The 144,179-nt window shown below is 40.9% G+C and overlaps 1 protein-coding gene and 1 long non-coding RNA gene across 3 annotated transcripts; one reads left to right on the top strand and one right to left on the bottom strand.

Annotated features, from left to right (window-relative positions):
* Positions 1-71,082: 71,082 nt before the first annotated feature.
* Positions 71,083-104,294, bottom strand: LOC122651992. Its single transcript, XR_006331541.1, has 4 exons — positions 104,283-104,294; positions 101,948-101,952; positions 83,301-83,429; positions 71,083-71,143 (listed from the first exon to the last, which is right to left on the bottom strand). It is a non-coding gene; the product is annotated as an uncharacterized LOC122651992 (long non-coding RNA).
* On the top strand, positions 89,398-135,868 carry LOC122651990 (peptidyl-prolyl cis-trans isomerase CYP71). 2 transcript variants are annotated; one of them, XM_043845601.1, is made up of 13 exons: positions 89,398-89,615; positions 93,724-93,809; positions 94,902-94,990; positions 96,565-96,804; positions 96,906-97,027; positions 97,645-97,720; positions 97,890-97,997; positions 98,079-98,255; positions 116,629-116,846; positions 117,189-117,321; positions 117,690-117,913; positions 134,067-134,220; positions 135,656-135,868. In XM_043845601.1, the coding sequence occupies exons 1-13, from the start codon at positions 89,464-89,466 to the stop codon at positions 135,737-135,739; spliced, it is 1,863 nt and encodes a 620-aa protein (XP_043701536.1). In that variant the 5' UTR covers positions 89,398-89,463; the 3' UTR covers positions 135,740-135,868. The 2 variants fall into 2 exon arrangements, with proteins under 2 accessions (XP_043701536.1, XP_043701537.1); XM_043845602.1 differs by lacking the exons at positions 89,398-89,615; positions 93,724-93,809 and having other exon boundaries at positions 96,557-96,804.
* The last annotated feature ends 8,311 nt before the right edge of the window (positions 135,869-144,179 follow it).

Raw genomic sequence — 144,179 nt, 5'->3', positions numbered from 1 at the left:
GATACTATAATAACTCGGGAAACACAGTGGGTCCTTCCATTCTCGCCACAGGGAATCTTAGTTATTACCTTGGGGCTTGCACCGGTCGTAGCCTCAAACCACCCAGAGGCAGACCCCGATAACCATTACTAACCCTGGCCTGGCCTCTCTAGCTCTCCACAGGCGGCAAGTGCTCTGGTTACCTAACACCTAAACCCCTGTTGGTAAGGGTCATAGCATAGGGAACTGATCCTAACCATAGAAATGCTACACAAGTTCTACTGTGTCGAGAGGTAATTCGGGTGTATCAACATCCCATTCCATATAACACCCGGGTACCAACACAACACGGCGCATACAGGCAAGAATGACATGCAATTAGAAATTTACATAAATTTGGGGTTCCGATACCGGTACTTCTCGGCACCATAACCCCATACAATCCATAGCATCATCATCATCATCATCAATCAAGTAATAATAAATGCAAATATGCAATCATGCTTGAATGATAATGCAAGTAAGATGATACATGTGTAAATAATAGTACGCAAATCCATACAGTCACCCAAAACCCACTCACTTAGTAGTTCGTGTATTGTTTATAATGTTCGTTACTCGATCGACGCATTACACGTCTTCCCATAGTAGTTTAGTTGCCTAGGAATACGTGAACATAGGTGTTAGGAAGTGTAGGAGGGGTCCCAAGAGGGTCCCCAAAGATTATTAATAAGTACAACAAAATAGAGCACGAACGGAGGCACGAAGGTGGATCCGGTCGTGGTTCCGTTCGAGACTAAGCTCGGATTTTGCATGATTTTCACTTTCCAACTTCCATTCTTGGAATCCTAAGGCCATAGAGGCCATGGGAGGATGACCTAAGGTTTTCTAAGTCCACAATGCCATAACCCATTCATGGGTTTAAGGTCTCAATGGATTCAATCCCCAATGTCAATTTCTAGGGTTTTTAGGTGGTTAGAACCCTAGATTTAGGATTCATTCACAAGGGGCCTTAAGGTTGTATTGAGTTAGTGTATTTAACCCATTAGGGCCGATCAACTTATTCAACTAAGGGCTATAAGACCCAAATGGATTGGATCCCCTAGGGATTCAATTCTAGGATTTGGGATGCTAAGTCCAAAATGGAATGGGGTCTTTAAGGTTCAATTAATTGGGCATTAGCTCACACTTGAGCTACTACAGAGGCTTAATGGGGGGTCTCAAGTGTATTTAATTAGGTTCATTAGAACCATGAGTGGATCCACATTGAAGTGTTCATCCAATCCTTGGGGCCCAAGTGGAACCCAAGACCAAACCCAACCCATAGCTCCCAAAACCCAAAACAAAGGGCAAAGGTCGATGGGGCATCAAGGGAATGCCTTGGCACCACAATAGGTCACCTAATTAGCATCTATGGAGGGTATTATAGGCTATATAAAACCCTCCCTAAAACCTTTTATAAGTCTACCTAACAACCATGAAGCAAGCGGGGCCATCGAGGTACAATCTAAGTTCTAAAGTTGTTGTCCAAACACATCAGCCATATGTGGGCCCACTTTAGAGCCACTTTGATTGGGTCCAAGGTTCCTTCATAATAATTTTATCCCTTTAAGTCTAGTTCATAACGCAATTCAAATCGCGTTGATACAATGTGTATAGACCAAGTTATGGCCAAAACAATGAGCAGAGGTCTAGTAGTCAGTAATGAACGGATTCACAAACGGATTCGGTTGGGTGAGTCCGTCCGTGAGTCCGTTCACAGTCAAACAAAAACTTAGAGGAACGGACTTACAAAAGAAGGCATGATGGTGAGTCCATCCTTAGTCCATTTGCACCCAGAACACGGGTTTTGAGCTCAAAATTCATCCAACTTAATTCCCTGCAAGGCCATTAATGGCTCCAAGGGCTTGGGGAAAGTGTTCTAGGGCCACCTTAGGGTCAAGGAAACCTACCTAAACCAAGGGATTAAGGGGATTCAATGGATTTAATCCATTTCAAGAACTAAACCTAGGTTTTGATGTCTTTGAAGTCTAAGCATCCAAATGAAGTTAAGGGAGAGATCAATGGGCATTAAGGGGGAGGCATTAACCTCACAATGGGTTTACAATCACGAACACAACCATCTCTTGGGTTCCAAGAAGAACCCAAGACAAACCCAACCTAGGTTATACCCAAAATCCAAACCCCAAAACTAAAAATGGAGGAATGGAGAGAGAAAGAGAGATGACTCACCATCAATGGAGGCAGCAAGAACAATGGCCAGGTGAGCCCTCTTTAACTCTTTCCTTCTCCTATTTTCCTTCCTTTTCTTCTTCTCCTTCCTCCCTTCCTTTCCATGGTTTCCTCTTTCCTTGTCCGGACAGCAAGAGGGGAGGGAGGAGATGAGGTATAGGAGGGGAGGACAGTAAGGCTTCCTCTTTTCTCCCTTCCCCGTCTTTTCTTCTTCGTCTCCTTCTTCTTCTCCTTTTCTCCTCTCCTTTCCACGTTTTTGCTTTGAGGAGGAAATGAAATGGTTGAGAGAGGAAGCCCATGCCCTTTTTATAACTTGAAATGGGCCTTAGGGCCTGTTTGTCTTGGTCCCTAAATCCTAAAATCTATTTAAAACGGAGTTTGGGCCTTGCGGGCCCACTTACAAGGTCCAACAAGATGAGGGAAAGATGGGGTTGGGGTTCCATAATGCAAGGGGTCATGACTATGATGTCCGAGACGCAGGGTATGTGGGTCCCACAAGAATTTCCTTCACAAATCACCTAATAACATGAACGGATTTACGAATGAGCTCATCAGCAATGGGTTCGTTCGTGGGTCCATTCTTGCTAAAAATGCAAAACATTAGGGCAAGGCCATCGAGCCTTGGCCTGCACTTCGAGGACTTCGAGGGAGGTACATATACATAAGATCAAGGGTTAAAAGTTCACCCTTGGGTGGTGTCATTGCCCATAAAACCGATATTCTATCCCTTTTATTCCAGCTATCCCCTTGACTTCCACGACCCAAGGTCACAGGTGTTGATCGTTGGCAGTGTTGCAACACCTACGATGAAAATTCAATTTGGCCCAGAAAAATTAGAGTGTATTTTGGGCGTGGGTGTAACAATTACCCCTAATGACAAGAGACTAAAATGAAAAAGACAATAATACCCTCATCTCTAACCTCATATCCTTCTTTCTTTCTTTCTTCTGCAACCCCACCCGCCCCCACTCCTCTGCAACCATGGCTGCCATTACCATGAGCCTATATATTTTAAATTAAAAAAAAAAAAAAACAAAGGCAGCTAAGGCGACCATCAATCCGCAGCTAAGGTTGCCATTATCATTAAGGACATACTTGGGCCTGCCATTAGCGTAAAGCTCTTACAAGGGCCATGCAACCAGTGGCAGCAAAGGCCGCCTGTACAGTGGCACCGGGATTAACACATGTGGTCGCCGGGGTGGGCTCCTTCCTTCTCCGATGATCTAAAAAAAATCAATTTGCAAGCTGCAGATTTGGGAATTTTTTGGAATGGTGAAATCGATTTAGTTTTTATGTTAGGCATTAGTTCGACGGTCGATTGGATATAGGACAAAGGTTCCTTGATTAGATCAATGGAACTGGAAATACAACTGATCAGCAAAAATCCATCAAAAATTTTACCGGAGGGGAAATTAAAAATTATCAAAGATATATAAAGAGTTTTTGGAACAAATAAAAAATATAAAACTGAAAAGGGGAATTCACATCCCTACCAAAGACTGGCGCAGAAACGAACTGTTCTAGAATAATGCAAAACAGATTAAAAATAAGGTAATACATTCATAATGCAAAACAGATTTGGACCGTAAAACGCCTACTGGAAAGCAAAAAAGAGGGGGAGACAGGTCATAAAACAATTGCGGTCTGCAGCATTTCAGAGACCAATCTAAGAAAAAAAACCCAAAATAAGCAGCTGATATATAACTAGGAACTCCACTTTGAGAAATGTCCACAGAAGTAGAACTCAATAAAGTATAGAGGGAAGGAAAAAGAACTTGTGGACAAAATGAGAGCTGCAGGAAGGTGGAGAAGAAAAGACAAATAGGTAACATACAAAGGAGGCAGGCGATCAAATAGGAGAGACAACAAAGCTATCAGAGGATTGGGCATACCAGTGGTTCAAATCAGGAGAATAGATTCGAATCAAAGAGATGAAAGAAACTTCGCTGAAAATTCGTTGAAACCCTAGCAATATCCGATTTCACGGTTTGGACTGAGGAAGAGGGATTGGCATCGGATTTGCAAGTAAATCACTCCCAGAAAGAGCCACATGAGAGACCAGTCACCTGATTCACGGTGATTGTGAAGTTGTAGGATTTCCCTACAAGACTCAATGTTGAAATGAGACCCATAACATTGATCTGGGATTAGGAGAACGTCTTCATGACCTATCTCTTTTTCCTTGAAGCTAAACTAACGAGAGACTGCTTCGGCAACTGTGAAGGTTGAGCCTTTTCCACTTGATCTTCACCAATGTTGAATGACTGACTCTTCGCCATGTGTGGATGGGGTTGTAGAGGGGTGGGAGTAGGTGAGTTTGCAGGAGGAGGAGGAGGAAGAAAAATAAGAAGAAGAAGGGTAAAATCATCTTTTGAACTATTGTTTTAACTCCGTTAACCCCTTAGAGTATGGTTGACAAAATCTTTCAAAAGTTGGGGAGGGCATTATCATTATTCAAAATTTGGGGTGCGGTTTGATATTATGGATACTTAGAGGTGAGGGGATGATATTTTCCCTTTATTTTTTGGTTTATTGTTCTCCCTGTCTTTTTTTTTTTCTTTTGTCTCATTTATTTCTTGGTCCACCTGTTTTTTTTTTTTTTTTTTACAGCCCCACAGTGGCGCATTCTCAACTGCGGCACTGTGGGGAGCATGGTCACTCTATAAATAGAGGGGCCATGCTCTTATTTTGGCATTTTCCTCTCCTTGCTCTCCCTTGCTTGCTCTCTCTTTTTTTTTTCTGTTTTTTTGTTTCCTCTCTCTCTCTCTCTCTTCTCAATTGACCATGTCTTCGAGAAAGAGGGGCCGCGGAGGGGAGTTTCTCATGGGGATTGCAGGTGTTGTATGAGCAGAGTGGTACACGGGTACCATTCTGAAGGATACTACCCGCCACAAGTGCTACTGTGTATGGGGCAAGGTCTCAAGGAGGTAGACTACCTTCCCTTCTACTTCTTCATTGTGATGTTTTTTGATTGATTAATTATTTCTTTTGATTTTGCAGGACCTCTACTGTCATTATTACAAGAAGTATTGCCGCACATATGACATGCAAGCATGGTACTTGTAGCTTTGCCCCGCAGTGAGGGAGAGAGTTGATCGGACAGGGCTTGGCCGTATTGCCCAGCTGATTCCTCCGAAGTTGGATACTTCGGTGGTGCAGGCTCTTGCGGAGAGCTGGTGGCTAGGGACACATACCTTTCATTTTCCTATAGGGGAGGTGACCATCACTCCTCTCAACTTTCACATGATCAAAGGACTGCCTTTTGGCAGGATACCCGTTCTTTTGTCTGAGGAGGATCGTACGAGGTTGCTGGGGGATATCAGTAAGCTCCTCGGATTCAACGTGAAGGAGCTCTCCATTCGTCTTACCACTCTAAGGAGACACTGGGAGGGTCAGGACGTAACTAATGAGTCCTCTCCAGAGCTTTTGGATCAGGCTGCTAGGAGCTTCCTCCTTTACCTTATTGCCGAGGTACTCTTCTGTGACTCCCGAGGGTTCACAGTCACCTCCTTCGTCCGCTTCTTTACAGATTTTGATGAGGCACAGTGTCACACCCCAATCTTACCCCTGGGAGGGATCGACAAGTGACCCGACCTGTAGTATCCAACCACCTCCAGGATCTCAGAAGCAATAAATACAGCTCACAAACCACACAATCAATGATAGAGGGATAATGAAGTAAATAGAGTGCAGCGAAAAATACTAAATTACCCAAATGATTTATATTTACAAAGTTTACAATTTGGGTCTCCAACTTCTGTTACATCATTTACGTATCCCTTTAAACAAAAGTTAAAACTTTACATCCGATACGGCAAGGTTTTAGTTACACAAAAGAACCCGTGTAAGCTTTACAAGTTATGTACAGTAGAACCTATCTACCAAAAGAATGCATTAAGCTTCAAAAATAAAGTTTGCCAGATCCATTAAGTAACGTCATGAAGAAATACAAAAATCACATGCATAACCCGGACCATGCCCCTCGGGGTCTAGATCAGCATAGTCACTTTCACCATCATCTCTCGGCTCAAAATAATCCTCCCCAACAGTGTTATATCCACCTACAAGATAATCTAAAAGGAGGAATTCTACGGGGGTGAGCTCCACTGAGCCCAATGAATGAAATAAATCACACAAGCAATGTAATACATATAATCCTATATGCATGAGATTCGATTCTATCTTTTAATCCACCGAGCATCAATGCCTAAGTCACTATGTCACACCCCGATTTCATGACAATGGGAAATATGATGGGAAAGCCCCCACATCCCAAGCTATTAGGCAGGATCGACACCCCTTGCTGTGACATGTACATTAACCCGGCTTCTTATTCGGGAAATTAGAAGAGAGTAGAGACTGGCGGAAGGATTTTCACATAAAGACCAACATAAATAAGGAAGTCTAAGTGATACCATATAAGTAATATAAAGGGTTCAGTCATTTAACAACAAAAGTACGAATAAGAGATAAGTAATACTAATACCGGAAGACAGGAGGAGGTAAAAGGTGCAAATTATTATTACAATCATCCACGGGTTCTTAAGTACCAAAGAATCGAACCAAGTTCGGTACCCAAGCCCAAACTAGAAACCCTCCTGAGTGCAATCATCATAAAGATAATCCGATGTCGGTTCTACATCCGGCTGAGCGCCCCAAGCCACGTAGTCCTTGGTCGAGGGCGCCGTCGAATCACCTCCAACAGTATCAGCAACCCCTGTATCCAAATCTTAAAAAAAAGGTTCCTGAGGGATGAGCTTACAAAGCCCAGCGAGCGATCGAACCAATCACAGTACATAAAATAGATACATCATCAAAGCATGCTAAAATACGCTCACCACACTTGATGCATGAATGTCCTTAACCAATACCGTTTCCCCTAACAATGAGACTCTAAGTCAGGTCAAGTACTACAGTAACACAGGGAGCATCATTGGCCAACGGTACCATAAACGGATGGCAAATAACGGTGCCATAAACGGATGACAATAACGGAACGGTGCCATAAACGGATGACAAATAACAGTGCCATAAACGGATGATAAATAACGGTATCATAACGGATGGTATTCCGACCATGTCAACTCCAAGTTACCTAGGAAACCCGTGAGACCGGACTCTCTCACCGAGATTGTCCCCGAGCCCCCAATACAAATCCCGTCCTGACGCCACTGAAGTACGGAGATGACTTCACGGTGGGCTACCCCGAAATATGATCGGGACCCATGGGTTTGCCTGAAACCTACACCCCTGTCGGAAGGGTCGTAGAACTGGGTTCATCCCCTCCTAGCCAACTGACAACTATAGAATGCAATGATAATGATTATAATTCTACACATTGCGAGTGTGATCCAGAAGTTGAGTCCGTAGTGCCTAATTCGGAGGTCACTACCTTCTCATTTTTTGACTTACACCCACACCAAAGTAACAATATGACGGGTGTGTTACCGAGATAACGGTCGGCCGGTTACACCCGAATCAATTCCACAATCCATCATAATAAAGAATTATAAACAAAGCATCTTATATTCTACACCCCCCCATAATAGCATGATTAATTTATAAAGTCCATCATTATTCATACATGTATAAACCCTCCCCCATTCATTACGCATAACACAGGAGAGATAGTCATGCTCATGATGCCTAATTAATTCAACATGCATAACTAACTAGATGCCAAATGAAAAACACTCCATAAAATAGTTCAAGTGTTCAATCCACTAACAGAGTACCACGCGTAGGGGAAATAAGGACCTCCCTCCCTCACGCGTACGTCAGCCTATCATGCCATAATAACAAGGTGTAATATGTGAGAGGTGGCCCCAACAAGGTCCCAAGGCTAGAACCAACCAAAACGAGCATTCGGCCTTGGCGGATGATGCAATGTGGTGTCCATTGGAGGTTTCCAAGCTATCTAGGCTAATAGCTGCAGGATTGGCGCCTCCTTGAGCATTAATTGGCACAAATAGGTAGTAATTAGTGGGCTAGGTCCTTAGAAATTAAAAGCCCCTTGATAGGAGCATGGATTGGGCACCCCTACATGGATTCCCCATAGATTTTCATAGAAATAAGGTGGAAGAGATGGCTTACAATGAGTTCTAGGCAAGAGCAACAAGGAGAGAAGTCCCTAAGCTGAGCTTGAGCTCCAAAACAGCCTCTCTACAGACTCCTACTCCATTGGTGAGTGATGGGCTGGTTGGAGAAGGGAGGTGAGCTCAAGAATGACTCCAATAGGGATGGAGGCCTCCCTCTCTATCTCTTTCTCCTCCTTTCTTCCTCCTTCTCTCACCCAAGCTTGCTCTCCACGTTTTTGGCTCTCTCTCAAAGGCTGGAGATGATCGGAAATGAAGGAGAATAGGGTTTGCTTGGTTTATATAAGTGGTCTAAGTCTTGTTTGGCTTGGGGTTGAGTTTGAGACTCAAAAATGGGTTTGCCTTTAAGGTGTAGCACAAGTGGTCCCAAGGTTCATGATTAGTAGCCCATGGTGACCCTTGAGGTCCCAAATACCTAGGCTCAGCCCTTGGCTAAGCCTTGGGTTAAGGCAGTGGTGAACCAAGCAGCCAACAGCCTCACAGAGACAATCTCGCATACTGGCGGATCATGGGCTGGCGGCTCATGCATGATCCGCCAGTTCCCTGCCGCATGATCCACCAGTCCCAGACTTGGCAGTTCAGGCCCCCAATATGCCTAGGCTTCTAGGGTGGGTCCCGATCACTGAGGGGATATTAAGGGTCACACCTATGGGTTGGCACCCCATTTACCCGAGGGGTATAATTGGGACTCGACAAGGAGAACGGTACGTACCTTCATCCCTCATTCAGGAGGGGTGGTCCCGAGGGAAGGTTGACGTACGCGGAGTCATCAACGAACCTTCCACAATCCCTATCGAGAAACGTCTCATCGACAGGCAGGCCACTTGACATGTCGAAGATCTTAAAGGTCGGCTTCACTGTAATGTTGCAGAGGCCACCAACATAATAGAGTTCTGCCCCTACACAAAGGTTTAAGTTAGTTATGACTTGGTTACGGGTGTAACACACTAGGTTGATGCTATTGCAACAATTCGGAAAACATACATGGCTTCTTTCGGTCATCACCTTGTTGCAACCTCAATTGTTGCCCTGGAGCCCACTTAGGTCATGGCATCGCATACCACCCATTGGCAGACCCCGATAACTATAGCAACCCTACCCTAGGCAAGTACTCACTCCTCAGACTGTAGGGAGCTTTGGCTACCCAACGCCTAATACGGCTATGTGTTATCCCTATCCACATGCATCTATATGGCATAGTATGAGATGAGCGGTGCCTTCGCATTCCATACTACGGGCCACCACACTCCTCATTTCTAAGTTGACTATAACATCTAGTCTAGCACAGTGATAGCACGTAATCCAACATGTAATAACATCCCAACAATATCCTTCATCAATTCCATCTAACGAGGCAAAAACAAAATAATGTATCATTTTTAATTCTAAACAATATAATGTGAGAGAATGCCCATCACACATGCATGTATAGCATACAAGAACGCAATTAAAAAGAAACACACCATAAGATTTCAATGCTTATCCCACATATCTTGAAAAGTATGTGGTTGTATACTCGAGCCGATTCCTGAGACAATCGTCAATAAGCCTCGCCGATCGATTGGTTCTATCCTATATCTATTAAGTCACACATGTGTATTAGATTGTGTTAGAGTGAAGGAAGGGCCCTAGGGTTTTCATTAATTTAATATTGGAACAAGATACAAACCAAAACAAGGTTGATGGCACTCAAGTCGATGTCTCAGGTTGATCCACATCGTCCCCTGAGTGATCAACCAGAGAGTACAGTAGTTAACTTGGTTATTTTGACTGAGATCGCATTCTCAGGTCAATGGGTGCGGTCGGTCTTGACAAACTGGAGTGACCGACCGGTCTCAATAGTTGCGAAAAAATCAAATGGAAAATGGATTTTTGGGCATGGATTCAGTCCAATTTACCTCAGGGGTGATGTCTATGACTTGAAATCAAATGCCTACAACCTAATTTAGGTCTCGCAGAGGGGATTTGATGATTTGAAATTGGGGATTGGGGGCATGCATGGTGGATTGGGTTTTACTTGTATCAAATCAAACATGAATGAGATTTGATGATTAACTCCTAACCTAAAACAGAGTTTATACCTAGTTCTAGGTCTAGATAGGTGGACTTGTAGAATGACAATAAGAGAAAGGGAGAATTTTGGGGGTTTTTAATAGCGCCTTATCTAATTGAGTTTAGGAATGGAGAATCCAAGCTCAACTTGAGCATCGATATCACAATCCAGGTTGAGATGGGAAAAACTGATAAATTAGAAGTTGGGATTGGTCATGCATGCATGGAATTGGATTCCTATTGTATCAATCTGACCATGCATGATGATTGATGGCCAAAACCCAAATCAAAACAGAATTTATAACTAGATTCTTATACTAGTGAAAAGATTAGAGGTAGGAAATTTAGGCTTGGTTTGGGAGGTAAGCGACTCTATCTTACTCATTTAAAGTAACGCGAAAGTGAACCAGATTAAGATGATTAAACTAAATTAACGGTCCTACACATGCATCTATCGAATTGACGTCCTAACCATTCATCATCTAACCTATCAAAAACTAACGTAGATCACGAGATTGACGGATTAAAATCACCACATCTACACATAAACAAAGAAAATAAATCCAAGAGATCAAAGAAATAAAACCCGAATATTTTTTTGAACCGGACTGAACTTGATTAGCTTCCTCTACCACACTTGAATTCGCATCTACCAAATCTAAAAAATAAAATAAAAATTATCAAACTAAGAATCTAACATAAGACATGAGGGTGAGAGTAGACAAAAAATAAATCCCAATAGAATGGAAGAAATAGAGAGGATGAGAGTGAGAATAAAATAAAGAGAATGGAAGAAATAGAGAGAACAAAAATAAAAGAAAAAAAAAATTAGGATCGATACTCCCTTCTACCAAACTTGTAATTGAATGTATTGAATGAGCATTGGATGGATGTTGTTGATGAAGCCTACTTTGCTTGAATTAACTTGCATGCCTTCCTCTTCCAAATCTCTAAGTCCTCTCACAAGAATGAGAAACCTAGAACAAAAAAACTTAAAAAAACTAGAAACTAAAGATTGAAGAAATTAAAACCACAATTGAAGAACACTCCTTGAATTAAACTTGCATAAAAAGGGATTATAACCATTGAAATAAAAATTCAAAAAAATAAACTAAAAAACAAGAAGCCAAAAATAAGAAGAAGACTAGAATTTTCATTAGCTATTAACACTTACAACAGCCCAACCCCCTATGTATTTATAAGAGAAGGAGAAGGCAGAGAGAAGAGGAGGGAGAGCACGGTTAGAGAGTGGAAATTGTGGGAGATTGAGAAAATAAAAAATAAAATAAAATAAATACAAATGAGAGAGAAGTGAGATAAGAGGTAAGGGTGTTAAACGGTGCGGTTTCGGTTAAACGGTTCGGTTCGGTTCGATTTTGAGTGCTTGAGGGTAGAAACCGTAACCTGACCATTTAACTAAACGGTCGCATATCCAAAACCGTAACCATTTAGTAAACGGTTTCGGTTATACGGTTTTAAAACGGTTTCGATTAAATGGTTATTACGCGGTTTTACACGGTTTGGGCTAGCCGATTATGAATAACATTCCTGATCTGGATTTTGGAATAATACAATTAAACACTGCATATCATATTTAGAAGAAGAAGAAGAAATAATATGATTGAGAGAAGAACTGCGTTACACACTTGCACCAGTGATTTTTGCATCTCACAAACACATGAACACAAGGAGAATATTCACCAAAAAAAAAAAAACAGAAGTAAAACAGCACGGCTTTACTGGTTTGGAGTTGAGAGACTCTCAAATCTGAATTTCAGAAGTATTGAGAATGAAAATTATAGCCTTAAAAAAGTAGAAAACTAGAAAAAGAGAGACATACCTTCCCCGCGGCAAGTCGGCAATGGAGTAGTAGATTGGAGAAGTGTAGAGTCAAGACTCAAGAGTGTAGTGTAGAGTGTAGATGACAACCGGCAACGGCGCAGGGCAAGGAACGGATGAAGAACACTGTTGACCTGTTGCTGTTGGGTAAGTTAGGTCGTTTAGGACTTTAGGGTTTACCCAGTTTTTTCTTTTTCTTTTTTTGATTGAAAACTGTTTACCTTCCATAATTCCATTTACTGATTATAATTACTAATTAGTTAATAGTTTTTTTTTTTTTTTTTTAGAGGAAAACATTTATTGAAGAAGTGGAGTTAGTAGTTAGTAGTTAAGTTTTAAAACGGTCAGGTTATAATCGGTTGTAATTGGATTAACTGGCCTGAAATAGTTGGATTAATCGGTTAAAATCGCTACCGGTTCTTGCTTAAACGGTTCAGTTCGGTTTGATTTCGATTTCGATAAACGGTTTCGATTTTGTCTTGACACCCTTAATTAGAGGTAGGAGGGAGAGGGAGAGTCCGTGAAAGAGATGGAGATAGGATCGTAGAGTGATTAAGAGGGGATTTGGGATAGCCGTGGGCAACACATGGGAGAAGAGAGAGACTTTAGGGAGAAAGAGGATTTAAGGAAAAATGGGTCTTTTTGTGGGAGAGAAAACGTATTGGAATGGGGAGTTAGAGGAGAGATGGGAACTGTGGAAGGGTTTGGGAAAAATAAAATAATAAAAAAAAGGAAAATAGATGAGAGAAAACGTGGAGAATGAGAGAATTTAGGAGCGAGAAATAAATAGAGGGGAGAGAAAATAGGAGAGACGGATCAGATAGAGAGTGGGAATGAAAAACAAGGAAAAATTGGGAAGTTGGTGTTCTCATCTCAAAGGAGAAAAATAGAGGAGAGAAATAGGAGAGATGGAGAGAGAGAGGAAGGAAAATTGGGATGTTTGTTCTGATCTCAAAATCCAAACCGTTGGATTAGCTTCACCCATTGCCGTTAATGGGTTGGATTAACTTCACCCATTGTAATTCCCAAAATCTTGGAGATTGGCTGCCATAAGATGTGGCTGCCATAAGATGTGGAGTGATGGAGATAAAATAGGAAATCCAATCTCATCCTTTCCTCTAAAATAGAATGGGTCCATATTTGTGGTGATGTAAAGCATAAATAGGAAAGTCAAATCTGCACTTATTCTAAGAGTCCTCTCAAGCATGGATACTCACATATTTCGATCCACTATCTCTCTCCTTCTCTTAGAAACGCAGAAAACGTGTGTGGTTTGTGTGTGGGTCCCATGTGTGAGAGAGAATCGACGCTCCGAACTCCTCCATAGAGAAAAATCGACATATGTATGAGTTGTCATTAATTTGGCAATTCTCTCTCTCCTCTAAAAGTGGAAAACACCGAAAGGGTCCTGTACCTGAGGCAATCTAAACCCTTAATCATAATTATCCTCTTTGATGCTAAATGTAGCCTTGGAAAAATCGCAGACTGACCCGGGCTTCATCTTGGTTCACTTTTAGCCCATTATTCTTTTGTAGTTTGAAAAAAAAAAATTGCATGTACGGACATCAAAATGGATGTGTATTTTTAATGCAACACATCTATCTTGCTCAGGATTTCGTCCTCTTCGTAACCATGAAAAGAAACTAGATCACTTTACGTGTCAATTTGAAGATACGATACTTGATAGTCCATAATTGCCTTTAAGCTCACAGTTATACCTAAAACCGGAAAACACAAGAAAATACCCAAGGTAACTTCACCCATTGTAGTTCCCAAAATCTTGGAGATTGGCTGCCCATAAGATGTGGAGTGATTGAGATAAAATAGGAATTTCAATCTCATCCTTTCCTCTAAAATAAAATCAGTCCATATTTGTGGTGATGTGGAGGATAAATAGGAAAGTCAAATCTCCACATATTCTAAGAGTCCTCTCAAGCAAGGTTTAATATTTCGCGATATCTCGGTATCTCGGGCCTACCGAGATATCCGAGATACCCGAAATATCGTGAAATCTGACCGAAATATTGCATTTTTTTTTACAATATTTCGGGGGTCCATCTCGGGGGGTATTTGACCATATCTAGGCCTGAAACTTCATGGACAGCCTTATTTAAGCTTAATAAACACATTTAAACCATAAAATTATAAAAATGTGAATTCAAATTGGTGTTTTGGGCTTGCACCCTTGATTGACATACAGTCGCCGACCCTAATGTATAAATAGTTAAATACACATAGATTAGGCAGTTAATATTTAATAATAGTATTTAACTTCATCACATATCAAGTTAAAGCCAATACACATTGATGAGTACCATGATTCTCATAAACTCCATAATATTCAATAACTCGCTTAAAGCCTTAAAGGAAATACACTAAGTGTCAAAGTTAGTAAGTCACAAGACTCGCAACTCGCAAGTCATAACTCACAAGTTCATAGATCAATGAAATCACAACTTAAGTTACAAATTACAAGTGTTAAACTGCTAATAGTAGTTGTTGTGCCTCCTTGGATCAATCCCACTCATGCCTCGCTGGAATCGATGTCCATTGCTCTCTGTTTGAAGGACATATGTGGACCACGGTATAGAATCGGAGAAGAAACGAGTATAGTCATCCATAAGTGTCACGTAAATGAAATCATCAACATACTGTAGGTAACCTATCCTAGGATATAAACTAGGGTTACCAATCGATCCAGTCCGTGAAGAAGATGATCCACTGTGATATGATGTTGGCGCCAGCGCAAGAGGCGATGGCATTGGCTGCATGTATGGTTGGTGAGGTTGGTAGCTAGGTCCGCTAGGGTATGCAAAGATGTTATCTACAAAAGATGATCCAGTATGTCCCTGGGACTGGGACTGGTAGTCATAGTCCCCTACCCCACTAAACTGCCCATATGATGATGATCCATATCCATATCCACCGTAAGGTTGTGATGCACCATAATCCGATGCCAATGGAGTGGTATGTGCGTCAAAAAATGGGGCACGCCAATGTCCAGTCGGTCCTCCCTCCCTATCACCCATACTCAAACCACCAATAGAGCTAGATAGGTTATCAATGTCCATGTGATCAGGTTGCAACTGTGTTTGTCGACCCCTACGCTTCCTGTTGTATGTATGTAGGGGGCCTCTTGAGGGTGGGGGTGCGGGGGCACGTGCTCCGTGGTCCGTATCTTGTGTGGCATGATCAAACTGTGTCTCTCCAGTGAATCGGAGTGGCTCTACAGGTGCCGTATCCTGGGCCTCCTGGCCTACCACATAACGCTCTCGCATGCCGTCAAATTCTTCACCAGCATCACCACCACCAACATCACCACCACCAGCATTACCACCACCAGCATCACCATCACCATCACCACCACCAGCATCACCATCATCACCATCATCATCATTTGAGGACTTAGACCAGTCTTCATCATCAGCAACATTGCCACCAGTAGGCTGGAATGGTATGGGTGAGGCTTCCCTTGCATGTATCTGACCCTCGTCAACCATATACTCGACCACATCAGTACCAATCTCAGAAGCTATCATGGGGTCGGGCCTACCTCCCTCCTCATCCAACACTGGCTCACCTCTATCCCTCACCCAATCCACAATAGGGTCCTCATCGTCTGAGTCAACTTGAAAGATGTCAGCTAGATCAACGGTGCCCCTTTGTCCCTCATGTCCCATGCGTATGTGTTGCAGTTTCAGCCTCAAGTTGTAGTGCACATACACCATGTCAGATAAATGTTGAGACCCCAATCTGTTGCTCCTCTTGGAGTGGATGAGTGCAAAGGTACTCCAGTTCCTCTCACAATTAGATGCAGAACATGTTTGGGCAAGGACTTTAATTGCTATTCTTCTTAAGTTTTCAGCCGATTCCCCATACAACACCCACCATTCAGCTGCATTACAAGTTTACAACAAAAAAGACATGTGTCAAATGTTGTTTCAACTTTCAAATTTCAATACATATGTAATTTAAAACCTAAAAGAATTATCAACATCACCACGTGCTCTGCCTTGTATCGCAGCCTCAGTTCCAAAACTTCCCAATGCATCCCTAAATACCTTGATCTACACCCATGTGGAAAATTAGTAAGTACTTCTTCACTACTTATTTGAAAGCATCAATAAGTTGAGTTTCCAAATGAACTCACCTCATTGTTGCAAATTGCTTGTAGTGCACCATCTGGCTCCAACTTCTTCACTACTTGTTTCACAGCATCAATAAGTTGAGTTTTCAACCCAAGCCTATTGTTATATTGATACTTAGGGTTCAAGTAATATGCTGAAATATGACATATAGAATAGAGGTATTGTCAAATGCATAGGTAATTAGTAAATAATAATACTATGAATTAGTAGACATAAAATAAATTTATTCACCAGCCTTATGCAGTGGATGCATAAGTTGATTCTCCCAGCGAGCATTTATGATATCTAAGAAGTGTTTGCTACTACGAGGAGCCACACTATAGACACTATCTTTCATCAAGTCTATTGCAGCATATAGGACTGGCATGGTTGGGCCCTTCAGAGCGCAGCAATATGTAGAACTTTAACTACTGGCTCCAAAACTTTCACCACTTTGCTTAGTTTGGTCTAGAAGTCCTCAGATGACATCGTTGCTTGTGCTTCCCTCCCATTTGCAGTCTTGGAACCCTTCCATTCAAACCACTCCTCAGAAGCAAACATGCTTCTCAGCCCGGCCTTCTTTGTCTCAATGCTTTTGAGGGCAATGTAGTTGGTGGCAAATCTTGTGATGCCAGGCCTAACCAAGTCACCCCCACATTTTTTCCTCAATAGATTGAGTGCATAGGAGTGGTTGTATACAAAGTTGGTGACTTGTCTTGCACTTTCAACCACAGTCTTCACCAACTTTAACTTTCCCATATCTTTTAGCATTAAGTCAATGCAATGGGCTGCACAAGGAGTCCAGAAGAGCCGGTACTTACTATTGTTCATCATCTTCTCACCGACCAGCTTGAAGTTACTTCTATTGTCCGTTACAATCTGGACAACATTCTCAATACCCACATCTTTTTCCACTACTTCCTTTAACAACCTGTAAATATATTTTGCATCCTTTATCTCTTTGGATGGATCCACAGATTTGAGGAACATTGTCCTCCCATCACAATAAACCATGAAATTGATGATGGACTTTCTTGTAGGCCCAGTCTATCCATCTGTCATTATAGTCATCCCATATGTCTCCCATATATTTCTCATCTCACTAATGTACTCATCAATCTTAATCTTTTGTTGAGGTAGATAAACATTCATTACCTCATATGGGGTGGGGCCCTTGAATCCTGGGCCAGCCTCTGTAATGGTATCTATCATGGTATCATAATAGAGGCATTGTGCAGTGTTTGCTGGGATGGTATGGTATAGCATCCACTTAGCTATTGATTCTTTAACCAATCCCTTCATCCCCTTCCATGCTCCTTTGATTCTGGGTTGACTGCTTCCTTTCTTCTTATGCAATTTAAGATCAGATGTTGATGGTGGTACTAGTACTAGTACTAGTAGAGGTGTTGGGACTGCCCACACACTTTGTGATCTTTTAAAAGGATTCAAAGTTCTAGGACCTCCAGAACTGTCAGCTCCTCCACTACCCCCTACTCTTTGTCTCTGCTGATCATCTTGAAAACTTACTCTACTCCTTGAAACAGTCTGCCCAAAATCCCTAGCCTCCTCTGCTGTTTGTATGTCATCAGGTACTGCAATGTCATCAGAGGAGGAGGAGGAGGAGGAGGAGTCATCATCATCATCATTGTATCGTCTTCCTCCTCCCATCGAACTCCTCACTGCATCCTCAAGTTGTTCTCTTATCCTTTGTTTGTCAGCCTTCCTCTTCTTTCTTCCCCTCAAACTATCACCAATCTCCCTGGCTACTTCAGTAGGGACCATATGACAACCTACAACATCTTTAGATCCTCCAGTCAGATGTTGTTTAAGTCTACTAGACCCACCTCCCATAAATTGCATGTGACAATAGTTACATATAGATTTTCTCTTATCCCCATCAATGGGAGTACCATGTAACCATGCAATGTCACCCCTATGCTGGCTGGTTGGTCTCTCTTGTTCCCTCTATTCTCTTTGTTCCCTCCGCCCCCTTTGTTGACTACTTTCCCCCACCTTTTGCTTGCCCTTCGCACGTTGTCTATCACGATCCGCCATAATGATACTTGTTTACTGCAATGTAAGTAACACAAATAATTAAAAAACTTAATGTAGATGCACTTCAATTGACACTTTTAGATTACTAATACACTTATATAGTTATTTAATATTTTTTCCCTAACCCTTATATTTTTCACATAATTAAAATCAATTTTTTATATATAATGTTAATATAAGTATTGACCTAACACGACAAAACCAAAAATTAGTAAACATAATATACATGTAATGCATCTCAAAACATATGGAAATAACTTTCATATTTTTTCATTATTTTTTAAACTTAAAACTCATTTTTCCTTATTTATTTTTATTTTTTAAATTTTTAATATATTTTTCTTAATTTTTGAAAATAAAAATAATTATTTAAGAGCAGAAAAATAAATTCGACACTGTGAAGCCGTAGATCGGCCTCCGGTGTCTAACATATATTTAATTCATTACCATCTAAGTCATATTACCCCTAATTATTTCCTATTTTAGTTGTAGGAAAATGAATTTTTAAAACCAGAAAAAAAATAAAAAAAATACATATGGAAAAAAAATTTTGACACCTTGAGGCTGTAGATCGGCCTCCGGTGTCTAACATATATTAATATTATCAACATCCAACAACATTTGTACAAAGTATTTTTAAAAAAAATAGCTTTAGAGAAATAGAATTTACCTTAAATAATGAAAATAGGCTTGGATGATGAGCTTAGATGACCCTCCAACATCTTCCCGGCGACAAGGAGCTTCAACAATGCTTGGATGAGGCTTGGAAGGGAGGAAGAAGAGCAAAAAAAGAGGAAGAAGAGAGAAAAATAGAGTTTCGAGCTCTCGGTGAAATATCGACCAAGAGTCATGAAATATGGTATAAAATGGCCCCTAGTGTCACACTATTTGTCACTTTTTCAATATATCGCGATATATTGTGAGATCCATGATATTTCATCGATATCTCATGATATATCGATGAGATATTGTATTTTTTGGTTTCGGATGTGTTTCGTATCCCGGACATGTCGAGATATACGAAATGTGGCGATATATCGCCGAAATTTCGCGAGATTTTATACCATGCTCTCAAGTATGGATACTCACATATTTCGATCCACTATCTCTCTCCTTCTCTTGGAAACGTAGAAAATGTGTGTGGTTTGTGTGTGGGTCCCATGTGTGAGAGAGAATCGACACTCCAAACTCCTATATAGAGAAAAATCGACATATGTATGAGTTGTCATTAACTTGGCAATTCTCTCTCTCCTCTAAAAGTGGAAAACACCGAAAGGGTCCCTGTACCTGAGGCAATCTAAACCCTTTAATCATAATTATCCTCTTTGATGCTAAATGTGGCCTTGGAAAAATCGCAGACTGACCCGAGCTTCATCTTGGTTCACTTCTAGCTCATTATTCTTTTCTGGCCCGAAAAGAATAATTGCATGTACGGGCATCAAAACGGGTGTGTACTTTTAATGCAACACATCCATCTTGCTCAGAATTTCGTCCTCTTCGTAACCATGAAAAGAAACTGGATTACTTTACGTGTCAATTTGAAGATACGGCACTTGATAGTCCAGAATAGCCTTTAAGCTCATAGTTAGACCTAAAACCGGAAAACACAAGAAAATACCCAAGGTAGCTTTGTACAAGTGTGCAAAACTGAATGCTTATGACCCCTAAGATGAACACATAAGTGTGCTCATCAGTGTCCCTTGCCCACCCTTTTCTTCTTCTTCTCCTCGACTTGTCTTCTCTTCTTCTTTCTTTTCTCTTCACTCAACGATTGTGACTGAAGAAATGAACTAAGAAATGAGTTTGTTTTTTTTATATGGGTTACTCTAAGGGCCTATTTAGCTAGGGGTCCGATTGCCTAAAGTAGCTTATTTTGCAATTTTTGTGTACACGGACTGCTACGCGGGTCTCGCTTAACCAAATTGTTAGGAAATACCTCTACTAGGTATTTGGGATACGACGGTGAGATCCCCGACTCACGACACCGGGCCCCATACTCATGGGACAAGGATTTGTCCAATATAGCACTCAGGTCGATAGGAGTGGTCGATCCTACATCGACCTGAGTATGATTCCTTGCTGAATCAGTGTCGAATCACCCTGATTGTTAATGTCTTCGCATATTAAGCTCCCCAACATGCTTCCTAGGTTTAATGTATCAAGTATAAGTGCAGGATTAATCATACTAGGGGTTGGGTACTTACCCGAGGCTGTACATCTGGTGGTGGATTGTACAGTTGCATGGAGGAGGTATTCGTCTCCTAGTTGTCATGTAAAACTTCACCACCAAGGTTTCTTCATCTCTCTCAATCACTAGGTCAATGCACCACAAGGCACTGGCACCTGTGACCTCAGGTTCAAGACCTACAACCAAGGTTTAAGTTAGGATTGGTTGCTGGTATAACATTCCCCCCCCCTAATAGGAATTTCGTCCTTGAAATTGACGTACCTTGTAATCTAAAGAGACGAGGATATCTTCCACACATCTCTTCATCATGTTCCCAAGATGCTTCCTCAGGTGTGTGATTTCTCCACTGTACCTCAACATATGCAATAGTACGGTTGCAGAGAACATGCTTATGGTTCAGGATTTCTTCAAGCTGTTCTTCATATGCATATCCACTTTGAGCTATTCCGGTTTAGTAGATAGGACATTTGTTGGGTTTGACATGTACTTCTTTAGCATCGATACGTGAAACACATTATGTACGCCCTCTAATGATGGTGGCAGAGCAAACCGATACGCTACTGGTCCAATTCTAGTAAGAATCTCATAAGGTCCAATATACCGAGGGCTTAGCTTCCCTTTCTTACTGAATCGCTTGAAGCCCTTAGGTGAAATCCAAAGAAATACCTTCTTACCAACTTGGAATTCAAGGTTGTTCCTTCTTGTATCCGTATAGCTCTTTTTCTTGAACTGAGCTATCTTAATCTTGAACAGGTCAAGATGATCATTAAAAACCTCCAAATGTCTTACAAGAACAACTTGCTCACTTAACCCTTAACCACTTTTGAGACCCTATTCGAAGCAGGCCAACAAGTTGAAGATGCCTTGAACCCTCCTGACTTGATCCAAGGGAACCCCAAGCAAGGCATAACATTGAACAACCAGCGAACCGGGGTTGGTAAAAAGACCTTCCCAAACAAGAACACTGAAGTAAATGTGGTGGCACCAACCATAGAGGCCCCACTTTTGATTGAGAACAATGCCCCAAGAGCAGGGGCGAAGCGGCAAAGAAGTCAATTCATAGATGTGGGCATGCCTCTGAGTTTAGTCCTTAAGAATTTAATCCAAAAAGGACTCCTGACCATGATCCAGCCTGCTAATTTGCCAAACCCATAACCAAAATGGTACAAACCCAATCTCTTTTGCAAGTACCATCAGTAAAATGGGCATTCAACTAATGAGTGTTACCAACTAAAGCATGCAGCCCAAGATCTACTTGATAAGGGGAAGTTTGCGGTCCAGTAGAGCCAACCCACTATTCAAACCAATCTCCTTCTGCCACATGATGGGAATTCTAAGTCCATTAACAACCTAGAAGAGGAGGATCGGCCTGTTAATCTACAAGCCTTGGTCATACCGTTAGAGAACCAATAAGATTCCCCTGTTACAGAATGGAATGAATAGCTGGTCCAAGCCCTAACTGCCCTCGTTCTAGTGGAAGCCTTGCCTAACGATGTCCTAATGATAAACATAGGGGTTGATAGTGATGAAGACTTCGGTGAAGAGCATCCCAATCAAGAAGAAGAGATTCCCACCGAGTCAATACCAGATGGACAATAAGAAGAAGAAGATTATGACGATCATTTCATTGACATGACCATTAATGAACAAAGCAGTGCTTGGCCCAACAGCCTAGATTATAGCATGTTTGGAGATGACCAGCCACTTGATCAAAACCAATAAAGGGATGAACTTGCCACAACCATCCAGCAATTAAGATATGCCATCATAGCACTTGGGCATGATCATCAAGAACAAGATGAAAGCCTATACAACACTCCAGAGGAGACCTATCAAATCATACAAGAAGTTAATGCTTCTCTTTAGACTTATGTCACAAGAGGGCCCAACCAATTTGGACCCCATAGTCGAAGAGCTTGCTGGCAGTATGAACGGGTTGAAGACATAAGGTCCTTACCAGGGATAGCACGAGAACTAAAAAATTTGGCCCAATTCATTAGAGGACATACTAGTGACATGACCAACCCACAGCAACACATGTAAGCATTTCTCAGAGAGCATCAAAACCAAGATAGAGATTTAAATCTCATGAGTTGGAACATAATAGCAACCTAGAAAGAGCAACTTAAGACCCTATGAAATAAGCTTTAAAGGGAAAATGAGCAAATATTGGTGGCTATGGGATAGGCACACAGACCTTTGGAACAGTGTTCGAGATCAAGTCAATGCCATCAATGAACTAATCCAAGGGTCCAATGCATACATTCATAGAAATGTGCTTGGAGGACTCAATTTGAGCTCAAGGTGACAAACTAGCCTGCCTTTCCCTTGCCATGAGGATGGGATCTTTAACCACCTCAAAGAATTGGATGAGGAGACCCGAACCATTGAGGCTCTAGTGTGGGCAATGTATGTTAAGCTTCAAGAACTTACTGTGACCACCGATGAACCCGAAGTCAACATGATCATCATAAGTGACGAGGAATTGGATGAGTCAGATCAACCAAGATGATGACCACCTTCTAGCCCAATTCAATTCCAAGCTCTGGTTCCCGTCTGATGAAGAGTGTAACAATGCAAACACAAGAAGTGGGAAAATTTTCAATCCAACCCAGCTCAATATTGACAACCCAGCTGAGTTGGCAAGAAATCAGAAACAAAACCAAAACAATGCCATAATTGAACCAAAAAATGAGGTTCTGAAGAAACTCAAGAAAACTCAAGCCAACATCTCAATCTAAGGTTTGTTAACTGGTTCTCGAACTCATAGAGAGGCAGTCCTAAAAGCATTGGCTAGTGTGTATGTGCCAATCGAAACAAAACCAACCTAGTTGGCCAACATAGTAGGGGCCCTCTATGCAATCAAGGCAGTCATGTTCTCAAACAAGGATCTCCCACCTGAAGGACCAAACCATACAAAGGCACTCTATGTCACCATCGATTACAACGGATGTCGAATCCCTCAAGTCTAAGTGGATAACGGCTCAACCCTGAATGTCTGCCCACTACAAACCATCCAGCATATAGGTATTGACCCATCAAAGCTACAACTCTCCATACAAGGAGTGAGAGCCTATGATAATACATGAATGTATGATGATGTATAGTTTCATTGTTATCCACCTAACAACACAACTAAGTCAGGTATAGTACAATAACAACACCTTAGGTAGCATCCCCGACATCGGTACCATAAACGGATGATATACCGGTGATGAAAAATCCGAGTTACTCTGGAAGCCTACCATACCAGTCTCCACCAAGAGATGTATGAAAACCCTCGAGTCAAACCCTATCCTGGCATTCGGCCCGAATAACAGTCGGCGCCTGAATTTCCCGATGAGTTGTACCTTGAATAACGGTCAGGACTCAAGATTTGACCGATACCTAAACCCCTGGAGGTAAGGGTCATAGTACTGGGTATACATTTATCCTAACCAGCATTCATCTATTGTATGTGTAAGGTACGCACATGCATAAGGCAGAGGTCGAGTCCATAGATACCAAAATACGATTGGCCGGCTATCCTCTCTCCCCTCTAGCCTATGCATACACATACAGGTATGGGATGTGATGACCGAAGACAGTCGGCCGGTCACCATCCCGTTTCCACCTAATGCAGTAGACAACTCTAATGCAATTATAAGCATGGCAATCCAAAGCCCAACACCCACAGACACTTGGATCCCATTTCCAAAACCTAACTCTACATGCCATGAATTCAATTCACCGTACGGAGTCCGAGTTCCAACCGGCACTCGGATCCCATAACCAAATCCAATCTCACACGCACCACAGTACCATATATAAGAGTAATATCACACAACATAAATGAAAAATCCTATCAACATCTCTATACGTAGATCATCCTATGCCCTAATGTCAATAATATAATATATCAAACATGCATGAATGACATTCACAAGACATGACACAAACAATCCATAAATTAAGACGATTGCTTAACTCACTCACCTTGGTTCTTGAACTAGCTTTCAATATTAAGTTCCTCGAATTGGCGTTCAATACCAAGTTTTCCATCCCACACGCTAGTATGCCCCTGAGCCGGTTGAGTCAACCTAAAGAGGATGTACAATGTATGGTGAGGTTAGTGTTTTAGGGTCATATGAGGTGGGCCCCCAAAGGAGGTCACATAGGGCTAATACAGGGCCACCGGCATGAATAGCAAGTCTCCCACCGGCAGAATGCTTCTGCCTGTCCTTGGCAGTAGCTCACAGGCACCAAGCCAGGGTTTTCACAAGCAGAATGCTTCTACCTGTCCCTTGCTCTTGTTTTTGCCTGTCCTGCTGTCAACACCATTCCTAGAATGGTTTGGTATCCCAAGGTTTAGGGCTTTAAAGGGGTTATACCTAAGGGTCCTTAGGTCTTCTAGGGCTTGAGGGTTACCTCATCAAAAGGGTTAGAGCACTCCCCCTTTTTGGTTCATAACCTAAGGGTTTCTCCATGATTTCCTCCTCCCAAATATGAGAGGATGAGAACATGGTGGTGGTATTGGGTTTCACAAGGGCCTAATCCAGCTACTAATGATAGCGTTCAAGCCATGAATTAATGGGATACCATAGGATTGGTGAACCCCACGAATGGAGGTAAGGACCTCAACTATAAGCCACAAAAATGGAGGAGGGGGTACATGGGGTTAAATGTAAGGTTATGTATCTTCATAACCAAGCATTAAAGGTCAGCCACTAATGGCCTTCCCATATGGTAGGTGGAGCATTCATGATATGCTCAATCAATCCAAACCCTAGCTCTATAATTTAGGGAATGAGAGAAATAGAGATGGGGAAGATTACCAAGTAGGAGAGCTGAGCTTGGGGCTTATATCCGAGCTCCACTCTTCCACCTCCTTTCTTCCTTCTTCTTCTCTTCCTTCTTCCTTCTTCTTCTTTCTTCTTCTCCTCTCCTTGCTCCCATGGTTTCTCTTTCCCCTCTTTCTTCTTTGTGGTTGCAAATGAGAGAGAGAGAGAGAGAGAGAGAGAGAGAGAGAGAGAGAGAGAGAGAGAGAGAGAGATAGGGTATTAGGTTAAGTTGCTTTAGTCCTTAGGGTTTGTTTGGATGGGAGTCTAGGTCTTTAGCTTCAATAAGGTTGAGGGCTGTTTGGCTAAGTGTTAACCTTGTGTCCTAGTTTAAGTTATTGGGCCCATCATCCTACTAGGCCCATAACCCAAGTTCTAGTTATAAATAGAAAAGGGCTAAGGTCCTAAGCCCAAGCTTGTCACGCCCCTATCCCAAACTTAGGAATAAGCACAGTCAAGAGGGTGATTAAGATGACACGCGTCACCCCAATTCCTACCAGGATCAATGACACAGTGTCCCAATCCACAGTCATCAACCAAGGACCCACCCAATATAATTACAATAAAGGAAGGAATATTCCATTTAACATCAGAGTTAATACAAGTGGAAGCAATATATAAGCAACTACTATATGTTCAACTGGCTAGGTGATAAAATAGTAGTTTAACATTGACTACCAACTGACCATGATGTAACTACATCAAAAGAATAATAAGTTATTACATAAAATGTTCATAATGGGAACAAAGCCCCAAAATAATCAAAAGTGGGGACAATCCCCAACAACATCAATGCCCGTAGGCACAGTCATCACAGGGGCAGCCGTCTTCATGTTCTTCTAACACAGACTCAGGTTCCTCTGTGCCAATACTGTCATAGTCTGCCGCCTGAGCTTCTAGGGCAGCCAAATAGCCACTGCGTCAAAATCTAAAAAGTTGTGTACACAGGGGATTAGCTCCACTGATCCAGTGAGGGGAAAGGGGAATGCACAAACACACAATCACACATAGTCTATGATGCATGTAATGTTAAATAGATTTTTCACCTGTCAAACAATCTAAGTCATGGTATATGCTATTATGATAACTCAGGAGACCCTGTGGGTCACTCAACTTATCACAATGAGACCACAGTTATCACACGAGAGCCTACGCCGGTAGAAACCATCAGACCACCCAGTGGCAGACCCCGATAGCCATCACTACCCTTGACCTGGCCTCTCCCACCTCCACAGGCAACAAGTACTCAGACTATCCAATACACAAACCCCTGTTGGCAAGGGTCATAGAATAAGGGAATAAGAGTCCTAGCCATAGATATACTATATGTAAGTCCTATCGTCCCGAGAGGTATTTCGGGTGCATCAACGTCCTATTCCATCTAGTACTCGGATACTAGCACGGCACGGCACATACAGATCAGGATGGCAATCAATAAATATCATAAGCATTTCTAGGGTTTCAACACTGGTATACCTGGCACCATAACCCCGATGCAATAAAGCAAAGTAAACATATTCACATTTCATCAATTCGTATCCAACATGGTTTTATATGCAAAGATGCAACATAGTGAGAATGAATGCAAGCATAAGAACCATCATGTAATCTATATAGCTATATGCATATTATATATATATATATATATATCAAGCCCAAACATCACCCAAAACCCACTCACAATTTGCTTACTTGTTGTTCGGTGTGTTCGATAAGATTTACCTTGGTGCATGCACTCACGTACAAGTTACGAAGTCTGAGGATGCATGAGAACATAGTTAGAATTGTATAGGTGGGTCCCATGAGGGGTCCAAACAATTTATTTGAAGTTTGGGTTAAGACAACAAGGGCGGATGCAGGGACAAAGGCAGCTAGGTGAATCCGTTCTTGGATCCGTCCAAGCCAATCACTGAAAATAGATGGAACAGATTCACAGGAAAAACTTCCAAGTGAATCTGCTCGTGCATCCATCCAAACCCTGAGACATTCCCTAGAGCAAACTGAGCTACGGGAAAATTTACCAAGTGAATCTGCTCATGGCTCTACCCAGGCCAATCAATTGGATTATACCAGACAGACTAACGAGCGGAAACACGATAGTGGATCCTCTCGTGGATCCGTCGACTCTTTCTTTGAAATCTGGGAAGATTCCCATCTTTAGCCTTTCATCCATGGAACCACAAGGGTCCTAAGGTTAGGGAGGTGAGTCCATTCCTTCGTTGGGGGTCCTAAACACCTAGCCCTTCATAGGACTTAGAGGATTCAAGGGATTAGATCCATCTCCAAGGTTTTTCCCAACTTAATTCTAGGTCTTCAATGCTTTGAACAGCAATTCAGGTCATTAAACCATGAAGGCAGCAAGGAAGGAGCAGTGAGTCTCAATTTGGGGATTATTAGAGGTTATTAGGTTCCCAAGAGGAAACCCTAAGCTGGGGATCGATCCCAAGGGGATTCCCCAAACTTGAAAATGGAAAAGAGAGGGAGAAAGGTGAGAACATTCACCTCAAGAATGGACTAATGGATGGCTTCCACCTCCACAACTCCCTCCAATCTTCTCTTCTCTAAAGCCTTTAATGCTCCTCAGCTTCCACCATTTTGGGTAGGTAGGAGAAGTAAATAAGCCTTAATGGCTAAGCTTTGCCTTTATAATTTGCTCCCACTTAGGGCCTGTTTGGCTTAGGGCTTTAAGAATTAAAATTCATTTAAATGCCAACTTGGGCAAGTGGGTCCACCTTGATGGCACACACACAAGCCAAGGAGACCAAGGGTGGGGTCCACCTTGTATAGGTGCCTAGGTAGGATGCTCGGGGCATGGGGTGTGGGTCCCACACAAGGAAAACACCCAAAAGCCCAAAATAGTACAGGTGGACTAACGGACTAAAACAGTCTTGTGAGTCTGTTGGTGCGTCCATTGCTGCTGTAAAGGGCAGAACCCTAAAGAAACTGATTGGGCTTTGGCCCACACTTCAAGGCCAACAAGGGGAGGATATACTAACATTCAAAAGGGCAGTGTCTTAACCCTCGACCGTCACGATGTGTCCTTCGTGATCCCGAAGAGTTTCCCGATCGCGATCCTAAGCTCATCGCCAAAAGAAGTGTCTAGGTGTGGGGACACAGGGAACGCCCTCTGGTACTCTTCACTCCGTGGATTCATGCTAGGAGGACAGTCAACGAAATCACCATCGATAAATCTCCCCCACTGTCAGTTAAGGAACCTCTCTTCCACAAGCAGGCCCATGAACTAGTCAACAATCTTGTTGCTAGGTTTGACCACAAGTGAAAATAGCTCACCAGCATACATGGCAGTAGAATCTACACATCATAAGAGAGAGAAATTATAATTAATAGAAAATCCAGGTACGGATGTAACAAAGCCCATCTTAGTTCCTATACTTATTAATGGTCATGCATAGGCATGAATTATTCAGATAGTGACTTACTCCCATTCGTCATAAAGTGGGCATGGGTAATAACGGTGCGGGCTCTATGGATTCTCAAAATGAGAGAATTCTAAGAATACACCATCATAGATGAATTTTCCCCTTTCTCTGTCGATGAACCTATCCTCGATGACTTTCCTCATGTCACGATCGATAATATTGTGAGATGGTTTGAGTATCATGGCCCACAACACACGAGCATAATACGCTCCCCCTCCTACACACGAGGTTCAACCGGACCGGAAAGTTAGATCGGGTTTTAAATTGCATTATTAGGTACAGGTTTAACATTCCCCATACCTTATAAGAATTTCATCCTTAAAATTAAGACATACCTATCATGTAGCCGCGCTCCCAAGATGCCTCTTCATCAGAGTGGTTTCTCCTTCATACCTTTACATAAGAGACAACACAATTGCGGAGATTGTGCTCATTCCTCTCAAGGATCTTCACAGGATCCTCGACATAAGTCATATCTTCCACAAGCTCAGGTGGCTCTTGAGCTAAAACATGGCTAGGATCGACAATGTAATTCCTTAAGATTGAGACATGGAATACATCATGGATACCAGCTAATGAGAGGGGTTACGCCAGTCTGTACGCTACCGGTCCAATCCTAGCCAGGATTTTATACGGCCTAATGTACCTAGGACTCAGCTTTCCTTTATTACCAAACTGCAACACACCTTTCGTTGGCCACACTCAAAGAAACACTTTGTCACCCACAGTAAACTCGAGGTCCTTTCATTTCAAATCAGCATAGCTTTTCTGCCTTGATTAGGCCGCCTTGATTTGGTCTCTAATCAAGTCTATCTTTTCACATGTGGCATGTATCACTTCAAGCCCTAATATCCATCACTCACCAACCTCGTCCCAGTACAATGGTGTCCTATACTTTCTGCCATACTGTGCTTTGAACGGTGTCATACCAATAGTGGCCTAGTAACTATTGTTGTAAGCAAATTCAATGAGTGAAATATGCTCGTCCCAGCTGCCTTTCAAGTCAATGGCACATGCCCTTAGCATGTCTTCTAGTGTCTATATGGTCCTCTTTGACTGACCATCGGTCTGTGCGTGAAAGGCCGTACTAAAGTTCAGCAGTGTGCCCATAGCCTTCATGAAACCACCCCAAAATCTGGATGTAAACCTGGGATCATGATTGGAAATAATGCTTACTAGAACCCCATGCAAGCGAACAACATTGTCCATGTACAGGTTTGCCAGCTTGTCCATTGGATAGGTTACCTTAATTGGAATGAAGTGTGCGGTCTTGGCGAGTTGATCAACAATCACCCATATGGCATCAACACTCCTACTTGTTTGGGGCAATCCGGTGACAAAGTCCTTGGTGATGTGCTCCCACTTCCATTCTGGAACCGGGAGTGATTGTAAAAATCCATAGGGTCGATGTCTCTCCGCCTTAACCTTCTGATAGATAAGGCACTTTGATACAAATGTTGCCACATCAGCCTTTATCCCAATCCATCAATAATGCATCTTTAAGTCTTTATACATCTTGGTGCTGCCGGGGTGTACTGAGTATGATGAACAATGATCTTCTGTCATTATATCTTTCCTTAATTGATCATCGTTGGGTACACATAGTCTACTTCTGAATTGGAGGACCCCATCCCCAGGCACTATGAAGTCTGGATCTTGTTGTCTCTCTTCTCAAATACCATCTATCAATTTTTGTAACTCTTCATCAATAGGTTGGGCTGCTTTGATCTTCTCTACTAATGAGGGTGTACCGTCAGGGCAACAAGTAATACAGTAGCATCATCAATCAACACTTCTAACTCCATCCTTCTGGCTTCCTCTATAAGCCGCTCATTAACTATTAAAGCTGCCAAGGAAAAGGTTTGTGACTTTCTACTAAGTGTGTCTGCCACTACATTGGCTTTGCCTAGATGGTATTGAATGGTACAATCATAGTCTTTCATCAGCTCCAACCATCGCCTCTACCTCATGTTCAACTCCTTCTGAGTGAAGAAGTACTTCAAGCTCTTGTGATCGCTGAAGATTTCGCTTTTCTCTCCTTATAGGTAATGACGCCAAATCTTGAGTGCAAAAACTACCGCCGCCAACTCAAGATCGTGAGTAGGGTAGTTCTTCTCGTAGTCTTTTAGCTGCCTAGAAGCATACGCTACTACCTTACCATTCTTCATCAAAACATAACCAAGCCCTGATCTAGAGGCATCACTGTACACTGTCATACCCCTGGTACCTGATGGGAGTGTCAAAACTGGGGCAGTGACCAACCTATGTTTCAGCTCTTGAAAGCTCTTTTCACACTCCTCCGACCATTCAAACTTCACCCCTTTTCGGGTTAACTTAGTCATTGATGCTGATATGTGAGAAAAGTTCTCAATGAAAGTTCGATAATACCCTGCTAGCCCTAGGAAACTTTGAATTTTGCCAACATTCTTTGGTGCTTCCCATTCTAGTACAGCCTTCACTTTTCCAGGGTCCACTTCAATTCCTTTTTCTAAAACTATATGTCGTAGAAATGCTACCTATGGAAGCCAAAACTCATACTTACTAAATTTGGCGTATAGCTTCTTCTCTCTTAATCTTTGTAGAACCATTCTCAGATGTTGAGAGTATTCTTCTGTATTCTTGGAATAAGTCAAGATGTCATCAATGAAGACAATGACAAATTTATCCAATACGTCCTGAAACACTCGGTTCATCAATTTCATAAATGCAACTGGTGCATTGGTTAAACCAAACGACACCACCAAGAACTGATAATGCCCATATCGAGACCTAAATGCGGTCTTACTTATGTCCTTCTCCCTGATCTTGAGTTGGTGGTAACCAGATCTCAAATCAATCTTGGAAAAGACCTTTGCACCTTGCAACTGGTTAAACAAGTCATCTATCCTTGGCAGTGGATATCGATTCTTGATGGTTAACTTATTAAGCTCTCGGTAATCTATGCGCATTCGCATACTGTCGTCCTTCTTCTTAACAAAGAGGATTGGTGCCCCCCAAGGGAATACATTGGGTCGGATAAAACCCTTCTTCAACAAATCTTGTAACTGGGTTTGTAGTTCTTTCAACTCTAAGGGGGCCATTCTATATGGGGCTTTTGAGACTAGTGCTACCCCTAGGATTAGATCTATCACAAACTTTGTTTCCTGATCGGGAGGCAACTCTGTTAAGTCTTCTGGGAATACATCCGGATACTCCTTCACTATAGCAATATCAGTCAAGGGTTTAATCTTGGCTTTCGTTTCCATAATCAAGGCAAGATAACCCGAATCCATCAATCTCCGTGCTTGGAGAGTGAAGATAATCAACTTCTTATGTCTCTTCTGGTCTGCCACAAAAGTAAATTTCTTCCCTCCCTTAGGCTTGAAGACAATCTGCCTCTTGGCACATACTACATTGGATTGGTAACCCGCCAGCCAATCCATTCCAAGAATAACATCAAAGTTGGTCATGTCGAGTTCGATGAGGCGGGTTGTCATCTTTCGACCATATACTTCCACCGTACAAGGCTCATAAACCATGTCCAATTTCACAACACTGCCTGTAGGTGTACTAACTGCTAGCCCCTGAGTTAGGTTCTCTGGGTAAATGTGCATCTCCTTTGCAAAAGCAGGGGACACGAATGAATGGGATGCCCTTGAGTCAAACAATATATGTGCAGGTGAATTAGAGATTGTTAAGGTCCTAACACATGATACAAATTATTCTCGTGGTATGCATGCATGGATAAAGGAAAGGACAAGTAAAAACTATTATTAATGAGGTAGCTGTCATACTAGCCACCACTCCTGGTGCGCTCTCTGCCTCTTCCTTGGTGACAACATACATCTGCCTGAGCAATGTGTTTCTTGTATATGGCCGAATGGCACAGCTGATAGGATGGGGCATAGGAGGTCGAGATGGAGGATGTGACGACTCTAGCTTCTTGCCCGAGCAAGATTTGGAAAAGTGCCCGATATGGATGGTTGGGATGCAGCTGATGACTGTGCAGGCTTGGTGGGCTAAGGTGCCTCAGGCCTCCTATACTGAAATGGTGCAGGGTCGACATAATAAGGCCGAGGATACTTGCTTGGCCCCTGAGTGTTCTATGAAGATGCAGGCCGTTTTTCAGTACTGGACTGTGGGTGATAATTTTTATTCAGTCGATCCTCGACGGACTTTGCCATTTGAACCACTTTGGTGTACTGTTGAAGGTGATGAGTCAACACTATGGCCCCAATAGTGTTTCTCAACCCTCTCTCAAATCTGCTCTCCTTCCCCTGGTCATCTCTAAGATAAGGAGGTGCGAAGTGGTGTAATTCCTCATATTTATGTTGGTACTCTAGTACCGACTTCGACCCCTGAACTAGCGACATAAATTCTGCTTTCTTCTTTTCCCAAAAGTTCTTGGAGAAGTAGTTCTCACAGAAGGCGGTCTTGAATTGGTCCCAAGTGAGGTTGGGATGAAGAGCCATGAGATTGGGTCGAGTACTTTTCCACCAAGCCTTGGCATCACCCTCTAGTTGAAAATCAGTACAAGCTATCCTTTGTTCGTCCGTGCAACCCAGGAAATCAAAAATCTTTTTCATTTGTTAGACCCATTTAGAGGGGAGGAGCAAATCATCGGTGAGTCCGGCGAAGGTGCGAGGTTTGAGCTTTTGAAATTTCTTAACAATTGGAATCATCGGGTTCACAAATAGTAGAGCCTGCTGCTCTGGGGGAGGTGGGTGGTATACCAAGGGAGGTGGTATAGCGACCCTTGCATGAACTGCTAGTGATGGAGGAGCAGCTCGGACTTGAGGTGCTTGACTGGCAGTAGCAGCCTGGAATAGGTCCTAATTTGGGCTAAGAGGCGCTCTTAACGCTGCTCTGATTGCATCATCATGGTCTCCATATATTGCCTTTGTTCTTCCTAAAAGCCTCTAAGAATGTCACCCACGAGTGTAGTGACCTCATGAACTGACACCCCTGGCCATGGAGGAGGAGGAATGGAAGTGCCTAAAGTTCCGACAGCTTGGGCGGCAGCTTGAGGTAGGGGAGGAGGTGGATCGATTGGGTCGGGGTTCGCAACTATCTCATTACTTGGCATAGCGGGATCCCCAGCTTGTTGTTGCCGAGTTTGCACCATCTCGAATCCCTAAGAATAAAAAAAAATATAGATAATTTTGAAACTATTAGAATAATACACGAAATGAATTGAAACCATCGTATTGCTCGCATTAAATTGTGCATGAGTAAAAACACTAGGGCTTGCATACATGTCATGGTATAAGCGGGTGGGTCCCACAAAGTTATAACTAAGGGAAATAAATATATAGTATATTTTTATTTTATTTTATATTATGTTATTATTACTATTATATATATATACATATATATATATATATATATTTTACTTTATATATACATATATATATACTATTATATATATACATATATATATATATTCTATTTTACTTTATTTTTATTATTTTCTTTTTCTTTTTTTTTTTTAATACTCTGACCGACAGAAGCAGCTTGTCGGACCGGCAGGAAGGTGACTAGGTGGTTCATGCTGATCACAAGTGCCGATCCCTCTCGAGAAATTCCACCGGCAGAAGGAGCATCTTAGGCACCAGCAGAATGGTCCTGCCGTTGCTCTTGGGCTGTTCTTGCCAGTGAGAGATTTTTAGTTAAAACCCTCCTATGCCTTTTATTTTCTCATTTCAAAAATACTCTACTTGGGAGAGGCTCTCACCCACGACCAGAGGGCATTCCTAGCTAGTTCAAGCCACTCCAAGGCTCATTCACCCAACCGAGCTCGATCAAAGTAAGTCTTGCCATCAAATTTTGATTTTTATTTCAAGGGTTGGAAGGTGTTCTTGGGTATTCGGTTCTCATAACCTCTTCTTAGTCTCTCATGGTTTGAGGTCATATGGTTTACATGCTAAACACCCATCATTTAGATTCTACACATAGGGCATACATTCTACATTCCATTCACACACCTCTTCTTCTATGCTATCATCGATTCCTCCATTATAGGGCTTGGGATTTGGGGTTTTTTTATTGGGTGATGGACATGTTTAATCAATGTTTGATGTTTTGTATGATTTTTCATAGATTAAGTTGGGTAGGATAATGTATTTCGATTTTGAGATGGTTATTATACAAGAACCCCCTCACTTTGAATCCAAATCACTTAGATCTAGGTTATGCTTATAGGGTGTTTGTAGAAATGATCAAATGGGTTCTCTATCCCCTTGTTATATATATTTGCCCCACTTTGTGTATAAATTCCTTGGCTTCCTTCATATTTCTTATGCTCCTAATGTATTACCACATGTCTAAGCATCAATCCTTCTAGTTCATTTTCAATCCTAAGGTTTTAAAAAAAAAAATTTTGAAGTTTTTATAATGCCCAGTGTAAGTACCGTGGTCCTCAGGACGAGGGTTCCTCAGCCTTATGGCGACAAGGATTGGCTTCGATGAATAACGGTGTATCGTTCCGACATATCATCATGGGGATTGGGATCATACTTCATAAAGAAATGGAGTCGCCACCTAGGATTAGGGCCTAGGGCCCAATGGGTGTAGCCCCATCCTGGGTTAGCGGAAAGGGCTACGTGATTCCATATGATCTGGTCAAAGATTCAGGGTAAGTAGTCAGGTTACGAGAGTGGGAAGGTGTTAGGCACCCACCTCGCCCGGATAAACCGGTCTTTCTACTAGATGCTTGTTTTTTAATATTCTCCCTTAATAATATATCATATACTAACATGCAAGGCTAGGTTATGATGCACTAATCATGACAAAGAAGAAATCATTTACTATGTACACAAAAGCAAATTACTTTAATTGTCTACATTACGCCAAAAATAATAAGAAGGAAAGAGACAGATACCTGTCAAGAAATACAAGAAATAAATGAAAATGCATCAAATACGAAATATGCGATGTCCCATGGCTCAGGTGGAGATGGATGATCGGCTTGCCTCTCTCTTGTCGGACAGAGTAAGGACTATATGAGATGGGTTTCGTCACTCACTTCGGGCAGAGCAACGGCTATATAAAGGATTCTTGTTATCTGTATGCAGATAGAATAACAGTTGCGAAGGGGATTTTTTGTTATCTGTACACTGACGGGATAATGAAATTGCGGGATAAGAACCACTCTTTACTCGAGTGGGTAATCGAAGGATCTACCTATGCCTTTGGAGTCTTGCTCCAACAGACGCTCAAGAGGGAGAGAATTAGGGGGAAAAGGGGTACAAAATGAGCTGGGAGGGTCTCTTTGCCCAAAAAAACTGTAAAAAACAAGGGAGGGGGACCCTCCTATTTATAGGGGAGAGTGTCCCACAAGCTAGGCCAAATAAGTCTTCCACAACGCTGTGGAGATGTCCACAGCGCCGTGGGGGACTTTTCCACGGTGCCATGGATGACATCAGTAGGCTGATGTCACACCCCTTTACGGTGACGTGGAAAAAGTACAGTGGTGCCGTGGTGGGTCCCCACGGTGCCGTGGGAGTATCCATGGTGTCGTGGGGGCACAGTGCCAATTTTCCTTGATTTTGGGCTTTAAATGGGCTCCTCTAGTATTGGGGTTCTGTCTGGGCCTGTGGGCTTGGTCTTTTTGGGTTTTCTTCTCCTTTTTGACTCTTTAAAAAATTTTCTGTCAGGGGGCTCCGCCCCCCCCACACCCTCCACAAGGGGGCTGTGTTGGGTAATCACTTCCCTCCCCAATCATTGGTTTTGATGATAACAAATGAACATGTTTAAAAATAGACATCAAACCAAGAAGCCATACAGTCATGAAGCCAAGAAGTCATGAAGCCCAGAACCAAAGAACTTGGATGATCAAGGATGATGTAAAGACATAAGAAGCTTCGACAATAGAAAGATTTAAACAAGGATCTTTTGAAGATTGAAGAACATCCTTTTGAAGATGTCAATATGAAGACCAAGGACTCAAATCATTAGACACACTCCACTTACACAATGTACTGTATGACATCCTTAATGAAAAATTGCATTGCATACATTATGCATTTTAGAGACCTTAGGAGGCTAGATTATATACCATAATGGCCTTAGTATTAATAGGGTTTAATATGTGTAAGTACCCACTGAGAAAAATCATTGAAAATACCCTGTCTGTGAACCGATTTCAGAACCGATCGACTAGTTGGTCCTTACATAGATCTACCGCCAGTCACAGAGACTGAAGTAGGATGAACCTGTTGGAGAACTGGTCACCCAACACCAATCGGTTCCACAACCGGTCGATCGGTTGGTCATATTTTGACTACAACGACTACTTTTTCAATGGCTCTCTTAAAGAGGTCGACTGGCACACAAAGTGGTCAACCGATTTGACTAAAAACTAGCCATTTTTAATCCGTTGTGACTCAAACTTAACCCAGATTTTTTGTATAAATCGAGCATCTTCTTAGCTCTAAATACACACTTGAAAATCCCTTAAGTACTGGCAATTAAAAACTTGTTTGTGTGAGTTTCAAATCAAGTAGGATCTATATTCAAGCATCACTCTCAAGCTCTCTTTGTTGAAGTTAACCCTCTCTTACAAGTCCATTCAAAGAGAACTTCAACTCATCAAAGACCTTCTCAACATTTATGCTACGAGTATTATCATCTTGAAGGCACTACATTGAACATTCATATACACATCATTCTTCATTCGCAAGGAATACATGTCACATTCCTTGCCTAGGTAATCCTTAACTTTTATTTTTCAATTTTTTATGCTTTTGAGTTAAGAAAGCATTTTTACATTAATCTAGACTGTACTTAGATTAGTGTGTAGGATCCTCTTATCTTGTGAAAAAGAGTTAGGATCCTCTTATCCTGTGAAAAAGAGTTAGGATTCTCTTATCCTGTGAAAAAAATTGTAAAGGTGTTCTTCCCACCTACTGTACTGAAAGAAAGTTACTACTGGAACTCTCTCAAGGTTGAGAGGAGTGGATGTACGCTTGGTTTAGCCGAACCACTATAAATCTTGTGTCTTCCTATTTTCGCATTATTTTTGTTTACCTTTTTTTTTTATACACTTAATTGGAAGACAAATAAAAAAAGGTTAAAATTCACTAGTGATAACCTATTCACCCCCCCTCTAGGTTATCTCACAATTGGTATCAAAGCGAGAGCTCAATACACAGAGACTAAAGATCTATGGCAGCACACCATAACGCACTCGAGGGACTAAATGTCTCGAGACCTCCACTGTTTAATGGTGATAATTTTGCATACTAGAGAATTAGATTTAAAAACTTCACATATGCACACAACTTAGATATATGGCATGTCATTGAAAATGGACCATATGCTTTCACCAAAAAGATTGGTGAGAAAAATATGCCCAAAACCACTGATGAATTATCTCCAACAGAAAAGGAGAAAATTCAACACAACTTTAAAGCTATTATCTTTTTACAATATGCATTAAGCGAATCTGAATTCGATAAAATAGTTATGTGTGAGTCTGCCAAAGAAATTTGGGACACTCTTGTCGTTTCTTATGAAGGAACAACACAAGTGAAAGAATAAAAAATTGATAAGCTTATGACTGAATATGAATTGTTCAAGATGTTAGAAAATGAAACTATCGCTGATATGTTTTTAAGATTTACTAACATCATAAACAAGTTGAAGGGCTTAGGGAAGACCTACACCAAGTCCAAAAATATGAGAAAGATTCTCAAATCACTTTCTCTCAAATGGAGACCAAAAGTTACGACCATAAAAGAAGCAAAGAATCTAAACATGGTCAGTACGGATGAGCTTATGGGATCTCTACTAATTCATAAAGTTGAGTTAAATGAAGATGACAAACGGACAGAGACGAAAGAACCAAAGAGAAAAACTATTGCACTCAAAGTTGCAAACTCTTCTGACGATGAAAGCGATGAAGACGAAAATTTGAGTATGTCAGAAAAGGAGATGTCTCCAATCACCAAGAACTTTAAAAAATTCCTCAAATGGAAAGGAAGAAAGTTCTTCAAGAAATGACAGACATCAAGAGAGAACAAAGGTAAATACATCTCTAAGGATAAACCTTCTTTTTCTAACAGAAAAGATATAGTTTGTTATGAATGCAGAAAGCCTGGTCACTTCAAAACTGAGTCACATAAGGGTCAAGACAAGAAGAAAGCCTATGTCACTGAAATATCATGGGATTCGGATGAAGAACAATAAGAAGATCAATCTGAAGAAGAAACCACAAACCTAGCACTAATGGCTTATGAAAGAGAAAATGAATTAGAGGTAAATTCTGACTTTTTTAGTTCAAATAGCAATTCAATTAATGATATTGATACAAATGATATAGATGAAGATGATATAGAAAGAGGCTTTGAAGCTCTCTATGAGGCAAGCCAAAAGCTTGAGGCTTCCAACTCTACATTAGAAAAAGAAGTTATTAATCTTCACAATAAGGTAGATAGTCTACATGATTATATTGCTAAGCTTGAAGAAGAAAAGGAAAATTTGAAGTCGGCCTTGCTCACCTTTACTAAAGGACAAAAGTCCTTAGATGCTCTTCTTGGTACACCACAAAAGACCCCTCTTGATAAGGAAGGTCTAGGCTATGATGGGAGAATCCCACAATAAGCCAAAGGAAAGAGTAAGATGGTACATCCAAAAGAAGCAAGCCAAGATCAAACTTCAAATTCTCAAGTACCCTCTTCTAGAAAACCAAGAAGAAAACAAAATCATGGAAAACCAAAGAATCATGCCTTCCAATATATCTATCACAAAAGGTATAGGTCACAAAGGGAATTTGTTCCTCAAGAGCCACAAAGGTAATATTATAGACCACAAACTCCCTACCTTATGGAAAGAAACCATAGACCTCACCCAAACCATAGGTCATATAAGTCTTACTACCCAAGACATTATGAATCATATACACCTCAAAGAAGAAGGAGATCTCAAAAGTCTTTTGATAGTCAAAAGAGGACACCATCTCCCTTGAATATCTATCCTAGATATCAAAAATCAAAAACTCAAAAATTTACAACACCATCCAGATCATCCTCAAGTAGCTATGGTCAATCCCCAAGGAACCTTTATTCCATGAACGACTCTACTAAGAGAGTATGGGTGCCCAAAGGAACCCTTGATCCTAACCACAAGGGACCCATAAGAATGTGGGGGTCAATGTATGTTTAATCTTATTTTGTAGGTATGCTTGAAGAACAAAGATCAAATTGAATGGTACATTGATAATGGATGCTCCAACCATATGACATCAAATGAAAAGCTTTTTACAAAACAAAGAAAATATGATGGTGGATGGGTAACTTTTGGAGATAATGACAAAGGAAAAATTGTTGGTATCAAAAACATAAATATTGGAGGTACTACTATTTCAAATGTTTGTTTGGTAAACAAACTTGCTTACAATCTACTTAGTGTAAGTAAACTTTGTAGTACCGGATTTAATGTTTCACATTGTTTAGTTATGGATGCTAATGATGAAATCATATTGAAAGAAACTAGAAATAACAATATATATACTTGTATTATTAATGAAGCTAGTCCTAGTATTACATGCTTGATTTCACATGAAGAATCAAATATTTGGCATAGAAAGCTTGATCATATAAATGTGAAGTTGATAGAATCCATTGCATCAAAAGATCTTGTTAGAAACTTGCCTAAACTGAAATTTGACAAAAATTATTTTTGTGATGCATGTCAAAAAGGGAAACAAACAAGAGTTTCTCATAAATCTAAGAATATTGTATCTACAAGTAGACCCCTTGAATTACTTAATTTAGATTTGTTTGGTCCTATACCTACTCCAAGCTTGAGTGGTAAAGTATATACATTTGTGATTGTTGATGACTATTCTAGATATACCTGGACCTTATTTCTTAGACACAAGATGCTTTTAATGAATTTGCAATACTATGCAAGAAAATACAAAACCAAAAGGGCTATTTGATCACTACGATAAAAAGTGATCATGGTGGTGAGTTTGACAACTCAAACCAATTTGAGAAATTCTATGATGGTGAAGGTATCACACACAACTTCTCAGCTCCTCGAACTCCTCAATCTAATAGGGTTATTGAAAGGAAAAATAGATCTCTTCAAGAGACTGTCCGGACTATGCTTAGTGAATATTCTCTACCAAAATACTTTTGGGCTAAAGCGGTGAATCCTGCTTGCTATGTTTTCAATCGTGTTTTAATCCAAAGGATTTTATCTAAAACTCCGTATGAATTGTATTTTGAAAAGAAACCCAAGGTTGACTATTTTTAAATTTTTGAATGTAAATGCTTTGTCTTGAATACCAAAGATCCCAAAGGGAAATTTGAAGAAAAATCTGATGCAGGTATTTTTCTTAGATACTCCGACAACAGTAGAGCCTATAGAGTATTTAATAAGAAGACCTTAACTGTGGAAGAATCCATGAATGTCAAATTTGATGTTTCACTTCCCAAAGATAGATATAAACCATTGGTTGATGATGATGAGGATACATTATCCGAGATCAAAAAGAGAGTTGAGACCATCTTTCTAGATGATTCCATCAAAGATACCCCTTTAGAAGAGTCAACTAGACTTCCTAAAGACATAAGACCTGTAAGGCATCACCCCTTAGACCAAATAATTGGGAATATTGAAAAAGGTATTCAAACTAGATCTAAAATCCAAAATAGTTGTGATTTTGCTGCTTTCTTGTCTATGATTGAACCTAAGAACATAAAGGAAGCACTGCTAGATAATGATTGGATTCTGGCTATGCAAGAGAAATTACATCAATTCAAAAGAAATGATGTCTGGGAACTTGTTTCAAGACCTAAAAATAAATCCATCGTTGGAACAAGATGGGTTTTCAGAAATAAACTTGATGAGAATGGAATTGTTGTGAGAAACAAGGCAAGACTAGTTGCTCAAGGCTATAATCAGCAGGAAGGAATTGACTTTGATGAGACTTATGCTCCTGTAGCTAGATTAGAAGCTATAAGAATGTTGTTAGCATTTGCTTGTCATAAGAACTTCAAACTTTATCAAATGGATGTAAAAAGTGCATTCTTGAATGGTTTTATAACTGAAGAAGTTTTTGTTTCACAACCTCCTGGATTTGAAAACTCTACTTTGTCTAATCATGTTTATAAACTCAAGAAGGCTTTATATGAACTTAAACAAGCACCTAAAGCCTGGTATGATAGATTAAGAAAATTTCTTATTGAGTATGATTATATTATTGGTAAAGTAGACACAACTTTGTTTGTTAAGCATAAGGGATCACATTTAATCATTGTTCAAATATATGTCGATGATATCATTTTTGGTGCTACTGATGAATCTCTATGCATTGAATTTAATAACTGCATAAAAAATGAATTTGAAATGAGTTTAATGGGTGAATTGAATTTCTTTTTAGGACTTCAAATTAAACAAACTGAAAATGAAATTTATATTAATCAGTCTAAATATATTAAAGAATTATTGAAGAAATTTGATATAAATGCTTAGAAAGCTTCTTGCACTCTTATGAGTACCTCCCTAAGTTTATCAAAAGATGAGAATGGAACTCCTTTTGATCCCACTCGATATCGAGGTATGATTGGCAGTTTGCTCTACTTGACTGTGAGTAGACCAGACGTTATGTTTAGTGTTTGTGCCTGTGCTAGATTCCAAGCTAACCCTATGCAATCGCATGCCAGTGCAGTTAAAAGAATTTTCAAATATTTAAAAAACACTGTTGATGTAGGATTATGGTATCCTATGAACAATAATTTTGAATTACTTAGCTTTTCTGAGGCCGATTTTGCTGGTTGTCATCTCGATCGCAAGAGTACAAATGGAACTTGCCACTTTCTTGGATCATGTCTTGTTTCTTGGTTCAGTAAAGAAACAAAATTATGTTGCACTCTCTACTACTGAAGCTGAATATTTTGCAGCAGGTAGATGTTGTGCCAAACTCTCACTGATTATGGTATTTCTTTTGAAACCTCAAAAATCATGTGTGATAGCACAAGTGCTATAAATCTCAGCAAAAATTCAATTCTTCATTCCCGAGCCAAGAACATCGACATTCGTCACCATTTCCTTCGTGACACTGCTTAAAAGGGCAAAATTATCCTTGAACATATTGACACTGCTAGATAAGTCGCGGACATTTTCACGAAACCCCTATTTGAAAAGCGTTTCTGCATGCTTCGACGTGAGTAGGGCATCTGCAATCCTTTTTGAAATAAGAGCATATTTCTATTTGGAAATACTCTTATTGGGCTGAAAAATCAATTTTTGTTTCAAAAATTCAAAATTACAGGATTTCTGCCCCAACCGGTCGACCGGATCGCTAAAAATCACGTTTTTAAGGGAAACCGAGAGGTCTTTTCTTCACTTCTCTTCATCTATTTTTTCGTGCCTCTTCGTTCCAAAACCCTTGAACGAACTTTCTTGGGCAAAAACTCTATAAAACCCCTTGAATCCTTGCCCCATTACATTTCAATCTCATCTCTTTCCCTCAAAACCCTCTTTTTCTTCAACAATGGCTCTTAAGGAAGGTGCTCTAAGCAAGAAGAGGAAGACCACTGCAAACAAAGGGAAGACTAGGGCTTACAATGAGTCTCTCTTCTCATTTTTTGAAGCCTCTCTGTTTTGGCCCTAGTATTTGGATTCTACACTTTTTTTGGATGGGATTTTGCACTTTATCACACCAATTTCTGCTATCCTGCTTTGGTAAAGTATTTTTATTGCAACTTGAAGTTGAAGGCCAAGATGGAGACTTGAGAATTAAATCTCTAGTCAATGGCACTCCCATCTCTTTTAATATGGAAGATTTGAAAGATATTTTGAATATTAGGGCTTATGGTGAGTTCAAGTATCTCAAGACCAAACAGAATTATGATGATTTCATGAATGAGGCTGAAGTCTATGGCAAAATTATGCAAAATTATGATGGAAATTCCCAAAAGGTCAATTCTTTCCAACTTCATGACATCCCTAGAGTGATGTGTCTCATTAACTCTTACAATCTTCTACCCAAAGGAGGTCATAGGGATGCAGTGAAACCCTTTGAGGCATACCTTGTCTGGTGTTTGGTTACTGGAAACCAAATTAGCCTCCCTTATCTCATGATGAGGGTAATGGAAACTGCTTCCAAGAGAGTTTCCCAAGATAGTCTTCCATATGGTAGGACTCTTACTACAATATTCTACCATTTTCAAATTGATTGCTCAAATGAAATTCCTGAAGATAAGCCATGTGACATTGATGCTACAACCATCAAGAAGATGAACTTGTCCATTGTTCCTCCTGTTGCTCCTGTTACTGAAAATCGCAAAAGGAAATCAAATGCGTTTGACACTGAAGAAGAAGACTATGATGAGAGTGATGATGAGGACTTCAACCCTCCAGAAGGATCCTCCTCCACTTCTGATCACCAGATGATGCTAGACTCCATGAAGGCCACTACTGGACCCCTTGACTCCCTGGACGACAAGATGAACTCCATGATTCTTCAACTTTCTCGCGTCACCCAGCACTTCAACATTCTTACTGCTCCTGATGCTGATGATGCTCCTGATGCTTAGTCTATCTTCTATTTTCAGTCTTTAAAACCTTGAACTTCTAAACAACTTAACTTTGGTACATTTGGGTTGTAATAGCTTAGACTATGCACTGCTTTTCATTCTTGCACTCTTACTTTAAACCTTCTATGCTCTTGACTTAATATGCTTATGGTTTAAAATTAATACATATGCTTTATTATCTTTCATGCATATTTGAAGGGGGAGAGCTTACTTGCGGATGCTCATTATTGGCTACTAATATTTTCTGCAGGGGGAGCTTATTGCTCTTTTCATCCCTTACCTTTTTGTTGTTGACAAAAGGGGGAGAGAAAAGTGATGATTTAATTTCTCAGAAAAGTGGATGATTTCTTATGGCAATTTCTGATGGCAATTAATTATTTCTTTTCTTATATTACATACATAATGCCTATGATAATATACTTAATGCTTATGATGATGTATTCTTGTCTTGAATTTTTCAAATTACATATCATGAGGTTTGTCATCATCAAAAATGAGGAGATTGTTAGGTAATCACTTCCCTCCCCAATCATTGGTTTTGATGATAACAAACAAACATGTTTGAAAATGGACATCAAGCCAAGAAGCCATGAAGTCATGAAGCCAAGAAGTCATAAAGCCCAGAACCAAAGAACTTGGATGATCAAGGATGCTGTAAAGACATAAGAAGCTTCGACAATAGAAAGATCTAAATAATGATCTTTTGAAGATTGAAAAACATCCTTTTGAAGATGTCAATATGAAGACCAAGGACTCAAATCATTAGACACACTCCACTTACACAATGTACTGTATGACATCCTTAATGAAAAATTACATTGCATACATCATGCATTTTAGAGACCTTAGGAGGCTAGATTATATACCATAATGGCCTTAGTATTAATAGGATTTAATATGTGTAAGTACCCACTGAGAAAAATCATTGAAAATACCCTGTCTGTGAATCGGTTTCAGAATCGATCGACCGATTGGTCCTTACACAGATCGACCGCCAGTCACAGAGACTGAAGTGGGATGAACCAGTTAGGGAACCGGTCGCCCAACATCAACCGGTTCCAAAACCGGTAGACCGGTGATCGATCGGTTGGTCATATTTTGACTCCAATGGCTATTTTTTCAACGGCTCTCTTAAAGAGGTCAACTGGCACACAAAGTGGTCGACCAGTTTAACTAAAAACTAGCCGTTTTTAATCCGTTGTGACTCAAACTTAACCCAGATTTTTTGTATAAATAGAGCATCTTCTTAGCTCTAAATACAACACTTGAAAACCCCTCAAGTACTAGCAATTAAAAACTTGTTTGTGTGAGTTTCAAATCAAGTGGGAGCTATATTCAAGCATCACTCTCAAGCTCTCTTTGTTGAAGTTAATCCTCTCTTACAAGTCCATTCAAAGAGAACTTCAACTTATCAAAGACCTTCTCAACATTTATGCTACAAGCATTATCATCTTAAAGGCACTACGTTGAGCATTCTTGTACACATCATTCTTCACTCACAAGGAATACATATCGCATTCCTTGTCTAGGTAATCCTTACCTTTTATCTTTCAATTGTTTATTCTTTTGAGTTAAGAAAGAATTTTTACATTAATCTAGACTGTACTTAGATTAGTGTGTAGGATCCTCTTATCCTGTGAAAAAGAGTTAGGATCCTCTTATCCTGTGAAAAAGATTGTAAAGGTGTTCTTCCCACCTACTGTACTAAAAGGAAGTTACTAGTGGAACTCTCTCAAGGTTGAGAGGAGTGGATGTAAGCTTGGTTTAGCCGAACCACTATAAATCTTGTGTCTTCCTATTTCCGCATTATTTTTGTTTACCTTTTTGTTTTATACAGTTAATTGGAAGATAAATCGAAAAAGGTTAAAATTCATTAGTGATAACCTATTCACCCCCCCTCTAGGTTATCTCACAGGCTGCCTGCCCCCTAGACCCCCACAGCCCGCTAACCAGCTAGCGAGACCGCCGTGGTTGGGGAAGGTGAGCAGTACCTCCTTCAGCATTTTGGTAAAAGGGTCTTATAAGTCATTTTAAGGATGTTATGGTGATTTGGCTTAGATGTAAGGACAAGAGTCCTTCTTGAAAGAGGTACCGATGTATGTCTGTGTCCTGTTGTCATCATCGCCTGGGGGTGACAAAATTCAGTGTCTACACCTAGTGAGTAAGTCCTCTAAATGGTTACTTGTCTATACATCTTTGTTAATTCACACTGTTAGATCATGTACTTAGCATTCCAACGATATATGTACAAACCCCCCCCCTTCCCTTTGACTTCATAAACACTAGCTTGAAATGGTGCACATGAGGTGTTTGAAGGAAGGTCCAATTGGGTTCTTGTACTCCTTTCGTGTATTGCATCAGTTCTTGTATGGGTCCTTGTTTTTATCTACTTCCTACATGCCTTATTTATTGCACCCATCACCCACACATTACACATATAGGCAATTTCAACCTATTGCTCATTCTTTCAAATTTTCCTTCAAGCCTAGGGCTCTTAGAATTGAAATTTCTATAATGCTTACTATATATGCTCTCTAAATGGTTATTCATATATATATCCCTATTTACTTACCTTGTTTGATCCTTGTACATGGTATTGTTATAGTCCCTTATACAAACATCACCCATTTAAAAGTGTGGAGATGATGTGTTTGTTCCAATCCCCAAATGAGGTTTTCCTACATTATTCAGTTACTTAGAAGCCTATGTGTTCAGGGTTTTTTATTATTATTATTATAATTATTATTGAGAATGCTTGTTTGCTATAATATTGCTTACCATGTTTTGACTCCAGTGTCTTGTGCAAACAAGGTTCTAGACCTATCACGTTATATTGAAATTTCCCTATCCTCACCTCAATATTTAGTTTAACTAAGCTTCTTTGTATTTGATCTAACTAGTTCTTCATACTTCTCTTTTACATTGTGCAGGTCATCACCATGCCACCAAGAGCAGTAAGGAACAAGTCCCAAGGCCAAGGCAGAGGTCAAGGGGAAGATCAAGGTGGGGGTAGAGCTAGGGGTAGGGGTAGGCAGCCCCAAAATTTCAATCATATTATGTTCCGTACAGCAGAACACGTAGCCCGTTGGGCCATCTTCGCGAGAAAGCCGATACTTCATGAGAGGAAAGTTGATGAGGATGAGCTTTGTTCTTTCAAAGGTTGCGCAAAAATTTGCAGCCCAGGGTTGGATCAGCTTACTATGTCCTCATGAAGCAGTGTACTTACACTTGGTTAGGCAATTTTATAGAAACCTCTCTATCGAGGAGCATGGTCGAAGGGGACTTTGGATATCCAGCCGGGTCAAGGGTCAAGACTTCTCTTTTAATTCGGCGGACTTGGTAGCCATCGTTGGTGTTCCTAGTGAGGGGGAGATCCGGTACGTTCCTCCCAAATCCAACCCACTCAAGTACATGACTATAGAAGAGAACTCCGATCTTTGAAAGAGCTTGAGGAGGGATGGTACATACAAGGCTTTATTGGTTTCCAAGTTCCATCCTTCACCAAGAATATTTGCTCCACTGACGCAGTAGAATTTAGTTCCCATCACCGGTCACCTCCACCAAGCTTCTCTAATGCATTCCAACATCGCTCTATGCCTATATGAGGAGCGACCACTCAACCTCCCCAACATCATTATGTGCAACATGGTCCACAAAAGCTACAGACCCAAAGAGAGTGATTTGCCTTATGGAAGGCTATTGACACAAGTCTTCCTACATGTTGGCATTGAGTTCGACGATGAGGATGAGTTTATGCTGGGAGACTTGTGGTTTGATCTTACTTCCATCCGGAAGATGTGAATGTGGGGAAATGAAGCTAGCAAGGATGAGCCAGACCTTACAGTTAGATGAGCCGAAAGCAACTATGGCAACGATGAGAGTGAGGAGGAAGTGAGTGATGAGGAGGAGTGGGTGAAGAGGGTAATAAGGAGGAAGGACTATAGGTTGGGAATGTTGAGCAGCCTTAGGGGAGTCAACACACTCGAGTGCCTTCTCCCCCAGCTAGGTGTCGTGGCAAGCATTCTCGACGTGTCGGTAGGCATGATGTCGAGGCCTCATCTTCAGGAGCAACAGAGCCTAGTTTGGGATTCATTACCGCTCAGCTTACCACATTAACTGAGGTTGCGCAGAGCAACACCACCGACATCAGAGAGCTGCAGAGCCTATACAGGGCTATCCATGATAGGGTAGTTTGTGTGGAGCGTCGTTCAAGGCACCCTGATTCCCCTGGCACACTTCCACCTCTAGTAGAGTAGTGATGGCATGTTAGGAGTAGTTCCCCATTTTGTTGCCTATATGGCTTTTGTAACGGGAACACCGAACTTATGACTTTTTGTAACCCTAAGGGTTCAGTATGTAATCCCCCTTTTGTCATGTTTAAGTTTAATCATGTACTAAGGGAACTCCCTATGTTGGTTTATCATATCTATGTAGCAACTTTGAACACCAGTTTAATTTACGTTCTCTAACTTTGTTTCTACCTCTTGTGTGTTAAAGAAAGCCTTTAATATTGAATCCTTAGTATAGAGTAAATCGGGCCGTGTGCACCTCGAGTTAGTCTTGAGGTAGAGCATCATGCTCTGATACCAAGCTGTCACACTCCCATTCCTGAACCATGAGGAAATGCAACCAGAGCTAAAAATATGCTCCCCAACCACCAGAATCACTGATGCAGTACCAAAGACTAACTCATCACAATGGCAACTAATAGATCAATAAAGAAAGTATTAACATAGTTGCCATCAGAGTCGGCAGAAACTACATTGTAACATATAAATAACAGTGTTTGGTATCATCGATACGATATTTCCCATTAGGACCTATGTATTATGGTTTATAGAATACATCACTCATGACAGGAAAGAAAAATAATACACTAAGAACTAAAAAGTAAAAGTGCCCAAGTGTATCAAAAGACGGCAACACAGCCACAATCACTGTTCCCTTGGGGAACACACCTTGCAATAGAACTCTGGTCCATGCTCCACGATCTCTGGAGTCCATAATCTTCATATCCAACAACGAGAGCCTCGTACTCTGTGCCAATCTACTCGAATGTACCTGCATCATCTAAAAATATGTTTCCTCGAGGAGTGAGCTCCACTGAGCCCAATGAGTGGCTAAGCCACACAATCAAGCATAAATAATAATAAATGAAGTTGACCGCAAACCGTACATGATGAATGGATACCAAGGTGTCCCATACCACCGAGGTAGACCGTACATCACTTACAATTTACAATCATGCTACATGAATATATGATGATGTATAGTTTCATTGTTATCCGCCTAACAACACAACTAAGTTAGGTATAGTATTATAGCAACACCTTAGGTAGCATCCCCGACATCGGCACCATAAATGGATGGTATACCGACGATGACAAACCCAAGTTGCACTGGAAGCCTGCCGTATCGGTCTCCACCAAGGGATGTATGCAAACCCTAGAGTTAAACCCTGTCCTGGCATTCGGCTCGAATGACGACCAGCGCCCGAACTTCCCACTGAGTTGTACCTCGAATAATGGTCGAGACTCAGGATTTAACCGACACCTAAACCCTTGTCGGTAAGGGCCATAGTACTGGGTATACATTTATCCTAATCAACATTCATCTATTATATGCATAAGGTATGCACATGCATAAGCTAGAGGGCGAGTCCATAGATACCGATATACGATCGGCTGGCTATCCTCTCGCCCCTCTAGCCTGTACATACACATACAGGTACAGGATGTGATTACCGAAGGCGGTTGGCCGGTCACCACCCTATTTCCACCTAAGGCAGTAGATAACTCTAATGCAATTATAAGTACGGCAATCCCAAGCCCAGCACCCACAGGCACTTGGATCCCGTTTCGAAAACCTAACTCTACATTGTATAAGTTCAATCCACCGTATGGGTATCCCAGGTCCCAACCGGCACCTGGATCCCATAACCAAATCCAATCTTACACGCACCACAATGCCATATATAAGAGTAATATTGCACAACATAAATGAAAAATCCGATCAACATCTCTATACGTAGACCATCCTATGCCCTAACGTCAATAATATAAAATATCAAACATGCATGAATGGCATTCATAAGACATGACACAAAGAATCCATAAATTAAGACGATTGCTTAACTTACTCACCTTGGTTCTTGAACTAGCTTTCAATATTAAGTTCCTCAAATTGGCGTTCAATACCAAGTTTTCCATCCCACGCACTAGTACGCACCCGAGCCAGGTGAGTCAACCTAAAGAGGGTGTACAATGTATGGTGAGGTTAGTATTTTACGGTCATAAGAGTTGAGCTCCCAAAAGAGGTCGTATAGGGCTGACACAAGGCCACCGGCATGAACAGCAAGTCTCCCATCGACAGAATGCTTCTGCCTGTCCTTGGCAGTAACTCAGAAGATCTAAGCTTGGGTTTTCACAAACAGAATGCTTCTCCCTGTCCCCTGTTCTTGTCCCTGTCTGTCCTATTGTCAACACCATTTCGAGAATGGTGGTTTGGGGCTTCAAAGGGGTTATACCTAAGGGTCCTTAGGGCTTCTAGGGCATGAGGGTTGCCTCATCAAAAGGGTTAGAGTACTCCCCCTTTTTGGTTCATAGCCTAAGGGTTTCTCCATGATTTCCTTCTCTCAAATATGAGAGGATGAGAACATGGTGGTGGTATTGGGTTTCACAAGGGCCTAATCCAGCTACTAATGACAGCATTTAAGCCATGAATTAATGGGATACCATAGGGGTTGGTGAACCCCATGAATGGAGGTAAGGACCTCAACTATAAGCCACAAAAATGGAGGAGGGGGTACATGGGGTTAAATGTAGGGTTATGTATCTTCATAACCAAGCACTAAAGTTCAGCCATTAATGGTCTTCCCATATGGTAGGTAGAGCATTAATGGTATGCTCAACCGATCCAAACCCTAGCTCTATAATTTAGGGAATAAGAAAAGAGAGAGATGGGGAAGATTACCAAGTAGGAGAGCTGAGCTTGGGGCTTAGATCCGAGCTCCACTCTTCCACCTCCTTTCTTCCTTCTTTTTCTCTTCCTTCTTCCTTCTTCTCCTCTCCTTGCTCCCACAATTTCTCTTTCCCCTCTTTCTTCTTTGTGGTTGCAAATGAGAGAGAGAGAGTGAGAGAGAGAGAGAGAGAGAGAGAGAGAGAGAGAGAGAGGGTATTAGGTTAAGTTGCTTTAGTCCCTAGGGTTTGTTTGGATGGGGTCTAGGTCTTTAGGTTCAATAAGGTTGAGGGCTATTTGGCTAAAGGTTAACCTTGAGTCCTAGTTTAAGTTATTGGGCTCATCATCTTGCTAGGCCCATAATCCAAGTTCTAGTTATAAATAGAAAGGGGCTAAGGTCCTAAGCCCAAGCCCATCTTAATTCTCATACTTATTAATGGTCATGCATAGGCATGAATTATTCGGATAGTGACTTACTCCCATTCGTCATGAAGTGGGCATGGGTAATAACAGTGTGTGCCTTGTGGATTCTCGAAATAAGAGAATTCCAAGAATACACCATCATAGACAAATTTCCCCATTTCTCTGTCGATGAACCTATCCCTGATGACTTTCCTCGTATCACGATCGACAATCTTGTGAGATGGCTTGAGTATCATGGCCCATAACTCATAAGCGTAATACGCTCACCCTCTTACACATGAAGTTCAATTGGACCGCAAAAGTTAGACCGGGTTATTGGGCAATGGGTTTGACAAACCCACCGGTATTGGCACCCCTTGTACCTGACAAATCTTAATTGCTATACTTATTCGTGACAGGCACTGCCATGGGAGCAATGCTCGCACAACATCAAGAAGATGGCAGAACAGAACAGGACATATACTACTTAAGCAAGAAATTTGTGGACTATGAGACTAAATATACACAACTAAAGAAGGTCTGCATGGCTCTGACCTGGGCCCTAAGGCGGTTGAGGCATTATATGACAGCCCACCAAGTATTCCTAATCTTAAGGATGGACCTAATTAAGTACCTATTCGAGAAACCCGCCTTAATAGGGAGACTAGCAAGATGGTTGTTATTATTATCAAAGTTTGATGTCAAACACGTGACACAAAAGTCAATCAAAGGATGAGCAATCGCTGATCACCTATCAGCACATCTAACCCTTGACCAGACCGTTGGAAGACATCTTTCCCGACGCGGACATTGCACAATTGGAACTAGAAGATGCCAATCCGGTTTGGCAATTACTATTTAATGGAGCAGCCAATCATAAGGGTTATGGAGCCGGCATACTACTAATCACTCCTAATGGAACCCATATGCCCTGGGTGTTTAAACTAAACTTTGAATGCACCAATAACATGGTTGAATATGAAGCTTACGCCATAGGACTTGAGGCCGCCTTATCAATAGGACTCAAGAGACTAGAAGTCTATGGGAATTCTTCTTTGGTCATATGCCAAATGCAAGGGAATGGAAAACTAAGGATGAGAAGTTGATACCCTATCAAGAGCACGTTGAAATACTATCTAGGGAATTCAAAGAAATCACCTTCTCTTACTTGCCATGAGATAACAAACGGTTCGCCGATGCACTAGCATCTCTGCCATCCATGGTTGAGATGGAATCTGAGACAAAGGTACATCCATTCTCGATTAAATTAAGACATCAACCAGTATATATCAATCACATCCATACCCTGACAGTTTGATGGAAGGTCATGGTATGCAAACATAGTGGATTTCATTAAGGAAGGGTGATACCCTAAGGATGCTACGACCAAGGAAAGGCATTTTTTGAGGAGATACGCTATAGAGTTTATCCTATTGGAAGATATTCTTTATAAGAGGTCATATGACGGGGTACAACTATTATGTGTTGATGAAGAACAATCAAAACTAGTCATGGATCGAATTCACCAAGACATATGTGGGCCTCACATGAATGCAAAAGTGATAGCTAAAAAGATCCTTAGACTAGGGTATGATTGGAACACCATGGAAGTCAACTGTGCATAATACGTAAAGAAATGCCACAAGTGTCAAATATTCAGCAACGTCATACATACACCACCTTTGAAGTTGCATACTCTGAGTTCTCCCTTGCCATTCACCAATTGGGGCATTGATGTCATCAGCCAAGTGGTCCCTAGTTCTTCTAATGGTCATGAGTACATTCTAGTAGCCATCGACTACTTTACCAAGTGGGTGGAGGCGCAGTCTTACGCCAAACTAACAGCAGCCAAGGTGGCTAAGTTCATAAGTACTAACATCATGTGCTGATATGGAGTCCCCTACGAGCTCATATCAGATCAAGGATCCCACTTCAGAGGGGAAGTGAAGAAGTTGTGCGACAATATAAATATTCTAAGGCATGCATCGCCACCTTACAGACCTCAAACTAATGGTGTAGTGGAAGCCACCAACAAGAACATCAAAAGGATAATACAGAAGATGGGCCGGTAAACACAATGATTGGGCCGATAAGGTACCCTATACACTTTGGGCATATAGAACATCCATCCGAACTTCGACCGGGGCAACACCCTACTCATTAGTCTATGGAATGGAAGTTGTCCTTTCAGTCGAATTAGAGATACCCTCCCTTCGGGTCAAGATGGAAAGTGAAATTCTAGAAGCAGAATGGATCAAGACTAGATTCCAAGAGCTAAACCTCATTGATGAGAAAAGGATGCATGCCATCGACAACATGAAGAAATACCAACAAATAATGATATAAATATTCAACAAGAAGGTTGTACCACGCCAACTATCAGTTGGTGATTTGGTACTCAAAGAACAACAAGCACCCATACACGATCCATGAGGAAAATTTAGGCCTAATTGAATCGGTGATCAAGGAAATACTACTTGGTCAGGCAGTTTGAGTTGTGGATCTAAATGGGATCGAGCCCCATTATTTGACAAGCATGGATCAGCTCAAGAAGTACTATATCTAAAGTCTTCTAAACAAAGGAACTATGTTCGACATAATCCCTTAGAGACCTAAGGGTACATAGGCATCTTGGTGAAATAACATTAGGAGTCACTTAAAAGAAAAAAAAAAATCAATCAATCAAGTTCAAAGTTCAATCACAAATTCAAAGTTTATCCTATAAAGGAAAATAACAAGTACTTGTTCAAAAAAAAGGACCAAAAAAAAAAAATGACCTACTCTTGGCAATAAAACATCCTAATAACTCAAATCTTCCACCTTCATCTGCAACTTTGCAATCTTAACCTTCAAAACCACCGTGTCATCTGTGTCTTCACCATCGTCTTCCTCCACTTCCTTGGAATGGTTGGAACTTGAAGAGCTTGAAGTCTCCTTCTGCTCCCATGTTAACCTTCTCCTTACAGTCTTCTCTTTCTTCTTTCCTTGGGTCTTCACCCAATCTTCATACTCAACTGTCATCTTGCCATATCAACAACCCCCACATTCTTCATATCGTCTTGGATCGCCATAGGCTAGCAATCCTTGTCCCGCTATTCTAGTGGATAGAAATTTACCAAATCCCGAGGCACATCTTGAGTCAGTCCGTACTGTCAACGCAAACGATTACATATGTAGAAAGAGGTGTGGCCTAACCCAATCAGATGCACACAGTTACACCCATAAGAGTTCAACACTAGGGCATCAACAGGCCACCAAGAACACCACCAACGGATATCATTAGAAGAAATATGGGAAAGAGCATGTTCCCAGGTGTCCCAATGGTAGTACATCACTACTGAATAGAGGCAATAGTACTTAATCTTGAAAACTCCTCTCATCGGCTTCATAAATTGTAGCCTTTCACAAAGCCAAATTTGCCATACATATAGAGTGAGGGTAGTTCTAAACGCATGGCAGATAAAAAGAAAAGAAAATCACAAGGAGAAGAAAGGAGAATACCTATAGCAAGTATGAGCTACCAGAAAAGTCCTCACTATAAGGGGTGTGACTCCCACTCAGGATATCCAGCCCTCTCATCGTCTCTGCCAAAATGGTAGGAATAATGTCACCATCTCATTGGATTTGTTTGAAGACCTCCATCAACACAAGGGAAGCCCCATGAGCACCAGAACGAAGCAAGAATTGGGCAATCACACAAAATAAGAAAGCTCTCTTCCTACACTCCATGAAACCATGGTCACCCCTACGTTGACCCGCAAAAAGGTGAATCATCGCCAAGACATCAATACGGTAACCATGTATAAAGTGGGGAAGACATCCCTTTCCCAATTCAAAAAAGGACATGATGTCCTTAGAATAGTCTTCCTTCAAGAGGGGACGAATCATGGCACCATGACGGGGTGAAAGAAAACATGCAATAAATTCTTCATAAATCGGACATACCTCAACTGTACCAAAGTGAAATACGTGTACCTTCGGGACCCAATAGCAAGAAACACCTCAAAGTAAGTCCTAAGCTAGCACCATGTTCTTCATACCCACCAATGGTTGGAGATGCACTCTTCCCAAAGCTTCACAGTCATCCCTCAGCATGGAATCCATCCATGAACTCAAAGCTTTGTCCATTGTTTGAGGAAACAAGAGAAAACAAAGAAAAATAGTAGACAAGAGGAAGAAGATGAGAGAATTCCAAAGAGAGCAAAGGAAGAAAGGAATAAGGAGTTTCCACACTCCTTAGGCTCCTTAATAAAGATCCAAGGACGAGCAAAGGCTTAAGAAGGGAAGGAAAATAAAAAAATCTTGCAACTGGGCATTTCAAAAAGGAAAAAACTCAGAATTAAAAGCACGAAATTGACAACAAACCATGGCACCATCGACATTGATACACTGTCGAGGATTCCACTTAGATGTCGATCCCAGATGGCTCACTATCAGGCAATACGTTTCCACTGTCTAAGTTTGTTCGATAATCGAAAATTATAATTCGACATTCACATTACTAACCTCTATGTCGAGAGAAGTCAATTCACTTTTGATCGACAGCAGCTCGATGTCAATATTGTAACTTTACAGCCTAAGTTGAATTTACACATTTTTGGGTAATCTGCACTACAGCAGTGGGTCCCTTCCATCCCAACATGATATCCTACACCCTAGGGTCACAATGGACCAACTTATGCCACACTTACATCCATGCATCATGTTTGGACCTATCCAACCACACATTTGATCGAGAATTCAAAATAGGGATCAAATACACTTGGATTAAAGAAATCAGACAAAACATTTTTTCATCCTTTATACTTTCAAAAATGGAAAAAAAAAATGATGATGAATGGGGACAACTACTATCCTCCATCATCCTCGTCCTCTCTGGACTCCTTTCTATCACCATCCTCGTCCTCTCTTGACCTCTCCATCACCATCCTCTTCATCATCCTCACTATCCTCGTTCTCGTCGCTCTCCTCTTCACTCTCCTCCAGCTCTTTATTGACCACCACGTCATGGCCATCGATGGGATCATCAATCTGGACCATCGGGGATTGTGGCATCGAAACCTCTACAGCTGGGGTAGACCGGGCAACAGCCAAGGCCTCATCCCTTTCCTTTTGAAGCCGGTTGGCAGTCGCCTCGTACCCCAAAATGTCACCCTCCTGCATCACATACTAAGCATTAGCATTATCATACATTTTTGTGATATACTAACCATGCAGGCAACAACACAAAGAAACAAGCAACTTATCAGCTGAAGAATCTGCTCGCTCTGTGAAGCAGCAAGTTCCTTTAAGCCGATGACCATCCCCAATAGGTCATCGTACCTATAGCCGGGAACCTACACCAAGACCGATGGTCAGCCATTATAAAAGGAAGGGTAAATTATAGATCACCCCCTGGTTTTCAAACGAAACTCAGATCACCCCCTGATTTTTGAAAAAACTCATCTGTCCCCCTCTACAGTAACAGTGTTAACTTAAAATCAAACCAAAAGGTGAAAAGAAAATTTTAACCTCAACCAAAATAAGATAAATAATGACAATTGAAGTACCCAATGTTTGTAGAAATGCACTTTGGATACCCAAAGCTTGTAAATTATATTTAGGATACCAATTTTAATATTTCCAATTATACCCTAAATCACCACCACCACTACAACCACCATTGCCCTAGCCACCACCACCACCACCACCACTACCACCGCCACCGCCACCACCATTAGTGTCGTGAAGCCCCATCCCACACCATCCTCTTCTCCACGCAATCGTCACTACCCCCTCCCCCTTTCTCTCCACCCTTTCCTCTCTGTTCTATTGCTCTTCTTCTCCTCCTTCTTGTTGCCACCTCCACAGCCAAGATCGAAACCATGGCTGGGCTTGAAGGAAGATTCAAGATTGTTTATTAGTTTATTGAACTCATCTTTCAGCAAAAAGAATGTTTATAAAATTACTAACCAGATGCATTATAAAATTATAACTATAGATTTTTCCATATTTAATTATGATCTATTTGACACTTTTACCTGGCAATTTAGGCTTTGGGGAGATCGTAGTTGTAGAGAACAATAAATTTATACTTTCTGGACCACCTGTTAAGAAAATGTTTTACTTTCTTTCTTCTCATCCCATAAGACTACTCCAGGTAGGGTTTTTAGATAGAACCTTTAAGCAATAAAGCTCATTTGCCTAAAAATTACTATTACGGTAGCAAAACTCTAACCAAATCATCCGAGAAGGGAAACGAGAAGAAGATGCTCTCATGATGCCAATCAAATCTGGGAAATAAGGGAGTGGATCAGAGAATATGGTTATTATGGGAAGAATGTTTGGAGCAGATTTGGATGTTCGGTGTAGATTGGAGGAAGTTTCAAAGCAGATCTAGAAAAGGGTTTAAAGTAAGTAGAAGGTTTACACTTTAGAGGAAGAAGAGAAGAGGGATATCATCGATAGAATGGGGGGTATTTCATATTTGGGAAGAGATACAGGGGAGAGATAGAAGAGTGGCGGAAATACCAGAATAGGAACCCATTGAAGCTTGGAATCCCGCCAGAGCCTCACCTAGAATCCAAAAGGTTAGAAATTATGAGGTCTGAGCTTGGCCGCTGACCTCTGGTATGGTCGCTGCCACAGACCACGGTGGTGGTTGTTAAAACCCTAAACTCCATTCTCAGTTTAGCGATTTGGGGAAGAAGGAGAGGGAATATTCCCTCTCCGATTCCTTATTTTAATTTTAAAAAAAAAACAAAAGAAAAGAAAAGTAAGACCTCACATATCATAAATGTTGGGTTTTTTTAGATCCAAGGGTAAAAAAGTAACTCTACATTAGTCAAGGGTAGTTTAGTGATTTAAATTTATGTAACTGGCTGACACCATCACTTAACAGCATAAAACTAACATTAGGGACTAATTTGCTATTTTGGGGTCTAAACCAGGGGGTGATTTGAGTTTTTTTAAAAATCGAGGGGTGATCTGAGTTTCGATTGAAAATCAGGGGTGATCTGTAATTTATCCTAGAAGGAAGGAACTGAGAATAAGTAAATTAGGAATATTTACGAAGCCAAAGCCATAAGGAAAGCCAGCAATAGATGAAGAAGGTCAAGGGATAGGTATCTCTCTTCCTGATAGATGAATGACCATTCCGGCACCAGGAAAAAAGCATCTGACACCTTGTGCGAACACGAAGGCACCAAAGACGATCTAGCCCCAAGCTCACCAGCAGGGGTGCCATCCTAGGATTGGACTCGAACGAGGTGGCCTCACGAGTTGAGGCACCGGCAGCAGCAACATCAATGGTTTCCCCAGCCTCATAAGGCTTGACACCAGTCGAGGCCTATGCACAAAAAGGACAAGTTAGCAGCCAAATAGCAAATTGGGAGGAGGAAGAAGTAGAAGCAAAAGAATTAAAGACTTACCTGCAGACCCAAAGGAGTGAGTCGAACATACATCAACTCCTTCGCCCTATAACCGCGGTAATGTCCCCACGAGTTTGGCTCAATGAAGAACCGTGCATCGACGCCCTTCATGAACCAGTTCATCTCCTTCTTGGAGAGTCTCTCCGGTTTAAGCATGAAGCGAGGAGGCCTCATGGGAATATAAGGCCTCACGACACCTAACCATAGCCTATAAACCCGGTCCCCTAGATACCAGGCATACCCAGAAGGCCCAGTAAAGGCCATACATCATGGTACAAGTCTCCTAGCAGCCTCTAGACGAGCCTGCACACCCAACTGGAGAGACTCAAAGGGCTGCCACACCACCTGTCAATATGAACACATTCAAATCAGGATTAATATCAAGTCTAATGCAAGAAAGTGAAAACAAAATAGGAAAAGAAAGAAAATTCTTACCTTCTATGGAGAGAGCCAATCTAGCATCTCCTTGACCACCGATATCGGAATAGTCCTCTCCTTGGGACCGATATTGTCAGCCAACCACATCCCAGCCCTAGGAAAGTACGTGTCATCTCAAGACCTCAATCTAGGAGCACATACCCCCAGATGGTCATAACACCAACACTACAATCGAAACAAAGAATATCAGTACAAGCACTAGATCAAATTAGATATAGAAGACAGAGCAAATGCAAGAAAGGGAAATGGATTACCTCTTGTACGAACCAAGTGTTGCTGACATACTGGGTGCGCCGCAAGCCTAAGGAATCCAGCATCCTCAACATGTGGGCATAGCCCGCCTCCAGCCCAGTCAAAGGTCTTCACCTTCGACAGATCTCTGAGGTACCACACCATGGAGATGTGGATCCTCATGTTGCTGGTGCTAAATAAAGTGTTCCCCAAAAGATAGAGGATGAAACACCTCGCCTATTGATCCAGCTTCTCAAGGCTGGAGGAGTCGGTCACTTTCTTCCCCTCCTACTCGTGATAAAACCACTGCACTACCACGTTCGAATCTAGGGGAAGGGGTCCAAGATGCCTCTTTAACTCCTCATTATAGTCCCAACCATCAGGGCGCCCCATCACCGCCTCACCACCAAATAAGAGGCCTATATACAAGAAATAGCAAAGTGGCGTGATCACCATCTCACCCATAGGTAGATGGAACATGTGGCTAGTAGGCCACCACCTCTTAGCCAAGGCCTGAGCCAGAGATGTATCGAAAGACTAGGTCTAAAGAAGAGATAGATCCTCGAAGCTGGCCGTCGTGACCCACTGACGAATAGTGATGCAAAGCTGGCTATACCAGCTCAAGACAGTCAACCATGACCCATATTTATGGTAGGTCACTGGATCCTACACAAAAATAAGATAAAATTCAAAAGTTAGTTTTAAAATCCCAGTGAGGCAAGAAAAAATTATAAGCAAAGGTTCTAAGATGGATTCATGTTACGCCCGTGCCCAAAATCTAAGTGGTTGTGTTTGCCTAATTTAGTATGTTTTGAAGATGATAATCATTGTAGACAACCCCCATTAAAACCCCTCTCAACCCCTACCTAAACATCTTTGAAGTAGGTGAGATCACTTGAGTCAATTCGATTCTAATTTGTTATCATTTCATAACAGCCAACTTCAAACCCAATTTCTATGGCCTTTACTTTCGACCTGGTCAAAGGTTTCTTCATGAAAAATGTAGCCCTTTAAATCTAGTTTACAACGCATTTTAAATCATGTCGTTTCATTTTGTATTGACTAAGTTATGGCCAAAACAATGGGCAAAGGTCATACAGTGTGGATGATGCATAGTTCGCAGCATAGTCCGCTCTATTCCTTGCAACCTTCTGCATGCATGACCGGCTTGCCTGCAGACGATGGGTCCTCAGTCCGTAGCATATGATCCATAGAGACCAAAAATATGCCCAAAATGTGATTTCATCTCTTAGTTCCATCATGCCTGAGCTTGGAGCTCAACCCTAAGTACTTATGGACCATTTATGACCTAAATCACCTAACCAAACCCTAATATGGGAACCCTAAGGCGTATTTGGGGTCTTATGTATTTGAAACCCATTTTTATACATTAAGACACCCCCAACCAAACACACCCTTATATACTTAGCTAAACTAAGCCAAAATACTATTCCTCTCCTCATTTCTCTCATTCTAACACCTAAGAGAGGAGAGAAAACGTGGAGAGCTGAGCTTGAAGAGAGAAAGAAGAAGATGATGATGGTGGATTGACTCCATTGTTGTCCCATCTTCGTTTCTAAACCAACCTTGAGCTCCACCTTCATTCCAGCACCACAGGAGCTCATCTCAACCAAGGAGCTCATGGAGGAGAAGATGATTGAGCCACTCCAAGCTCAAGAACACCTCCTACAGCCACTTCCATCGTTCTCCATTGTATCCATTGTAAGCAGCCCATGCCTCCCTTAAATTCAATTGATTCTTCTTACATTTCTCTTGGAGATTGCTTAATTAGATCTCAAACCATGGGTCTAGCTCTAAGTGTTTTATCCCTTCTATTTGATGTTAAAGGCATCAACTATTGACCTAGAATCACCCATCCCCAGCCCCATGGCTTATTTGCCATGAAACCCTCTTGAAGAACCTCCAATTTGAGGATTCTTGAAGATGGAACCTATCCAATCTTTAGCCAAAGCATAGGGCTGCTTCTTCTAATATACTTAAACCTTCTATTTAGTATTATTGATGTTAATTAGTGACCTCCCATGACTGGTTACCAACCCCATGGGCAAACCACCATGAAACCCCATTGTAGAACTCCAATTTGGGGATTTTTTTATGTTAGAACCCAATTGCCCTTAGGAGATCTTATTTAGATTGAACCTCCATGTTTAGTAGCATGTTAGGAGACTAAGAACACTTCCCTAATGATCCCCTGTAGGTCCCATGGCCTTAGGCCAAAGTTGGATTCGAGTCAAGCCAAAATACAGCAAAAATGTGTCGTGCGGATCATGTTGCGGATCATGTGTCCATGATCTGTAGGACAGTCCACAAAGACCAAACCCTACTGTAAAATGAAGTTTGACTTGGGGTTTGATCCCCAAACACTCTCTCACCTATTATACATCTGTAATATTATATTTTAGGGTAATATATACTTGTGGCCAGGGCGTACATGTGCATGAAAATCGAAGGCATACATTACGACGATTGTGAGTGGATTAGATACTTAGACTTAATTTATGGAGTGTTTTTGTGTGACTTGCGTAGAATATCATTCGTGTATGTTTGTGATAAATAATATATTGATCTATGCTAATTCCAATGCATATTACGAATGATGGATCATGGTAACAAAGGTTTAAGATTATCATGTTCAATGCTAGTTGTTTAGGGACTTACAATTATACTTGGTCTATTATCGTGAATGTGGATATTGGTTATGTGTTGAGACATGAATATGACATGTGATTTCATAACGATTATGCGATGAGATGTGTATGCGAATGATGTTTATGTGTTGGATATGCGATGTTTATGTGATGAGTATAAGTGATGGGACCAGTCGATCGTGATTTTGGTATCACGTCCATCGTACCCTCGTATGTATACGTGTAAGATAGAGGGGTCAAGAGGATAGGTGGGCCGACTAGTATTTTGGCACTATGGACTCGACCTATGGCCTCGACCTATGGCCTATACGTATGCATGCACCTTTATCCATGTAGATGCATATGGTTAGGGTCATACTTCTCAGTGGTACACCCCTTACCAATAGGGGGAAAGGTATTGGGTAATCAGTGGTGACTTCCGATGGACTGGGGTGTCATTCTCAACAGACCATCGGTATTTGGGTGAGAGCTAAGGTTATCTCGAGGACTTACGGACAACCCGGTCTCGCAGGCTTCCAAACGCAACTCGGATTGCTATCGTTGGATAGTCACCGTGTTTGACTCTCCGGGGACGCTACCTAAGGAATGTTGCAGTAGTACTTTACCTCATAGAGTTAGGCATTTGATTGTTAGGTGGATGCATACTAAAACTGGAATTTATTCATGTGCATGACAGTAAACTAAATCTGATGTACGAATTGTCTTGGTGGTATGGGATGTTATGGGATTTGCTTATCAGGTTTGGGTTGCGTCCTTGTGAGATGTGCATTCATGATTGTATGTGTATGCTTGCATGATCTAATTGGTCACTGGGCTTGGTGGAAGCTCATCCCTCGAGGATCCTTTTTTCTAAGATATGGATGTAGGTGATGCTGTAGCGGTGGATGTGGATCCTCCCTACCCGTGAGTTGACAGACTTGGTTATTTGGGGTGTTCCCAATGAGGAGGAGCACCGACTGGAGTGCACATACGAGGCTTGTGCCTATGGAGCGGTGTAGTGTGACTTGAGGCCCCTTTGGGATATTTGAGCATTTTGTTTAACTGTTAGATTATAATTAATTACTCTTTAAGTCTCTTTATTAGTTTAGACTTGTATACTTATATACTTGGTACTTTTGTCAAACAATGTTATGATGGAATAAGATTCAACCTACTTATATGATATCATCCTATTAGCTTCCATACTCTGATATTTATATTATATTATTATGCTTCCGCTAGTACTTTGATTAAGATTATATTGTTGGGTCAGTGTTCTTGGCACTGCAAAGTGTAGATCTTGTTGTTGGATTAGAATAAGGGGTATTCTAGTCACATGGCCCTAGATGTAGGGAGTGGGGTGTGACAATTCATCCCACATAGTGGCAATCTATAGAATAACCTAAAAATCAGAGTACCTCAAACAGATACTGGCTATTAATGAAAATTTTGATGAAGCCAAGTATAATTGGGAATTACAAGCACAACAGGCAATAGGAGTTCAAAATCAAGTTTTACAAAGCCTAATCCAATGGACATTGACAAGTCAATCAACAAAGTTCAAAAATTGTAAAGGCCTGGCAAGCAAGCCAAGTGACATCCAGGCTAGGAACTATATTAACACTGGTTCCAAAATGGATCGCCCCATACACGAACCTGTGTCAGGAGAAAACAAATCTCCAAAAGCCAATCAAGAGTACTACTAATCCGAATAAGGTAAACTACATCGACACATGCCTGGAAAACAGAATCAACAGAAGCCAAAGATCACATAAGCATAGATTTTAAATTGGATAACTCCATGGATCAACCTAAGCTAAGGCCGCCTTTCGCCAGTGGATCCCAAAGGCCCAAAACAAGGATTGGCACGCAATTGGCATAATGGATTAAACACAGTTCCGACATCAGAACAATCCAACAGAGGTTTCAAATGCTAGACAAAACAATCAAACAGGTCTAACGACATCAAGCAATGCAAAGTGACATGGCATTCCAATATTGCAAATATACAAATGAAGCATAAAGCACGATACAAGCAAGTACCAAAATCCAAGCATGAAGGGTTCAAATGCTTACTCTCGATTGCTTCCATGTGTTGTTGCAAATATGCATGGGCTTGTCACGGAGGAGGTGGCCCTCATACCATGGAGCCCTCGATGTCTCCCCACAATCGCTCAAAACATCCTCATCCGGATCAATCTCCGGGCGGCGAGTGGGATCATCCCCTTCCCGTATCACAATGCTCGAACTCCTTTACCTCTTGGGAGGAGGAGTATCACTGGGCAACATGGGCCTTTTGCCCCTATCTTTGCCAGACATGATGAAGAAGAACAAAGTAGAAGCGAGAAAGAACAAAGAAATCCAAGAAAACCCTGGCTTCTCTCACAAATCCACTCGGATAGGAATGAAGAAGAGAAGAGCACGATCAATCTAAGCCCAAGAATGAAGGATTTCACCCACAAATGGTCACACACTGCCTCAAATCCCCAAAAACTTGCCAGGAAACCTTAAGAGCTCGAAAATGGAAAGAAGAGAAATGAAATCAGAAGGTGACCCTTCATATTCATAATGGCAGTTTTTTCGTAGAATCGACATCGAACAGGGTATCCCTCGATATCGAACCACTATCGAATAAAATACTTCAATGTCGACGAGGGCTCTCACTGTCGAAGAAGACATTTTCAGTATCAAACTAGGTAGTTTGCCACCAAAATTCAAAATTTGGGCATGTAGGGTCCACCCTCATGGTGACTTGGTACCCCTAGCATGCTAATGCCCACCTTACATGTGGCCCATACTCATAACCAAGCAAGATTCCCAATCTCCAATCATGCCCGCATAATCGGCATTTACCAGCTTGGGATCTCAATCAACGTATTCTGCACGTGCTTACATCGACAAAATTCATAGTTTGCCCTCACCATGGCCAGAGCTATATAGCCACCTGCGATAATTACAAAACTACCCATGTGTCACACCTTATCAATAGCGGATTTATCCCCACGAGTGCTCATACTATTGGCAATCCTTCAAAACATCTCGCCCTATCAATGGCGAATTACTCCCCATGCACCCGTACTATTGGCAATCATCACGTGCACTCTTGCCCTATCAACGACAATATTCCCCAGTACGCTGATACCATGGCAGATACTGTTTACAACCCCAATGGAAGTGCCCGCACTACCGGCTAGTCTCGTCACTCCAGTTAGCGCAGCCCAAACTATTGGTCGCCAGAGCATTACTACAAATTCAACCAATGGAGCCAGCTGTGCAGGTACGCCGCTATCCCCCACATACAGTGTCCCTGAGCAAGACACTGGTGAGTTTTCACTCAATCCGCAAAAATGAAGTGTTCGCAAAATCACTTCTTTGACTTTCAACTGTTGTACAGTCTCAGTCAAAGAGGGGCATTCTGTAGACACCTCATTTTGTCTTTCCCCTCAAAGGTTTCTCATAATGATGACGAGTACCCACTAAGGCCTAGAGCCGGTGTATTTGTGGATGTAGAGTCAGTGTGCACTACCCGAATCCATTCACCGATCGTCCCTTCCATTTGCCAGATCCCAAACCAGAGCCTCCAAGTCCTCCAAGATCCCTGAAAAGGCTAGCCCTGACCCAGACCCCTTGGAACCAGCCTAGCCCAGCCTAGAACCTGGCCTAAATAGCCCATTCTATGCTTGTCGACACTGGAACCCATATCGACACTCAAAGGCCCCAAGTCGATATCGAGCCTACCTGCTATTGACATCGAGCCTACCTACCATCAACATCGATCTATGCCCTCTCATTATCGGGCAGAACATCTCTACTATCTGACTTGCTTCGATACTCAGAATTCAATCTTTTACAACCAAACACCAACCTTTGATGTCAAGTACTATTCATCAACAGCCACTCAATGTCGATTTCACCCCACTTCGATGTCAACTTAGGCAATTTCAATGTCGAATCTTTGTAAATTCGAGAAGCCCAAACTTACCTTTTTTTACTCTGATCTCAATTCCTTTCGTAACCAAGCCTATTTTTGGCACCTTGGACCTCAATCTTGGCTCCCTTAGGCCCCAAGAAACACTTCCTAAAGCAACTAAACACTTGCCCCCATTCTACTGGTCCTTACCTTGACTTCACACCCACCGTCGATGTAAAGACACCCCAATTGGATGATCCGGATGAACCCAACCATCCCCATGAATTTGGAAGTGCACACACCCCTCTACATCTATAAATACATCCGCTCTCACATTGAGGAGGGTTACATGGACTTTACTTGGTGATCCCTTAGCCCATAGTGCACACTTAGCCCCTATTCAAGAGCTCCAAGTCTTTAGCCTTTGGCCCTCACTTGGCCTCAACCTATTGCCTCTCCCACCTCTTGAGGCCACAATCCCTATCAAAACTTCAAGATCAAAGCCTAAGGACATCAATTCGGTGATTTTGGTGCTTGGCCAACGAAGTGTTCAAGTACAAGAGATAAGAGAAGCCTTACAAGTGGCGATACTTGCTTAACGTACAAATCTCTTGAGTTACAAAAGGGAAACCTCGACACTATTTTTTCGATCTGCATTCAACTATGTAGGTTCTACTTCATTTTTAAGTTCTCTTTAATACATTATTTTCACTTAATATTCGCTTTGCATCACCTAGAGGAGTGTGATCCCATCTTTCTAGATGGTGGTCAGATGGTGGTCACACCCTTTTTTCTTTTATTATTTATCTCCCCGTTATGTTGTATTTTATCTCCATGCATGCATCTTTTCATGATCCCCATCCCTTGTAGTCTAAGACTCCCTCATGCATACATTTATATTAATCTCTTTGCATGCCGTGCACACACGCTTTCATGCTTTATTTTCAATTTCCATGCTACTCCATGCATATACATTGAACTATCATCTTCGTTCTCATATTCGTCTCTTATCCTTGTTTAGATTAGAGTCAACCATGCTTAGGTCCCATAGGTCTTTAGTCATTTCTTTATTTTCATGTATACTGACCCTTGCCTTGCAGCCGAACCTCCGGATATGTGTTTCGCTACCTTCCCTTGTATTTTACTCTCTTATAGCTTTCTTGTACTTTACATTCTCTCTAATGCATGTTATGACCTTACCTAATTGTGCCTAGCAATAGAAAGACTGGCAAGTCCAGGTGGACTGGGGTGCCTAATACCTTCTCCGGACCGTAACTTGACCCGTACTCAGACCAATGGACCATTTGTCCCCAGAAGGGTGTAGCATGAGAGTCATTACAGTACAATTTTTTAGTCCTAGACCCTCCTCTAGGTGACGACTCCTACATACAATTCACCTCTCTCATCTTCCCCTAAAAGAAGGATGAGGTAGAGGACACATGACGATCCCCCGCCATGTCATTGTCCTCACAATCGTCCCTACCTCTCTCTCTCCTCTCTCTTCTCTCTTCTCTCTTCTCCCTGGTTCTCTTGCTCTCTAGAGTTGTGAGATCTATTAAGGTTTTGGAAACTCTAGTTTTTTTTTCTTATTGGATCTAGTGTTTTTGGAGAAGAAATTCTGGTTTGGCTTGAAGATCTTCTACTACATCAAGGAGATTCAAGTTGAACGGCTTGTTAGGGGAAGAACTATTATCTAGAGGAGGAGCAACAGTTGAGGCTCTATAGGTTTGTAGATCTTAATGTTTATTTTTTGCATTAAGTTTATTAATGTCATCAGAAACACGAATCGATCTATTTTCTGCTGCACATTCGGTTATGGAATAGATCCTTCTTTCCATGGGATGGAAAGGAGATGACCTGCTCAATTCTTATAGATCCCATAATTTTATGGGCCAAGAAAAGAGAGGGTTGATGTAAAAATTAGGGTTGTAAATGGATAACCAAAAATCCAAATTCGATCCGCATCCTTATCCGTTTAGGGGCATCCGTATTCGATTAGAGATCTTCGGGAAAAAATCCGAATACTCCGATAAAAATCCGAATCCGAATACTTAATTATAAAAAATTAAGTAAATAATGATCTTGAGGGTTTTTGAAGATTCAACAGGTTCTAGAATATGAGGAGAAGAGAATCATGATCTAAAACTATGGATTGAGAGTGAATTGTATCCACTAGGAGGAGCAAGGTTCAGGTTACACAAGGCAGAGGTGTAAACGGATGGTCAAAAATCCGAATTCGATCCGCATCCGAATCCATCCGAATCCGTTTAGAGGTATCCGTATTCGACCAAGAAATATCCGAATCCGATTACATCCGATCCGTATCCGAGCCGAATCCGATCCGTTTACAGGCCTAGTAAAAATTTTATACCAAACCCTAATTGGGATTCCCTAAGGTTCCTATGGGCAACCATGTGAGACCCAATTATTATTTAGGGTTCCCATGGGCAACCATGGGATTGCCCTAGGGTCCCATGGGTGACCTTGTGGTAGCCCAATGATTTTCAATAGTTGTGAATCCAAGATGATCCCACTATTCCTTCAATTGGATGGTAGCTTTTTTGAGTATTTTGAGCCCTCACAAGGTATTCGTCAAGGTTTCCCTTTGAGTCCCTATATTTTTATTACTACTAAGGAGACACTTTCACGTCTTTTATCTGCTTATAGGGATTTGGGCATGTTCAGTGGTGTTAAAGTTTCTCAATTTGGTCTAGAAGTTTTTCATTTACTTTTGCGGATGATAATTTTATTTTTTGTCAGGCTACTACTGATGACATTTTGACCATTAAATCTATTCTAGATTTGTTCTCCAGATTTGTTGGCACAACATATTAATTATGGCAAGAGTGACCTTCATTTTTAGTAAAAATGTCCCTCAGAATGAAAATTTTTGTCTTGCTTCTCTCATAGAGACTAAAGAAATGTCACTAGATACGGTGTATTTGGAAACCAATCTTTTCCATCCTCGATCTCATGTTGAGGGCCTTGATCATATTGTTCATAAAGTTAAGAGTCAACTCTTAGTTTGGAAATCTAATTTGTTATCTGTTGTCAATCGTCGAGTGTTAATTCAATTAATCTTGGCCTCTATCCATGCTTATCTTATGTCTTGCTTTGCACCTTTTTAAAACTTGTCAAAGTCTTGATCCTATTTGTTCTAAATTTTGGAATGGGGATAAGGGAAGAAGCAAAAAGCTTCATCTCATTTCTTGGCAAAATGTCTGTTCTCCAAAGTTTGAAGGGGATTTGGGTTTGCGTGACTCTTCCACTCATAATAAGACTCCTCTTAAAATTAGGATGGAGTTTTCTAGTTGAACCTTTTGCCATGTGGGCGAGAATGTTATGAGTCATATATTACTATCAAAAATCTATTTTTAATTTAAGGGTTTTGGCTAAAAGAGGCTCTTGGACATGGAACAGTATCGTTGGGAATGTTCCTATTTTACAAAAGATGGTTTATATAAAGGTTGGATCTGGTAGGAATGCCTGTTTTGGTATGAATCTTGGCTCCCTTCAACCCCTCTTTTCCGTATCCCCATCTAATTATGCTCACACGGATCTTCCTCAGCTTGTAAATGATTATATCTTAGAGCCAGGTTGGAATTTGGATTTATTGTCTTCTTATATGCCTTAGCATTGGATTACTAAAATTCGTAAGCTTACCCTTCCTAAGCTGAGGATCATAAGTGGTGGGCTCTTTCTAAGATTTATTTGCTTACTACCAAGTTGGCTACTAAGTCCCTTCATTCTCTTTAAAATAAATCTTCTAGGTGATTAGTGTATGATCAATTTACCCCTAGGTGGTGGAGATTTTTTTTATGTAAATTTCGCATACATCCTAAATTCAAAATGCTTTTTGGAGGCTTCTTTCTAATGGGCTTCCTGTCCGTGACACTTCAACATAATGGTTACCTATTGACCCTTCTCATGATTTATGCGGTGCTCCCCATGAATCGATCTGCCATTTATTTTTTTACTTGTGAGGTGTCTAAGAGAATATGGATTGTGGGACCCCCGGGTTTGAGGATTGGTTCCCCCTCAATTCTGTTTGTCTTTTATTATATATATATGCTTTTCTTTAATTATGGTTCTTTATCTCGTTCTGATCTTCGATGGTTTTTTAGTGTCTTAGGCTCTGTATGGTAGCGTTCTTTTTTAGTGTTTCTGGTGTTTTTTTGGTTTTTTTTTTTAACAAAAACACGCTAAAATCTAAATGGTAATGTCCGGTTTGATTTTTTGTTTTTTTGAAACGAACCGTGCACTTGGCTCACTTTTAGCACACATTTGCAAAACACCAAATTGGTGTTTCTCACATGAGAGAAGCACTTCTTCAAATTTTCGGAGAAACATGAGCTTCACTTAAGTTAACGAGGGCAAAATGGTAAAGTGTCAACTAAACATAACAAATAGGGGATTTTTACCCTAACACTTCACAATCCGAGAAGAAAAATAGTGTTCTTTCACTCACAAGACTACCTTCTTGCTTCTTCTCTGCAAATCCGAGAAGAAATCAGTTGCTCTCTTCGCCTACAACCTCTGCAACTCTCCGCTGGTGCTCTCTTCATGCTCCACCTCTGCAAATCTCCATCGACTCAACCTCTAGTGCGAAGAGGATTCACGAGAGAGGCAGAAAAACATGAGGGTTTGTGCGAGCAGACCTTGATGTGGGTGGCATCAACATGCCTCATTTCCACCCTAGAGCCACAGAGGTTGCATTGGTGATTGAGAGGATTTTATTTATGTGGATAGAAAAGGCTTAGAACTGTTTCTTCTAGAAACTTTAATGGCGTCCATTCCCTGTGTTGCGTCAAGAAATCGTTGAGCATCCTGCGAGTGTCGTCACCTGCAAGTGGATCAAGGGGTTAACAGAGAGAACTAGTGTGGTTCTGGCCTAGGGCTCTTCGATGCCAAAGTTAGATCTTCTGAGCAAATAGATGAATAGTAATTATTCAATATGAGTTTAGATGTCCCCTTTAAGGGTGGTGTACCTTTCCTTTTATAGTAGTTCATGGCGGTGTGGAGAGTCCCAGTTTGATGGCGAGTGTGCCGTTGAGTGGATAGAGGCCCTGGGTAACAGGGCTCTATCCTGATTGGCCATCTCCCTGCGGGAGGAACTGTCCTGGTGGTATCGAGATCCTTGGCGGATAGATACCCGCTTGTGGTGATAACGTCATTGGTGCTTGAATCTGTCTGGGTGATGTGACTTCTAAGTGGTGGCCTAGAGTCCTGGTGGTGACATGAGTCTATACTGACACGATTGGGTCATAGATGAGTGGCCCCGATGTCCGTGTACATCACGTCCGCGTCCACGATGCCGTGCCTGGGTGCAGGCCCGCCTGGGTGAGAGGTCGGGCCTAGGTGCAGGCCGCGCCTGGGTGTAGGCTGCGCCTGGGTGTGGCCGCACCTGGGTGAGGCCACGCCTGGATGCAGGCTGCGTCTGGGTGCAGGCCGCGCCTGGGTGAGGCCGCACCTAGGTGCAGGCCGGGCTTGGGTGAGGCCGCGCCCTTAGTTAGTAAGTTCGGGAACGGCAATTGAACGGGAACGGATACGTACGGCAGTTAAACGGATTAGACGGTAATAATACTTTTCAAAAATCCGGCTTCATAAAATGCATACGGTAATAATACGGTACGCGTTTAATACGGATATAATACGGCATAGACGGCAATAATACTTTAAAAAAAACGGACATATATTCATTATATAACATGCATTCACCACCTAATAAACAAAATAATATCATGATTTTATAAACTAAAATAAACACAATAATATAATATGCTATATAACATCTCTAAGATTATCATTTAACATACCAAAATATCAATAATCTACAAGAAATGAATGTAGATTGTCTGAAAATGACATGAGCAAGTTGAAAGACCAGAGAAACAAGAGGAGAGTACAAGACTTAAGTGCCGCTTTGTTGAACGGAGATGGCAAGGATGATTGGAGATGGAGGGCGGCTACTTTTGCCTGCAACGGTTGGATGTTCAACGCAAATCGAAAGGGACGAAAGGGAAAGTGAAATCGTTTCCCTAAATTCTAATCTTTTGGATAATTTTTTTTTTATAAAAAAAATGTATAATACGTGTATTATTCGAGTATAATACGTGCTTGCTTAAAAAATGCATTTTTTTATAAAAATACGGGAAAATACGGGGACGGGAGTATTATACGTTTAAAAATACGGGAACGCATATAATACGCGTATGATACGCGACTTTACTAACTAAGGCCGCGCCTGGTGCAAGCCACGCCTGGGTGAGGCCGTGCCTGGGTGAGGTCGTGCCTAGTGCAGGCCGTGCCTGGGTGTTGGCCACGCCCGGGTAGGACCCCCGGTTGGTTCTCCTTGGTTCTGGAGCGGGTCGCCCTGTGACACGTGGCGGCCGCTGATTGGTCCGATGAATCTTGGATGTATCATTTGCCCCCCACTCTCTTGAGATAGGATGTCCAAGAGAGTAGATGCCTTTACATAGTGAGGGGTCCGTTGTGAATAAACTTTCTTTACGGGGCTTGCCTGTAAATCTATTAGTGAGGTAGGAGAGGTTGGGGGTTCAAACCTTTCCTCCTACACTTTTTCTTCCTTTGTTTTTTGTAGATATATGTTCCTCTCCTTCACTTTCTCTTCTTTCACTTCTCATTTCTCTTTCTTACTTTTTGTCTCCCATTTTGCTCTTCTTTAATTTCTCCTTTGCATTCCACTTTTTGTCTTTTGTCCTCTTTTTGGTGCCCACCATGTGCTTGTCTTTTGGGTCACCTAGACTAGTATCCATTTTGCTTGATTTTGGGTCCTTGTGTTTGCTTGGTGCTCACTTGGTGCCTTGTTTACTTGGAGGGCTTGAGTGGTGCTTGGTTTGAGTGCCTTGCCTCTAGTGGTCTCTATCACTTGATTGTGCCATTGGTGTGGCCGCGTCGTCGTGTGCCTGCCTCCCCATGCGATTGCCTTCCACCTAAGGTAATTTTGACCCCTTCTCTTTCTTTTTCTTTTTTCTTTTTTTTTTTTTTTTTTTTTTTTATGCAGGGCTGCGCCTAGGTGAGGTAGCGCATGCTGGTGTGGCCGCGCCTGTGGGGCGTGAAGCCGGGCCTGGGTCGCCGCGCCTGTGGGGTGTGAGGCCATGCCTAGGTCACCGCACTTGTGGGGCATGAGGCCATGCCTGTGGGCGTGTGGCAGCTGGGTCGCTGCACCTGCGCGAGGCCACGCCTGGGTGGCCGCCGCCTGCGGGTGTGAGGCGGCGGCTATGGTGGCCACGGCGGGGGTGTGATGGACCCTCATGCTTCTCCACTTTTCTTCTTCTTGTCTGTGATGGATCTGCCATTTATACTTTACAGGTGGCCTTCATTTCATTTTTCTTGCTAACTTCTCATCTGGGAGATCACTTTCTTGAGTAAGTAGTCCATTCCTCTTGTCGTTCATGTCGTTTTCAGGTGACCTTGGCCCTGCTTTAGTCGGGGTTGGATCTTCAGAGGAGCGTTCCCCAGGATCGCCTTCTTCTGTGGGTACTCCACCCTTTATACCCTCCCCTAGTGCTATTGATGGAGGTGTGGGACCTTCTAGTGTCTCTGGTCCTAGTAGGGATCGTAGGCCCTCTGGGGCGGCGTCCTCAGTCGCCGGTCCTGCTGATAGGTTGGGCCATGTTGCTAGCATCTTGTCACCTTCTGACTTGGTCTCCCTCAGTGAGGAGTTCCATATTCCCACTAAGGTCGTGTTGCATACTCCTGGACCCGACGAGTATGCCTTCTCTCATCGTACGAATGAGATCTGTCTCTATCGTTCCTTTTTTCTCCAGGGCCTTCGCCTTCCTATCCCTCGCTTTGCCGAGTTGGTGTTAGAGCATTGGCACCTCACCCCTGGGTAGGTGTTGCCCAATTCTTGGAGGGTGATCTTAGGTTTCTATGTCTTTTTCGTCCGCCTGGGGCGTGCCGCTACTGTTCCCCTGTTCTCCCACTTTTATCTGTTGAAGAAAGGGAATCATGGATGTTATCACTTTGCTCATCGCGTGCTCAAGGGGCCCTATGCCTCTGTGGAGCTTCTCATGGGGATCACTAGCAATGTGAAGTATTGGAGGGATCGCTTCTTTTTTGCCATGGTCCCCCGATGCCCACTATGGACTGTTAGGGAAGTCATTGACCTCAAGAGGGTCAACCAGGGGCTTGAGCTGAGTGATTTTGAGGGTGACTCCCTCAAGCTGTGCCTGGGTCGAGATTTGTTCCACGTCCAGGAGTTGGACTCGGAGGCCTTCCTGTCCCTCTGGAAGCTGAGTCCTGGTAAGAGCACTGTCTTTTGTACTTGATTGGCATGTTTGTATTTGAATATATATGTCATCTGACTGGTTGGGCTGCCTATGCAGTGGATATGCGTCCAGACTTCAGTTTGCTCCGTGGCAATCTACGGAGGAAGGCCGCTTCTCAGGGTGGTCCATCTGCTGGAGTGACAAATGTTGGTGGTCCTTCTGCGCCTATGGCTATTGGAGCGAAGCGGAAGGGTGGTCCAGGACATGCCCATGTGATGAGCTCTGGTGTGCGTGTCTTCCTTCCCCGTACTTCTCCTGATGATGATGGCGTTTCAAGCTCTGTGCCTCTGCCTCCATCTGTCGCCCCTTCCGGGTCTTCTGCATTGCCCCTCTCCAAGGGGAAAGGGGTGAGTTTCTCTGGTGGTACTGCCACTGATCTTCCCGCAATGGATGAGTCCCTGGTGATCACCTTGGGCGTGCCAGAGGGCTCGACCTTGGCTGGAGCTGGCGTGTCACGGGAGTGGGTGGACAGGGGTAGGCTCCCTACCATGAGGGTGGCCTTGCAGAGGCTTAGCGATGCGTGTCTGGCCTAGACTCTCTACCATGATATGGCTTCGGTGAGTTATCCCTTTTTTGTCTCGTTATGTTCATTGCTCCACTTATACTTAGAGTATTTTATCGCTTGCCATATTGATTGTAGGTCCATCACCATGTTACTGAGGCGGTGCTTCGATTGGAGAGTCACGCTTCTCGTGAGGTGCAGATACAGCGCACCCTACGTGATGTGGAGAGGGAGCTCCAGGGATAGATCGATGCCCGTGAGAGGGCCGAGGCCGACGCACAGAGGGCATCAGGAGGTGTCTGAGGAGCTTTGTGTGACCTCTACTGGTGCGGCCAAGATCTCGACCAGGGTTCTTGCCTTAGAGGAGGAGCTTCATTCGTTGAGGGGGAGTCATGAGGCAGAGCTGGCATCTGCAAGCGAGCGAGCTGTGGCTGAGTTTCAGGCGTCCTCGGTGTTCTCGGCATTGTATCAGGCATAGCTTCAGTCTGCCTATGAGGGAGGGGTCCAGGACTTAGCCGCTTGTGTCCTGGAGGTGACCCCCGATTATGACTTCTCTGTCTTGGGGTTCTCTAAGTTTGCTGCAGCACTTCCTGATGTAGCGGTGGTAGAGAGCGTTCCAGTGTCAGAGGTAGAGGCTACCCTGCCTGAGGGGGGTGCTGCTATGCGCCTTCTCGAGGTGGACATGATGTCTCCTGCTGGGTCGGAGGTGACCCACCCCTCTGTGGTCCCTTGACCCTATGGCCGTACCGATCTTGTAGACGTCTTGACCTTTTTCCTTTTTGAACTTGAGTTGTAACTATTATGACTTCTCTATGTGATCGCTGTTACTTTTCTTTGATTGCATTATCTCTTGGTGGTTGATTGCGCATTGATGCCCTATGACCCCTGATAGTCATGGGATTTTGATAGTGGCATTGCGCCTTGGTGGTCATTGGACCTTGGTGGCTTAACGCCTTAGGCGTAGAGCCTCAGTGGTGGCATAACGCCTTAGGCATAAAGCCTCGATGGTGGCATGACGCCTTAGGCATAAAGCCTCGGTGGTGGCATGACGCCTTAGGCATAGAGCCTCAGTGGTGGCATAATGCCTTAGGCATAAAGCCTCGATGGTGGCATGACGCCTTAGGCATGAAGCCTCAGTGGTGGCATGACGCCTTAGGCATGAAGCCTCAGTGGTGGCATAACGCCTTAGGCATGAAGCCTCAATGGTGGCATAACGCCTTAGGCATAAAGCCTCAATGGTGGCATGACGCCTTAGGCATAAAACCTCGATGGTGGCATGACGATGCCTTAGGCATAAAGCCTCAGTGGTGGCATGTTGCCTTAGGCATAAAGCCTCAGTGGTGGCATGACGCTTTGGTGTAGTGGCAGTGATTCGATTAAGTGATAGAAGAAGACAAGTATTCCCGAAACACCTCTTTATTTTGAATGAAAATTTTCAAATTGCCCTTAAAATGTTGATGTCGCTTCATCGGCATCGCTTGCTACTATTGTCATTACCACTACCAAGATCGCTACTACTTAATCGCTACTATTGATGGAGCTGTTTGCTTCTACTAGTAATACTTCTTCAGGTGTTCTGAGTTCTAGGTACAGTCTACATTCTTGCCCCCTGGAGTCTTCAAGCGGTAGATCCCTAGACGTATCTGCTTGGAGACTATGTAGGGTCCTTCCTAGTTAGCTGACAGCTTCCCTGCCTTCTATGGCTGTGATGCACTTGCCCTCCGTAGGACTAGATCTCCCTGGTGGAATAGCCTTTCCTTGACCCTGGCAGTACGTTGTTGGTGGACAACGTTCCTTAGTAGTGCTCTCTCACAGACCTCATCTATAAAGTCTAGGTTCACCCGTAGTCCGTCGATATAGGTACGTTCGTTGAAGTGCAGAACCCTATGGGATATGGCACAGATCTCTACTGGCGCCAATGCTTCACTGCCATATGATAGGCAGAATGGGCTCTCTCATGTGGGTGTCCGTACTGTAGTTTGGTATGCCCACAGAACGCTTGGTAGCTATTCGACCCATTTTCCTTTGGCTCCCTCTAGCCTTTTCTTGACTCCGTCCAGTAGTGTTCTGTTCGTGACCTCCACCTGACCATTGGCCTATGGGTATGCTACCAATACAGGCCGATAGTCGATGTTGTAGCTGTGATAGAATGCCTGGAATTTGGGGTTGTTAAATTATTTGCCGTTGTCTGAGATAAGGATCTGTGGTACCCCAAACCTTTAGATGACGTTGTCGCGGATGAACTTCTCCATCTCTATCTCTGTTATCTTGGCCAATGGTTTAGCTTCGACCCACTTGATGAAGTAGTCAATCGCGAAGACCAGGTACTTTCTATTTCCCGGTGCTGCGGTGAAGTTGCCTAAGATGTCCAGTCCCTACATGGCAAAAGGTATGTGGTTGAGGATTGATGTCAGCTTGGTGGCGGGTAGATGGGGTACTGGGGCGAACAACTGATATTGCTCGCACTTCTTGGCATATTGGATGGCCTCCTCTTGCATTCGTGGCCAGTATAGTCCCTGACGAAGGATTTTGTAGGCTAGGGCTCGTCCCCCTATGTGGCTTCCACATATCCCCTCATGGACTTCTGCTAGGGCGTACTCTGCCCCCTTGGGTCCTAGGCACCGGAGTAGTGGTGCTATTGCCCCTCGCTTGTACAGTACCCCATCTAGGACGGTGTACTTTACAGCTCTCATCCTGATCTTCCTTACCTCGGCCTTGTCTTCTGGTAAGACGTCATTCTGGAGGTAGTTGAGTAGAGGGTCTATCCAGCTAGGTCCCTCCTCGATTTCGTTAACCTACTTTTCCTTATACGTTGGCTCATGCAGGATCTCAATATAGACTGCACTAGCCAAATTTCGGAGTTCCTCATTGGCTAGCCTTGATAGGGTATCGGCGGCGGCATTCTCGTCCCTGGGAACTCGAACCATCTCGAACTTCATGAAACCCTCAATCAATGCTTGAGCACGTGCTAGGTATGATGCCATCCTATCATCTTTCGCCTCGTACTCTCCATTCACCTGATTCACCACAAGCTAGGAGTCGCTCCGGGTGGATAGGTGTGTGACTTGGATGGTTCTAGCCACCTAGAGTCCAGCTAGTAGTGCTTTGTATTCTGCTTCATTATTGGATGCTTGGAAGGTGAATCGAAGAGCATATTGGATACGGAATCCTTCGGGGCTGGTTAATATGAGGCCAGCGCCGCTTCCTGCCGCGTTACTCGACTCGTCCACGAACATGTCTCACGATCCGTGATCCTTCTCCTCGGGCCCCCTATCTCTGGTTTGATCTCAGACAGGGTACACTCTGCAATAAAATCTGCAAGAGCCTGGCCTTTGATGGCTGTCCTTGGTTGGAACCTGATGTCATGCTCACTTAACTCCACTGCCCATGCTATTAATCATCCAGAGACGTCTGGCTTGTGGAGTATCTTCTTCAGAGGTAGGTCTGTGAGGACCGTGATGGTATGAGCTTGGAAGTATGGTCGTAGCTTCCTAGCTATGATTACCAATGTATAGGCTACCTTTTCGATCCTAGTGTAACTGGTCTCTGCATCGATCATAACATGGCTGACGTAGTAGATAGGCCTCTAGACTTTGTCTTCTTCCTTCAGCAGTACTGCGCTGACCGCGCCAGGGGTGGCGGCCAGGTAGAGCTACAACTCTTCGTTAGGTTCTGGTCACCCAAGCAGTGGTGGGCTCTCTAGGTACTCCTTCAATTTTTTGAACGCCTTCTGGCACTCTTCTGTCCATGTGAAATCTTTAGGGCTTCGGAAGTTCTTCAATGTTTTGAAGAATGGTAAGCACTTATCACCTGATCGTGACACGAACCTGGAAAGGGTGGCGACCCTTCCATTCAACCTCTGCACTTCCCTGACCGTCCGAGGAGGTACCATCTCTTGGATGGCCTTGATCTTGGATGGGTTGGCTTCTATTCCGTGTACTGAGACCATGAACCCCAGGAATTTTCCTGACGTTACACTGAAGGCGCACTTTGCAGGGTTTAGCTTCATCTGGTTCCTCCTCAGTACTGTGAATGCTTCCTCTAAGTCGATCAGGTGTTGGTTGGCGTGGATGCTTTTCACGAGCATGTCATCCACATATACCTCCATGTTGTGCCTGATCTGCTCCTCGAACATCTTGTTGACCATCCTTTGATAGGTGGCCCCTACATTCTTCAACCCGAACGGCATGACGTTGTAGCAGTAGTTCTCTTTGTCCATCCGAAATGCGGTGTAGGACTCATCACCCTCATGCATGAGGATCTGGTTGCACCCGGAGTAGGCATCCATGAAACTCAGCATCTCATGGCTGGCGGTGGCGCCGATCAGTAGGTCGATCTTGGGCAGTGGGTACTCATCTTTTAGGCATGCCTTATTCAGGTCGGTTTAGTCGACACACATCCTCCACTTCCCACTTGGCTTTGGTACCATGACCATGTTTGCAAGTCAGGTTGAGAACTTCTCCTTTCTGATGAACGCTAACTGGCTTAACTTCTCGACCTCTTCCTTGATTGCTGCTTGTCGGTCGAGGGTGAAGTTACGCCGCTTCTGTTGAATGGGCTTCCTAGTTGAGTCGACATGTAGTTGGTGTTCTGCTATGGAACGTGGTATTCCCAGCATGTCGGAGGTCGACCATGCAAAGACATCCATGTTCGCTTAGAGGAGGTGTCCAAGCCCTTCTTTCTGTTCCTTGCTTAGTAGCGAGCCAACCTGTACGACCTTGGAGGGATCATCTCGACTGAGGCGCCATGGGATGAGGTCTTCCACTGGTCTTCCTCTTCTCTTTGTCAGTTCATCTCTTTGGTCACTGACCATGTTCTCTAGGCAAAGTGCCATTCCATGGGTGTTACCATTGTTCTTTTTCATGAAGGTGGTGTAGCACTCCCTTGCTTTCTTCTGATCTCCTCGGACTTCGCCTACCCCATTTTCAGTGGGGAACTTCATCTTCAGGTGAAGTGGTGATATGACTCCTCTATGGGCTGTCAGAGATGGTCGCCCTAGGAGGCCGTTGAAGGACACCACGGACTTGACGACTATGAAATTCACCATGATAGTCACTTATCGAGGGTATACCCCGAAGGTAACAGGTAGTTCTATGGTACCTCTGATGGAGGCGGTGGCACCTGAGAATCCATGGAGGTACGTGGGCTCTGGTTTGAGTTCATCGTCCCCGAACCCAAACTGTCAATAGGCGTCCAAGGAGAGTACGTCAATAGACGCCCCTGTGTCTATCAGTACCCTGTGTACAGGTCGGTTGGCTACCTCCACCTATACTACCAGGGCATCCTCATGTGGGAAGTTTAGTCCTTCCAGGTCTTCATCCGAGAAGGAGATCACTGCCTCGATCTTGGCTATCTTGCTTGGCTTCTCTGCTACTCCCACAAACCCGACATGGGCTTTAGCTTTTCTGGTGGACTCTTGCCCCGGTCCTCCAAGTATGGTGAGGATAGGAGGTCCCTTGGTGCCACTAGGTTCTGTTGCATCTCTCGGCTCTTCTGGGCGGTCTCTCTCTCGATCTGTTCTCCTTTCTTCTCGTCTCGGTTCCACTCTATCTTCGTCTCGACCTCTGTCTCCTTGGCCTGAGCGGTTGTCACGTCTCCCCTTCACATACTTGTTCAAGCTTCCTGCTCTTACAAGTTGTTCTATCTCTCTCTTTAATTGATAGCACTCCTATGTGTCATGCCCATTCTCTTTGTGGAAGAGACAATACTTGTTAGGGTTTCGCTTCTCTGGTCCTGCTAGCATGGGTCGTGGCCAATGGAGTAGGTCACGGTCTTGGATCTGCATGAGTATCTGGGACCTGGTGGTGTTTAATGGTGTGAACTCACGGGTGCTTGCCCTCTCACTTCTCTCTGGGCGACGGTCTGTCCTCCCAGATAGGCGGTCGCCCTTCTCTTCTCGACGCTCTGTCCTCGACCTCATACCTTCTTTACAGTCATCAGGTGCTGACCTCTTGTTGTCCTGCGGCTTGGCCTCGATTATTTTTGTTCTAGCTTGTAGTACCTCGGCCATATTTGAAAACTCGTTGCACCGCTCTAGGAGCTCTTTCATAGTCCTGGTCTCATGACGTGCCAGGTCCTTGATCAGGTCTAAGTCCCTGATGCCTCCTGCTAGGGCTGCATGCTGTGTCTGGTCGTCCAAGTCTCGAACCTCCAGGGACTCCTTGGTGAACCTGCTAACGTACTCCCTGAGAGATTCCCCAGGGTTCTGTACCACGTTCAGTAGATTGACGGTGGTCTTCTTCTGCTTGACACTGCTTTGGAAGCGGGTGATGAATTGTTCGCATAACTCTATGAACGAGCATATAGATCTCGATCGTAGCTTGGAGAACCATGATGTGGTTGCTCCCTTGAGGGATGCAGGGAATGCCAGACAAGAGACCACGTCTGACCTACCATACAGCATCATCATGCCATTAAAGTAGTTGATGTGGTCATTAGGGTCAGTGGTACTGCTGTAAAGTTCAAAGGTGGGTAGTCGAAACCTGGAAGGTAGCGTGGCTGACATGATCTCTGTCGAGAATGGGTGTTGTCCAGGTATGGAATGTGTCTCACCTTTGGTCTGCTTCTTCAGCCCTTCTAGCTTCTCATCCAGGTCACAAAGTCTTCGATCAAGCTCCTCATCCCGTGTCTGTCCCTCACGCCTGGCAGGACGTTCGCTACGACCTTGTTCACGCTCTCTCCTAGATGTCCCCTCCCGCCTTGAGTGTTGGCGGGATGGTGAATGGTCACGCCATGATGAACCCTGTCATTAAGGTGAGGGGCTTTCTTCTCTGTAGGTCCAGCTTCGTCGTGGTATGTGACCTTCTTCAAGTCGTCCGTCGAACATAGACCTCCGGACTGATCTCTATGAGCTAGGCACCCTCGCCCTGGGTGTTGGCGTCTTCCCACGTTCTGACCGTGGCGAGAGGTCTCTTGTTCTCCTGGGACGCTAGGAAGGATCCCCCTGCTGTGGAGTGGGGGTTGCCCGTTGCGCAAGTCTCTCTGATCCCACGCCCCTGGGAGATGATCTCCTAGGGTTCGGTTCTTGTCGAGGTACGGATTCCACCCTTGCTGATGGCGACGTCCTTCGGCGGTGAGACGTCGCACGCTGTGTCAGGTATTCTCCAAAGAGTCGTTATTCATCAAGGATCTGTCGTTGCAGGTCGTTGATCTGACCCACAGTGGCTGGAGCATTGGGGTCAGGTATCACCTCCACCACCACATCATCTGCCTCGCCATTGTTGGGCTCATCGACCACAAACTGGTCATTAAGGGGGATCTCTTCCTCCAGAGGGACATGGTCCTGGTCATTGGCTCTGCGGCGAGAGCACTTTGGGGGTGGTGATCCATTCCTTGCTCCGTTGCTGGTGGTGGTAGCCTTCCTTCGTGCCATTGAATGAATATGGAAGCGAGCTAGTAGCTGTAATGGCTAGCGTCGTTCCCACAGACGGCGCCAATCTATTGCGTCAAGAAATCGTCGAGCAGTCCTGCGAGTGCCGTCACCTGCAAGTGGACCAAGGGGTCAACAGAGAGAACCAGTGTGGTTCCGGCCTAGGGCTCTCCGATGCCAAAGTTAGATCTCCTGAGCAAATAGATGAATAGTAATTATTCAATATGAGTTTAGATGTCCCCTCTAAGGGTGGTGTACCTTTCCTTTTATAGTAGTGCATGGCGGTGTGGAGAGTCTCAGTTTGATGGCGAGTGTGCCGTTGAGTGGATAGAGGCCCTGGATAATAGGGCTCTATCCTGATTGGCCATCTCCCCGCGAGAGGGAGTGTCCTGGTGGTATCAAGATCCTTAGCGGATAGATACCCGCGTGTGGTGATAACGTCATTGGTGCTTGAATCCGTCTGGGTGACGTGACTTCTAAGCGATGGCCTAGAGTCCTGGTGGTGACATGAGTCTGTAGTGACACGATTGGGTCATAGACGAGTGGCCCCGGTGTCCGTGTACATCACGTCCGGGTCCACGATGTCGCGCCTGGGTACAGGCCCGCTTGGGTGAGAGGCCGCGCCTGGGTGCAGGCCGCGCCCGGGTGTGGCCACGCCTAGATGCATGCCGTACTTGGGTGAGGCCGCACCCGGGTGGGACCCCCCGTTGGTTCTCCTTGGTTTTGGAGCGGGTTGCCCTGTGACACATGGCGGCCGTTGATTGGTCCGGTGAATCTTGGATGTATCACCCTGTACTGTTCAACTTATCCTTCCTGCAACGGTTAATACTTCTTCTTCTTCTGGGTCTTCTTTCTCCAAGTTTACTTCTCAGTTTCTGGGTATTCGAAAGAAACTAGGATGGTTCAGAGCTTCTAGAGCTCCTTGTACTCTTGATTGAATCTCCTCTTTTTTCCTTTTCTTCTAAACCCCCCCCCCCCCAAAAAAAAAAGGGGGGGAAATCTAGGTTATCGGAAATTTTGGTTTTTAAATAATAGTTTCTTTGGAATTGAATTGGTGGATTATTATGGATGGTTGGGTACTTCTTGTAAGAATTCCTTCGAACAGATATGGATCCTCATGTTTTAGCACTGATATTAATCGTAAGGATTGTGCTAGTAAAGAAGCTTATGCTGCTTGTGGTAGCTTAGAGGTATTTAACTTTCTTTGTTCTTCAGTGATGAATATGAAGAAGTGCTTAACATTACTTCATGGAAAATTTATTTGATCTCCATTCTATAGTGAAACTAATGTAGTACATCAATGACTTTTCACAAACTATCATCAGAGTTCAGTGTCTCTCTTTAAATTTGTGAAGTCCTACAATCTATAATTTCTTCTGATTGTGCATTTTCTATTAGAATTCTATTTGTGAAAAAACTAGTATGTCTTCTCCCATATCCCTATCTATGCATCTACAAGCATTTTCTTTTCCCTCCTTGGAACAGAGTGATTCTCAGCCATTATTGTTGTAATTTTTACTACACCTATCCCTTTGGGAAGCCTTGTTGCCATTGGATTTATACTTTTTCCAATATGTGATTTGATTGGCTAAGCAAATCACTCCCTTGAAAGGTGTGAAATGAGAAAGCTAGGGGTAAAATACCTTCTATTTTGCTTAAAAAAATCAATACTATAAAAGCCATGATGTAAGTGGCAATTATGTAACTTTTGGTAAACGAGGAAAACGATTCTCTTAAGTGCGACCCATACAGATTTCTATTTCTTCTAAACTTCATAAACACTTTTTTTTTCCTGGGTTACCATACAACATTTCAGGACCCAGAAATGCTCAAAAAACACAGAAACACATAAAAGTGTGCCAGACCCAAAAACACTAAAAAAAAATAGAAGCGTTACCATACAGAGCCTTAGTGATCACTTGATATTTTATTTGGTCTCACGAAACAAAATTGTGATTGCCAAATATTAGTCTAATCCCTGAATGATTCTGAATCTTATTAATAGGTGGATATATATAATTAGAGTTTGTCGCCATATCATTCTTCAGTTCCTCAATCTTTCGATGTCTTGGCTGAGCCTACTCTGTTTTCCCCTTTAACCACTATGCTGCCCACTTTGAATTTCCATGTTTTAATCTGTGCAGTAGTATCTAATCACATCTTGAACAAATCTTGATTATGGCTTTTTATACTAAGGTCACTTTCACTGATTGCTTTGGAGTTTTTGTCAGATGGAAAACAAATGGATGTGGTCACGAGGGGTCTTTTGAATGGCTTGTCGAGGGCTACTCTTTTAGGATGGTTGATTGTGGAAATTTTGACAAATGTGCAGGAGTTGATACAATGGTTACTAGAGCCCAATCTGGGGGGTATGGCCTTGGGATTTGGTTCCTTTTGGAGTACTCTAAAGGGATGATGTTGTTGCTATGATGTTGAAGTGGCTGATTAGCAAAGTAATGCTTCAGGGGTTATGTTTCTGTCTCTGAGGAGATGTAAATATTAATAGTTTACTTTATTAATGGATGTTTTTCTTTTCATCAAAAAAAGGCTTCATATTGACACACTTGTTGGTTTGAAACCAATGGTGCAGCAGATTCGGATCGGGAAGGCAAACTTTTCCATTCGGATTCAAGAAAACAAAATAAAAATTCACAAGAGGAAATAATCTTTGGACACCTTAGAGCCGCAATCGAAGCTCCTTGTCCAAATAATAGTGCTTCCACATCGAACCAAGAGGTGGATTGACTTGATCAACACTTTGTCGTCGTCAATCGTCCGTAAAACAAAGTAGAGCACTACTCACCAATTCCTTGGGTTTCTCAAAACTCTCTCACACACACACACCTCAAGAGAAGAGGATAGAAGAAGAAAAAACTTGAGAGAGAGAGAGGAGGGACTCCAAAAACTGTGGAGTGCTCTCTCCCTCTCCTCTTTTATATTGCTTGGCCAAGTACACTCTTCTAAATTCATACTTGCCATTTTTCTCTTTCTCATGTGTGGTTTCCAAAAACCAAAGTGTTGCTAAATTGGTGAAATTCTCCATTTTCTAATTTTGTGTAACACCTTTGCTTCCGTAATGAGAAGAGGTAGAATCTAAAAGGGAATGTTATCTATTTAATTATGGCCAACCATATAATCTAATTATATTTTATTTATGGTCATAAACAAAAAGATAATTAACCAATTTAATAGTCCCAAATATTGTCATGCGCAATTAAACTCTTTAATTTGCATATAAGACCTTCTACTAATCCAATATCGTATAATGAGCTATAGGGCATGTAATAAAAACATGACAACCCTCAACTCATTGTACAAGTCCATTTCAGAGATTCTGTGACTGTGATCGGACGTTCGAAAAATATTTCAAATAAATTTAAATACATAAATAATTATTTTTCATATTACAAAATAGTTTTGTAAACAATTTATAAAATCAACACTGATACCAAATTTATGTCTGATCCATCATAGACTTTCTCCTCCTTGATATTCCCGAATTAACGGCAGTGGATTCCATGTTGAGCATCTCTTTCATTAACAATGCGTGATCACGTGTCCAGTGCGCTAATATATAGTCCATAAGACATCAACCATTGGCTTACCAAAACAAGTCACTTAGTATTGCAACGAATAGGATCTCTCAGGTCAAAGGTCAACCGATAGGTACGAATCTCGTTCTCAAAAAACTAGTAGTAGAACATGCGAGATTCTTACCAGATTCTTTTCTATACACACATAGTATGTGTACCCACATTTATGCATCGAAAACTCATTTTTGATAATATACAATGTGACGATCATACGAACAGGATGTCCGGACCTATCCCTAGCTGAGAACCGTTTTGGGTTAAAATCCATGGAGCGACTTATGAGCCCAATAAAGATACCTGTCATGCATTAAAAAAAAAAACATTTCATTAATAAATCAGGTTTGATTGACACATATCCAACAACACTCTCTCCTATTCCAATCATGTGAGGCCCATGTGGACACTGATGTAGTGGGAAACCCTCCCTTTATTTGTTTTGCCGTTGTGCCTATTGGGTTGAGCCAAGTAGCGAGCCCATGTCCCAGTCAAGTGGTCTACGTATGGGTTGTGTTATGTGGTAAGGTGCAACCGTGGAGGAAACTGTCAAGTCCATACCATAGTGTACAATATTACACTACCTCCGTTTTCCACACTTAATGGAAATCATTCTTATTAAACATTGGGTTCATGGCAAAGAGAGCATCCTTGATCCCCAGGTTTTGACGGCTTTCCTCCTCTATTTTACCTCTACTCTTTTGTAGTGTCTGTTTTTTCTTCAGGTACTCTACAGAAACTATGATCTGCCTAATCCTCAAATCAGGAAAACCGGAGACAATAGAACATTACATGCCTCAATCTTTGTGGTGTGGTTACCAAAATCATCACCAAGATTCTCGTCTCTCGCCTACAACCCATTCTTGGAAGAATCATTGCTCCAACTCAGTCAGCATTCATACAGGATCGACTAATATCTGATACCATTTTCTCTGCCCATGAGTATTTCATTTTATCAAGAAGAAATCAAAAGGCAAGAAATGCCTCCTTGCAGCTAAGCTTGACATGAAGCAGGCCTTTGACCAGGTAGAGTGGCCTTTTCTCCAGGAATTACTTATGTGTTTGGGTTTCAACAACAGCTTTGTTAGCCTGGTCATGAGCTGCATTAGCTTTGTTTGTTATACTTTTCTTATAAATGGAGGAGAAAGATTTTTGGTGAGGCCAATGAGAGGCATCCAACAAGCCGATCCACTTTTACTAGCCCTATTCATTATCTGTTCCCAAGCACTCATTGGTATTTTGCCCTAGGCTGAAGGTGAAAGACTTATTAGAGGCATCAAGGTCCGGAGTAGAACCTTGCCCATTACCCACCTCCTATTCGCCAACGATTGCATTCTATTCTCCGAGGTTCATTTGCAAGAAGTCTGCTACCTTAAGGAATGCCTAAATCTATATTGCAAAGCAACTGGACAGGAGGTGAACCTGAATAAGTCCACTCCGCATTAAGTGTTGTTTCTCCCGCGTTTTGAAGGTGAAATATGGGGAAGGTCCGTAGAAATATTGGGGGCTTCCAGTCGAGCTGGGTGTTAGCAAGTGCGAAGTCTTTCAAGCCCCCAACGACAAAATCAGTAGCAAGACCTACAATTGGGCATCCCAATTCCTTTCACGTGTTGGTAAGGAAACTTTAATTAACTCTGTGGGCCTCTCAATGACAAGCTTTGCAGCTCAGCATTTTAAACTGCCAACATTCACCCATTCGCATCTGGGAGGAGCCGTGGCTTCCCACTGCCCCAAACTTCTGGTTGCAACACCCAAAGCCTGAAGGTTGCTAGCTACAATGGGTATCTGATATCATTGATGAAGAGAATAGAGTATGGCAATTGGACCTGCTCCATCAACACTTTCAACACTCTGATATCCAATTGATTTGTAGCATATCGCTCTCTTTTTTCCCCAGAGAAGATCGTATCATCTGAGGTCCTTCGAAGAATGGGAGTTTCAGTGTCAAATTAGCTTACCATCACCTTTGCAACCAAGAGCGCCTAGCTGTAGCCAATTGCCCCAATACGTCAGCTTTCCAAGCTCTAGCTCCCCCTCCAAAAGAGTTTTGGAAAATGATTTGGCATTGCCTGACTCTCCTTAAAATTTGTGTCTTCTTGTGGAGAGCGGCATCTCAAGGCCTTACAACAGGATCTGCCTTAGCCCTCCAGAAGAATCCCAATTAATCTTGAATGCAAGCGCTGTGGAAACCCCTCAGAAACTCCATCTCACATTATCCTTTCATGCCCATTCGCTCAAGCGGTTTGGTTCGGTTGCAAGCTATCCTATAGGTTTGGTGGTGACCTTCAACAATGGATTCATAGTTGGGATTCATTCTTAGCCATGGGGAAGCATATCTCTAAGGAGTTGGCCGGATACTGTAGTTTTATCGCCTGGTTCCTATGGAGAGCTAGGAGCAAGCTCCTCTTCGGTAGTAAATCCTAGAAACCTGAGGATGTTATTCACCTTGCTGATCAGGCTCATCTTGAATTTCTTCAAGCAGGAAAGGCTCCCCAAGCTCTGAAGCAGCCATCATCTGCCCCGACTTCTCATACTTGGAATGCTCCTCCTACGGGTTTCTGTAAGCTGAATTCGGATGCTTCATTTCCAGGTACTGAAAATGGTGGTCTCGACCTTATCATTCGAAATTCCAGAGGCTTGCCTATCCTTGCCAAATTAGAGCCTGCCTGCTTTGCTTCAATCTTAATGGGAGAAGTTCTCGTGGTCCAAAATGGAATGCTTGAAGCAATTTCTAAAGGCCTTGAGAACATCATCATTGAGTCAAAATAGTAAAGAGCTGGTAGAATACCTGCTGCATCCTCAATCCGTCCCTTCATTGAGTGTTCAGCCTGTTACTTCTGACATCATACACGTAGCCTCATACTTCCTTTCTTGTTCATTCTCTCACATTAGTAAAGATTGCAATTTTGTAATAGATTCTCTAGGTAGGAAAGCCTGGTAGCTTACGTGTGCAACTGTTTGGCCAAATTCCACGCCATGACTGTTGGATCTTTGTAAACCAGCATCTATGTTGCACTCTTGTATCAATGAATAGTTCTCTTTTTACCAAAAAAAAAAAAACACATTAGATCAGTGTTCTCTAAGGGAGAACATGGCCCCTGTGCGCACAAACCAATGAGAGCACATGTGTTGGCATCATGGGGGTGGGGCGGTCATTTCGCCCCACCTTTGTGTAACGGGTGGGTGGTATACTCCCCCACTGAGAACTTTTCTCCTACACTTTAAACGTTATAGATCCCACATTAATAGACATTACACAGTCCCTTCTCACCGAAAAACCAGTCCAAGTGGAGGGTGAGGCTCTAGGGCGACGAGTTGGTCTGTTAGTGAACATCACCGTCACTCGACGTTCAAACAACCCTAAAATGGAGGAACCTCAGAACGGGAGGGAGAGTTCGTCCATGGCGGAGAACGAGGAAGAACCAATGGTCGGTCCTGGTCCGGCCCCTCAGTCTCGTCCCAAGCGTCCTCTGCAATTCGAGCAGGCATATCTCGATGCGCTTCCGTCCGCTAACATGTATGTTATTCGGTTTTAGTCTGTTCTAGTATTCATTCTTTAAAGTAATAAGCACTGTTAACAAAAATAAGATTTGAAGCCAGTGGTAGCTATGGATAGAAGTATAGTGTTCCATGGCATCGCTCATTGATGTAGTGCCAGATTTTTCATGCCAGTAAGCTAACTACATGACATGTTTTTTTCTGCCCTTTCAGCTGTTAGAATCTGAAACTATTGACGAGCTCGTCATAAAAAAAAATCAAGATTCGAATATAATAAGACTTGATTCAATGGAACTGTGTAGATAAAGTCAGTGAAAAACTTGGAGCTCGTGTCTTCTTATTTATTATTGGTTAGAACTTAGTTTTTTCATTCAAAAACTTAAAACCAAATTGAGCCATTGAATTAATCGATGAACTGGTAGTAAGATTTTTATTATGCTTTTGGAGGGGCCAACGTAAAAGAGAGATTCACTTCATCTGCTCCCTCTGATATGTGTCTTGTTAATAAACCTCCTGCCACTGGCCCCTATAGGAAAACATTGGAAAGATATATTTTGGTACTTACGCTGGTGTGGTGATGCACTTACCCAGCCGCTTGGCCAGTGGATTACATTATTATTTTAACAATATATTATGATGCTTTTACACCCCAAGCAAGTAGAGGCAGTTTAGGAAGGATTTACGTGTAAGATGGCCATAGAATTAAGTGCTCAAGTTAGTGAATGGATTAAGAAAGAAATCGCGAGGCTTTTCTCCTAAATTATGTTTTTGATCATCCATTGAGACTTTGAGTTTTATAGTTTATATCCAATATGGTGATGGAGTCAGATTTAAATTGGTGTACCTGTGTAGAATTAGCTTGCTCAGCCTTTACCTGACTAACTACCTAATATAGCATTATAGAACATCAATTGAAAGTAGCAAGAGTGTTAAGAACCCATTAGTTGTGCAGTCTTGGGGATATCAATAGGTTCTTAGGGATGCCGGTAGGTTAGTTCTATTGCTAGTTGTGAAAGACCTTGAAAATGTAAAGTTCATTAAATATCTTGAAAAGAGTTCTAATGTAAGTCCTTGTAAATGTACAAGCCATTAAGTCTGGGAGAAAGTTCCAATGAGGGTCTAAAATCCTCCCAATCTCTCTATAAAAGGGCTGCAAATAAGTATTTTGAATGAAACTTGGTTTATACTATTCTTCTGTGAGAGACAGAGCTGCAGTGAGATGCTAGGGTGGTTGGTGAGATACTAGCCTAGGCTTGGGTGAGACTCTTCAAGTCCTATCTTTCATATTTTATTTTATGTCCTCTATTCTGTCCATGCGATATCGAGTAAGTCTGAAGTTGGTCAGTTATCTTTCATTTATCTTGTAGTTAGTTGAAGATACTCCCTGTTGTGCATCATTTCTTATTCAAATCTGAAGTTTTCTTCAATCTGATTACTTTTGGATGCTGATATCTTGTTATCTTTGATTGGTTATGAAACTTATTATAAGGTTAGACCATTTTCCATTACTACTATTTCATTAAAGCCTTATCTTGTCTAACTTTATATGCATGGGGACAGATAAAATGACCACCCTACTGAGTATTCCATGTGGCTTCTTTATACGTGAGAGAATAGAAGTCCCAAATGTCTCAGTGACTCCCAAAGCCCCAAAATATTGATAATGTACAAAATACCAATGACCCACACTGTGAACATGCACTCGTGTGTACAAGAGAATTATGATATGGTTTAAATTATTCTACCATATAGGGATTGAATGAGAGGATTGTTGCTTATAAGTTATTGTTTCGTGTAATTTTTTTATTTGCTTTATTAAGCATTTTTTCTTCTATATTATAGTGCCAAAACATATGTTGATCAAACTTGATGCAAAACTTCAAAATGTTAAAGTAACGTGTATGCATTGCTTACCTGTCAAAGCGCATGAAAGGGTCCAATTTAAAGAGAGATGGGGCCACGTGGTAAGAAGGGGATTATAGAGAGAGCAGAAGCCACTTAACTGGAAGATGTAAATGAAGTCACCAAGGAAAAAATGTGTACATGGATTGGGGCCCTATATACTCTGTCAGAGATCCTCAAAATCTTGGGGCAACAAGCCTCCATCTGCTCCTGCATTCACCTTTCTTAAATAGACCAGGCGATGTCTAAAAAAGGTGAGAGATCAAAAGAAAAGAAAAAGATTGGGTAATGTCTTGAAAATTGCTGAGTTCTCTGATTCTGTGATGTGATCTGGACTCTGTTAAAAGAAGTGTATAAACCTAGAATGAAGGGGCTGGGGCTTAAAGAGTCAAATCTGTGAACAATGCTCAACTTTCTAAGTGGTTCTGGTGGTTGACTGAAGAACTGGGGAGCATTTGGAGGTCAGTCATTGTGACTAAGTTTGGAATGCAGAATAGCTGGAAACTCAGTTGGTTAACTCCTCTTTTGGCACAATCATTGGAGGGGTATTATGAATCATCGAGACTCTTTTGTTCTGGTATTACTGGTCAGGTGGGCAATGGAAACTCAATTTCCTTCTGGTGTGGTCTTTGATGTGGTGACAATCCCTCAAGGAGATTTTTCCCAATATACATGCCAATGCATCTGATAAGCATGCTTGTGAGGCTGATTATATTGTTTGGCAGCCAACAATAGGACTTGGGCTTCTACAATTACAAGGAACTAAAATCATTGGGAAGTGTGCCAAAATAGAGCCCTGTTGGAGCTTCTTGGAAGCTGATAAGAGAGTGATAAGAGAGTATTGAAACGGGAACCCAGTGGTGCATTCTTGGTGAATATCTTAGCTGGCTGTTTTGGTTTAGAAACCAGAATCTAAGGGACTCTCCAGCGGGTTTTATATATATGGGCCAAAGGATGTCCTGCCATGATTCTTTTTCTCCGCCTCTTGGACCACTTCTAGAGACGATAACCTCAGTGTTTATCATCTGATTTCACTAGGTCATGGGCTTGCAAGTGTGTTTTTTCCTTGTGAGTGCTGAAACTGCATCGTATCTCCTAGGTAGCTGTCCTTCTGTAGCTCAAGTTTGGAGAGAGATTATTGCCTTTACTGGGGATGGGGGGGTTGTCCCTCCAGACAACGCTTCTGTTATCCTTTAGAGAGGGATCAGTCAACATTTTAAGAAAAGGTAAAAGATTATGGTTGTTAATTCCTGGTGCTGTTATTTGGAGCCTTTGGAGAGCAATGAATTATTTGGTCTTCAGTGGCTATGTTGTTCCATCTCATGTGGTGATAAATAGGATTAAAAAAATCCTTAGTTGGAGGGCTTCCCAAACCTCAGGAATTTTTGTCTGTTGTTCATATTTTTACTGCTTTTTGGCCTCTTTATCACTCTTTTCATTCCCTTCTAATAAAAATATTTTGTTCACGCATCATTTTCTTCTTTTTTTTGTTGGGGGTGGTGGGGGTGGGGGGTGGGGGGTGGGGGTGCAGGCCACTATCTTTGAAGTTACTCCTGTTGGTCTATCCCAAGGTTTCTCCTCCCCCCCCGTTTACAGTATTGGAACTTTCATCTGGAAACACATGACTTTTAGCTTTTGCTAAGTAATTGTTAAAAAAATATAATTCAGGTCATACTTCACCGATGTGTAGTGACTACTAATGTTTGTTACTGTATAGGTGTTTGATGAAACTTTTACATTATATTGGTAATGAGGTTACTGTATTTTTTCATGTTGGCTTTTATAGGATAAATTGTATTTACATCTTAACTACATAATTGCCTTTTCTTTTCTCCTTTAGTTATGTTTGTTACTTTTTGGTTGGCCCATGGAATTACTTGCTGAGAAATGCCAGCATGTGCGTTGGCAAGCCTTTATCAGTGTCTAGGTATTTAATTGCCAGATTCAGACATGGCTTGCTAACCTTCCTTGTTCTCTGCTTAGTGGCAGAGTCCTTAAAATCCCTAATAAAACTCACCCCCTTTTCAAATTTGTCCTACATGAACATGCTTCTTATGCGAGAATTATTTTTCCTCCTTATTTTATGATTTATTCTCCTTCACCTGATGGGTAAGGTTCTCTCTTAGTGTCAGAGTAAGACAGTTTCACATATGGTAGTAAGGTTGTTACATAATTTTCAAATAATTAAGTTGATGCTGATTATTTTATATGCTATTGTTGGATAGGTATGAGAAAAGTTACATGCATCGTGATGTGGTCACACATGTTGCTGTATCAGCAGCAGATTTTCTCATAACAGGAAGTGCTGATGGTAAGATATGATCTTTTGTACTCATTTTAAGGCCTCTACAAATTCCTGTCACTTCTCTTTTCTGGAAGTCTTGAAATTAACTTGTGCGCTTTTTCATTGATATTGCTACAATTTAGTAATGATTAGTAGGCTGGCAGATTAGATACCTGTTAAAGCAACTAATTCCTACATACAACTCAGCTAAACCGTATCCCTTACAAAATGGAGTTGGTTAACGAATTCCAATAAAAATCAAAATTCATAGCTTGAGTTGGAGATCTCGATTCCTATTGGACGTAAGAATTGACGCATTGATAGGGGTTCCAATTCCTGTGATGCACAAGGAACTCTTCATTATGTAATACAAATGAGCACAATTCCTGGCAGTTTGTACTCTCAAAATTGAAACCAAGCTCAAGCCATTCCTTTCTCTCTGAATCTTTGTTCGTGGTAATATTTTTTCTCACAAGTAAATCTTGTTTGGATGCAATATGATGTACTGTGTGCACTGTTTGGAACTTACAAGTGGATTTTTGGGGGCTCATTTATTGCTTTTATTCATTATATTGATCCTATTGTGGGATTGCTTCCTAGTTGACCAGTTGGGAACTGTTCTAACATTTTCTTTTCAGTTCATGTGCTGTGACGTGTCATACGCAACGGTTCTCTCTTCCCTGCGTAACTCGAGAACTGATCCTTCTTCAGCGACCCAAATTTGGGGTTCGGAACCTGGGGATCACATCATATCCTGGCGGACAGCTAGCGCATAGGGCTCACCTTATCTCCATAACATGGATATCTCTAACATGCTTTGGGTTTTGCCCCCCCCGCCCCCCCCCTCCAAAAAAAAAAAAAAAGAAAGCACGAGCTTGCGTGTGGAGTGGTTGAGTTATTTCGTCTAATTTAGTGCCTTTTGAGCTATGTAGGCTACTATTTTCCCCAGATAGATCTGTTTTCTGCCTTGAATTCATTTATATTGTAATTATCACTATCACTTCCTGTTATTAGTAAGTCTTGATCTAGTGGATAGCTGATGCATGATCACTGTAAAAAAGTTTTATTACTTTTTATTGTCAGTCCATTGATTTCTTTCATTGATACTCTGCTTTTCAGGGCATTTGAAATTTTGGAAGAAAAAGCCTCTTGGAATTGAGTTTGCAAAGCACTTCAGATCCCATCTCGGTCCCATTGAAGGGGTGTCTGTGAGTAGCTCATACATGCTAGTTTATTTTTAGTTTTCATTTTTCAATATGTTTAAGCTGATTATTTATATGTCTTATATAAGCAACAAGAAATTTTTCTACTGAAATAAAACAGTGATACAAAGTACAAACACTATAAACAAACAAACAAACAAACTCAGCCTTATCTCAACTTAATGGGGTCGGCTACATGAATCCAAACAAACAAAGTATGGAAAACACAGTTTTAACCAAAAAAGAAAAGATGGTAGAGGAGAGATGGAGAAAGAGATGAGGGGTGAAAAAGGAAAAAGGACAAAAGAAAGATGGGAAATAAATAAAAAAAATGAAAGATAGTAAGAGGAAAGAGGCACTGCCCAACCCGTTAGGAGAATCTCAGCTAAATGGGGTCTGCGGCATGGATCCTTGACCTCCAGTATGTTCTGTCCGAGGTCATACTTAGAACAAGCCCTAGCCTATGCGTGCCCTTTCTCACCACTTCTCCTATGGTCATTTTAGCTCTTTTAGCCCCTTCAATCGGAATCATATCACTCCTCCTTACTGGGGCGTCACTAGGCCTCCGTTGAATATGACCATGCCACCTTAAACGACTCTCTCGTAGTTTGTCATTGATCGGGGCTACTCCCAAGTCAGATCTAATAAGTTCATTCCGTACTTTATCCTTTCTTGTTTTTCCACACATCCATCTTAACATCTTCATCTCTGCTACACAAAGCTTATCAATATGACACTTCTTGACTGCCCAACATTCCGCCCCATACATCATGGCCGGTCGAACAACAGTCCTATAGAATTTTCCTTTAAGCTTTAAAGGAATACGCCGGTCACACACACTCCGGATGCACCGCTCCGCTTCATCCATCCCACTTTAATTCTCTGAGAAACATCATCCTCTATGTCACCTTCTTTATTTATGATAGACCTCAGATATCTAAAATAGTCACTTTGCGGTATCTCTCTTTCCTCAATTCGCACCATATCAGTATTTGTCGTAGTGTAGCTAAAATTAGACATCATATACTCCGTCTTCATTCTACTAATCTTAAGGCCTCTTGTTTCCAAGGTAGATCTCTAAAGCTCTAACTTAGCGTTAATCCTTTCTTTTGTCTCATCTACTAACACGATGCCATCAGCAAAGAGCATACACCACGGGACCTCGTCTTGAATGATCTTGGTTAGTTCATCCATGATAAGCGCAAAAAGATACGGGCTTAAGGCGGATCCCTGATGTAACCTAATCGTAATTGCGAATTCCTTGCCTTGCCCTCCCATTGATCTTACACTAGTTACCACGCCTTCATACATATCTTTAATTACCTGCACATGTCTACTCGACACTCCTCTCTTCACCAGAGTATGCTGGATTAAATCTCTAGGGACTCGGTCATAGGCTTTTTCCAGGTCAATGAAGACCATATGAAGATCCTTCTTGCTATCTCTATACCAACATAAAAAGACAGGGAAGGGGCTCCAGGATCCTCCAGTTATATGCTTCTGTTTTTTGATTATCTTGTAAACAAATTGATTCTTATTGTACAAGCAGCTGTCAACCATGATTAGGTTCAGTGATGCAGGTTAGTGTTGATGGGTTGCTTTGCTGTACAATTTCAAATGATCGTTCCGTCAAGATATATGATGTTGTCAATTATGACATGATGGTGATGATACGCTTGCCATTTGTTCCGGGTGCAATTGAATGGGTTTACAGGCCTGGAGATGTCAAAGCCAAGATTGCTATTAGTGATCGTAACTCTCCATATGTACGAATATATGATGCAAGAGCTGGTTCAAATGAACCCATCATCTCCAGAGAGGTTTGTCAGCTTTATTGGCACAGTAACATCTAAAATTTTTACTTGTTCTTTTGAAGAAAATATCTTGATGGATCTCTTTTCTGGGTTTGTCTTTTATCCAGGTACACATGGGCCCAGTAACAGTTATGAAGTACAATCATACATTTGACACTGTGATATCTGCAGATAGCAAAGGAATAATTGAGTACTGGTGCCCTGCTACACTGCAGTTCCCTGAAAATGGGTGTGTGCTTTTACTTGCACCTATTTTTTAATCATCGGAGAAAGACTCATTCAAACATAACCTCAAATATGAAATAAATTTACACTCCCAATAACAATGTGCAACATTTCTTTTTTCCTCTTGTTATTTTTCTTCCATTTGTTATTTACTTGAAACAATTGCAAACAAGAAAAATATTTCCAATAGTTCTTCATTTGCATCCGAACGCTCTATTACACCACAAGAAAAACAGTTCTTCAGCCTCTAAGAAAATCCAGTTTATGGGCATATGCTTTGCAGTCAATTAGGAAATGAGAACTCATTGGTCACGAGATCAGCAGATCATTTGGTCACTTGGTCATTTAGACCATGAATCACTTCTTAGGTAGTTTATTTTTGTCCTTTTATAAAGTATAATCCTCTACTGGAAGTCTTGTCCATGGAGTTGACAAGCATAGCATCCAAGAAAAATTGCTGTGTTCTTTGAGTGCAAATTCTACTTTCTAAAAACAGTTTTAATTGTTATTGTTGTGTTTAGTAAATCTATTTGACTGTAGTTATTGCTGCTTCCGTTCCTTCTATTTATTTGCTGATATCAACGATGTAGTGTAAAATGGTGATTATTTTGTTTCATGCAGGATAAGTTTCAGATTGAAAAGTGATACCAATCTTTTTGAAGTTGTGAAGTGCAAAACTACAGTTTCTGCGATTGAGGTACAACGTTCAATTTAGAAACTAATGTTATGGTTTATTTGCATTTCTTTTGGCCCGGCTGTTGGTTGACCTTTGTAAGGCCTAAATCACCCATTTCAGTTTGCTTTTTTTTTTGTGGTAATATTCTTCATGAATTTGTGGCTGAGTTTTCCAATCCTTTGTTCTTCAGGTGAGTCCGGATGGTAAGCAATTCGCCATTACATCACCTGATCGTAGGATACGTATTTTCTGGTTTAGAACTGGTAAACTAAGACGAGTTTATGATGAATCTCTTGAGGTATATATTCCTCTCAAATGCTAATTATTTTTGGGATAATTTTCTTGCTCTTTTGAATTAAGCACTGTCTCGTGTCGATAGGTGGCCCAGGATCTCCAGAGAAGTGATGCGCCCCTTTACCGGCTGGAAGCAATTGATTTTGGACGAAGAATGGCTGTTGAGAAGGAAATTGAGAAGACAGAAAATGTGCCACAACCAAATGCAATATTTGATGAAAGCTCCAACTTCATTATATATGCGACTCTTTTAGGCATAAAAGTAAGTTTGACAATTCCTTGTACGCACACAATTTTTTGTATCTTGTTAAGAGGTTCCATATTTGCATTTGAAGCTAACCTAGATGATGGCTTTGCTAAAATCTTATGTCCTAGATGCCTTTGTTTGGTGTTCATATTCTATGGATTATTTTTTTTAAAGAAAAGAAATTATATTGTTCTTTTGATTTGATTTTGTATTTGCCTATATTCACTTAAAATGTTGTGTTTGTCCTCAATGGAAGATGACTATCATCATGACATCTCACTAAAAAAGATAAATTCTGGTTTTTATACAAAGAGAGTTGGTTTTCGTTGGTGTTCTTTTTAGTTTTTTGTTTGCTATTTTCATAAGGCAAAAAGACTCATTGTACGAGTTGTGTAGGTTAAAAGGCAAAATTGTGTGGGAGGAAGTTGAAGAGGCAAATTGTTGGTTTTCTTTTTAGTTTTTTGTTTGCTATTTTCATAAGGCAAAAAAACTCATCGTATAGGTTGTGTAGATGAAAAGGCAAAATTGTGAGGGAGGAAGTTGAGAAGCTAATGTCATTATTACTTTATGGGGATCAACAATTGTGACATTGGAAGTTGCAAGGTTACTTTGGAATTTAAAAAGACATTGACAAATGGAATAATGTCATTAAAAGAATTGAAAAGACTTGTTGGAAGTTGGAACTTAAAAAGAATTATTAAATAAAAGGATAAATGGACATTGGAATTTGAAATGTTTTTTGGGATGCTTTGTTCATTATTCTGGTGCTTAGACATGATAATGATATTCATCGATTAATCACATGGATGAGATAGGACTATGGATAGACATATTGTTCTTTGTATCAATGCTCATCGGATAAGATACAGTTGATCCTTGATAGATTAAATTCTTCCTTATGCCCATCGGATACGGGAAGGTTTTAAGATATTATTAAATTAATAATTAATTTATGATTGGTGGTCCTTGATTGATTGAATTCTTCCCTACGCCCATTGGATACGGGAAGGTTTTAAGATATTATTGGATTGATAATTAATTTATGATTTGTGGTCCTTGATTGGTTGAATTCCCTACGTCCATCGGATACGGGGAGGGTTTGAGAAACCATAGGACTAATTGACTTTGCCACATTATATCCAATGTTTAATATTTGTGCAAAACTGTGGGCCATAGTCTCCAATTCTATTATGCATATTGCATGCTTATGACAAATGGGCGGTTCATCTAGCTCTCTGAACATGTTTAATATTATGAAAAATTGCATCCTTACTAGACTAACTATGCTGAATGGAGTCGTAGAATTGATTTGTTTATTGGGTTTCATGATTATTCTCTTTGTATTAAAGAGGATTGTCCTACTGTACCTGGTGACTGGTGTGCATTCTACCAAACTTGTTAGGCTACTTATAAGAAATGCACAGAGGCTGATAATAAGGTGAAATATTTGATATTGGGATACTTGCCAGACTCTCTCATGGTTGGTTATGTGAATAGTCTTTTTGCCAAAGCTATTTTAGTTGGTCTTGAACTGTAATTTGGTAAGAAATCAAGCCAAGACATGGAAGGTTTGTGGGAAAAGCTTATTATAACTAAATTAGCTGAAAGAGGAGATACTGAAGAGCATGTGAACAACATGATTGCCATATTTGATAAGTTTGCTCTTCAGGGAAGACCAGTTGATGAGAAAATTAAGATCCATTATGCCTGATTCTAATGAAACAGTAAGACAAATATATTTTGTTTTTGGTTTGGACCGTGGATGATATCTTATCCAAGGTCACTCTGGTCATGAAGATGCTAAGCTGAGAAAGAAGGATTTGCAATTAATGCTATGGAACAGAAACCAGATAGACCCACTAATGCAAAGAAATATCAGAGGAAGAAAAAGTTCAACAATAGAAGGCAAGATTGACAGAAGAAAAGAACCAATGTGAAATAGGAAGTTGAATTTAATCAAGACAGATAGTTTGTTATTTTTGTAAGAAAGTCTGGACATAAGCATTCTCAATGCTACTTTTTCTTAAAGTCCGGTGGAAAACAAACCCAATGTATGTTTGCCACTTTGATTCTAGATGAGATTAATACTACAATTGTTAAGTTTGGTGGGTTGATTCTAGTGCAACTGTTTGTCTTCGATACCTTAAAGAGGTTTAACCAACTCAAGAGAATAAGTGATAATATCAGCTTCATAGATCTACATGGGAAATGATTTTAAAGCGCATATTGAAAGAGTTGGAGTTTTTGAATGAAGTTGAATGATGGAGAAATTTTTGATCTAGTTGGTTGTTTATATACTCCCAGTCTTAAGAGAAATTTTTTATTTGTTTTAATTTAGGAAAAACTTGGATATAAATTTTATCTTGAAAATTGAAGATTTTTAATCAATAGAAATGGTAAAATTATTTTGCATGCTTTTAGAAACAACATTATGTATCAAGTGCAATTGTGTAATTATGTTATATGTGATGTAAATATGTTGTGAAAGATAATTCTACTTATCTTTGACATTTGAGACTGGGGTACATCAATATAGATAGAATTGATAAATTGATTAAGTCTGGCATATTGACTGGAATAACTCGGTAAAAGTTCACGACATGTGAAAGATGTATTTCTGGAAAAATGACTAAAAAGTTTTACACAAAAGGTAAAAGACGTTATAATGTTTTAAAAAAGGTACATACTGATGAATGTGGACCTATGAACATAACTATAAGAGGAGACTTTTGCTATTTTATTACTTTCATTGATGACTTTTCTAGATTTGATTTTGTATATCTGATGAGGCATAAATTTGAAGCCCTGGAATTTTTCAAAACATTTCGACTTGAAGTTGAAAAGTCGACTGGGCAAGTGATTAAGTCACTAAATTCAGATTGAGGTAGAGAATATTTGTCTGATGATCTTGAGATGTATTGTCTTGAAAATGGTATTAAACATTTTTGTACTCCACCTTACACTCTAGAGGCTAATGACATTAAAGAAAGATGGAATTAGACTTTGCTTGATATGGTTCGATCAATGATGGTTAGAGCAAATTTATCAATTTCCTTTTGGGGGTGAGGCTTTAGATACAACTATGCATATACTTAACATAGTTATCATTAAAACTATAGACTCAACCCCTTATGAGATGTTTTATGGTAAACAAGCTAGTATTGCTCATATTCGAGAGTAAGGGTGTATTGCTCATGTTTTGCTTGCTGATTCAGATAGGAATAAATTACTATTCAAAACTAGAAGGTGTGTTATGGTTGGGTATCCTCATCATCCAAAAGGATTCAGGTTGTATGATCTTGAGAATCAAGTGATAATTAAAAGTAGGAATGTAATATTCTTAGAGGATTGTTTTGATAGCGAGAGTACAAATGATTTTGACAAAAGAGTTTTGGAGGGGTTAGCGGAAATGGATGAAAGTCACCAGGACCTTATGTGTGAGGGGCCTTCAGATACTATTATTTCTTTAAACCTCAAGAAGTGTAAGGAAACCATTGAGCCAACAAAGAATAAATGAAAGAATATCAACAGCTCTAAACATGTCAGATTAGACGTCACGGCAACCTTCCTCTTTGCGTCGGTATATTCCTCAAGTAGCAAATTTTCATAAGCACTCTGCCATAGAGCTGCTTGCTCAACTACTTCTCTGTTTTGATCGATGAGTTGGAAGGATGGAAGGAGGATGGAAGGTTTAATCTACGAGCCACTTGCACTGAACTGCCCCATTTACTAGTAAGGGCCAACTTGACTTGCCTATCGACCAAGACAGGACTAAAGCGTCACGTAGGCCCTAAAGCACTCTCTTTCCCCAACCCTCTCTCAAAAACTTTTTAAGGTCTGAAGGACACTTAAAGGTTCCAAAGGACTAAATATGCAAGCGGTAGTTCGGTATCAGCTGTCTCATCTGGTCAATCTCATCCCGCACAAGGAGCAAGCTACCTGTACCCGGAAGAGAAAGAGTGATTTGATCTCTCTATAGACTGAGTGCCTTCTCCCTTCGCCCGGAAGGAAAACACTTACTTGAACTATTTTGACGATTGCGCTTGCCCAGAAGCGAAAGCGAATCCAAACTATTTACTTAAAAAAAAACGGGGTTTATGTTTATTTGGGAGAAATATATGAAAGATGACTAGTAATGAAGTGTCGAGGACCCTGCTACCTATTCTCAAACTATGTCAGATGTTGATTCTTAACAATGGATTGTTTCAATGAAAGATGAAATTTATTCTATGCATAAGAATGATGTATGGAGATTGGTTGATAGACCTACAAAACTCAGGCTTAGCCCAACTTAATGGGGTCGGTTACATGGATCTAAACAAAACAAAGTAGGGAAAACTGAGGTTTAAACGAAAAAGGGAATAAAGAGATGGGAAAAGAGGGACAGGGAATGAGATGGGAAATGAAAAATGGAAAATGACAAATGAAAGATGGAAATAAATAGAAAAATGAAAGATGCAATATGAAAGATGGAAGATAATAAGAGGAAAGAGGCACAACCCAGCATGTGAAGAGAATCTCAGCTAAATGGGGTCTACTACATGGATCTTTGCCCTCCAATGGGCTCTATCCGAGGTCATACTTGGTATATGATCTAAACTATACATGTCTGATGCAGATTTATCACCCAAATGGGTTTATTTTATTAGGAATAAGTCTAGGGTTGGGTTATATACATGTTGGGCCTTTGATCCCATGGGTTTTCTATGTAATATACCACTTTTATGGGCCTAAAATATGGGTAATAATGTTACTTAAGGGATTAGTTAGTAGATTTTTTTTTATTTGGTTAGTGGTCATGTGACTATTTAATTGTTATTGAAGTTGGGCTGGATTAGGACTCTATAAGTCCAACCATGTTTTGAATCTATATCCTTCGTTATTTCACTTTCCTAGTCAGTTTAAGTTACTTAATAGGTTAAGGATTGGTTTAGGCCTTTCCTTTTTAGTGTAAGAGTCCATTTTTGAGTCTTTTATACAAGGTTGTAAGGGGGACAACTATTGAAGACGAATTTTGATTAATGAAAAGTTTTTGCTGCTTTTCTTCACCATTGAAGATTTTTGTCTTGTGTTTGATCAAGGCTGGTGGGATCGGCGTTTGATCCGATTGACACCTTGCGGTGAGAAGCATAGGTGGTTCGTTGGTGGGATTGGTGTTTGATCCAATCAACACCTTGCGGTGTGAAGCCCGAGTGGTTCTTTGAAGCTCTCCTTCAAGTTCTTTGAAGATCTCCTTCATGCTCTAGTTCAAGACTCAATTTTTATCCAAGTTTCAACTTCCAACAAGCTACTGCCAGGGAGTTTCTGCAACAACAGTAAGTTAGAAGTGATCCCCATCCCCTTCATTCTCTTCTAATCCTCTACAGCCCCAACCCTAGTTTTTCCCCTTCTGTTTTTAATTTATCCATAGCCTAAAACGTGCAACTATTCTTCTTCCCTTTTAGAAGGTCACATGCAAGGTGATTTTCGCGAGAATTTTGCCTACCCAAATCTAACCGTTAGAACTTGATAAAATTTTGACCAAATCTTCCTCAAACCCTAAGAGAGACTCAATCCAAATTTCATTACAATCTACCTAGGCAATTGTCTGAAGTTACACTTTTACCCCTCTCTCTTATCTCTACTAGGAAACCTCCATAACTCAAGATTTAACCAGCTGATTTAGCTGTAACTTTCAGCATATATTCCCCTCCACCCTACCCATACTCAACCTAAATATTAAGCCCATTTATCCACCTGATTTCTTGTTATTATAGACCCTAGATTCCATCATCTTCCATCATATTCTACCCCAATCGGATTACTAGTTCATATTAGATCCTAGTGTACTGGCTCCTAGTTGGTCTCCTACCAATCTAGGACTAAATTAATATCCTTCCTCACAACTTCTCCTATGGTCATTTTAAGCTTGCCCCTAGCTCTTTTAGTTCCTTCAATCAGAATCATATCATTATTCCTTACTGGGTTGTCTCTAGGTCTTCGTTGAATATGACCATACCACCTCAAATGACTCTCTCGGAGCTTGTCATTGATCAGGGCAACTCCTAAGTCAACTATAATTTGTTCATTCCGTACTTTAACCTTCCTTATTTTTTCACATACATCTTAAGATACATTAGTCGGTCGTACAACAGTCCTATAGAACTTTCCTTTAAGCTTTACAGGAATACGTCGGTCACATAGCACTCCAAATACACCTCTCCACTTCATCCATCCCAAATCTCTATGAAACATCATCTTTTATGCCACCTTCTTTATTTATGATTGACTCCAGATATCTAAATAGTCAGTTTGTGGTATTCCTCTTTCCTCAATTCGCGCAATATCAGTATCCATCATAGTGCGATTAAAATTACACATCATATACTCCATCTTCAAACTATTAATCTTAAAGCCTCGTGTCCAAGGTTCGAGAACTCGGGTCTCGGTGGCATCTCGGCTAGGCCAGAAACCGAGTCGAGCCGAGATCTCGCGAGATCTCGGCGAGTTGGTGCAATTTTTTTTTGGACTCGGACCCCAACTCGGTGGGTTGTACACATATTTTGGGTCCAAACTTGGTATCCAGCCTATTTCGGCCATTTAAACATAATGGCATGCCCAGATTTGCCAAAAACAAGTCCAAATATGAGTTTCACTTTGGACCATAGGTTGGTAGGCGACAGTCGTACTAAAAGTCTAAAACAACATAATCTATATATAATTTAGTAAAACATAGCAAATTAGCAATCAAAACATTCTAATTAGCACACATCAATCAAAACATTCAAATAAAATGTACATTACATCAATGTTCACTTAATTTGTTACATAAAATGAGATTGAACAAGAAATTCATCCCTATATCGATCCACATATAATTCCCATGTCATGGAATTGCTATAGTGTTGCAAATAGTGTGACACAGCTTCCATATAAGTCTTCATCAACATATACCAATCTCCCTATCTTAGGGTACATGGGAGGTCGTTGGTATGAGGTGTAAGATCCACTCCTCTGTCATATTGAGTTTGAGGCATGTATGACTGGTTTGGGACTAGGAATGTATGCCCAACACTGACCTAGAGCTTGATCGTCATACTCAATGCATTTGCCCATACCGACCATAGGCTCTATAATCGAACCGGTGCTCTGCTGGCCATAGTCATAGCCATGATGATGCTTGAGATGATTGCCATGACGATGCTCACTAGTAGTATCTATACTCATGCTTCCGAAACTTGTAAGCATGGTGTTCATATTCTTGTTGTCCTCCTCCGAGCATATGACGGATGTGAGTGTTTGCTGTTTCCAAAACACCTTTGAAATCTTGCAAATAGGTGATGATGCTCCAAATTGGCATTTGAATCTTCACTTTGGCACTTCAATCTAACTCCAAACAACATTCCATCCAACAATCGAAAGAAAGAAGAAGAAATTTGAAGGAGAGGTTTTTCCCCTTGGTTTAGAGCCTAAGAACTTCTTTCTGCTCTCTCTTATGTTGGAAATGGTTTTTGGGTGAAAATTGGGCTAAATACAACTAACTAGCATCTTTGGGCCCAACCGAGATCTCGCCGAGATCTCTGCGAGATATTGGTTTTTTGTACTAAAAAACCATGATTTTCACCTTCGAGATATCACCGAGATCTCGGCGAGATCTCGAGATCTCGGCGAGATCTCGGTCGAGAAATTGTAGTTTTTTGTACCGACTAGGAACTCGACTCGGTTTTGCCCAAAACCGAGAAACTCGGCGAGATCTCGGCGAGATCTCGCGAGTTCTCGAACCTTGCTCGTGTCCAAGGATCTTTAAAAAGAAAGATGGATGTGTATGGGAATGTGGAAAAGTTCAAAGCAAGACTTGTTGCTAAAGTTTATACTCAAGAATATGGAATTGATTTTGATGAAACTTTTTCACTAGTTGTGAGAATACAATCTATTAGTGCTGTTTTGGATTTTTTTGTATATTTGGATTTTGAACTTTATTAGATGGGTGTAAAGACTACATTCTTAAATGGTAATCTTGATGAAGATGTTTTCATGGACCAACCTGAAGGTTTTATTTCTAAAGGGGATGAAACAAAGTAAGTTAGAGAAATCTATACATGGGCTAAAACAAGCTTCACGACAATGGAATTTGCAATTTTATGATTCAAATGTTGGCATTGGGGCATCGGGTTTACACAAAATACTTTTGAACCTTGTATTTATGTGAAGAAAAAGGTCGGAAGATGCCATTCTTTATATTTGTATGTTAATGATATTTTACTTGCACGAAAAACCATGTTGATGGAAATGAAATAGTGATTATTTAATACATTTGAGATAAAGATTTGAGTGAAGTTTCCTATATTTTGGGTATCAAAATTGAGCGAGATTGCAAGCAAAGAAGATCAAGTTTGTCTCAGGAGAATATATTGATACCTTACTAAGGAGGTTTCTCATGACTGATTGTTTGAGTGGAAAAATTCCTTATAATTATCTTATATCATTCTCCAATGATGATAGTTTTAAGTCGAAGAGGGAAAAGTTAAATGAATCATTATATCCATATGAATTTGCAATGGGAAGCCTGATGTATGCAATGATATGTACACGCCCGGACATAGCCTTTGCAGTTAGCATGATTAGTCGATTCCAGAGTAACCCTGGTAGGATGCATTGGATCGCTGTGCAATGGATAATGAGGTATCTAAAGTACAGAAAAGGCTTTAGAGTGACTTATCAGTCTGATCAGCTTAACATCATTGTGTATTCTAATTCTGATTATCAAGGATGTGTTGATAGTAGGAAGCTACCTCTGGTTATGTGTTCACTTTGTATGGTGGTGCTATTGCTTGGAAGAGCAAGAAACAAGAATGTGTTGCTCAATCTGTTGAGGAAGCTGAATATATTGCGTTAAATTGCGGCTACTAAAGAAATTGTGTATCTTCGAAAGTTATTGTTAGAATTGTTGATAGTGGATTGTATGAAGAAACCTATTCCACTTTCGTGTAACAACAATTCAGCAATAGCCATCACTAGAGATCCAAAACGCCACTCTCGTGTCAAGCACATAGAGGGTCGATATCATTACATTTGTGATATGATTTGGAAGAAAGAAGTAGTTGTTCAGAGAGTGCCATCTAAGTCAAATTTGGCTAATTCTTTTAAAAAAATGCTTTCCTTTTGGTGTATTTGAGAACCATGTAATGAATACATTAGTTATAAGGCCAAGTGGGAGACTGTTGGAATGTGTGTTCCAATACAGATTTATTTTGTTTTATTTTTGCACATTATTGGACATTTCTCTTTTTTTCATTTTTTGGCTTGTAAAATTGATTAAATAGTGCCATGGTTTATGGTGCTTTGACTGCTCTCCAACGGCTATCTCGCTCTCTCGCTCTCTCGCGTTCTCATAGTCTCGCCTTTTGGCATACCATCGCCGCTAACACCTTGTCAGTGCCTATTCGGCTGCAAATCAAAGGTGAAATAGTATTTCACCTCACTGTCTGTCTATCTTTGCCGGAGGTAGTAGATTTCCCGTGCGCTGGAGGGGAATCGATCTTTGTCTAGGGTTTTCGATCTCTCTTGGAGTGGAGCTATGATTACAGGCTTTGGCGCTGACAGGAGAGTTGATCTGTTCAGCTCCGCTATTCATCGCCGAAGCACTAGGAAAATTGATCTTTGCGCTGCAGCCATCCTGCTACGCCCCATATCTGACTACCATTTCTCCTCACCCCCACCCCATATCTGACTTCCATTTCTCCTTACCCCCATATCTGACTACCATACCTTCTCCATCTCCCTTTCCTTACCACTAACTCTCTCTATCTCCATATCCCTGTCCCTACCACCGACTCTCTCTCTCTCAATGTCCTTCCCATTTACCATTCACCGTTCATACTTATCTTCTTCGACCTTCATCCGCTTGACTCTGCTCTCCTCAACGGTTAATCCCTGTGGTTTCCAACTCTGGCTGGAAGTGCTCTCCCACCCCATCTCTGATTAACTGGCTGGAGGTGTTCTCCTTTCCCGCCATTGAATCTTCTGACGGGAAACCGACCCCTACCCCGCCGGCGTCAAGGAAGGTGCTCTCTCTGAGTTTTATCTGAGATCTCTTAATGGGTCTGATTCGCCAGTGCCTGAGAGTACTATGTTTAGTAAGGGACATTTTCTTTCTCTCTCTTTAATTGATGTAGTTGCTACGTTGTTTATGTATTTATGTGTTACCTGTTAGTTGGTTAGTACATCTTCTCTTGCCTTACACTCTAGTTTAACTTGATAAGACTATTTGTATCTGTTTATTTAGTAAAATAAGTGGTATCTTTTTTAATTGGTTATTTCATCTTCTCCTGTTCTACATTGTAGATTCATTGTACTTTATTTCTTTGTTTTTCTTGATTTGTTGTACTCCTAGTTTCATTCTGTATATCAGAACTTGGTTGGTTTCCTATTTTGATTAGAAACTCTTCCTGTTGATCTGATTTAATGTTGGCTCTTTTACTTTTGCATCTCTATGGTATGCGTTTTGGTATGGTTTGCTAGTGTCTCTGTTACTTGCTTTTATTTTTAGCTGGCGATGCATTAGGTTCTGCCCTTTCTTGTATACCTTTTCTTGTTTTTCTTGTCTATCTATGTTCTTATAGTGGTGCGTCAGGTAAGCAACCGACACTTTAGTTTATTCTGCCAATACACTTTTGCTTGGATCCTCTTGTTTTTGACTTCCTTTTTTTTTTCTCCCCATGTTATTATGTCTATACGTCCTCTTTTTACTAGGACGTCCCCTGTAAGCGACGTGCCATGCTGAAGCCCGAGTGCGGTGACAAGTAGTCAAGGGCAAATGGGAGGAAACTTTTCAGCCTAGAAACGTAGGATTAGACTAGCTTCCTAGAACATTGGATCCTTAACGTATAAGAGCCTGGAGTTGGTTGATGTCTTGAGGAGATGAAGGATTAATATCGCTTGTATCCAAAAGACAAGATGGAAGGGAAACAAAGATAAGATGTTGGATAACTACACACTTTTGTATTCAGGAGACCATAGTAATAGAAGCGTTGTGGGCATAATAGTGGACAAAGATCTAAATAACGGTGTAGTTGAGGTCAAAAGACTGGGAGACAAGATTATATCCATCAAACTAGTATTGGAGAAAGAGGTTGTCAATATTGTTTGCGTGTATGCGCCCCAAGTAGGATTGGATGAATGTAGTAAACGACTTTTTGGGATCTTATGGATGATTTAATGTAGGGTTTTGGTCAGGATGAATCGATTATTATTGGAGGTGACTTGAACGGACATGTTGGGAGGGACCATAGAGGTTATGAAGGGATCCATGACAGTTTTGGGGTTGAGGAGAGGAACGAGGAGGGGTCCTCAATCCTAGACTTTATGGTAACTTATGATCTTCCCATTGTGAACACCTTCTTTGAAAAAAGAGAGAAGTACTTAGTTACCTATAAAAATGGGAACCATACCAGGCAAATAGATTTCTTCCTTACAATAAGGGCAGACAGAATGGTGTGTAAGGACTGTAAGGTTATCCCTGGGGAAAGCTTAACCACCCAACATAGACTGATGGTCCTGGATTTGTATCTAAGTGCACAGAAGCATAGGAGAGAACCTATGTATCCTAAAATAAGGTGGTTGAAATTAAAAGGGGAGTCTCTAAGGACATTTACTGATATTGTGGGCAAACAAGGAAAGTGTAACTTGAGAGAGGATGTGGAATGAGATGACAACTTGTATTAAAAGGGCTGCCAAAGATGTACTAGGGGAAGCAAAGGGTACTCGTCAGGGCCCTAGGGAGACTTGGAACAACGAGGTCCAAGCAGCCATTAAGACCAAGAAAGATTGTTTTAAGACATGGCAAAGGACTAAATAAACAGAGGATAAAAAGAGATACATTGATACCAGAAATGAAGCTAGGAAGATTCTGGGGGTTGGCTATGACGAGGAAATATGAGGATCTTTATACTAATCTAAACACTAAAGAAGGGGAAAAGGCTATTTATAAGATAGCTAAGACGAGAGAAAGGAAGAGTAGAGATTTCGATTAGCTGAGGTGCATCAAGAGTGCTGACGGAAGAGTGTTGGTGAGGGATAAGGACATTATGAAGAGATGGGATGAGTATATCTTTTGACCTACTAAATGGAGATGGGTCGAGTAGAAATGACCTGGATGAGTATATTTTTCAGGAAGACACCACACATCATAGATATGTAAGGAAGATTAGTGTGGCGGAAGCATAGTTGTCACGGCGATCCAAGTCAGTGGAGGGGTGTCACGTCGATATATCGACATGTCGCCTGCCATGGCGTTGCCATGGCGAGCATGTCGACCATGTTTTAATTTTTATTTTCTCTATTTTTAATGTCATTTAGTATGCTATAATATATGTCCTATAACATCAAAAAATCAACATGAAAGTGTACTACTAATATACTATGGTTTAATTTATGAAAGTGTAATAACTATTAAATCAGTGAATAGTGAATAGTGATGGACTACTGGCTGTAATAACTATTAAATCCCTCCCCCCTTGTCTCTCGACTCTCTCCCTGTTTCGTGTGTAAGTGTAATCGTGTATGTGTGGGCCTGTGGTCGTGTGCTCGTGTGCAAGGTAAGAAGAAGAAAAATCAAAAACAAACACCTTCTCTATGATCGCAACCCCGCAATCGCAAGGCAAGAAGAAGGAAAAAAACAAAAAATAGAGATAGTTCGGCTGTAATAAATCCCTCCCCCCTTCTGTCTCTCGACTCTCTCCCTGTCTCTGTTTGTGACATTGTGTGTATGTGTGCATTGTGCAGGGCAAGAAAAAGAAAAAAAAAATACATTCTCTGTCTATGTGGAAGCTTGCAACTGCGAGGCAAGAAGTCCCAAGGTCTGCGACTGTAAGAAAGCTAGTTGCAAGGCAAGAAGAAGAAAAAAAAGAAAAAAAAACCGAGAGGACTATGGTTACAAGACTGATCGGAATAAATCCCTCCCCTCTCGTCTCTCGACTATGTCCCTGTCTCTGTGTGATCGACAAGCAAAGAAGAAAAAAAAAAAAAAAAAAACCGAGAGGAGTCGAGGACTACTAATCAAATAAATCCCCCTCTCGTCTCTCGACTCTCTCCCTGTCTCTGTGTGTGTAAATGTGGCTGTGCAAGGCAAGAGAAAAAATAAAATAAAAAACGATACTATTGGCTATAATCACTACCGGAGGCTGGGAGGAGAAGAACTAAAGAAGAAGAAGTTAAGAAGAAGAATAAGAGGTTTGCCTGAGAGGAGGAAGAAGAACCAAATTAAAAAAAAAATAAAAATTTACTTACTTGGAGAGTTGGAGTCCTGGAGTTTGCCGGAGAAGTTCGAACTTCAAAGGTTGCCGAGACTCGAGAGTTGCAGGAAGTGAGGAAGTTACCGTTGCCGGAGTCACGATCCCTCTCCTCTCGATTTTCCCTTTTGCGATTTCTATTTCCCCCATTAGGGTATAAGTTATTATGTTTAATATTTTTAAGTTTTATGATAATGTGTATTGCAGGTGTAACTTTTCAAGTTACACCTCCAATACACATTAACGAAAAGCATCTAAGTTATTAAATCGTTTTTAAAAAAAAAAAAATATAAACCTGACTTTTATACATTAAAATATCGGTCGACATACCCATATATCGTGGTATGGCGTCCATGGTGACGCCATGGAAGCCATATCGCTCGATATTTATACGTATATCATGGCGGACCTCGATATGCCCTTTCCCCTAGCGCCAGGACGCCATGGCGACGCCATGACAACTATGGGCGGAAGTTAAAGAAGCCTTAAGAAAGATGAAAGTAGGTAGACTCCAGGCCCAAATGATATTCCAATTGAAGTGTGGAAGACCCTTGGAGGTTGTGGGGTTTATTGGTTAACCAATCTGTTTAACAGGATTATGAGTACAAGGAAGATGCCAGATGAATGGAGGAAAGCATTGTAGTCCCAATCTACAAATATAATACAAAGCTGCAATAACTATAGAAGCATAAAGCTTATGAGTCACACTATGAAACTTTGGGAGAAGGTTATTGAAGCCCGTTTAAGAAGAGACTCATATCTCGGTGAACTAATTTAGCTTTATGGCAGGTAGATCCACGACATAAGCTATCTACTTATTGAGGAGGCTCATGGAAAGATATAAAGATAGCAAGAAGGATCCCCCATATGGTCTTTATTGACCTAGAAAAAGCTTTTGACTAAGTCCCTAGAGATGTAATCCGACAAGTTCTAGTGATGTGAGGAGTTTCGAGTAAATAAGTGAATGTAATTAAAGATATGTATGAGTGCATGGTGACTAGTGTGAGATCTGTGGGAGGTTATGGAAAGGAATTCCCAATGACGATTGGGCTACACTAGTAATCAACTTTAAGCCCTTACCTATGTGTGCTTACCATTGATGGTCTAATCAAGAACATTCAAGATGAGGTCCCGTGGTTTATGCTCTTCGTTGAAGATATCATTTTGGAGGATGAGATAAGAGAAGGGATTAACTCTAAGTTAGAGCTTTGGAGGTCAATCTTGGAAACGAGAGGCTTTAAGATTAATAGAACAAAGACGGAGTATTTGATGTGTAATTTTAGTCACACTATGGTGTATACTGATATGGTTCAAATTGAGGAAAGAGAGATATCACAAAGTGACTATTTTAGATATCTGGGGTTGATCATAAGTAAAGAAGGTGAGATAGAGGATGATGTTTCACAAAGAATTAAAGTGGGTTGGATGAAGTGGAGAGCTGCATTTGGACTGCTGTGTGATTGACGTGTTCCTTTAAAGCTCAAGGAAAGTTCTATAAGGCTGTTGTACGACCGGCTATGATGTATGAGGCAGAATGCTGGGCAGTTAAGAAGTGTCATATTGATAAAATATATGTATCAGAGATGAAAATGTTAAAATGGATGTGTGGAAAAACAAGGAAGGATAAAGTACAAATGATCATATTAGAGCAGATTTGGGAGTTGCCCCGATCAATGAAAAGCACCGAGAGAGTCGTTTAAGGTGGTATGGTCATATTCAACGGAGGCCCAGAGACGTCCTAGTAAGGAGGAGTGATATGATTTTGATTGACAGAGCTAAAAGAGCTAGGGGCAGGCCTAAAATGACCATAGGGGAAGTGGTGAGGAAGGACATGCATAGTCTAGGCTTTGTACCAAGTAATACAAGTATGACCTCAGATAAAGCCTATTAGAGGGCAAGGATCCATGTAGCATACCCTGTTTAGCTGAGATTCTCTTGACGTGTTGGGTTGTGCCTCTTTCCTCTTATTGTCTTTAATCTTTCATATTGCATATTTCATTTTTCTATCTATTCCCTTTTTTTTTTTTTTTTTTCATTTTTCATTTTTCATTTTCCATTTTCATTGCTCTTCTCTTCCCCCATCCCTCTTTTCTTTCCCTTTTTTGGTTAGAACTCAGTTTTCATTACTTTGTTTTGTTTGGATCCATGTAACTGACCCCATTAAGTTGGGATAAGGCTGAGTTTGTTGTTGTTGTAGTATGGTTTATGGTCTAATAGATTAGTGGATTGGTTTTGTGTATGATTATCTGGATGAGCCACTTTGTGGTCCTTGAATTGACCGCACCTATCATAATGTATCACGTGTTTACGTGTGCATTATTGGTCTATGATAGGTTTGAGGGGTGCAAGTCAAAATTGCTCAGACCATGGAAGACATAAGGACTACACTCTTGATGGTCAGTGCATATAAGACCTCGTGTACGTTGAGTGTTGATCTTAGTGACTAATGTTCAATTGCCAATGACTTGACAATTACGAAAGTGTACGCGTACCTACAAACTGGCAGTTTGAAAAGATTTTCGTCAAAAGGGTTTTGCAGAATTTTTTTTTAATTTATTAATATAAAAATATTATCTATTTTTTCTTTTTGCAAAACAGATTTTGATTTGTTTTATGGATTGGGCAGTTCTGTATTTTTGTTATCTGTTTCTTGGTTGGGGCTTTTTGGTAATTGGTAAGGGAAGCCCGAGGTGCATTATTGATTTTGGACATTAGGTGGCTAGCATCTCACTTAGGGTTGGACTTTATGGCTGGTTGTCTCTACCCTAGAGATATAAATATCTCAAGGTCACAAAGGCAAAGGGATATTGGAAGCTCGAAATATCGGGTTGTGGTATACTTGTTCAGCTAGGGTGAGCACCCGGATTGCTTGTGAGATCCTTGAAAATTTTTGTGGCTTCATCGCATTATGTTCGTTACCGTTTCACCTAAAAGCTCGAGCTATTAGGGAAGGGCAGCGTAAATCTATACATCAACACTCCCTTGCACGTGTAGGCCAAGATCCCATGGTCCTTGCACGTGGAGCTCACGGGACATTTCCTTCGCGCAACATCGAGGGAGAAGAAATGTTGGCCCTTACCTATTTTGCACTTCCTAGAATTCGAACACTCGACCTCCCTGCTTTGATACCATGTTTGCTACCGTTTCACCTAATAGCTCAAACTGTTCGGGAATGGCAGCGTAAATATCTACGTCAACGCTCCTCACAGGTTGGCCAAGATCCCATGGTCCTTGCACGCGGAGCTCATAGGACATTTCCTTCGCACAACACCGAGGGAGAAGAAATGTCTGGAAAACTCTTTCGATGCACTTCCCAGGAGTTAAACACTCGACCTCCCTGCTCTGATACCATGTTTGCTACCGTTTCACATAATAGCTCAAACTGTTCGGAAATGGCAGCATAAATGTATACATCAACTCCCCCTCACAGGTAGGCCAAGATCCCATGGTCCTTGCACATGGAGCTCATGCAACGTTTCCTTCGTGCAACATCGAGGGGAGAAGAAATGTCTGGAAAACTCTTTTGATGCACTTCCAAGAGTCGAACAATTGATCTCCTTGCTCTGATACCATGTTCTCTACCATTTCACCTAAAAGCTTGAATTGGTAGTAAAGGGCAGCTTCAATGTATACATTAACACTCCCATGGTCCTTGCACATGGAGCTCGCGCGGCATTCCCTTCGCGTGGCACTGAGGGAGAAGAAATGTTAAACTTTTCTTATGCACTTCCCAAGGGAAAACTCTTCCGATGCACTTCACAGGAGTTGAACACTTGAACTCCCTGCTTTGATACCATGTTCGCTACCGTTTCACCTAAAAGCTCGAACTGTTAGGGAAGGGCAGCGTAAATATATACATCAACATATTGTGATCATCTACAATCTTCTTCTACAACTTATTAAAAAAGATTTACAATCATCTTCTTCAATTCTTTCAATAAGGTTAGACTTAAATCTTAGAAAAAGAGCCCTGGAAGAATCTCATACAACAAAACATTTGATTCGAACTCATGAAATACAAAGTCTTAGGGAAGAATTTAATCTACTAAGGATCAATTGTGTTTTATCCAATGGGCGTTGACACAAGGGGTCCGTATGCCTATCCAATAGTCCAACTCAACCATATGATTAACCGATGGGTTTCATCAAGTCTAGGCGCATCGGAACAACGAACAAAACAATTCAAAAATAATCCACTCCAAATGCTCAAACCCATGCTTTCACTAAAAATTTGAGGATTGGGTATATGTAGCACTGGAATTATCATAACTCATATTCCCACTAAAAAATGAGATGGGTACATTAGGAACAAACAATTTCTTTTTTAATTTAATTTGGGCCAAAACAAATTTACCCAAATGGATTAAGTAAAGCCCAGCAAGAAAGGTCCATAGAATCTTGCATATAAAAAAAATATGGCTTCACAATGAATGGCTTGTTAAGCCAATAAAAGGAGGTGGCTTGTCATGAGCCAAAAACAATTATGTGGCTTCACATCAAGCCACAAACAATAATAGCTACATATTGGAACCAAAAGTCTTTCCAAATTTCAAAAGAAGTTTTCAAATCCAATGTCTTGTTATTTAATAAGTCTTTTCAACTATTTTAATGACATTATTCCCATTGTCAATGTCTTTTCAATTTCAAAGAAGCTTTACAACTTCCAATGCCACAATTTCTATTCCCAATGAAGTGATAATGACATTAGGTTGTCAACTTCCTCCTATAAAACGTTGCTTTTTCATCTACACATCTCATATGGTGAGTCTTTTTGCATTTCTTATGAAAATAGCGAACAAAAAACTAAAAAGAAAACCAACTCTCTTTTGGATCAAAATCATAATTTTTTATTGAGATGTCATGATGGTAGTCATCTTCCATTGAGGACAAACACAACATTTTTTTAAATGAATATATGCAAGTAAGTTTGACAGTTCCCTGTACGCACACAATTTTTTGTATCTTCTTAGGAGGTTTCATATTTGCATTGAAACTAACCTAGATGATTTGAAACTGGAATAATGACCTTTTGAAAATATGCAGTTGTTTCATTTTATGCCGTCTCCATTTGGTTATTCATCAATACTTAAAACTGATGTTCGTTCCATCCATGTTAGTAGGTTATTAATTTGCACACAAATAAGGTGGCCCGAATTCTTGGAAAGGTGGAGAACAATGATAGATTCTTGAAAATTGCACTGTATCAAGGTGACAGAAGCAGTAAAAAAGTAAGAAAAATTCCAGCAGCGGCATCAAATGTCAATGAGAGCAAAGAGCCCTTATCAGATCCTACTCTCTTATGTTGTGCTTTCAAGAAACACAGAATCTATTTGTTCAGGTACTTAAAACTATTCCGTCCATTTTTTTTCCAGTGTCCTTCAAGCTCTAAAACGAGTGTTTCACCTTTAGCATAATTATGTAGCATGAGTAGGAGAGATCATTTAGTATTAGATACTCTGACATTTTTTTTTGGTAATTCCCTACCTTACCGAATATGACATGCCATGGATTTTTTTTTGGTGGGGGGGGGGGTGGTTAGTAGGGGCGATCTAGAATGTACTGAAACAAGTACTTGAAGTTTTGAAACTCTGAGAAATGATGGACTTCTTGGGTGATTATTGGTGGGGAAGAAATTTTAGGTTTTCAGAATTCTTATATTGTTTGGTTTTGGTTTAAACAGTAGGAGAGAACCAGAGGAGCCTGAAGATGCAACCAAAGGAAGAGATGTGTTCAATGAAAAGCCTCCTCCTGATGAACTTTTGGCAGCATCAGATATTGGAAAAGCTGTCACGACATCGCTTCCTGACAATGTGGTAAGATTTTGCTTCTTATATGCTTGTACATTCTGGGCTTGAACTAAGTAAAATTTTCAGGACATAGTGTTCAAATTCACCATTAGAGAAAAAGTTTTCCATGCACATAACTCACTGGTTCTCCCCGATTACAATTGTTATTACATCAGCAGTGATAATTGCAACAATAGTACGGATCTTTGTCTCTCAGATAATCAAACCATTTATTTACTTATATATTTATGATGACATGAACTTATTTGCTTGCTGGCTGGTTGTAGAATCAATCTTACTATAATCAACAGTGCATGGGTTCTTTGCTACTTACTGTTTTTGTTGACTTAATTGTATGGACTTACTTTTGTGCTGTATATTCTTATTTTAACCAGATCTTGCACACGTCACTGGGTGACATCCATATGAAACTATATCCAGAAGAATGTCCAAAAACTGTGGAGAACTTCACAACACACTGCCGGAATGGTTATTACGATAATCTCATTTTCCACCGGGTCATCAAAGGCTTCATGATACAGACAGGAGATCCTTTGGGAGATGGCACTGGTGGGCAGTCTATTTGGGGGAGGGAGTTTGAGGATGAGTTTCACAAAAGGTATTGTATTTCAAGTTATTTACATTCAAAATAATCTTTTATGTTGCTGGTAAATAGTATGAGATGAAGAATGTTAAATACTGTTTAATGTTCACAGGATCCTTAGTTCTGTTTAAGTAGAGGCATTGATATTCTATTTTACTCTGCTGTTATGATATTAATATTCTTAAAAAATGGAATCTACTTACAGTGTGTTGGAGAACATTGTCCTCAACATAGTGGTACAGGTATCTATTCAAACAGCAAACTTCTGGCTAGATAATGGACTCTTTTTCCAATTGTCATCTACTTGTTCCTTTAGATTTTTAAGAGAGGAGTAAATTACTCACACCTCCCCTGAACTTTTCCCTAATTCCATTCACCTCCCCTATATTTTCAACAATTACAACCGTTCCATTTCTGCTAACGGTGTTAAAAATAAAAGGGAATTGACAATTTTAATCTTCTTCTGAAACTGGACTGAATATCCACTTCTCTGCATCTTCCCACTCGGAGGGCAAGGTCCTTCCACTGTTTAGAGGCAACAGGGCAGCACTCGCATACCTCCGGCTGCCGTTCACTGGAAATGGAACCCCCTTTCTGAGCTCCATCCTTTCTGCATCACTATAGTTCCGTGTCGATAATTCGGTGTTCCTGGGCTGGGGAATGCACCGGATCTGCGAGAATAAATAATGCTCTTCTTCATGCCCTCCAATCGCAGTGAAAAGCTGGTGACATCTCTCGCTCGATTGTTCAGGTCAAAGGAAGCAGGTCTTCGCCTCCCTGACCTTTTCACAGTCGTAGCAGCACCAGATTTAAGTCGCCTGTTCTTACATTCTGTGAGAAATTGTTTTAGAGTTCGGGCTGTGGACTATGGAAACTGATTAGCTGAAATTAGTGCTTGGTACTTTTGAGAGCTTGGGAGAAGGAATCTTGCGATGGATCTGGGGTTTGATTATCATCTTCAAAGATAATCGGACATGGAACCACGTCTGAGCTTGGGAGAGGGTTGAGGGGTCAAATTTGGTTTCTTGATAGAATATGGGGACCTGAAAGCTTCCAATTGCGATTGGCATTTCAGGTGATCACCCTTGTTCTCCTCCAAACACTTCTTCAGAGCTTCGGCATCGCATTGAGACTTGACCTTCTTCGCACCATTGGTATCCGTTTCTCTTCCATCGCTTCCCAATGTAGAAAACTGAAGAATTCCAACTCTGATAGATAAACCCTGATTCATTCAAAGCCATTCACCTGAATACCCCAAATTGAACCTAAATGGATCGTCATTTTCTAAAATCCGAGCACGTAATGAACTCAAATAACTTTTCCATTTCATGGATCCATGTTGTAGCAATCGATGGGTTTGTGCCTACTCCTTTAAATGTAATAGGATTTATCTTCTGAAAATCCTTCATTACATTGATATTTGTGGTTGCCGGCTCTACATGCATGATACTACCACCACCGGTACCTATACCAATCGCCCCAATGACTGGTGTTGCATCATGTGCGGGTACCTGATCAGGTATTTCATCCCTTGTTACAGGCGTAGCAGGCGCCTGACCCCTAGTTCTCCTTCTTGGAGGCATTACCTGATCATCAAGAATCATTTCATCTTAGAATCTAATCAAAGATCCTCAACATCAAAACTTAGAGAATCAACTCTAAAGTCCTTTGCCAACAGGTTACAAGTCTATAGAACCCTTAAACTCGGCTCTGATACCAAGTTGTCACACCCCCAGAATGACTAGACCTGGTGGGGCCCATGACACCGGATCTAACTGGGGTTCGTGCAAGTAAAGCTTAAATAGTCTTATTAGAAACATATTATGCATGGATCTTAAACATTCATGAAGTTTAGAACTCCAAAACTAACATAGTTTACCATTCCTTAGATCCATAACAAGATAATTATCAGTCATAGCGGGGCATCAAATTAAAAACCATTAAAACTTACACCCATTCGTTGGGTGGTAACACTATTGGCATCTGTCCCTGTTTAATACAGTCATCCTTAAGAAGTACAATTCTTAAACATCTATAATAAAATGTTTAAACATGCATATCATAGACCTTAGCTAAACTTCCAAGAATAGCAAGGTTCCCTTCAATCCGAGTGATCTTGCTCGATCACAATTCCCTTTTCTTTGTCTTTGGCTCCTTTCTCTGTAAAAACATTTATGATAATGGAATGAGCTTGACAGCCCAGTAAGCAAGATAAACAATCATTCATAATCAAACATACTCTTTATTTTAATCAAAACTAGGGTAACATGCATATTTCATTATTTTCACTTTTCTTTATATCGTTCGCACGATGCCAGTTTAACATTCTTAACCTTAATCTCAACTCATTGGAAATAGTTTCCTTTCATGTCGGGTCGTGTCTTGGCTAAAGCCTCAACGCCTCTCTAAGCTTTTTATGTCGGGTCATGTTTTGGCCTTAGCCTCAATGCCTCTCTAAACACCATTAATTACCATTTCGAGTCGTCCATTTACTTGGGCTACATTTTATATTTTTTTTTAAACATTTGACTTCCATTATGTATATGTACCTTTCCCTTAATCATTCTTAGCCCTATCTTGAACATGTGAGTAATACATAGGAGCATAACATAGTTACGAGGCACAACATAAGCATAAATATTCAATTCACATGCATAGTTCATAAATCATCATCATGTATTTATCTCAATCATATTCTCGATCGTACATATAATGTTAATTATCATTTTCCTCTATATTTAAATAAAACTCACTTCCATTCTAACATACATATCTTCATATACTATGCATACAAAACTTATAAGTTGCATAATAACACTCATTCATTTGTTCATTCAAAAATACATTCATTTTATAACTTTAAATTTTAGGGTAAATTACACGTCACCCCCTGATTTTCAATCGAAACTCAGATCACCCCCTCTACAGTAACGGTGTTAGTCTGCTGTTAGTTATTGGAGTGAAAGCACTATTTTACTCTTATACTAAAACATTAGAATTAAATTTACAATACTACCCTTCCTTCATCTTCAACCTAAAATACCCCACCCCTTTCCTGTAACTCCGGTCGCAGCACCGCCAACACCGCCGCTGTGTGCACTTCGTGGGGAAAGGTGAAGATTCAACAAACCAGCTTGAAGGGAAAAACCTGTACAGCCAAATCTCTTTTTTTTTTTTTAATCTCGTTTCTTCCCTTCTTCCAGGAGGATGGAGTTGAGCTGTACGAACCAGCTTGTCTCGCCGGTATAACCGTGGACGACGGAGACTATACCCAAGATGTCGTTGGTTGGGAGAGGGATCCATGATTGGGTGAAGAGCTTCATGCCTCTGGCGTTGGTTGAGAGGAGTGAGAGACGGAGTTTCATTCGTAGAACTCCTCCGCAGATTAGAGTCCCAAAATGAGTTTGTAGTGAAACTGCTCTATTTCGGATACACCCATAAATAAAACTGCATAAATTGACAGCCATGCAAACATGACAAATGACCAATCTCGTCTTCAATTGATGAAGTTGCGATAGAAATAAAACCAACTCAAAAACAGAAACAGGATATAAATTTAAATCCAAACTGCAAAATTGCTAGGAAGTTGGAACAGATTCTTTCCAATTATAACAAAATGAAACTCAAACACCACAAAACACCTATAAAAAAAAATCGCGAGCTTACTACAGTTGCAAAAGAGCTAATGAAAAAGCAATATTGGTTACCCTTTCATTCGTAGAAGCATCGCATCGAATGGTCAGTGACCGGGAACCCCTCCCTGATCTCTCCAAATTTCTTGTGAGAAAGGCATCATTAATCTTTGAAACTTTCAGTGGTTTCCAAGTCTTTAGAGTTCTAGGATTTCCAGTATAGCTCGGTGAGAACTCAGGCTAAGTGAACAAGTCTCTTCTGCTGTAACTCTTCGATGATGGCAGGAGACTAAGGCTAACGCCTGAGGATGTAGCTGCCATTAACGAAATGGAATCCAGCGACTGTGTCAATCTTTCAGGCGATAATGTCGAAATTTTCCACCTTTCTACATCTTTGTGAAAGTGAGAACGAACAATTGATACTAGCTTTGCATGTGAATTTGAAAAGAACGGCAAAACTTAAATAGAAATCTATCATGAAATGGAAATTCAGGCTTGTGGCGACTTCGAATGGGAAAAATAAAGAAAAGGAATCGATCTTAAGTGAATGAAATCTGGCCTCTACTTCTGCAATAGTTTCTCTGTTGGATGAATACCTAGGGTTTTATATCGTCACAGATGAAGAGAGAATGGGGAGAAAGAATAGAGGAGGGTGGGGCCTGGGGAGAGGTTGCAAAGGAGAAGAGAGTGGGGCAATGGCGATCGGAGAGTCGTCGGAAAGATGGGGCAACAATGAAGATTCAACGAAACTTCTGCCTTTTCTTCTCAACGGTGAACTTTGCTTGAGATTGAGTTGTAGGTGTGAGGAAGAGGATGAATTTGGGGTTTTTTAGTTATAAGGGTAAAATAGTAAATCAACACTGGTTAAGGGTAGTTTAGTGATTTAAATTTATTTAACTGGCTGACATCATCACTTTAACAGCATAGAACTAACGTTAGGGACTAATTTATTAGATTAGGGTCTAAACCAGATGGTGATTTGAGTTTTTTCAAAAATCAGGGGGTGATCTAAGTTTCAATTGAAAACCAGGGGGTGATGTGTAATTTACCCTAAATTTTATTATGACCGTGTATCGTTACTTACCTTCCAACGCTTCCCAATATTTCCAACTTTGATCCAATCTTTGAGTGGCCCAAAGGGTCATCAAATCAATCCATTTTTATGTCATTTTTGGTGTTCAAGGACTGACCAAAATATAGAACAAAGCTGTATAAACATTTTTTGAAAAATCACATTTTCAATTTTTGGGACCATTCTGTCCAGGGGAAAATGCAGCATGAAATCCGAAATTAAAGAAACTTCATGAAAACTCATTCCAACATTGGGGACTTCATTCCTAAGTTCCCAAGCATGCTTTCTATCATTAATATCCATCAAATTAAGCTTCCAAATGCACTTAAAAAGCTCTAACTTAAGCTAATTTGATCAATCAATGAATCAAAAGGAGATACCTTCTTCTCAAATGGAAAACCCCCAAATTTGCAAGGTTCTTCACTTGATTCCTTTCTCAAATCATGGGATCCTTTCAATTCAACATGGATTTAATCTCTTTACAACCTAAGCAAGAGATTTAAACTTTCAATTTCATAGATCCATCATTTAAATACAAAAACTAAAACCAAATCAAACTTTCTTACCTTCAAATCTCAAGTAAGAGATTAACCCTTCAAATCAAAACTCTAATCCTTCAATATCCCCTTTAATCTTGCTTCAATAACCTTCAATTTCACCAAATTGATCTTCACATCTTCAATCCCAAGCTATTTGCCCTCTTTCTCTTCTTTTCCCCTTCTTTCCCTTCTTTAGAAATGCTAAGAGAATCTTCAATCTAATGACTTAGCTTTCCATAAGGATTATTTATAGTCCATGGTATTTTGGTAAATAACAAGTCTCCTCTTAGAAATTCCCAAAAAGCCAAACCTAAAGGCTAAGCCCTAATCTTAACATCCAATAGTGTTCAAAGATAAAAATATCTAGTTAAAGTCTTTTACTAGAATACCCTTAGTTCTAATACTAGGTTAAGATTCAATTAAATTAATTCAAACCAAATGAACCAAAATGAACTCAAATTCACAAATGAGCCCAAAATCAAACACATTACATACTAGGTCCATAAATAAAATAAAAACCATGGGCTTTAAAAGAAAACATCATAAGGCCCATCCTTAGCTATTAATCAAGAATAAGCCCATGAACCATTTTAACACAAATAAAATCATAATTATAAGAGAATTCTTACCAAAATCAAGCAATATCATACAGTAAAATCGATCTCCTTCCATTCAATCCAGTTACTATAAAAAAAAATCAATAAACTAATATTAAAAGACAGTACTTGGGTTGGGGTATTACAGTTTCTAACCTAGATCCAAGGTTTACTTCTCGCTTTTGAAAGAGTTCACAAAAGGCTTTGGGTACTTGATTGCATTTCAGCACGGCGTTCCATCCTTAAACTGATGGTCAGTCAGAAAGGACCATCCAAATTTTAGAAGATATGTTGAGAGCATGTATAATTGATTTCAAGGGAAATTGGAGTGATCACTTAGCATTGATCGAATGTGCATACAACAATAGCTATCAGTCCACTATTGAGATGGCACCCTATGAAGCACTTTATGGGAGGAAATGTCGACCACTTATTTGGTGGACTAAAGTAGGAGAGACAGATTTTGGGGCCAGATTTAGTACTACAGACTTGTGAAAAGGTGGAATTGATACAGAAAAGAATGAAGACTACCCAAAGTAGATAGAAGAGCTATGCAAATTTGAGAAGGAAACCATTAGAATTTGATGAAGGCAACAAAGTATTCTTGAAAGTAGCTCCAATGAAAGGAATTATGAGGTTTGGGAAGAAAGGAAAGTTGAACCCTTTGAAATTCTTGACAGAGTTGGACCAGTGGCTTACAGACTTGCTTTGCCATCGGAGTTGTCCAATGTCCACAATGTTTTCTACGTATCAATGCTGAAGAAGTATGTTGGTGATTCACCTCATGTTTTGAACTATCAACCACTACAATTATAGGAAGATCTTTCATATGTGGAAGAACCAGTGGAGATCCTAGATCAGAAGAATAAAGTTTTGCAGAATCGAGCTGTTCCATTGGTGAAAGTCCTTTGGACAAATCATACAAGTCAAGAAGCATCTTGGGAGCTTGAGTCCGACATGCGGGAAAAGTATCTCCACTTGTTTGATGATCAAGATACGTCAATTTCGATGTCGAAATTTTTATAAGGAGGGGAGGATGTAATACCTCGACCCAAGTACTATCTTTTAATATTAGTTTATTGATTTTTTTTAGAGTGACTGGACCGGATGGAAGGAGATCGATTCTATTGTATGATATTGCTTGATTTTGGTAAGAATTCTCTGGTAATTATGATTTTACTTGTGTTAAAATGGTTCATGGGCTTATTCTTGATTAATGGCTAGGTATAGGCCTTATGATGTTTTCTTTTAAAGCCCATGGTTTTTATTTTATTTATGGGCCTAGTATGTAATGTGTTTGATTTTGGACTCATTTGTGAATTTGAGTTCATTTTGGTTCATTTGGTTTGAGTTAATTTAAGTGAATCTTAACCTAGTATTAGAACTAAGGGTATTCTAGTAAAAAATTTTAGCTAGATATTTTTATTTATGAGCATTATTGGATGTGAAGATTAGGACTTAGACTTTAAGTTTGGCTTTTTGGGAATTTCTAAGAGGAGACTTGTTATTTAACAAAATGCCATGCACTATAAATAATCCTTATGGGAAGCTAAGTCATTAGATTGAAGATTCTCTTAGCATTTTTAAAGCAGGGAAAGAAGGGGAAAAGAAGAGAGAGGAGAAATAGCTTGGGATTGAAGATGTGAAGATCAATTTGGTAAAATTGAAGGTTATTGAAGCAAGATTAAAGGGGAAATTGAAGGATTAGAGTTTTGATTTGATGGGTTAATTTCTTACTTGAGATTTGAAGGTAAGAAAGCTTGATTTGGTTTTAGTTTTTGTATTTAAATGATGGATCTATGAAATTGAAAGTTTAAATCTTTTTCTTAGGTTGTAAAGAGGTTAAATCCACGTTGAATTGAAGGGATCTCATGCTTTGAGAAAGGAATCAAGTGAAGAACCTTGCAAATTTGACGGTTTTCCATTTGAGAAGAAGGTATCTCCTTTTGATTTATTGATTGATCAAATTAGCTTAAGTTAGAGCTTTCTAAGTGTATTTGGAAGCTTAATTTGATGGGTATTAATGATAGAAAGCATGCTTGGGAACTTGGGAATGAAATCCCTAATGTTGGAATGAGTTTTCATGAAGGTTCTTCAATTTCGGATTTCATGCTGTATTTTCCCCTGGACAGAATGTTCCCAAAAATTGAAAATGTGATTTTTCAAAAAATATTTATACAACTTTGTAGTATATTTTGGTTAGTCCTTGGACACCAAAAATGACATAAAAATGGATTGATTTGAGGACCATTAGGGCCACTCGAAGATTGGATGAAAGTTGGAAATATTGGGAAGCATTGGAAGGTAAGTAACGATACACGATCATAATAAAATTTATGGTTATAAAATGAATGTATTTTTGAATAATCAAATGAACAAATGAATGAGTGTTATTATGCAACTTATAAGTTTTGTATGCATAGTATATGAAGATATGTATGTTAGAATGGAAGTGAAAGTTTTATTTAAATATAGAAGAAAATGATAATTAGCATTATATGTACGATCGAGAATATGATTGAGATAGATGCATGATGATGATTTATGAACTGTGCATGTGAATTGAATATTTATGCTTATGTTATGCCTTGCAACTATGTTATGCTCTTATGTACTACTCACATGTTTAAGATAGGGCTAAGAGTGATTAAGGGAAAGGTACACATATACATAATGGAAGTCAAATGTTTGAGAAAAAATGTAAAATGTAGCCTAAGTAAACAGATGACTCGGAATGGCAATTAATGGTGTTTTGAGAGGCATTGAGGCTAAAGCCAAGACATGACCCGACACAAAAAGCTTAAAGAAGCATTGAGGTTTTAGCCAAGACACGGCACGACATTAAAGGAAACCATTTTCAATGAGGAGTTGAGATTAAGGTTAAGAATGTTAAACGGGGATCGTGCGAAAAAAAAGTGGAAATAATGAAAGATGCATGTTACCCTAGTTTTGATTAAAATAAAGAGTATGTTTGATTACGAATGATTGTTTATCGTGCTTATTGGGCTGTCAAGCTCATTCCATTATCATAAATCTTTTTACAGAGAAATGAGCCAAAGACAAAGGAAAGGGAATTGTGATCGAGCAAGATCACTCGGATTGAAGTGAACCTTGCTATTCTTGGAAGTTTAGCAAAAGTCTATGATATACATGTTTAAACATTTTATTATAGATGTTTAAGAATTGTACTTCTTAAGGATAACTGTATTAAATAGGGATAGATGTCAACAGTGTTACCACCCAATGAATGGGTGTAAGTTTTAATGCTTTTTAATTTGATGCCCCCGCTACGACTCTGATAATTATCTTGTTATGGATTTAAGGAATGGTTTTACTATATTAGTTTTGGAGTTTTAAACTTCATGAATGTTTAACATCCATGCATAATATGGTTCTAATAAGATTGTTTAAGCTTTTCTTGCGCGAAACCCAGTTAGATCCGGTGTCATGGGCCCCACCAGGTCTAGTCATTCTGCGGGTGTGACTGAAACAATAGAAATTGGCACTCCATGCAACCTCACAATTTCATTCACATAAAGCTCTGCAAGCTTGTTCATTGAGTAGTTAATCCTGATAGGAAGAATATGGGTTGTTTTTGTCAATCTGTCTACAATCACCCAACTGCATCATAACCTTGCGGAGTCTTTGGTAAAGCTGTAACAAAATCCATAGTAATCCACTCCCACTTCCATTTAGGCAATGAGAGTGGTTTTAAAAGACCAGAAGGTCGTTGGTGCTCAACTTTCACTTGCTGACACGTCAAGCACTTCTGTACAAACTCCGCTATCTCCCTCTTTATGTTGTTCCATCAATAGATTTCCTTAAGTAAAGTCATGTGACAGGGGACTATATTATTCGATCATCAGTCTCTAATCAGCCCCTTTCCCTCTTCTCCATCTCTTCTCTTCATCCTCTCAGTTCTGGTGCTCTAGGGCTCTGCCCTGTTACATGGTATCAGAGCACAACCATTAGGTTGTTTCTGATATGCGATTCAAGTTTGAGAGTCTTCTAAAGCTTATTTTTCTTAAAAAGGTGCAGCACCCTATGATGCATATTGCTGAGGATTAAACCCTAGATGAAGTTTTCAATTGAAAACTAGGGTTTTACTGCTACTGCTTACCTGAAGTGCATAATCGATTGGAGGATCTCAAGTTGAAGCTGCTGTTCAAGTTAAAGAATACTTCTACCTCTATTTCTGGTCCAATCAGTGGATCACCATTATTTTGAAGATAGCAGATTCAATCTACCTTGCTCTTTGAAGCAATTTTCTTTTACTTCCTACGATACCCTAGTGAGGGATAATTATCAAGCTACTTTCTCCAATCGATCCAATAAGTTACTGTGAGTTTTTGAGAATTGGTTTCCTTCTTCAGGTACAGCACTCGACTCATACATTTTATTTTATTATTATTTTTTTTTTTAAGGTTTGGGTCTTTCAACCCTAATTCTGCCGATAGGTTTCCTGCTGCTACTTCTGGGTTTTCAAACCCTACCACTGCCGATTGTTCTGTTACTGCTATTTTTGGGCTTTCAAACCCTAACCCTGCTGGTATATTTGGATTTTTATTTACTCTAAACTGGTTCTTGAAAAACTGGTTCTATTCAAGAACCAGTTTTATCATTATTGCTGCTACTGCTGCTTCCGACTGGGTTATTGCTGCTGCTACTATTTTTGGGTTTTTTCTTAACCCTAATCAGGTTCTATTCCAGAGCCGATTGATTTAATACTGCTGTCACTACTTGGGCTTGCTAAATTATCCTTATGGCTGATCCTAAACCACCAAGGGACAATGTCCAAGTTCGGATCACTACTAACAAACTATCTGTTATGGGCCCAGGCTGTGCAAGCATATATTCATGCCAAAGGAAAAATAAAGTACATTAAAGATGATCCCCCTATTGCTAATCCAAAGGATCTTTTCACAGTTACAGCTCATGATGAGTGGATGCGTGAGAATTCTCATTAATATATGGTTATGGAACAATGTTGAGCCTGCTATTACATCCAACGTGACGTTTCACACACTTGCTAAGGATGTCTGAAATGACCTGTGTGAAAGTTTTTCTCAAGAAAAGAATTATCTCCCGTATGTATGAACTCTATGAGAAGCTTTTCACTTTCCAACAAGGAGATAAATCTTTGAATGAATAGTTTGCCAGTTATAAGGGAATGATTGAAGAACTCCAGGTACATCAGCCACTCACCACCAATTTGGATCAGTTAAAACAACAACAGACCGAGTTTCATGTTGCTAAATTTTTTGTTGGGTTGCAACCTGACCATCAGTCTGTGAAAGGTCCTACTCATAGGGGAGAAGGTTCCTTCTCTCAATGAAGTTTTCTCTCGCATCAATCATATGGCTAATCCATCTAAGTCTGATCATACTCCCAAAGACAGTTCAGCCTTTGTTGCTAGTCATGGTCGTGGATGTGGTTGTGGCCAATCCAGGGTCTTGGTCGTGGTATTGGTGGAAGAGGTACCAATTATTAGTATTTTGGTGGAAGAGGTAATAGTTATTAGTATTTTGACGAGTCTTCCCACCAATGCTCTTATTGTTGGAAACCAAATCATACTGTGGATACCTATTGGGCTAAACATGGAAAACCTGAATGGGCGAATGAACTCGCCAATACAACCATGACTGACACTTCTATTGAGAAACCTACTAGTGATATGACTCGGAGTTCTACATCGGGTACCTCATCCATTGTGTCTCATAATGATTACAACCAACTAGTTAAACGCCTTCAACAACTTGAAGCCAATTCTACCTCTACCTCTACCTCTACCGCCACCTTAGCATATAAAGGTAACTCAGTCTTTTACCCTTCTTCTACCTTTTGGCTTATTGATTCTGATGCTTCATGTCATATGACTGGTAAGTCAAACTTGTTTTCTTGAATGAATCAAGTTCAAACCTCTTCTAATGTTATCTTTGCTTATGGATCATCAACTCAGGTAACTGGTCATGGAGATGTTTCTCCTGCATCCTCCATGATCCTCTCATGTTCTTCATGTTCCTTAATTACCTCTAAACCTTTTATCTATCAGCCAACTTTCTGAAATCCTTTAATTGTTCTGTGACATTCTATCCTTCTTATTGTGTTTTTAGAACCTTCAGATAAGGAAGACGATTGATGGCGGGCTTAAGTGCGATGGTCTATATTACTTGGACGACACAAGACCTTCTATTACAGCTACATCTACTACAATACCCTCTACCATGCAATGGCATTTACGTCTTGGTCACCCTTCTCTACCTAAACTTCATTTAATGGTTCCTAGTTGCAGGTCTACATCTCGTCTTGAATGTGAAGCCTGTGAACTAGACAAACATCACTGTGCCTCCTTTCCTGCCCGTACTACACCTAGAAGTTCATTGTTTTCTTTAGTGCTTTCTGATATTTGGGGTCCGTGTCGTATTCGTAATAGATTAGGATTTTCTTGATTTGTTAGTTTTGTGTACGATTATTCTCGTTCCACTTGGGTGTTCCTGTTGAAAGACCAGACTCAATTTCTTACTATGTTCAAAAATTTTTAACAGGAAATAAAAAATCAGTTTGATACGTCAATTAAAATTTTATGTTCTGATAATGCTCTTGAATATACCCATTCTGAGATTTATGATTTTTGTCTCATTCATGGTATTATTCACCAAACTAGTTTTGCTTGTATACTCCACAACAAAATGGAGTGGCCGAACGCAAAAATAAGCACTTACTGGAAGTGGCCTGGTCCATTATTGTCCACATGAATGTTCCCAAATGGTTTTGGTGTGATGTTGTCCTCATTGCTTGTTACCCTATTAATCATATGCCATCATCTGTTTCAAACTATAAAATCCCTTTTTCTATTACTTATCCTGATAGTTCTTTGTTTGCTTCCTCACCACGTGTTTTTAGCTATGTATGTTTCATTCACATTCTTGACCCTGTGGTTGATAAATTATCTCCTCGTTCTATTAAATGTATTTTTCTTGGTTACTCTAAGATCCAGAAACGATACAAATGTTTAGATCCGGTTTCAAATAAACAGTTTATGAGTCACAATTTTTTAAAATGCTCCTTATTTTACTCCTCATATGCTATCTATTGTGACCAATGAAGACTTTCTAGGTCCACCTTTACCTATGACCATACCCATCCCATTAGCTCCGCCTACTCAAGTCTATCATTGTCACTGACGTAGACCACCTATCTTACCATCCCCAAGTACTGCTGAGCCAGCTCTCACTATACTTGATCCACTGTTTTATCTCCATGCTCCGGAGCTGCCATCCACTACCACAGACGTTGTTCCTCCAGCCCTTCCATCTGATTCTGATGTTGAGGTCTCCGTCGACTTATCAATCGCTGTTTGTTAAGGTACTTGCACATGTACTTAAAAATCCCACCAATCCTTCAATATTTATCCCATTGAACAATGTCTCAATTTCTCATCTTCTATCCCACTATTTTCTGCTTTATATACTAACTTTGTTCCTCAGACTTACCGTGAGGCGTTACCTCAACCTGGCTGGAAGGCAGCAATGGACACAAAAATAGATGCTTTGTTATCTCGACATACTTGGACTCTGGTTTCTTTACCTCCTAGAAAGGGATTTTGTCAAGTGTCAATGGGTTTGCATTATCAAATATAATCCTGATGGTTCTGTTGAGCGGCCTAAGGCCCGATTGGTTGCTAAAGGCTATACTCAGATCTATGGTGTTGATTACTTCGAGACTTTCTCGCTTGTTGCTCGCCTGAATTCAATTCGTATTCTTATTTCTTTGGCTATTAATTTTGACTGACCCTTATGTCAGATAGATATAAAAATTGTTTTTCTTTATAGTGATCTTCAAGAGGAGCTTTATATGGAGCAACCTCCAAAGTATGTTGCTCAGGATGAAAATTCTACCAAGGTTTGCAAGCTTCGTAAGGCAATTTATGGGTTGAAACAATCTTCAAGAGCATGGTTTTATAAGTTCAACTCCATTGTCACTTATGTTGGATTCTCATAGTGTTATTTTGATCATTCTGTTTTTGTTCGTCTTCAGAATTCCAAGGTGGTGGTGATGGTAGTTTATGTGGATGATACTATTATCTCTGGTAATGATGTTTCTGGTATTGCTCAAGTTGAATCATATCTTCATCAGCATTTTCAGATGAGAGACTGGGGTGTTCTCAAGTATATCCTTGGTATTAAAGTGTTGCAAAGCAAGAAAGGTGTTAACTTATCTCAAAGGAAATATGTCCTTGATCTTCTGACTGACACTGGAATGCTTGCTTCCAAACTAGTTGATACTCCCATGGATCCCCATCAAAAGCTTGGGTCCATTAAGAGTGAGGATTTTTCAGATGTTCATCGATATATAAGATTGGTTGGGAAACTCATTTATCTTACTGTCACTCGTTCAGATGTATCTTTTGCTATGGAGTTATTAATCAGTTTATGCAAACACCAAAGAAGATCCACTGGGATGTTGTTTGTCGTGTGTTACGGTACCTAAAAGGTGCACCTGGCAAGGGTCTCATTTATCGACCTAATTGAAATGTCAACTTGGTAGGGTTTTCTGATATTGATTGGACTGGTGCTGATGATGATAGACATTCTACTACTGGTTATTGTACCTTCGTGGGTGGTAACTTGGTAACTTGGTCACCTAGAAAAGCAAGTAACAAACTATTGTTACGAGATCTAGTGCTGAAGCTAAATGTTGGGCAATGACACATACTACAGCTGAGTTAATGTGGATTAGGTCATTGTTTCAGGAGTTGAGATTTCCTATCACTCAACCTATGAAAATGTTTTGTGATAATCAGGCTGCTATTTATATTGCTAGCAATCCAGTATTTCATGAGAGGACTAAGCACATAGAAGTTGATTGTCATTTTGTTCATGATGCTGTTATGAAGAAAGCTAGTTTTTACTCCGTTCGTTTCCACTGCTAATCAACTTGGTGATATATTTACCAAGCCGCTGTTTGGACCTGCCTTTCGAACAAATTGTTCCAAGCTGGGTCTTGATGATTTGCACCCTCCAGCTTGAGGGGGATTGCTGAATTACATCGAGCGATGAGTATCTCGATTAGAATATTCTTATTCTAATCGAGACACCTATTTTGGTGTTTTAATGTAATTGGATTAGATTCCTAGTTTGAGTCGTAGTTACATTATGTTTTTATTTTCTGTTTCTATGATTCCTAGTTGTAATGGGAATCATTGATTGTAACATTGACATATATATAAATAAGTCATGGGACTGGGGACTGCATTATTCGATCATCAGTCTCTAATCAGTCCCTGTCCCTCTTCTCCATTGTCTTTCTCAATCTCTTCTCTTCATCCTCTTGGTTCTGGTGTTCTAGGGCTCTGCCCTGTTACAGACATAATTACTCATCAGAGTCACATGGTTTGCTACCCTTGTAACTGCACTAAAATAGTCTTTGCTTGGACAGAACTGTGGAAGAAAAGGTAAGGAGAGAAAGGGGATCCAATTGAAAGGACTTTAGGGGGAGGGGGGGAGGGGAATAGGATAAAACTGTTGTGCATTGTGCTTCTCAGGATGGTTCCTGCAGTCTTCCTTGGTCAGAGTATCAGTGGCTATTAGGCTTGTCTCATAGAGATTGTTACCCTGCATCGGTAGGTACTCTCATGTCCCAGTGCTTGTAACTGCTGGTAATTTCAGAGCTTGTTTCAGATAACCATAGTGGGCAATTTCAGAGCTTGTTTCTGACAACCACAGTTTCAAACATGGTAGGCGTTCATCCGTAGAAAGCTTTCGATGATGTGGTTCTTGTGTGGCTTGCCTAGTTTTTCTTCGTATTTCATACTTAAACTAGGCTTGTTAAGGACTTTGATTGTGCTTTTTTGTCTCTTTGAGCAACTTTTCTGATGAGGTGATATGGTTTGTTGGCTTAGTTGTCATATTTCACCACCTTTATTGCTTTGGTGAAGGCCGAGTCTCACACCTACTGGAAAAATTGGAAATAAAACAGCATAATGAGTCTTCTCTTATAGAGTTTCAGCCTTTTTCATTGGCTTCTCACCTAATTTTCTGCAGTTTTTCTGTTTCTTCTCTCTTAATCAGAGAGCCTAATAAATGGGCTCCAGTTCATATCCTTTCTTGGGGAGGAACTTGCTAATGTTAAATCGGAAAGGACTTCATATGCATAAAAACATTGTGTTACTTGTTATTATATGTGATCTTTCAGATGATTACCATGTACTGCAGAATGGAATTGTATTTCCTTGTCTTTCAGTCATTCTCTATGCTGCTGTAATTGTCTAAATCTTGTGGTTCAGTGGGACATGTTTAATATGTGTACCTGTTGTCTCTCTCTCTGCAGCTTACGGCATGACAGACCTTTTACTTTGTCAATGGCAAATGCTGGGCCAAACACTAATGGATCTCAGTTCTTTCTTACAACTGTAGCGACGCCATGGCTAGATAATAAGCACACAGTGTTCGGTAGAGTGGTGAAGGGAATGGATGTCGTACAGGTAATTGTGGTTTTCATATACATGTTGCCCCTTTCTTGTACATGTTGCCATGTCGAGTGTTCTATGAAGGATCACATATGCATGCAATTTGTGCATGCACAGACATGCTAGTGGCAATTATACAACAACAAACTCAGCCTTATCCCAACTTAATAGGGTCGGCTACATTGATCCAATCAAACAAAGTACGTAAAACTGAGGTCTAAACGAAATAGGGGAATGCAGAGATGGGAAATGAGATGTGAAGTGAATATTGGAAAGTGACAAATGAACAATGAAAAAACAAAAGAAAAGTGAAAGACAAAAGTAAGAGGAAAGAGGCATAGCCAGCAAGTCAGGAGAATCTCAGCTAAATGGGCTCTGCTACATGGATCCTTACCCTTGCAAAGAATTCTAAGTGACTCAGGAATCTTCCAGGTGGCAACCCCAAAGTGCATCAGCACAGGGCAAAGTCTTCTTACTGGTTTTTCTTTTTGAAAAAGACTCCTGTTATTTGTTGAAGTTGGAGAAATCACCTGGTGAATCATATATCATGCAATACCATTTTTTATTGGAAGCGCCTCATACTATAAGGATCTTGTGAGAAGGTTCCAAAGTCAACTTTGTTTTTTGATTCTTCTGGAAGTGGACATGGTGATTTGTCCACAGCAAGCATGTTGCAAAATTTAGCATAGCTGTGCTTAATGTGGAATTGTGGACTGTGTCAGCTGACTTTACTGAATCGTTCTCATATCTGCCTATATTACTGTATTGGTCAGAAAATATTAAAAAAATATGATAATAGTAAAAAGTAAATCAGAAAATCATGGTCGATACTGATCCGATCCAGGCCAATCCCGTCTCTCAAGATTACGAATCATTTTAGAATCGTAATGACCGATACCGACTAATCTAATCTCAAGATTCAGACAATCCGACCGAGTTAATCGATCCACAAATACCGGGCGGGATCAATCATTATTTGGGATCGGTCTCGATCGATGCCAGTCTGATCCGAACTATTTTGACAGATCCGATCTGAGATTAGAACTATGGTGTGGTCGAGTTTTGTATCCAAATTCTAGGTAGGAAGGTTTCATTGAATTTTTCTTTATAAAACAAAAACCTTGTTATGCCACCACCACGGTGCCATAACCAATTGTGATTTGTGAGTAACAGTAAAGCTCACACTTCTCAGTGCCTTCTGTGTATTGGCCCGACTCTGTTAGCAATCTATTTGGGAAATGAACCCCCATATTTTTACAAATCAAGTGTTCCCGTGTATGTATCACCACCTTTTAAAATAATTTGGGAAATCCTCATGCTGTTGATATGCACTCAAGTTGAAACCTCCCTTTCATTTAATGTTTTCTGTTTATTTATAGACTAGTATCTTTGCTTGTGTGTATTTTATAGAGGGAGAGATTGATTACTAACTTCTGGTTTTCTTTGACAGGCTATAGAGAAGGTGAAGACAGACAAGGCTGATAAGCCATATCAAGATATTAAAATCCTGAACGTGACTGTTCCTAAATCTTGAAATCCGTTCTTTGAATGGAATTTCTTACCGTTCGTAGTGTTGATGCTCTTGGCAGTCATTGTTTGTTCTGCAATGGTACTTCTGTTTTCATATATATTCTTCCTCATACTATTTTCCAGATTATTGTTTATATCCTTCAATGGTTGTTAGTTCAGTGGCTCTCCAACTGTTTTGATTTCTGAAAAATTAGCAATATTGGAGGAAAAAAAAGTTCGTTCTCTTTTCTTTCTTGTAACACCCATGTGGCGCCGTCATAGTTGTCATGGCGACGTCATATCGACGCCATGGCGGCGCCATGGCGTCATATCTCTGGAGAAGTGGGCATATCGACCCCCGATATGGATGACGTAAAAATATCGACCGATATGGCCTCCATGTCATCGCCATGGCACCATCATGGATGTCATACCACGACATATGGCCATATCAGGCGACAACATGGTTGTTTTAAATTATAAAACTTAATTTTTTAACAATAACTTTTTTAACCATTTTTTATTTTAATGCTTTTTCCTTGACATAAAAAAAAGTAAAAAAACATCAAACATCAAACACTAGTACACTATTGACTAATACACAATCACATATTCACATAAGCAAATTTATTTTTTTTAATTTAGATGGGTCGTTTATTAGTTTTATTCACTTAATATAAATTACGTTCTTGTAATTGTTTTTTTGTTTTGTTACTTTTGTAGTCACTGTCATATGAATCATATCTCAACTCTCATGTTTTTTCAACTTTATTATCAGCAAGACTATTGTTATCAATTATTTGATAATCCATGATTTCATATATACTAATGGATATTACACTTTCATGAATTAAACCATAGTAGATTAGTAGTACATTTTTGTGTTAATTTTTTATGTTATAGGCTATATATTATAGCATACTAAATGGCATTAAAAATAGAGAAAATTAAAAATAAAACATGGTCAATATGATCGTCATGACAGGCGACATGTCGATATATCGACATGACACTCCTCCACCGACTTGGATCGCCGTGACAATGTGACAACTATGGTAACACAATAACACAACACTTGTGTATTTGAAGCAACCATTTCAGAATTGAGAATTGCTAGTTGTGCTACATTATACCATTCATGGTCATCTGCAGGTTATACTGCTGTTTTGGTCAACAGATAATCAGTGCACAATATACTCACTGGAAAATGTGGCTCTGATATTTTGATGGCCAGGAAGATATAATCAAGGCTTCAGTTACCTTGCTTGGCCATATAATCTTTCTACGCCATTATTTCCACTTCAATTCATGGTCTGGGTAACTGATGCAGAGGATAACTCCAAGGCTCTCTGACCCAGCAGGAATAGGCCCACTATTTGGATTAGGGGATTGAAGAGAGTTATCCGTTGTTCTGGAACGAAGGTAGATGTTTGGGATTGAAGAGAGTTATTTGCTAGGGCTTCTACAGAATTGATAAAAGGGTTTTGAGATTGACTCATGGTCTATGGGAAGGATTCGTAGGGTGATATTGAGGTGAGTTTTCACCAAGGTTTCTTGAGCTGATCAATCCAGCTCTGATGCTGACAGTTAAAAACAGCTTATTAAATAGTGAGGCTAAAACAAATAATTTGATCCAGCTGATTATGTATCAGAATCTAGGGGAAAATCTTGTTTCAGAAATAGAATTATGAATCAGAAAATAATTCTATAAAACTGCAGCACATTTAGGTAGCTTCACTAGTCCTCTTGAAAGAAAATTCATGAAATCCAGTTCAACAGATAATTTGTTCAAATTATTCAGATTTTATTTACTTTTTTCTTTGTTTTTTTTCTCAAGCTGACAGAATTATGGTAAAAAGTAAAAACTAATAATAATTCATACTGCAATAGGAGTGGCAGTATAAGATTGTAAAAGCAAGCAAACAGAGGAATTACAGCAAAGGCAAAGAACTCAACTTCCTTATTAAATACAGGTTAAAAATTAATCACCAAACACAAATAGTACACCAGTAATTTTTATATCTAGTCTTGCTTAATCCTATTCTTTATATGAACTTCAAAAAGAAGTAAGCCCTTCCAACAAGCAGCCAAATTTCTAAACCCTAATTTAAAATGAGAATCGCTAAAGTATCTTTTCTGAAATACTAATTTATGATTAAGTAGTTAGCCTAGACAGTTTAGTAATGATCATTGAAGAACCCAAACATCTTGGCCCATCTTAATCTACAAGATTCACACAGAGGGGCCCATGTGATCGGACTAGTTGGAAAGAACATGGCTAGTGGCAAGTGGCAAGTGGCAAGTGGCAAGTGGCAACTACTACATTCTTGGAGATTGTCAAATACTTTCTCCCCCATATTAAGTAAGGTGGTTAGGGTGCAAGCAAGCTCCTTTGGCACACTTTGGAAACGATGGTTTCATGACTAATAGTGTGATGCTAGTAAGGTGGTTAGGGTGCAAGCTCCTTTGGCACACTTTGGAAATGGTGGTCTCGTGGCTATCTGTCTCTCTCGGGTTGCCGACATTTCTGGGGACAGATTTCATTGGGTTGGAAAAGAAGGGTGCTTCTTGGTCTTGTCTGTACTTAGAATAAAATGAGGGGGGGGAGGGGGTAGCGTTTTCTGTGCAGGAGCTTGGCCCCTATGCATGTGGGGATCAATGAGTGCGTACGTTGGTATCATGGGGTTGGGATTTTCGCTTTTCATGGAAGTGGGGCAGTCATTTTGCCTCCCTCTGTATCTGGGTGTGGGTCGTATACTTCCCCATAGACTTTTCTCTTAGGTTTAATTACCTCTAGGGAAAAAGATCATTAACCAGTAGTGTGGTTCCTACGCCCAGGCATAGGAGCGCACGAAAAGACCGCTCAACCCTAAGTGAAATTAAAAATCTCATCCAAACCATTTCTTCTATGCGCATTCTCATTGGCCCTTGTTCTGGTGTAGGAGTTATATGACCGGCTAGCTTTCTCTTACCCTTACCTCTAATGTTAGCTTGGTTTGAGTTGTGAACGGGTTCAGAAATTCTTAAACCCTCCCCGCCCCCAACGCCGCCACCCCCCCCACCCCCCCCCCCCCAAAAAAAAAGAAAAGAAAAAGGGAACGAGTTTAGAACTCTAAAACTTGAAAAAGGGAACGAGTTTAGAACTCTAACTTAGTCAAAATCTTTGAAGGAAAGAAAAAGACTTTTTAAAAATTTTTTTTTTTGGGTAATCACAAACCATACACTCAATTCCAAAATGCTATCAATGATTGTGGTATGATTGAGATGTATTTTCAGCTCGCTCTTTCTCTTGGTCTAGCAAATGGACAGGCTCGGATTTGGTTTTCAGTCATAGACATGGTGTTTTGTAATGGGGAAGCTCTTCCTGTGTGGATGTCCATCGATAGCCCATGGTAGGATCGGACCACACCCCAATTGTGGTTCATCTTTTACTTCTAAAGAAAAAAGGTAAGTCCTTTTCTTTTGAAGCTAAATGGGAAGGACATCCGGACCTTCCAATGTGATTTCTAGTTTATGGAACTCTCATTGTCTAGGCTCACCATTTTTCCTTTTAGCTAGGAATCTTTTCGAATGCTAGTTTAGGCTCAAGCTTTGGAGTAAAGACCAGTTTCGAAATAGTAATATTAAGATTGCTAAGGTAAGTCCTGAGCTTTCATGCACTCAATTCTGCCACCGGTCCCATCTTGCAAGTAGAGGAAAATCAGTGTCGCTAACGCTTAGAAGAACTCTTAATTCAAGAAGAGAAATATTGGGCTCAGCATTCTAGGGTCAATGGCTCTAGGCTGATGATAGGAATACTTTGTTCTTTCATACAATCACGACCTGTAGAAGGCAATACAATCATATATCTAGGCATCGTGACTGTAATGGAGCTTGGATAAGTGATGATGTTGAGCGTTTGCAACATATTGTTGTTTTTTGTCTGATTCACACACAATGTCTAGCCCAGGGGGCATTGAAATATTTTTAAACTGTGTAGTACCTCATGTCTCTTTTCTTTTTTTGGTAGAAAGGAAGGCTATTCATTCATGTGCGCCCAATGCCAAACAAAAAAAAGCACAATACATAAAACAGATAGAGAATATGATAAACGCAAGGTATGGATATATGATATCCAAAACCAACGAGTGTAGTACCTCATGTCTCTAATGGCCAAAATATAGCGCTGTCTTTCTTTCTCTAAAGAGAAAATCAAAATGGTAATCCTCCAAATAGGTACCTATAAAGCCCCTGCATTAGATGGCTTTCCTACTAAGTTCTACCAGGCCCATTGGCACATTGTAGGGAAAGACGTTGTAGTTGTTGTGCAATGGTTTTTTGAATCTAGATCGCACAACCATTGTCTTGATCCCTAAACGGAAACACCCTGATTTCAACCTATTAGCCTTTGTTCAATCTTTTATAAGATCGCGAAGTGTCTCATCAGCCACCTTAAACCAATCCTTAACTCTTTGATTAGCCCATATCAAAGCGTTTTTATACCCTCAAGAGCAATTCCGGCAACATTTTTGTTGCTTATGAAATCCTCCATCAAATGGGTTTTTCTAAGGCTAAATCTGGTTTTATGGTTGTGAAGCTCGATCTTTGCAAATCTTGGTCTTTTCTAAAGCCACTACTAATTAAGATGGGGTTTGAGGGGAAATGGATTAATTGGGTCATGTAGTGCGTCTCAATTGTTTCCTATCACATCAAGGGCAATGGATCCGTCATTGGAAGAGTTCTTGTTGAGAACTGTGGGATTGGAATATTTTTTCTTTACATTAGCGTTTTAAGTATTTTATGATTTTTTCCTTGTTGACTAATTTGCCCTTAGGTTGTAATTCTCTTATAAATAAAGAGGACCTTTGTGATTAGTGACAAGTCAAGTTATTCTCCTAACTCTGATTCTAAACTTGGTATCAAAGCCCAAAACCCTAGGAAATCTTCCTCGTTGTCCTTCTCCACCACCGCCTCCGCCTCCTCGTTGGAGGCCGTAGCCTCTTCGTCTAGCATGGTAGTCTATTCTCGTACCATGCACCACCATTATTTCCTCGATCTCTTGCACCTTGATCACCGCGCCTTCACCACCCTGGTCGTCGATTGCTGCCCTTAGCCACGACCCATGTCACTGCTCCACCTCGTCGACCCTTTTTGTCGGTGCCTCCGTGACACTCAGTCTTCGTGCCTCTCCCATGACCCCTCTCTCTTGGCCGGGTTGCTGCCTCGACCCAGTCGTCGTGCCATGCCTCCCTCCACCGGCTCCTTTTTGCTGGTGCTATTATGCAACATGTCGGTTGTTGTGCCCCTCTCCTGTCGGCTTCATCTCCCTGCCAGTGCTACCGCTATGACTCGCAAGGTCATTGTGCCCTCTCTTGGTGCTTCCGCTCCACTGCTTTGCATGATTCTTCTCCTTGGTTGTTCCCATGGGTGGCGATAACACAAATGGCCTCTACAGGTACCACCTCTTTGCCTCCTCTTGGATGTTCTGGTACCTCAATGGGGCATTCGAATGCACTCCAACCTGGCCCCATGAAATTGAATGGCCAGAATTATCTTACATGGTCCCGTGCCTATCTTCTTACCCTTCGCGAACATAATTATGCTAGACTAATTACTGGGGATACTCCAAAGCCTAAAGATCCAACTACAACTGCTACATGGTCTTCCAATGATGCTTTGGTAATGTCTTTTTTGATTAATTCTAATGTATCTACTCCAATAATACTATTGTTCTGTACCATTATGGAAGAAGATCCAGGTAAGATATGCACTTCCTCGGGAATGAAAAAAATCGATCTACTTTCGTTTGCATTTTGGCCTAAATTCTTTTGCTCTTCGATACTCAGTCAAATCCTCTTTTTGACGATTGAATGCACCTCTATAGTCCCAGATTTGGATCCCTCTGTTAGTCCCAGCTTTGTTCTTTTCAACTTCACCAGAGATCTATGGGATGCAGTCCGTCAAACTTATTCACATGCAGGCAACTATGCACAGATATATGAGATTGTCGATAGGTTCGTAATACCTCTCAGAAGAAGATGTCTCTCACTGCCTATTACATTGCCCTCACTACACTCTGGCAACAATTAGACTTCTATAGGATGCTGGCACGTTCTATGCTTCCTAAGTTAGTTCAGATTTGTGGTTTGAAACAATTAAATTGTTATGTGTGAATTTGCTAAGCACACTCAAAATTCTTACCCTATTAGTGACAATAATAGCAATGTTCCCTTTTCAATTATTCATTCTGATATATGGGGTCCCTCTAGGACCATTGATCGTAATAGTTGTCATTGGTTCATGACTTTTATTGATAACTGCACACGTTTAACCTGGGTTTATCTACTTCACCACAAATCTAATGCTTTTTCATGTTTTCAATCTTTAAATACCATGTTTTGTACTCAATTTTAATGCTTCTATTAGAGTGCTTCATAGTGATAATGGTACGGAGTATGTGGACCATGTTTTTCAAGACTACCTCTCCTCCCATGGCATATTCTCCCAAACTTCCTGTGTGTGAACCCCAGAGCAATACGACATCCTTGAAAGGAAGAACCATCATCTTCTGGATGTGACCCATGCTCTAATGTTCACAACTGGAATTCTCGGGAAAAACCTATTGGGGTGATGTCGTTCTTACCACTACCTATCTCATTAATAGGGTTCCCACAAATGTCCTTAACTTTAAGACACCCATTTCTTTTCTTCTGGACCCTACCATTACTTCCTCCCTTCCTCCCAAAATATTTGGGTATATTTGCTTTGCACACAATTCTTCTCGTTCTCATTCCAAACTGGATCCTTGTGTCGTTTGGTGTGTTTTGTTTGGTTATTCGACTACTCAGAAGGGTTACAAATGTTATCACCCTCCTTCTTGCTGCCTCTATGTCACTTTTAATGAATCTGAACCCTATTTCACGACACCTCTTCAAGGGGAGAGTCTTGAGGAAGAGGTGATAGGTGTTGCCCTCATCTTTATTGATGATAATTTTCTAGTGGTTCATTGGGAAACTTCTGGTCAGGGGCAATCTGCTGTTGATAGACATAACAACACAATAGGAAATATTTCTGCTCCCTTAGACCTCAGAATCTATACTCAGAATAAATCCAAGAAGCAGGGTACCTTAGACAACCCATCGTGGCGCGTCAACCATATTTACCCTCACAGTCAGGTAATGATCCTTCTATCTCTGATTATTTACCTGATTCTGCTAACTCTTTACATGATGACCGCCCTATTGCTATCAGGAAAGGCATTCGTTCATGTACTCAACATCCCATCTCTCATTTTGTCTCTTATGAACACTTATCTCCCTCCTATCAAGCATTTGTATCTTCTTTGTCTATAGTGTCTATCCCACAGAATATGAAAAATCTCATTAAAGATTTAAAGTGGAATTTGTTATGGAAGAGGAAATGTAGGCATTGGATAAAAATACTACTTGAGAACTTGCTCCACACCCTGCAAGGAAGAAATTGGTTGGCTGTAAATGGGTTTTTACAATCAAGCAAAAAGCAGATGGCACAATTGAAAGATATAAGGCTCGTTTGGTCGCTAAGGGCTTCACCCAAACCTTTGGGTTGACTATCAAGAAACCTTTGCTCCCGTAGCAAAGAAGAATGCGGTAAGAGCATTACTTTCTTGCGCTGCTAATTAGGGTTGGGATCTCCAACAATTGGATGTCAAAAATGCATTCCTAAATGGGATCTCGAAGAAGAGGTTTATATGGATCCACCTCCTAGCTTCTCTTTTCCCTCTGTTGTTGACGTGTTTGCAAATTGAAGAAGTCCATGTATGGTTTCAAGCAATGACTCAGGGCTTGGTTTGGCTGGTTCCTAAAAGCAATGCATAAATTTGGATATAGATAGAGTCAGGCTGATCACACCTTGCTTGTGAAGAGAAGTGGCTCCCAGATCACAGCCGTCATTGTGTATGTTGATGATATTGTCCATTATTGGGAATAATAATGCTGAGATCTCTCACCTGAAGTCTCTACTTGCACATGAGTTTGAAACTAAGTACTTGGGTTCTATTCGATACTTCCTTGGCATTGAGGTTGCAAGGTCGGATAAGGGAATTTTTATCTCTCAGTGAAAATATGTCTTAGACATTCTACAAGAAACTAGCATGTTAGGATGTAAACCCGCAGACTCATCTATTGAGGTCCTTCATCAGTTATGTAGTGGTATGGATGAAACGGTTGACAGGGAGCAGTACCGGAGACTTGTGGGCAGACTGATCTACCTATCTCATATCAGATCTGATATTGCATATGTTGTGGGCATTGCCAATAGAATTCTGCATGAAACTCAACGTTGATGGAGCTTGCAAGGGAAATCCAAGGATTGGTGGGAAATCCAATAGTGATGGCAGTGTTCTTGTAGCTTTTTCAAACTAATATGGTATGTATACTAATGTGGTGGCTAAGTTAAGAGCACTTAGGGATGGCCTTAGTCTGTGTGCAGAGTTGGGCTTATTGGAT

Source organism: Telopea speciosissima, chromosome 2 (assembly GCF_018873765.1).
Source record: "Telopea speciosissima isolate NSW1024214 ecotype Mountain lineage chromosome 2, Tspe_v1, whole genome shotgun sequence".
Classification (NCBI taxonomy): Eukaryota; Viridiplantae; Streptophyta; class Magnoliopsida; order Proteales; family Proteaceae; genus Telopea; species Telopea speciosissima.
Note: the sequence above shows the minus strand (reverse complement) of the source record. Positions and strands in the feature narration are given on the sequence as shown.

Excerpts from the sequence above, each read along its gene's own strand:
- LOC122651990 (XM_043845601.1), top strand. The coding sequence starts at position 89,464 with ATGGAGGAACCTCAGAACGGGAGGGAGAGTTCGTCCATGGCGGAGAAC. Across the intron at positions 116,847-117,188 it reads CACAGAATCTATTTGTTCAG|TAGGAGAGAACCAGAGGAGC; the intron begins GTACTTAAAACT and ends TGGTTTAAACAG. Across the intron at positions 134,221-135,655 it reads AGGGAATGGATGTCGTACAG|GCTATAGAGAAGGTGAAGAC; the intron begins GTAATTGTGGTT and ends TTTCTTTGACAG.